Source organism: Oreochromis niloticus, linkage group LG8 (genome assembly GCF_001858045.2).
Source record: "Oreochromis niloticus isolate F11D_XX linkage group LG8, O_niloticus_UMD_NMBU, whole genome shotgun sequence".
Lineage (NCBI taxonomy): Eukaryota > Metazoa > Chordata > Actinopteri > Cichliformes > Cichlidae > Oreochromis > Oreochromis niloticus.
Genome location: NC_031973.2, coordinates 26,497,994 through 26,642,172, shown reverse-complemented (window position 1 = coordinate 26,642,172; position 144,179 = coordinate 26,497,994). Strand labels below are relative to the sequence as shown.

General features: G+C 40.1%; 1 protein-coding gene across 9 annotated transcripts; it reads left to right on the top strand.

The window, feature by feature from the left end:
- Window positions 1-58,711: 58,711 nt before the first annotated feature.
- Window positions 58,712-136,725, top strand: LOC100709033 (shisa family member 6). 9 transcript variants are annotated; one of them, XM_005447910.4, is made up of 10 exons: window positions 58,712-58,844; window positions 59,222-60,127; window positions 61,692-61,852; window positions 72,312-72,413; window positions 111,536-111,574; window positions 126,436-126,498; window positions 127,663-127,683; window positions 131,921-132,073; window positions 134,347-134,450; window positions 134,645-136,725. In XM_005447910.4, the coding sequence occupies exons 2-10, from the start codon at window positions 59,604-59,606 to the stop codon at window positions 135,497-135,499; spliced, it is 2,022 nt and encodes a 673-aa protein (XP_005447967.1). In that variant the 5' UTR covers window positions 58,712-58,844; window positions 59,222-59,603; the 3' UTR covers window positions 135,500-136,725. The 9 variants fall into 9 exon arrangements, with proteins under 9 accessions (XP_005447967.1, XP_005447969.1, XP_005447968.1 ...); XM_005447912.4 differs by lacking the exon at window positions 111,536-111,574; XM_005447911.4 differs by lacking the exon at window positions 127,663-127,683.
- The last annotated feature ends 7,454 nt before the right edge of the window (window positions 136,726-144,179 follow it).

The following is a 144,179-nucleotide window of genomic DNA, read 5'->3' as shown; positions in this document are numbered from 1 at the left end:
ACTCTGAGCACTCAAATCCCTTTTTATGACAAGTCATTCAGGCAGTCAATTCTATGCCTTTAAGCACTATTTCTAGTGTTCATGCAGACATTCACACTACAATCGATTGATCAGGGACAACTCAAACCACTTACTAACCTTGTGATTGGCAGAAGACGTACTCTACCTTCTGAATCACACCAACCCCGTATCAAGCTACTCTGGCTGGGCAGTGCTCTGCAGCTTCCGCACCCCTTCTCTGTGGTCTGCGGAGTGGTCACCAAGGCTGTTGCCACTTCTGTCAGGGTGGGCTCAGACAGGCACTAGCTTGCTACCAACATTGAGAGGGAGCTTCTCGGGTGGCATGACGGTATACTGACAGCCCCACAGATTGCCTGAACATAAAAGACAATTGGAATTGACTGTGATGCTGAAAATAGGTGTAATAAAAGAATCAAACAGGAGCCATAGTTCCTGTAGTGTAGAAAGATGGGTCTATACGATTCTGTGTCATCTAGTGCAAGGTACAACAAGGTCTTACAGTTTGATGCTTATCCCATGCTCTAGCTCAACAAGCTAATTCTTTCACAATGCTGGATTTTGACCAAGAAGTATGTGGTTTGACAGAGGCACAGTATCTGGGGTTCCACTTGGGAGGTGTGCAGGCACACTCTCAGATGGTGCTACAAGAGCCAACGCATCCTGGCCGTCTCCAAAGACCAAAATAGAGGTGAGGTGATTCTTGGGCCTGTCTGATTATTACTGCCAGAATGGAATGGTGTGGTCTGCTGGAAACACAGCAACTGAAAAGTCACAGCGGCATAAGAGTGTGATTAGTGTTTTTGTGTTGCAAGCATTGTAAATAAATGGACACTAACCCTGTAGTGCTGCCGATGTGAGTGTGGGTCATTGTAACAGTTACCATCTGCAGGATTATGATTGAACGCCTTCTAATCAGAATCCTGTTTAGACACAGTTATAGTTTTTGCAATAGCAATCCTGCGCTGTACGAGTGGGTCCAAAGGTTTAAACATTTGGCGTTATGTGTTTGGCTGAGGAGCCAATGGTGTGAAGCTCCAGGTCTGTATGTAAAAATGTATCACACACCAATCAGCCACAACAATGACTCTACCTGACTAATATTTTGTAGGTCTCCAAAAAAGCTTTTTGCCTTTGGAGAAATAATGTCAGTCCTCTTGAGATATCATGTAGCATCTCAAACCAGGACATGGGGAGCTGATCCGCCTCCATGTTAATGGGTGAGCCTAAATGAATCTGGTTTGTTCTCTCAAAATTTCCATCATATTGGGATCTCTTTGGAGGTTTGGAGCCTGTGTCCATGCCTCTGGCTCTGGGCTTAAAGGTCTTTGAGTAGAAAACCGTTACATTAGACTCAGTCCATTTGTTATGTTTCTAAGCAGTTTTTGCAGTATGGCAGGCTACATTGTCCCACTACAGGTGGCCATATAATGGAGTGGTATTTGCTGTTGTGACTGGACTACAAAAACTAACAATAGCTAACTTTCTTGTCATTTTTACCACAGCTACTTGAGCGCCCTGCCTCCTGAAAGTTTTCAATCTCATTTGTTTTCTTCCTGTTTCTCCTTTGTCAGTGCTTCGTAAGCATGAAAATATCCAAATCCGACAACAAGACCTTAGATACTCTTCATAATGAGCACTTTTCCTCTGGACACTTGTGTACATGCTACTGTCCTGATCCAGAACTCTTGATTATTTTTCACTAATTGAGTCTACTTGCGACTCGACTGAGCTGGACCTATTATAGCTCTCCAAATTGGGACCTTTTGACTCTGCATTAAAACAAGAGTTATCAGAACTACTTAAGAGTCAAGCAGGGAGAGCTCAGTCACATTGCTGGTGTCAGCATTCTGCCCACATGAGTGTTTCGGGCATTCATGCAGTCCAAGCTAATTGATGTGTGTTAGAGAACAGGATATGCTGATGTGCCAAAGTCATTAGCCAAAATGTGAGGAATAATCATTTTGTTTCAGGGCCATAGGCCAAAGCAAGGCAGGGAGAGAGAGTCCTCATTATGATTCTTCAGCCAGTGGAACCACAAAGTAAAGTAAGCTCACCTGGATGAATTCCAAAAGCTGCTCTTGGAAGTCAAGCTCTTCTTAGTTTATCAGACAGGCATCAATATCCTGCAGGCTGACTTCAATAGGTACACAGATCATTAACCAAGGTCCCAGGAGTGAGTTCAAATGAATTTACAATCAGTGTGATAAAATGTCTGAGAAACACACTATCTGCCATCTGTTTTTCTCAGTTGGTTCTTTTCAAATTGCATTTGGATCAGTATGACTGTAAAATATGTCTTTATATGGCTCTTACAAATTCAACTCCATATGTCTTTCCAGTGCATGTACTGATGTAAATCTACATTTCAGTTTTGATATGGAAACATTTTTGACTTTGCAAACTTCTTCCTCTCCACATTTAGCAAGCATCTACAGATCTCTCTCTTCTATCCCATCATTCATTTAGTCTGAGTTAATATGACTGTACATACAGTAGGCTACAATACCTGAAAAATATAACCACTGTGGATTACCATAATCAGCTCTTACCCAATTGTGTGATACAACTGGGTTAAATTCACATGGCACTGTTGATTACATTACAGCAATTTTGTGACCCTTTTCCATTTGCACAATTTCTCTCATATGAAAAAGCCTTTAAGCTCTGTGAAAAATTGCCTTTGTGCTTCATGTTTTTATGCTGCCTAAACCAGGGAAAATTGGGTCATAGGGAAAAATATGAATGAAGCAGAGAAAAGGAGCTAATGCGGTTGCCAAGGAGTCTGTGTGACGTGCTGGCTCAGAGAGAAAAGCCACCATTCAGGAGGAGAAAGAAGTTTGACATGGAGGTAAGAGCACCTTCAAAACTAAGATCCAAGCTTCATAATTGTAGACCGTGAGGAACCGAGCACTTGTGTATAGTTCAGTAAGACACATCTGGCCTTGATTGTGTATAAAAGTTTGGGATGAAAGGGCCAGTGGAGGCAATACACTGGGGCTGTTTATCGGGTCATTGCTAGCATGACCCACAAAGCAAAGTCTGTCTTTGTATCCATACCAGCTGAGAGATTAAATCTCTTCAATGTATCCTGGATCTGACCCTGGCAGGACATGCCCGAAATACTTTGTCCAGGAGGCATCCTAATCCCCACATAGCAAGCAGGTCTGGCCCAGATCTGGTATCAAGCTGGCACTGCTGGCTGACTTCTGGCATGACAAGACGTATGTCATCCATATATGGGCCAGGCCTGGCATAGATGGCACTGTCTATGCGATGGCATGCCACATCTGGCTCGATTGTGGTTTGGTTTATGTGGCCCAGTCCCATAGAAAACAGATCTGACCCGGATCCAGCATCAAGCTGGCACTTCTGACTGACTGGTGTCATGGCAGGGTGTATGTCAACCAGATGTGGGCCAGGTCTGGCAATGATGGCACTGTTTATGTTCCTATTTTCCCATTTTAGTTAGAAGACCCAAATGCCATGTTGCAATACTATACTTCTATGGTAGCCAACGTTTCAAATGCAGGTTTAGCAGGTTTGTGACTGTACACTTTATCCAAAACCTAGTGACGGTTTACTCATGTTTGCCAGTGGGTGGCTGTAGCTCAGCAGGTAGAGCAGATCACCTACTGATTGGAAGGTTAGTGGTTCGATCTCCGTTTCCTCCAGTCTGCATGTCGAGAGTGTGAATGTGTATGAATGTAGTTAGGGGGCACTCAGTTTAGAGAAAGTGTGTGATTGGGGCAATGTTGTATGGAGCACTTTGAGTAACCTGGGAGAGTAGAAAAGCGCTACATAAGAATCAGTCCATTCACTGTCTGAACAGACTTTCGTCATGTTACTTTTGCACTATTATGTTCCGGCACATGTTGTTATTACATGACTTGATTAAGGTACACATTTGGCTGACATCTGGGGCCAGAGCTGAAACTCTTCTGGGCCAGCACAGGGCCAGCAGTGTGTCTGCAACTGGCCTAGTGCTGGCCCATGTGTGGGCCACCTCTGGCAAACCAGATCTGGGCCACCAAAGGGCTGTCATTCTTTGCGGTTTGTGGGCCATACCAATTTTGCTATGTGGGTCAGATGTCTGAACCACCTCAGCTGGCTCATTTTGATGAGCAGAGGCTCTATGGTAGCCGTCTTTCAGAGAAAGCTCATTCCTGCCACAGTGTCATTCAGTTGCTACCCAGAACTCGTGACCGTAGTTAAGTGTAGCGACATAAATGAACTGGTAAAAGCTTCACATTTATGCTGAACTCTTTTTTCACCAAACACACAACAAGTATCTGCATCACTGCAGACATGGCTCCATCAGCCTTGTAGGCACTAATTTTTATTCTTGCTCCATCACACTCAGTTGTAAACTGCTCCAGGTTAAGCTGGTGTCCAGTACCTGATAGAACCAACATAACTACACCAAAAAAGCAGAGACAAGATTCTAAGGCTACCAAAATTGAAGATGGGAACAGGTCTGATGGCAATGCAGCCCAAGCTCTCAATGTGGTTGCTCAGGGACTGAATGGCTTGCACCAATGGGCCAAACACGACATACTATGGAAGCATCTCCCACAGAATTTTCAAAGGGACGTGTTTGAATGCCTTCTCGAAGTCTATAAACAAGTAGACTGGTTAGGCACTTACACTTGACTATCCTTGTGAACAGTCGTGTTCTGTCAGGACAAGGCAAGCAGTGCTTGATTTGACAAAATAGATATACATTAAAATGTACCAAATTAAATAAATCTTTCTCCTTTATTCTCAGGCAGCACTGTCATAAAGCTCGTTGCCTTTTAGTTAATATCTAGATCCATCCTTTACATTACTGGCATCTTGCAGCTGCATTCATATATTGTTGCTGAAAGCTGTGCTTCTGTCAACCTAATAGAACACTAGATCTTTCTGTGTTTTGAGGGCATGTCTATTTCCCGAGCTGGCCAAGCTAAGAGACTAGCAGCTGAGAGGCTGTGTTTTCTTGATAAATCAGCTGGTCTTTGACAGTAAACTGACATGAGAGGAGCGAGTGAGGCAAGTTGCTGCTTGCTCAGCTTTCACTGCTCTGAGATCAGTTTTGATCAAATGGAAACAACTAATAATAGCAAGGAAGCAAGCTTCAGTTATTTATTATCGTAACAGATGAGTTTTCGTCATGTTTACTATCTTGACCAACATGTTATTCAGAGGAGATAAAATGTGGAAAAGTTGTTAATAACTCCTCTAGCGTATTAGCAAGGAAAGCTCGGACTTTGTCCAGTCTAATAAAGCAGACAAGTTGACCAGGTTCAGGATCAGCACTACTTTCAGATTATCATCTATGAGAATGCCTCAAGTTTATCCAGCTACTTTCCCAACACTCCAGCTTCATTTTAAATTAATATTTGAATCCCCTCATAGATATAGACAGTAAACCATGTCACACACTGCTCAAAGCTTTTATTTCAGCTGATTTTTAAAATTACTATTAATATATTTTTAAAACTTTGGCTCTTCGCAAGCACCTACACAGACAGCATGCTAATGCTAAGCAAAATAAAAAACTGCAGATTCTCCACCATCTGACACCATCATTGTCAAGAAATTCTCTCTGTCTTTCTCTTACACACACCACTGATGATGCTCACTTGGAGCAACTATCAGTTTAGTGACACTCAAACCTCTAACTCTCATAGTGGTACACAATCCACACTAGTATTTGATGTACTGCTGTAATGAAAAGCTTCTTCCATAAAACCTGTCTACACAGCAGAACAATACATTTATGCCCACTAAGTAGAGAAACCGAGTCAGATTTGACCCCCAAAACAAGCAATTCCGATTGGCTTCATTACATAAAACCCTTCTATAGGCAAACATGTAAAAAAAAAAAATCAGCAATCATTAGCCGTTTCTGGGTCCAAACTCCGCTTCTGGTCCCAAAGTCAAACGATCACGGAGAGTTACAAACTGTCTAAATTCTTTTATCTTTAATAAAATGATCAGTGTGGCTGCTGTACCAGGTGTAACAATAAAGTTTAACATCCAGGTATCCATTAAAAGGATTTATGAAGTTTAATAGAGTTTGAAGTTAGCAGGGAGTTAGCTCGCTGGTTTCCATCTGAAGATGTAATGACTGAGGGGTTTCAGAAAAAATTTAAACGTACAGCTCTGCTATCACTTCCAACATAAATTAAGACAGAAAACTAAACAGTAGTGATGCTTGTAGGGTTACTGAAGTTGGGCTAGCTGGCATATAACGATGTGCTACGTGGTGGCTAGCTACACAGCTATGGTTAGCATAATATAAACACAGTGAAGCTGGAGGGTGAACGCTAACTTTTTCCCACTCAATAAAAGTTAACATGAGGGTTCCCGATGGTTAGGGACAAATGCAATTGCATGACAGGATGCTGTAAACGGACCAAACTTCAGTCTGAAGAACAACTGAGATAATCCATCCACAATACTATGGCGTTATTTTTCAAATTTAGCTTTTGTTCGCTCAAAATAAATTTCTCCTCAAAATGCAACACTTGCACCTGCAAATTTTTTTTACGTGCGCTCAAATTTTTTTTTACGTGCGCTCAGAATAGTGGCACAAAAATAACGCCATACAATACGAGGTTAGTCATTAATACACTACTGCATGGGCTAGGCTGTAGTTACATGGTAAGGTTTTAAAAACTGAGCTTTAAAATGAATAGTGGTAATTAAAACCGAGACAGGCCGACAGTGATCACTGCCTTTTTTAGGGGCTTGTTCAGATTAAATAGAACAAGACACAAAGCAATAAAACATGTTAAAAACACAAGAGCCTTAATAAACGCAGAGTAGTTTGGACCCAGAAGCAGGGTTCATATGTCATCACTTAACGACCGGATACCTGTTATAAGAAATCTTAGTAGTAGTAGTTCTTGGTTGATACCAATTCAGAAAACTGTAATGTTTTCAGCTCATTGTGTTAGTTCAGGTCTTAGATTAGGGTGACCATATTTTGATTTCCAAAAAAGAGGACACTTGGCCCAGTCATGAAGAACTTTAATAATACTGTTTGCTTGAAGAAAACTTTAACATATTTAAATGATGCATCCTCTGTGCAGTTGACGAATGGTGAAATAAAAAATGTCATATAGGCTTTTACAAGTCAACTAGTCCAAAAAAAGAGGACGGTTGGTCACCCTATCTTAGATGTTGTCTTTTGTTATTTAATAATTTCAAAATATATCTTTCTACTACTCTGCACCTCGTATCTGTGGAGGAATTTCTCTGTTTAACAAGGACGTAATAGGATTTGTTTTTCAACAAGTTCACTGTGCTCTTCAGTGTGCTTGGGCAATAAAGGAGCATTCTTTTTTGGAGTTCTTTGTAAAAAAGACTCCTTTGCTGAGTGAATCTCACTTGAGTGGTGAGGTTAACTTTGGTAGAAGAACTAAAAGTGCCAATGCCATCTCCTCTCTGATGTGTGTCTGAAAAGTCTTTTCTAAGACGTAGTCTCTGGTGTCTTTGTCAAATTGTCTTTTCCTCACTCACATAATTTCTTGCTGTACTTTGTTCACACCACCTTTAAAAAAAGCCTTTCTTTTCTTTTCCTATAACTTGTGTTTTCACAAGTAGTGCAAGGGAAATTCTTTTGTCTTGAAATTAATCTGTCAAGAAGACGGCATGTTTTTTTAAAAAATGTGTTTAAGATATTTTGCAGCTTCTGTTAGGTACCAAGTTTGAAAAAAAAAACAAAAAACGGGAGCACAAACTGATTAAGGAAGGAGGTATTAACTCGATTGTTCTGCAAATTTCCCTGAAAATTCAAATATTTTTTTGCATTTGGAAAAACCTAGCTACATAAAAATGCTACTCATGTTATATCAAATAGAGAAAGTAGTGCAATGCCTTTTAACATCACAGTAAGCAGATGGAAATTTGAAGTTAAATATATCATGATTTTCAAATTGCTCATTGTGAAAAATAGTATATCTATATACTAACATATTAACATATGTTAATATGTCAATATTTCATTAATAATCATCTACCCAGTTTTATTAACTGTTATAGTTAGTTTCAGTTATGGTTGTAGAGCCTGTAAGGTCTGGGTACTGTAGTCCTTCTCTTTGAATGGCCCTGCTATCACTGAGCAGAGATTGTCTGCAGTGGCTTGATAACTGGATGAATCCCTTTAATCTATTTTATGTACTCTTGATTTTCTCACTGTGCATTTTCCAGTTTGAGGCCAAGTACAAAGACATTTACGCTTCCTGTTTTATTCAGCACATGAAAAGCTAGGTATAATTCTGGGATTGTACTGTAGTTTTGTAGTCCAGGAGTGTAGCATTAAGGGAACAGAAGTGAGAATTTTCTTTTAGAATATTGTGTCTTTGTTTGACTTTTTTAATGATGAAGACCATGATGTAATTGACAAATACCACAGAGTTGGTTGTGCATCTGAAGGAGTTCAACTCTCTGCAACATGAATACATTATTCTTTAAAGCCACACACAAGTTCAGTTCTGGACATGCCCTACATGCTTTTAGGGATTACTTAAATATATTGCAGATGTGAAAGGCTCCTGTAAGAGCCTCTGCTCCCTATAATTTGAAATGAGTTTTATAAATTTAAGTAAAATAGCAGGGGCTTCTGGTAATCTAATGTTTATGGCACATGCTCCTCATAATCACAGTATCAGTGGTTCATCTCCCAAAGACTGCAAAATGTGCCCTTGAATGATGCTTGAGGTCAGCCCCCATAGTTAAATCTCTGAATACCTCTCATTTATCTTATTTTTTTAATTAAATTGTCCTGCTAACATCATGATCCCCAGTTTGGTACAAGAGTTAAGTGTCTTTAGTGAGTTTTCTTTTTGATAATGAAAAATGAATACCACTAACTGAAGCTGATATTTGCACTGCCTGTTCGGATATAAAGATTCCTCATTTGTTTGGAGTGCCAGGGAGAGCCGTTATCAGTGGTAGAGAAGTGGGACAGATGCCATGATGCAGGACATACGTGAGGTCAGTGAAATAGTAATGAGGTGTGTTCTAGGAGTGGCAGATTGGCTCTGGGTGGGTATGGGATTACATCAGAGATCAGCTCTGAGACCCTTCTTGCTTGCGGTGGTGATAGGCAGGTCGACAGGTGAGGTCTGAAAGGAGATTCCCTGGACTTCGCAGATGACATTGTGATCTGCAGTTAGCAGGTGGATGTAATCCTGGAGGGGTGGAGGTATGTTCTGGAAAGAAAAGGAATGAAAGTCAGTAGACGGAAGACTGAATACATGTGTGTGAATGACAGGGAGACAGGTGGAAAGATGGGCAGGCAAGGAGTAGAGATAGTGGTAAAAGATAGAAGGTAAAATACCTGGGGTCAACAATCCAAAGTAACGGAGAGTACACAAGAGAAGTGAAGAAGAGTGTGCAAGCAGAGTGGAGTGGCTGGACATGAGTGCCAGGAGTGATTTGTGACAGAAGGATAGCAATAAGAGAAGCAGTAAGGGGAGATTTGAGACCTGTTTTGATGTATGGTTTGAAGACGGTGGCACTAATAGAGAAGAGGCAGCTGGAGGTGGCAGTGTTTAAGATGCAAAGCTTTTGATTTAGAGTGACCGGGATGGAAAGAATAAGAAATGGATATTTCAGAGGGTCTGTTTGGAGACAAAATTAGAGAGGCAATGCTGGGATAGTTTAGACATATGCAGAGGAAGGACGGTGAATATGCTGGAAAAAGGATCTGCAGCTGCCAGACAGGAAGAAAACCTGCCTGGAATATTCATGGGTGTAGTGAAGGAGGACATACAGAGGGTTGGTGTAACAGAGGAGAATGCTAAGAATAGGGTCAGGTGGAGGGAGATGAGTCGGTGTGTTAACCCTTAAAAAGTAGAAGATGATTAAAATGTCTGACAAAATGAATCTATTACAGACAAGTCAAACTGATCGGACATGTGTTAGATTAATGTGTGGATGTTTAAAGTAGGTCCACATTGTCTGGAGGATGCATGCTCTTATGGATGTGGAATAATAACAGTAACTTGATGGATCCCTTTAATGGATCAAAATCTAGTAAATGTTTTGTGTTCTTCCACACAACATACAGGTCACCTGTAACACACGTATGTCAAGTGGAATAGTTTATAATAATGTAGCTCTCCAATGGATAAGCACGGCGCTCCACAAGCTTTTTGTTTTATCCAGAGAATGTCTGCCTCAACCTGTATGTCCACATAATTTCAAGGTAATCAATAGTAAATTAAAAAAACAAAAGAAAATTTCACCCTTTTATCACCAACATATTGATTATCATACAGCTGCCTCTCCTTGAACTGAACGGCCATGCTGTTTCTGAAGAGTTGCACATGTGTAAAAAGCAATGCATGAAGAAATCTCTCTGTAGATTTCAGGAAATCATTTGTATAGAATAAATGTGCATAAACATGTTACATGTAAGTAACCTGATTTGAACATTTTTGGCTCTTGACATGGTAATGGGTGATCAAACTGGAAATAATCCGCAAATGAGATTGGTGTGATATGTCATATGATAGTTTGCCACGAAGACACAGGAGGTTTCTGTGGCTAAACTGATTTATCTGTTTGGTCACTGGTTCTAGTTTATTCAATGAAGTGTCTCTGGGCAATGTACTAAACCATGAAATTAACCACAGTGTGTCATTAGTGTAGATAGATTAAATGACCGAGAGTATTCCATTGCGGTTGGTGTCAGCTGAATGCTTTCCACATGATGATGATGGTGGATCAAAATCTGATGCTACTTTTCTGTGTTTATAATCGTTTTTAATTCCCAACACCACTGGCTGAAATGCATCCCCGAACCACTATGTTTTACAGGTGGTCAAAACACTCACTGTTGTACCTTTCTCCTGACTCTCTTCACACAATAGTGTAGACTTGTAGTCAAGACCGCCTAAACCAAGACCAAGACAATACCAAGACCAGAGGGTATCGAGACCAAGACAAGACCAAGACCAAGACCGAGACAGACCGAGTCGAGACCAAGACAAGACCAAGACCAAGACCGAGACAGACCAAGTCGAGACCAAGACAAAGTCAAGACGAGACAGAGACCGAGACAAAAACGTCTCTGTATTTATATGTTATATTATATATATTATATGCTATATTTATGTGTTTTTGCGATGCACTCGCACAGCCCTCCTCACCGCTGTCTACTGTCTCTTACTGAGGGGACAGATGCACGCTCCACTTGACTGTCGCGTCTCTCACCCTCTCAGTTTTTCACATAATGATATTATCCTATATACTTGCATGTGATTGGCCACAATATGGAGGGATTGGAGCATAGCTGAGCCACTGTCTGAGAGCTGAGCAGCGAAAGGAAATTAAGAGTGCCGGCTCTTGCTCAATGGGAGTCGACTCTTCTGATTCACTACAAAGCACTCTCTAAGCACGGCTCCGAGACAGCGAGACCAAGATCATTTCAGGCGATAACGATATATATCACGATATAAGCCAAATAACTATATTTGAAATAATCAGCAGCTTGTTTTGATTTAAATATTTATTTCCCATAATAAGTTCAACAGGGTAGATGTACTTAAGGAACATGAGACTTTTTCAGATAAATAAAGGCAAATATTGCAAACTACACAAAAGGCAGCCGCTAAAGCGTTTAAGTTTCAAAATAGAACAAACAAAACAGACTATTAAATTGTCAATTCCACTTAGAAACAAAATATTAATTCTAAAAAAATAAATCTTAGTTTGTTTTACAGAAGAACAGACAAAATTGACTATCTTTTGTCAATATCAAATAAACTGAGAACTAAAAGGAAATTTTCAATCTCTCCTTGTTGTATAGCTTAGCTTTTCAAACAGTTTTAACAGTTACTTTAGTCTGACAAAAGCCAAATGACGAATTAGCACTTTCAGTCAGAGATTGAGCATGCACCGGTTTATTGTATTTCCAGATTTGCTTTCGGCACAATTTACAGTGCGCGCTACTCTGTTTTTTGTCAGACTTGAAATAGCTGAAATACCTTCACACTACGAAACTTCTATGGCCTTTCCGTTTGACAATCTCTCCAGCATTGGAACCATCATCTGTTTTCTCTTCGATAACCTTCGGTCACACTCTCGGTTGATTTTTCTCTAGTCGGCAAACTCATTTCCTCCTTTACCCGGGCAGCACGGCGGCTGGCTGCCTCCCAAACAAATACACACGTGTGGCTTGGCACTTGTGCTGTACATAACAAGTCACGTGACGTGACGCTGCGGCTGTGATTGGTTCGGCTCTGCGCTACTTAATTTGGATTGGCTGTTCTTTTTTTTTTAAGAGCGCAAGAGAGATGAGGCCTATTGCAATAGTTTAATTTTTCTATCGAGAAAAAGTTATTTCGCAATACATATCGTTATCGTTCTATCGTTCGCCCAGCTCTACTTCCAACAAATCGATACATTCTCATATACAGTGGTCCCTTGCTATAATGCGGTTCACCTTTCGCGGCCTTGCTGTTTCTGAGATTTTTTTGTGTGCAATTTTGCATGCTTTTTCTTTATTCTTTTTTTACAGCACATTGTGTTCTGCATCATGATCGGCTGTTGACCATTGTCAATCAATCTCCTCCTTGCCGTGTCTCCTGTACAGTGCAGAATGTGTTTAGCTTGTCAAATTTACATAAGTCCTTGATCGCTAGCAGCGTGACTCTGAAGTGCTGTACTGTATGTTTGTAAGTTTTCTCCCCAACAAACACAACAATGTCGACGAAACGTCGACATTGTTGTAGCACCCAAAAGGCAGAGAAAGATGCTAACCATCGCACAAAAAGTTGGACTTCTGGACATGGTCAAGGAAGGTAGAAGTTACCGTATTTTTCGGATCATAAGGCACACCAGATTATAAGGCATATTAAGCGAAACAAAACAGTCAGATAAGTCAAACTTTACTCAACTCATTCTTCTTGCTTCCTCTACTTCTGTACCATTGATTCATTAATGTTGAATTCTCTCACAGCTGCTCTATTCCCATGTTCAGGACCTGAAAACAGGGTTTGATCTTTGGTTTCACTCTATAATACTGGACTTATTTTTCTATGAAGGTTTGAACTTTGAGAGTGTTTAAACAAGAGAGAAAAGTGTGAAAATGTTCATGCCTGTCTGAGAAAAGTGTATAAAGTGTGTAGTGAGGGGTTTTACAGCCTTAAAACATCTATAATAATTGTAAACAATAAGCTGGGTACTTTGCGGATTTCACCTATCGTGGGTTATTTTTAGAACGTAACTCCCGCGATAAATGAGGGATCACTGTACTTAGAATGAATCCATTAAAAATACATATGAATGAGTTCCAGTTTGTTGAAGCTGCCATGTTGAATATAGTGACCAAGTGCCATTCCAACTAATCACATTTAATGTATGCCAGCCACATAGAACCCATAGGTGTTTGTGTGCAATGTAAGCAAATTTTAATTTGTGTCTGCACCTTTCAGACTCAAGGCATGAAAAATCACACCTATTTTGTTGTTATCTGACAGGAGGTACTGTTCACCAAAAAAGTAAAAACACAAAGGGCAGGGACAGCCCAACCAGCATTGTCTCCTCAACAGAAGAACAGGTCTCTATACTGTGGAAAACAAGCTTATTTATTCTCAATATGGTTGCAGTAACTTGACATGCGACCCTCCCATCTCTGGCTCCCTGACATATACTGTAGCTGGTTATAAGCTAATATTATGCCACCTAATGTTAGGCTCACCTTAAAATCACACTTTCCCTCTAGTAAAAAATTTGTTTTTATCCTCACACTGTATTAGAGTTTATTTGCTAAGTCTGATTCCAACAATTTTACATCCACTTCAAAGTAAATTTCACTAACAACAGCCTACTGACAGGGAAGTGCAGGATATCTTCAACAGCTCACTTCAGTATTTCTATAATATAAGTGTGGATCACTGACTCTTCGACAGATGTTGATCTCTTTTCAAAAAGTTTTAAAGCTTCCTTCAGAGTAATCAAAAGTGGATGCTTGTAATAGTCACAATTGTGTGATGTCTCTTTAAGACAACCTAAGTTAATGTTTCGTGATGTTACAAGTATGCGCCACTACTCTCTGTAGAGTGTGGGAGAAACATGTGTGGGACCTCATATCTTTATCTCCCTAACTCAAAGTAACGTTACAGGTTGTATGAACACTGCTTGCTTCATGTATGATAAGACAGCAGCCGTTCAACCAGGCCTTGTAAGGTTGGTGAAAAGTGTGTTTATTAAAGGACAAGCGCTGTGGAATTCCCAGTAAAAGTGTGGTTGTGAGTTTTTGACTGTCCTGCTGACTGTTTCTGCCACCTCCTCTCAACCACTGAATACAGAGGAAGTAAACAGTAGACTAACAGCTTACCCAGACAGCAAAACACACTGGTATGGATCTGGTCTGGAGTCACTTTGCTGTCTCAGTGCACTTACTACAGATAAACGGTAGCCAGAGTTTTTTTTAGGTGATTCTGGGACATAAATGTTCGGTTCATGCTAGGGGCTGCTATGAAACTTCCTTGGTCTGACTCTAAGATTTGGTGGCACCAACTTTTATGTTCAGTTCACCTCTGAAGCTGCTACTTGCTTTCAGCAATTCAACCTGACATGTCTTGACTAGGAACTTTACACTTGCATTTTTGCCACCCATTCAGCTCTCTCCTCCAAAATATGTGAAGCACCTTTACATCCAGCTTTAGCTTGTATCATCCCATAACTCAAGCTGGTCTCATCAGTTTAGCTCTAATTGCTGCTCTAAACCCCCAAAAGTCCTGAAAATATGTCTGTTTCTGGTGAACATGCTACTGCCAGCAACGATAGACCCATCATGCACCTATGAAGGCCCCACAATCTGCAGTAATTTCAATGACCTCAGATGCTTTATGTCTCATTGTCTCTTCCTCACTTTTTTTGTTGAGGTAGCCATTCCCTCCCAGCCTGCCTACACAACCCACCTAACCTTTAATCACATTAATCTCCTTATTTAAAAGTATCTTTTTGCTCCCTCTCACTCCAAACAACAGAACACAACACCTGAACTCTTTGACTGCTCAAGAACATTCCTTCATTTCTCATTTGCTCTTACATGCATCATCTAAATCTCACCCTCTTGAAATAATGGAATTTGGGTAGAACAGATCTGAGGTAGGCATGATGACAATCCTGCAGCTATAACAATGTTGTCTGGATGTATCAACAGATGCTGGCAAAAGAAGTGATGTAGCATCTCTATGGCTAAACTAGCATCAGCTTGTGGTGGTACATAAACAACTCTTAAAATGAACAATGAAAACTCCCTGGGTAAGTAGAAGGGTCTGCAGGTACTAAATATTTAAGGTGCACTTAATGTCTGTTGTATGTATAAATACAAAGTCCCTCTCATCTGCTTTTACCAGACTAAGTAGTATTATCTGTTCTGAAGATCCTGGGTCTTCTGAGCCGGTGCCTTTTGCTATGATTAAAGCCATTCAAGCTGCATAGTAATCCACAGTCTCAGCTCATCCATTTTGTTATTTGCAACCTATGACTTGCAAAAAAAATGACTTGGGATAGCCAGTTTGTAGGGTTTAGCCTTTAGCTTGTCTTGGGGGCCCCAGTCTTATCCCTCTTCTGCATTCTGTGTCTCTGCAGAAGTGGCTGGAGGGGGCGGGGTGAACTCTCTACTAACTGGGTAGCACTGCATCTATAGAGGGATAAAGGTCCCAGTTGTTGTTGCTGATGTTATTAATTTTTGGCTCTCTTCCATAGCTTGTCTTTGTCTTCCTCCCCTAACCCCAACTGGTCGTGGCAGATGGCCACCCCACCCTGAAGCTGGTTCTGGTTATTTATTTAAATGGTATAAAATATGGTTTACTGAGAGCAACAGAAATTAGCAGAAATTAGCAGATCAAAAATCAACAGAGCTGATGAAAGAGTGAGTGATCTACTAATCGAAACAATACCTGATCTGTCAGCATGCCATTAATTGTTTTAGTGTGGCTGTTTGTGACTTAAGTCCTCTGTGGTTGTGACAGCTCTGCATATCAGCCTTGTTCGTGAAAATTGGTACCACTACACTTCCTCTCCTTTCTTCAGACATCAATGGAGCCTATCCCAGCTGTCATAGGGCAAGAGGTGGGGTACACCCTGGACAGGTCGCCAGTCTGTTGCAAGGTTAACACACAGAGACAACCATTCGCATTCACGGTCAATTTAGATTGATCAGTTAAACTAACCACTAACTGCATGTCTTTAGACTGTGGGAGGAAGCAGGAGTACCCAGGGAGAACCCACGCAAACACAGGGAGAACATGCAAACAGAAAGACCCCGGCCTGATGGTGGAATTGAACACAGGACCATCTTGCTGTGCGGCAAGATTGCTAACCACCTTGCCAGCGTGCTGCGCTGGATTCTGAAACAAATTTCAGTCTTAGACAAAGATAATCCAAGTAAATATGAAATTTAGTTTTTAACAGATTAAATTATTTCATTAATTAAGAAAAAAAAGAAGAAAAGAAATGCTGTATGGAATACATTTGAAAAGGCACTGTAGGCACTTCATTCAGCCAGATTAGAAGGTATGAGCATGAACAGTCTGTTTCAGATCTCCTGCTGCAAAATTCTTCAGGATATGAACTCATGTCCAAACATTCTCCTTCAGGATTTTCTGTTAGAAAACTGTTGTGTGTTTGACTGTTGGTCTTTATGGAATCCCGTGTTGGTTTTCCTAGCAAAAATCTGCCCTATTAGCTAAGCTGTTCAGATGCCAACCATGAGGGAGAGCAGAGACTGAGCTGTTCCAGGGCCACAAAAACAATTTCAGCTTTTCTCCCTTGATATTTAAAAAACATTAAAAACATTACAAAAACTTGGGTTATTGTTCTCTAAAATTAAATTTGGTTTTTTTGGATAAATTTAACAAACAGGCAAAAACTAAGATAATGTAATGTAAAATGTTACATTACCCTGAATAATATATATATCATATTATAGAAGTATTAGTATATAATTGTAATTATGTAATTATTAGGATAAAAAGTTAGCAATGCATGTATGCTTCTCTACGGTTAGGTAGAATTTCTCTTTTCTGGACCTAAATATGCTTCGAAAGGACACCTGACACTGAGCATTTGGGTAGCAAGCCAGAGGGTGCAGAATTGTGAGAGTGACAGCAGGAAAAATGAAGGAAAGTAATTAAAATGAGCGAAAAAAGACAAGGGCGACAGCTGACTGAGTGAAAGGAAGTGGTGCTAATATCTGGATTGTCTGTCAGCTGCAGGACTGTTGAGTTGGTAGTTTCATCACTGTTCTCAGAGGCTGATGAAAACAAGCAGTAACAAACAGTTGAAAGGCTAACAGCCTGGAAGCAAAACACAGGTAGTTCCTTTTACTTTTTTCATTGTAGTGAGCCTACAGTACAAATGGAGTGTTATAAAAGCCTGAAATGAGTCAGAAATCTCACTGGCATCATCGTGCCAGCCATCAGTATAATAGACTGTCTGGATGCATTATCTGGTTGCATTATCTTCTTCTGGCGAGGGCCTTAGTTTGGACTGCATCCCTGAGCAGAGTGATTGAAAAGCAAGAGGAATCAGGAATGAGACAAGCAAGCCCAACCAATAATATATGATAAAATACAGCAGCTTCACTATACTCCATTGTCAGGAGGTGGGAGCAGGAGGGAAATTCTTTACAAGTGTGTGTAGAAATTGAGACTGAGAGGAAAAGCATGAAATGATTTAAGATGATAGAGTGAGCTGTTTGTAGGATGACAGTCTAAGATGATTTACGTGGCACTTAGGCACCTTGTACATCCTACACACAGACTTTAACAGTGTCAGGCTAATATCAGGGGAGCACATTTCTACATTGACATATACAAAGAATCTATCCTTGTCTAACTTTTCTGATGATAAAAGTAGAAGCCATTCCCCAACAACATTCTTGTTGTGAATAAGTTGCAGGGCTTTCTAATAACCTGTGTTGCAACAGTGGAAGTAATAGCACTGAACCTATGGACTGAGACAAGCAGCCATGTTATAATGAGGGATGGAATCACTCAGCCATACAGCACCATTCTTCCTGTTAGGATTCTTAAATTAAAGAAGCAAACGATGCGTGCAGCAAATTCTTGCCCCTAAATCTGAACAGCTACCTTTCTCTTAGTGGAATCTATCTCCTCTTTCTACCAACTCAGTTCTCATCTGCTCCACTGAATCTGCTCTGCTCTCAAAAAAGGGAAACAACTTTCTGTCTTTAGTGTATCATTGAAATGGAACTGTATTTGTCTATGGACCATTTTCATCAGCAAGGCAGAGCAGTTACTCTTACATTTCATCATTCTAAAATCTATGGCACTGCCATTTCTTCAAACTTTGGAATATTTACCTCCTTTACTTAAAGACTGTTGGGTTTGTTGAAGATATGGTAATTCAGTTTCATATAGCACCTAAGGCTACTAGAAAATTATGGACATTTGTGACCACCCATCAACTGAACTGAAATGCAGATTAGAAACTATTAAAAAAGTTATGCCTAAGTGAAAATTGAATCTTTTTGGCTTGAAAAGGGTACTGTCACCCTTTTAATCATCTATCAAGATGATTAAAACCAGTGAATGTCACAGCTTTTTGGCACATTTTCTGACACATTTCCCCTGACCAAGGTGGTGGGCTTTGACAGAGGTACAGTTGTGGTCAGAAGTTTTTATATACTGTGAGTACAAGAAAACAATTATTATAATATGATGTGTTAAATTTGTTTAGATCAGAGGAATAAGGAAGGATTTGTCTGTGTTTCAGTTTCCCATGTATGTAATTGTTTAGAGGGAAAGGAATTTACGGACACTGGGCATCTGCTGTCATAAAAGGAGACAGGAAGCTACAGTTGGTGGTTGCTGATGCTGAATCTTGTACCTTTAATAAAAACTCATAATTGTTATAACTTAGAAGTAGGTTTGCAGGAGACTCTCCACCTTATCTGTAAATGTAAGACAACAAGAGGCCAATGGCCCAGTGGATGCAGAGTGGGGGTCTCAGTGTTTGTAATATGTTAACTGTTTTGTATGTTGTCTTAAGGAATTTGGTGTAGCTTGGGTGAGGAGATTACTTTTATGACCGGCAGGAAGTCACATACACAGAGACACACACACAGTGCTTTGACTGTTACGACGCACCCACACCTACATGCACACTCACTCATGTGCACTCACATAGACACACGGGTACGTGCACACACAGGCACTCACGTGCTCGTGCATACACACACAAACACAGAGTTTGCAGCACACCATGGGGGTTTTATGATGGGGTCGCTTCTACAAAAGTGTGTTTCACAGACAAAGGAGTGGAGATCTGCAGAGGGACACCGGCCTGGCACATCTCCCCTTCTAGAAGATGCATGCTTAACTGAAGATGAATGAAGATGAATAAAGATGAATAAAGGTTTTGTGAAAATGACTACTGAGTCCGGTGCCGTCTCTGGATGCCCGAGGAATAAAAAGAACCGGGGTGAAACTGATTTCGTAACAATACTCATCAAGAGGATGAATGTCATTGAAAGTTTTGACTTTTACTGATTTGTTTGAAGTGTTCTTTGATCTTAGGGTAAATTTATTATACATTATTTGATGCACAAGTGTGTATTTATTTTGGATTTTCGCTAATTCACATATGGACAAAAGGTTTAAAATTATACATACGCCACCACTAATATTTGATTAAATGTTTGAGGCTTTGGAAAGGCTATTCCAGAAGTTTAATGTTAATTTCAAATCTATTCAATTCAGTTTTATTATGTAGTGCCAAATCACAACAACAGTTGCCTCAAGGCCCTTTATATTATAAGGTGAAGACCCTATAGGTGGGGTGGGGAACTCCAGACCTCAAGGGCTCTTGTCTTGCAGCTTTTAGATCTCACCCTGAGTCAACACGACTGAATCAGATGATTAGTACATTAGCAGGCCTCTGGAGAACATCAAGACATGTTGAGGAGGTAATTTAGCCATTTTAATCAGCTGTGTTGGATCAACTCCACCATTCTCACCAGCTCCTCCCTTTGCTGGCCTGGTCCTGGGTCTGCCGTGTCCCCCCTCCTGGGTTTCGGCACCACTGTAATGACCATGACAGACCCGATGACATGAACATGCTACGCAGCATCGTTTATTCACACACTATTTACAAGGTTGCTGGTACAACACGCAGCTGCAACTCTCCCGCTGCCAGCTCAACATACTAACAACAACACTCAAGACAGGACCCAGTACATAATTTAAGTTGACAGGGCCTTGATTGTGGCCATGCCGGTGCGTCTGCCTTCCCTGCACGGCATCGCAGGCCATGCCCCGCCACAGATGGTTACTGACTGAGTGGCGGAAGAATGAAACTACAGGTGAGTATTGTTTGCTGGATATTTGCTTACTTGCAGGTAGAGAGCGAGGGCTTTAGGGAGGGTAGCTGAGGTAGTGTCTGGGCAAAGAGCGAGTGGTAGTAGCGGTGATCCATTTGATCCATTTCAAAATTCCAAAGGGAGTCCTGGAGGTGCACGATGGGCAGGAGGGCAGATAAGGTGAGTAGTTGAGTTTTCCAAGAAGAGTCGCCGAAGAGTGGCGCAGGTGGGACCAGTGCTGTACATATTATGCTGTACAGTGGAGCGAGGAATGCTCAGACCTCTACACTGGAGAGACCAAACATAAACACATGGCACAACATAGAAGAGCCACCTCGACAGGACAAGACTCAGCTGTTCATCTGCATCTAAAGGACAAAGGTCACTCCTTCGAAGACACCAATGTTCACATTTTAGACAGAGAATACAGATGATTTGAAAGAGGTGTGAAAGAAGCCATCTATGTCCACTGTGAACGACCATCTTTGAACAGAGGCGGTGGCTTATGACACCAACTGTCTGCCATCTATGATCAAGTTTTGAGATTCCCAGACACCTTAATGCCCACCATTTGACCTCAGTAAATCACATGATAGGGCGGGGCTAGGTTGCACCAGTTTTCACACCTTGGCTTGTGTGATTAGGTAGAGGATCAACGGGGGTCCATGACCCTTTTGGAGACACTCCCATAGGGCTCTTAGAACTGAAGAAGCTGCTTGGATGAGAGGTGAAACATCTTGAAGAACCTTAAAGAAGTCCAGAGGCTTTTCATTCCAAGTTCCTTAGACAGAAGACATGAAGAACATCTGTACATAATGAAGAGGAAAAACATAGCACTGATAAAACTGTAAAATCCCCCATGTACCCAAAACCCCCAAAAAGAACAGACAGCAAAACTCTGTAAAAGGTTGAGAGCAGTGGAAGGAATAAATAAGAAATCATTTGTTGCCATAAAATATTGGCCCCAAGACTACAGCTTAAAACTACAACTAAAAGGTAACTCCTACAAACCTCAAACTGTAAGATATCTTTGTTGACCAGTCAACATAGTTCAAAGTGCATAGATAATTTTGTCATTTATAGACAAAAAGGGAGAAAAATGTGAGGAACATGTCTCACACATTTCTTATCTTTTTTACTATAAGCCATGGTGTCCTCTGATTAAGTTTTTGTCCACACCTTTATAAGTGATTCCGAGCAACTGTAGCATACTAAACCCATACAGCATAGCTGCCTTCTTGCGACGCTGAATGCAGGATGAGCTTGCACAACTTTAACTGTTGGATCTTCACTGATCCAGCACTGATTTGTTGGCATTTTGTCATACACATCCACATACTCACTATAATAGTGGAATCTGATGATAATTGAACGTGGTTGCTAACCAGCTCTCAGGTTTTGGTTGTTATATTCTGTGCCCCTGGTGCAACAATGGCCCCTTTTCCAGCTTGAGCACCTCTGTAAGCTTGCTGCCTTCTGAAGAATTTAAAGCAATCATATCTTCAGAAGCTGTGAAACCATGAGACAACCTTCCCCATATAAGTTGTAGCAATTTCATGTTCATTGCCAAAATGCTACTTTAATAGAAACTTGTTTGTTCTTCTCTTCAATGCTGGGTTGAAAGGATTTAATGAATGTTTGATACCATCAAACACTGGGATTTCCTGCGTAGGCACAAAAGATAAACACTGCTACTGGATTAACAATGCAGTGATTTCATTTTGGCTTTTTCAGGACTGAGAATTCATTTCTGTGCTCATAACTGCTTAATGCAGTTTCTGTAGCTTTCTGTAGCTTTGATAGGCTTTTCAACATTGGTAAGACCTTGACCAACATATCGTCCATAAGTATAAAAAAATCACAAAACAACCTGCTTTTATATTTAATCCTTTTTCTTTCCAGTTGTCCTTTTGCAAAATATGACTCCATAGCATCAGACACCTTAGAAAAGTCACTTCTACTCATCTCCTATGATGCTCACAAAACCTTAATTTCAGGTATAATAGCAGTGATGTGTGCTTCCATTTCCATCTGTTCATTTTTCCTGCACAGCTGCTCTTCTTCTAAAGCATGTTTATTCTTAAGCAGTTTTTGTTGAGCAATAGGAGAAACCACCTCAGCTTCATGCTTTCTTTGAGCAGATGCAGTACTTGAAACTCTGGTACTTAAGCAAGAGAAACTTTGTTTGCTTCTCCTGTTTCTAACATTTGAAACACTATCACCTGGTTGTATTTTTCCTGTACGTCAGATGTTGGGTTAATATCTGACTGAGGAGAGGAAATGTGATTTTGAGGCTCAATATGGGAGATTTTCTCCTTTAATTCCATTCCATACTTACATAAACTGCCTAAATACACCCCCAAATCACCAAGATTGTTTCAAATCTTGAAATACTCACAGCTCAATAACAACAAACAAACACACATCACCACACAGAAGAAGCATTCAGCAAAGATCAACAACTCAACTTTATCAACAATCAACAATGATCACAACACTCTAACATCCACACAAACATTATCATCGCAGGATTCAAGGGATTCCAAGTTGTACGTGGAAGGGAATATTCTGACTGTTGACTAATACTGTAGTGACTACTTCCTTTAAGAAAGTGCCTGAGAGGCTGGTGAGTCCCATGGTGTCAGTCCCAGGGCCCTCGGGTGCTGTGCTTCCCAGCTGTCTGGAGTTCTACAACGGATCTTCAACATGAGTCTGGAAATGCAGATAGTCCCATCACTCTGGATGTGGAAGACATCCTGCCTGGTTCCTGTCCCTAAAAAGATCAACCCGTCGACCCTTGGTGACTACAGGCCAGTGGCTCTGACCTCACATGTCATGAAGACGCTAGAGAGGCTCATCCTGAAACATCTGCGTCTGCTCGTGGAGCCCTGGCTGGACCCCCTGCAGTTTGCTTATCAACCTCGTATCGGCGTGGAGGATGCCATCATCTACCTGCTGGACCAGGCTTATTCTCATCTGGACATTGTTGGGAGCACTGTGAGGGTCATGTTCTTTGACTTCTCTAGTGCTTTTAACACGATCAGACCATCACTGCTGGGGAATAAGCTCACGGAAATGCAGGTGGACGCCCCACTGGTAGGTTGGATTACGGACTATTTAACAAGTCGACCACAGTATGTCCTACTGAAGAGCTGCCGCTCAGATAACATCCTGAGCAGCACAGGGGCGCCGCAGGGGACGGTACTATCACCCTTCCTCTTCACCCTCTACACATCTGACTTCAGGTACAAGTCTCAGTCATGTCATCTGCAGAAATTCTCGGATGACTCTGCCATCGTGGGCTGTATCAGGGGTGGTCAGGAGGAGGAGTACAGGAGTGTGGTGGACAGCTTTGTCGAGTGGTGTGAGCTAAACCACCTACAACTTAACATCACAAAGACAAAAGAACTGATTATGGACTTACCTACCCCTGTCACCATCAGAGGGGCCGATGTGGAGATAGTTGAGGACTACCGGTACCTGGGGGTACACTTGGACTGTAAACTGGACTGGACCAAGAACACCAATGCTATCTTCAAAAAAAGGCGACTGAGGCGACTCAGGTCCTTCAATGTTGGTAGGAAAATGCTGACCATGTTCTATCACTCGGTATTGGAGAGCGTCGTGTTCTTTGCAGCTGTGTGCTGGGGAAGTGGGGTGAAGACAGCTGATGCCAACAGGCTGAACAAACTGATCAGAAAGGCTGGTTCTGTCCTGGGTGTCAGACTTGAGAACCTGGAGGAGGTGTCTGAGAGGAGAATGCTAAAAAAACTTCTTTCTATCATGGACAACCCCTGTCACCCCATGCACGCCCCCATGATGGACCATCGGAGCAAACGCAGCAAAAGACTCATTGCCCCAAAATGCAGAACTGACCGCCACAGTAAATCCTTTGTGCCGGTGGCAATAAGACTGTATAACTCTTCCTCACTCTGTAGGTGATTTTCCTGAGACTATTACCAGTGTTATTCTGTTCCTTTTCAGACCGTGCAATATTATCCAACAGTACCCTATTGAATATTATATATTTGTTTCATCCCCCCATCATACGCTGCTACTCCCTTTATTCTATTGCACAATACTATGTCACTTTCTAGAAAAAGTTATTTATTCTCCAGGATACAGTCATTTATATTACTTCATTAGAGTTATTCGATACCATGTCTTGCACTATCCTACTACTGTACATTAGTGTATACTACTATTCTTATTGTATATATTGTATATCATCTTATTTATACATTCCTCTGTCTCTCCTGCTGCTTTGAGCATGTACATGACAAAAGAATTTTCCTCGGGATAAATAAAGTTATTCTTATTCTTATTCTTACCCTTGGACCTTACAATTAATAATAAGCAGAAAATTGTTATTTATCATTTGATGAAAGTGGCCTCGAGTATAACAGTTAGACAAAATAATTGAAAAAAAATAAAACAACCAAGAAAATAATAAGTGATGAAATGTTTGTGAACTGAAAAATACAAAAAATTCTCAATTGATGTGATATTTTAATTCATACAGTTTTTTTTGATAATGTACAGCAATGTTACTTTTTACTGTCTGCTATTCATCATTCACAATATCCCATTTCAAAAGTCATTAGGCCTCTAGATCCTGTGGAAACCATGGATACCAATCAATGTACAAACTTTCATGATAACTAATCTGCTAGTTTTTGTGTGCAACACTAATTCAGTTGACTGTGTGTAGCAGGCAATTGCAGCACCACTAGTCTCTTTGCTTAATTCTGCACACTAACCTGTGGTCCTTAAGTTAAATTGTTAAAGGTTACCTTCACTGGGACATACATTATGAATGATGCCTACCGAAGTAAAAAGATAGTTTGATTCCTCTGGTTTATTTTGTTTTGGCTCCAAGGTGGTGAAAATACCACTAGACACATGCTAAATGTAAAATCTATCCAACATAGAGAATCAACTGAGGACAGACTGCATGCTTTCATATTTTCTTAACCAACATAAACTCGAGAGGGTCAGTACTGGTGAAAGCTACAGGAACATAAGTACTATAGTTTAATTGCTTACTATTTCTTATTAATATTATTATTAATATTATAATTCTATTGCTTATGGTAGTAGAACTGGTTTTCTTATACCACGCAGAGTGAAATGGATACATATGATAAGCACAAAACTAGACCTTTTCCATTCTAGTTTGATGCATAGAGGACAAAATACACACCTGAACATACTTTATCTAATAGAGTTACAAACACACTGGATAAATATGTGCTTTGATGTGTGCTTCTTGATTTTTTTCTTTTGTTTTGAGAAATTACTTTTACTGTTAGTTGGGATAGGCTCCAGCCCCCACTGCAACCCTAACAAGGATAAGTGGAAGAGAATGGGTGGATGGATGGACTTTTTCTGTTATGTTTTAGAGATGCAAACCAGGAGGCCAACTGCCAAGGGGAGTTCGCAAACTAACTGGTGTCTATTCAAATGGATTATTGTGACTTTTCGTCTGTTGATCAAGCTTGTTGGAAACTGTTTAAATAACAATTGGCAAATGCCATGGTTGAAACTAATTATCTACATTCTTTTTTAAGCACTGTTTGCTAATCCCTTTAAAGATTCTCTACACTGGCATGATTTCGACATCCACCCCTGTAATCAGCCTGTCACAAGAAAGAAGAAAAAGTTGTGATTATGTACTTCTATCGTAAAGTATCCTGTCCTTGACTCTTCCAGCCTGATTGTCCTAGTCAGCTATCTACTGTATGTGTCTGTAAGAGTTTACTCCAACAAAGACCTCAGAGAGAACCCCCACAGAGGCATAGATCAGCTAAGTACTCTAAAAAGACAACTAACTACTCAGATATTTTACAGTACAATGTACATTTAAATTGACTGGTTGTTATATAGTACTTAACTACTCTATCTGAGCACTCACCACTTCAAAGCACACAACTCACCTCCTTTACCCAAGCACTTTTTTCTATGTAAGTACTTTCTGAGATTCACACTCCAAGCGATGGATTGGAGAGCAATGTGGGGTTAATATCTTACTTAAAGACATTTGGCATCCGGACTAGAAAGTTAGGGATTGAACCACCAACCTTCCAATTAGCAGACGACCTTCTCCACCACCTAAGCTACAGCCACCCCAGGCTGTAACACCAACTAAATACAAAATGATTTAAATGAATTACAGATATGAAGCACAAATGCATGTTTTTATATGTGTTCCCCTCTATTATTAAGTCACTCAATTAAAATACAGCTGCTCCAGTCAATATAATTAGTTAACCTGGGCATTGGAGGCATTATATAAGTCCATTATAGTATCAAGAAGATCTTTCATTGGTTAATAAGGTGACAAAATCCCTCTCCACAAAACAAAAATTAACACTTGACAGAAAAATTCAAGTCACGTTTGAGAATAAGGTTGTGTCAAAGTCATCTATCTATCTATCTAATACTGTGCAAAAGTCTTGAGTTACCTCCACCTAGAGAACACATTGGACCTAGCTTATTCAAACATTAAGGAAGTATTTAAAGTATCTCCTGCCCCACCTCGGCTCCTCAGACCATCTCTAATGCTAATTCCTGTACATACAAAACATTACTAATCACAGGAAAATCCACTCTGAGTGAGAGTCTAGCCTGCAGGAGCCATGGAGGCATTACGTATCAGGGGAAGAAGGTCTTATGCAGTAATCAATTCAAATTTGAAATTTTTAGTTCAAATCATTATCAATATGTATGGAGGAGGTCAGTAAGTGTTTGAAGTTTGGGCTGGACTTGTGATGTGGAGATGTGTGAGGCATGTTGAAAAATATATCAAAGAACTACAGGCTATTATCCTGAAACAAGGATCTACAATTGACTATTAGCATCAGGGTCCAATAAGTTTGACCCCAATAGTTTTTGGCTTTTGTAAAATCATTTTGTGTCTGTGTGCAAAGTTAAATAATGTAAGCGTCCAAACTAAAACTAGGATGTTTGGAAAAAAAGTTCTGTGTCAAAAAGTTCTTTCTCTGTTTAACAGTATTTATATTGTAGCGGGTCAGGGCTGTTTTGGGGTTTTGTTATTATAGTTCTGTTTTCTGTTGTCATGGTGATGAGTGACGCGCTCTCTCGCAACTGTGTTTCCGGGGAGAGAGCGCCTTTTTTTGTTGTTATGTTGTTGCCGCGCTGAGGAGGGAGGTAGCGGCAGTGTTCTGGGCCGGTTGCAAATAAACGGGTGCTCCCAAAGAAACCTCTGTCTCCTCCGTGTCTGAGCTCACCACATTGGTGTCAGAAGTGAGATTGCTCACCCTCGCCATAATGGAGAGAGACATTCAGAGGCTGGAGCAAGCTGTCGAGGAGAGCATCCGCTGCTTGGGAAGCTGGCGATTGAGGAGAGAGAAAGCGAGCAGCCATGTAAGTCCCCCGACGGGTCCCGATGGCGTGAGCGCACCGCAGCGGCGGCCCGTCGCGACAGACGCTGGGGCAATGCTTCATGGGCTGCCTCTGTCGACCGACACACCGAGCCCCCGACAGCGAGCAGTGATGCCTGCAACGCCAACTAAGGTACCGAAATACAACGGGCTAACCCCGCTAGAGCCCTACCTCTCACAAGTACGGCTAGCCGCGAGGCATAATGGCTGGAGCGACGAAGAGGCTGTTACACACCTAGCGCTAGCATTGGAAGGAGATGCACTGCAGGTACTCCTTGACCTAGCCCCGTCAGAGCAGCATGAGCTCCAGGCCCTCACCATAGCACTCGAGAGGCGATTAGGGCAGCGGCACTCCACTGATCAGAGCAGAGAGCAGCTGACCAACCGGAGCCGTCGGCTGGGGGAGAGCCTGGGCACCTTTGCAGCGGACGTGTTGCTGCATGCTCGTCGTGGCTACCCGGAGTTCCCAGCGGCAGCCCGTGAGGAGCTTAGCCTGCATGCTTTTCTGCGAGGACTTTTTCCAGAGCGACTACGCCAACACGTCCGCCTGGCCATGCCTCAAACTCTCCGTGAGGCGCTCCTTGAGGCTGAGAGGGCCGAGTTGGTGTTCACCTCGCAACCTAACCAGCAGGTGCCCCCCCCAAACTGCCCCCAAATCAGAGTCGCAGACTGCGATGGGGAGGGGGAGGTCGCCGAGATATGCCAGCTGCAACCCTCGGTGCCCCGGAGGCGTCCCCGTCGACCGACCGACCGCTGCTACCGGTGCGATGAGCCTGGCCACGTGGCGCGTGACTGCCCAGCACCTGCCCCGAAGACCAGGACTAGGCAGCCTCAGGGAAACGGGGAGGGAACGGTGTAGCGAGGGGACCACCGCTCCAGCTTCCTGCCCCCCTCCAAGGACGATGCACGGTGGTGGGCCGAGTTGGGCACCTCAAGGGATTCTACCTGAGCTGCTGTGTTGAGGACCAGCCATGCCAGGCCCTGGTGGACACGGGGTCCACCATTTCCCTGATACGACTGGGCGTGCTCCCTGGAACGTCCGGGCCATTGGTGCAGTGTTGGTCGCCCACCGACACCCAGCTGATGACGGTGACGGGTGAGAGGGCTGATATGCGGGGGAAGAAACCGTTGCAGATCCGAGTGAAGGCTCTGGAGCTGGTGCATGACTTCTGGCTTGCTGACATTCAAGACCAGTGCATCATCGGCCTTGATCTGCTGACCCGCTGGGGGGCCTGCGTCGACACCGCAAAGCGGGCTATCACTCTTGGCACAGAGACTCTTGCCCTCCAGTGTGGTCAAAAGCAGGGAGGGAGCGGAGGGAACCAGAGCCAGATGAGACAGGCGTTGGGCAGCTGCCGCTCAGCAGATTTCGGGTGCCGGTGGCTCCGGGTCATCTCTCATCAGAACGGGTGGTGGCATACTTCAGCCGTGCTCTGGGGCGAGCCGAGAGGAACTACTGCGTGACCCGGCGGGAGCTGCTGGCCGTAGTGCTAGCGGTGCGGCACTTCCGGCCATACCTGCACGGCTGCCGGTTCCTCCTGCGCACTGACCATGCATCTCTGACCTGGCTCCTGAATTTCAAACACCCAGAAGGTCAGGTGGCCCGCTGGCTGGAGGTCCTTCAGGGCTACGACTTCGAGATCCAGCATCGGGCAGGTCGGCAGCATGGCAACGCTGATGCCCTCTCCAGACGGCCCTGCATGGCCGTCGAGACAGGAGGAGCGGGCCCAGGAGGCGCTGGGGGTGGCTACTGCTCAGGCCACAGCCAGCGGATGGGGGTGGCTCCCATTGACAACGCCGCAGCTGAAGCGGGAGCAGGAGGCCGACGCGACGTTGGTTCAGGTGGGGGCCTGGCTGGAGGCGGCGCAACACCCAGACTGGACGGGGGTGTTGGGTCAGGAGCCCGAGGTGAAGGCCTACTACTCCCAGCACAACAACCTGGAGACCCACGACGGCCTCCTGTACCGGAGATGGCGGGCCCCCGGTCAGGGCAGAGATCTCCTGCAGCTGTTGGTGCCTCGGTCGCTGTGGTCGCAGGTGCTTGAGCTTGTCCACGGCTCGGTGGGGGCAGGCCACTATGGGAATGCCAAAACTCTCCGCCGCCTCAGGGGACGGTTCTACTGGCCTGGCTGTCGACGGGATGTGGAACTTCCCGTGCACTGCTGTAACACCTGCACGGCGCAGAAAGGCCCCACTCAACGCTCCACTGCCCCCCTTCAGCAGTACTTGGTGGGGGCCCCGATGGAGCGAGTGGGAGTGGACATCCTAGGGTCTTTCCCCGTTACGGAGTCAGGGAACCGGTACGTGCTGGAGGAACTCCGGACGCCTGTGGATCTGGTGTTTGGGTCCCCCCCCAAGCCGGAGATTGACGGTGGGCCAGAGATGGACTACTACAGGAGGCTGAGGGAGCGGCTGCAGGCGGTTCACGACTACACCCGCCAGGCCCAGGCCAGCGCCGGAGTATGACAGAAAAGAGCCAATATTACATTATGACCACTGAATAGCACTGAGCATGTCTTCCCTGTGGCACCTGTTAGTGTGTGAGATATATTACAGAGCACATGAACATGTGTCCGCAAAGCTAATGTGTCAGAAGCAGGAAAAACGGGCAAACCTGAGGATTTGAGCAAGTTTTACAGGGAGAGTTTGAAAACAAGTTTTGACAGTTACTTCGTGGGAATGGCTGGTTGCGTGTGCATGTCAGTATTTGCCTTCTTCTCATGACTATGAAAAGAAGGCAAGCTGGCAGAGGCAGTTTCATATCTTGAGCAATTTTCGGCTGGGAAACCTTGGGTCCTTCCATTGATGTAGATGTTACTTTGACAGGTACAACATACCTAAGCAGTGTTGCAGGTCATGTACACCCTTTAATGGAAACAGTATTCCCTGATAAATGCACCCATTCACAAAGCAAAATGGTTCAGGAATAGTTTGAGAAGTAGTTTAAGGTGCAACTAGTTTAAGGTGTTGACCTGGCCTCCCAATTTCCCATATCTTTATCCAATCGAACATCTTTTGGATGTGCTGGACAAACAAGTCCAATCCATGCAGGGCCTAATTGCAACTTAAAAGAGTGGTGCTACCATCTTGGTGCCAGATATCACAGCACAGCCACAGGGTCTAGAGGAGTCCATGCCTCAGCGGGTCAGGGCTTTTTTGGTTGCAAAAGGAGGACCACAATGATGGAGATGATCACTGCTGGGGATACTGGAATACTGGAAGAGCATATGGGAGAAGGAGGCAACCCATAACGAAAATGCCAAGTGGCTAGTGGATCTAAGGGCAGACCACAACAAGCTCCCTGAACAGGTGACCATCACTGGAACATCATTTGGCAGACATCCAAGAAAGGTTCTCCAGTATGAAGACTTGGACAGCACCAGGGTCATGGAGCACCAAAACCAAGTCACTGGCATAGTATACCGGAACATTTGTGCCGAGTATGGCCTGGAAGTCCTGAGGTCAAAATGGGAAACGCCCCCTTGGGTGGTCAAGAATGACCGAGCTAAGATCCTGTGGTACTTCCAGATACAGACCAACCAACCAAACATAGTAGTAGTTAGAGCAGGGCAATATGACCAAAAATGTTTATCACGATATATATTTGAAAATTTGCGATAACGATATAACTGATGATATAATTGACACTAGACAAAATACTTTACAACTCTTCAACTTTATTAGTGCAAAAAAAAAAAAAAAAAAAAAAAAAAAAAAAAAAATCAGTGTATTTCCACTTAAACAAGCAGCTGTTTTTTATGTACATTAAAGTTATATAAAAAATTAACAGTGCAAATGCAAATCCTTGCTGACAGTTTAACCAAAAAGCATTTCCACTGGAAACTGGCCGACATATCCTCAGCATAACCATGTATAATATCCACAAAACTTAAAAAGAGGTTATACACACACAATACGGTAATATTATGTGGAAGCACAGTATGTATCACTCCGCGAGGCGCCTGCCTACGATAGCCGTAATGCTCTGACAATCCATCAAGCTTGGGGGGTTCGTAGCTTAGCAAAGTCGTACTAAAACATTTGACAGATTTTCGAGCGCCGTGTACCACATAAAATCGTTTTGAGGTCAGTAAACACAACCAGAATTCATACATAAGGCACACGGGATTATCGATTTTCAGAAAAATCAAAGGATTGATTTTAAGTGTGCCGTATTTTCCAAAAAACATGGTAATAACGACAGCCCGCTAGCATGCTCTACCAAAAATAGTGTTTTGTTGTGTATCTGACGGATGAAAGCTAAACCAGTTCCACACCACTGAAGTTGCAGCATTTTTACAAACCAATTCTGGTTCATCAGTTTCATTCAATGATCCGCTTTCGCTCTTCTCATTCTGCGTCGCCGCCATGTGCGTATGAAAACAAAGGGACTGCGCATGCGCGTTTTACCCATATTCTATCACGATATTTCATTTTCCTAATGTTGCCCAAAATTACACCGGTATTACTGTGAACGGTATGATCTAGCCCAACCCTAGTAGTAGTGGACAAGCAAAGGAAGATGTAGCTATACCAATTGAAGGAAACATCATGAAGAGGGAACATGAGAAGTTGGATAAGTACTAAGGACTAAGAGAAGAACTTGAGAGGATGTGGAGGGTGAAGGTAACAGTGTTCCCAGCGGTAATCGGACCACTTGGTGCAGTGACCTCCAAGCTAAGTGAGTGGCTCTGCTACTAGTAACATGGGTTAGTATTATACTACTTACCATGCAATTTAGTCAGTAAATAAGTAGATTTGATTAGTAAAAGACCAAATTTATGGAACTTTTGGCTGACCTTTAACTGTGCTAAATGCAATTAAAATATTAGCTACAATACAGAGACCTATGCATTCTGTGTATCTCTTAACTCTGGCCAGACTTGGCTGTTGAACAGGCCAGGGAGGGTCTAGCTTTATATAATTCTTCTTTTCACATGTTTTGAAAGAGACTGTAATAAACTGTCTTTGTTTCAGCATCCCAATTGGACCTTTATCTTTTACAATTTACTTCACTGAATTATTCATTTAATTTTTCATTCACTTTATACTTTGACTTTTACTTAGTGGTAAGCTGTTGGCACTAAAAGCTACATTGTTAAATTTATAACAAGGAAAGGAAATTCAAATTTCATTCCACATATTTTTAGCACTGCTAAAGGCCAGCTAAAAGTTCAATACATACAGTGTTCTATGATGAAATAGTACCTAACTTCGATACCTAATTTAGGATTCTATCTATCTAAACCTTTTGACGTCTATCATGCCCTAAATCATGAATCAAGATTGTGTCGCTTGATTTCAGATGGACTGAGATTGATTATGGAGTGGTGAATATGTAAACAGGTTTTTATTTTGATCTTGCTATTAACTCTGGTGAAATGTGTTTTGCCCTAACATAAAGGACATTTTTCTTTTGATCAATGTCAAAAAGCCCCATATTAAATTTACTTTGAGTCAAATCTGTAAAGCCATAAAATAGGAACCCTTCCATGGGGGCAAATCCTTTTCTAGTCACCGAACTAAACTAAATCTTGTGCTGTAAAGGGACCCCTTGATGTCATGAACCCTTTGCACCGGCCTAAGAAAGCCATGCATAATTTAGGTCAATTTGTTGTGAAGCCACTCATCGGCTGATGAGCTGTCGAGAAAGGCAACGACAAAGCTGGCCCTCTAAGGGCAATAAACAATCCTGACTAACAAGCCTCCTCTGGCAGCATGGAGCACAAATAAACACAACAGTGTTGGTAGATCAAATGAAAGCAGACAAATAGAAAAGTTTGATGCGAAGAAGGTTGTTAGTAAGACACACAAATCATATGCACATATGCACATATTGTGGGAACATAAATGCGCCTTTGACGATAGGAGTGCTGTATAAAAGCTAGAGTCAATGAGACTTTCTGGAGTAGGCATGCACACAATTATATAATCAACACCATATTCTCTTGCCCCTGTGAGTCATTTCAGAGAGTTTGGGCTCTCTGCTGTTGCCTGCCATCCATTCGGTGTCTGTACACTGCATCACTTGGTGGAACTGAGACTTCGAAGGCATTCATAGTTTAATCAATTAAACACTGTTAAGTCTCAGGCTGTCTAACAAGCAGAAGGGGTGGGGTGGCTTTTGCAGGGATAAGCTTTTCCCCTTCAAAAGAGGCTTAATTTGCTGTAATTTAAGCTCAGAGCACATTCAGGGTAAAAGTTGGGATGCATTTTGTAGGTTTCTAAGGTTTTTTTGGTTGCAAAAGCAGAAGGCAAACAACATTAAAAGGTCAGAGGCAAAAAAATCAACTCATCTCTCTGCTGAAGTACCAAGCTGAGAGCCATCTTTGTGAAAATTGCCCCATTCCTGAGTCATCATGCTTTTACTCACGAGTATCCAAATGGAATACTACATTTACCACCACTGGGGAAAGCTTTGGGAAATCTTGATTCATGCCATCTTGTGTCTAAATGGTTGTGATCATCCCTGAGGGAAATACTCCTGTCATCTCAGCATGATCTCAGGTTCAGGAATGAGAAACTTTTACGTAAACAGCAGATGCCAACATGAGATTAGATCATGTAGAATCTCCTTCTCATCTCCCAGTTGATTGTACAGGAAAGTCACACTTTAGCTCCCATTTCACACTTTTGCATCTATCAGACCATGACGATTTTCAGCCATCTGTTACCTGTAGGTGTTTTACACATCGCAGCAGTGAGAGTGCTAATCTAAAGCAAATGAAGTCCATTTATTTCCTGCAGAGAAGGTTAATGTTACGGTCTCAAGGATATTTGAATGATCAGTTGGCTGGAAGCAACTTCTCTTGACACCAAGCAAAAGTTGCTGGAGCTGCTTTAATATACTGCTACCTCTGCCCCAGAGTAGGAACAGATGGCACGTTTTGGCAGAGGCCTTTTTTGGCTGGAAAACACCCTTTTGATTGAGATGCCCATTCTTTTACATGTCTAAAAATTATGTGTAGAGAGCAAACAGTGGAAAAAAATACGGAAGAAAAGCCAAAATATATTCTGCTATGTATGCAATATCTTATAGACCATCTGGATGATTCATTTGGCTGTTTAGGTTTCACTGCACTTCCAACAGAGCTCAGAGTTGGGTAATGTTACTTTTGAAAGTAACTTCTTGCATTACAAAATTACTGGCATGAAAAAGTAATTTTTTAGATTACAGTATTGCCTACTGAGAGTACTGACTCTTTAAATACTTGTTGCTTTACCAAAAAGAAAAATGGTAAATGGCCTGTATTTGTGTAGTGCTTTACTTAGGCTACGTTCACACTGCAGGTCTTAATGCTCAATTCCGATTTTTTGATCAAATCCGATTTTTTTGTCTGCTTGTTCACACTACAAATAAAATGTGACAGCAAACGCGCTCTAGTGTGAACGATCAAAGCGACCCGCATGCGCAAAAGAAGACGTCACACACAACTCGCTCTGTTTAGACCCAGAGCAAACAATATTGTTTGACTGATGGCCCTTAATATAAAGACTTCGGACTTTACATTTCCCAATTTTTGCTTTAAGTTATTTTGTTATTTACATAATAATGTAGATAACCTAATAATTATCCTTATTGCTGTTTTAGAGAGGCGGTGCTTCAAAGGATAGTTGCAGATTTCTGTCAGAATCTGCAGATTATACAGTACAAATAAAATGTTCACGTTGTGTTCCCAACAGTTTCACTGACATCTACGCTGGATGGCCAGGAAGCGTTCGCGATGTCTTCTCGGGCGCTTCTCCGGCGCTAAATTGGCGTCTGTCTTGTATCAGTGACGTAAAAGACGGATTTAATTCGACATGACCGTTCAAACAGCAGTCGCTTTCTAAAACATCGGATATGTATCGGATTCAGTACCACATACGAAAGTGACCCAGATCGGATTTGAAAATATCGGATTTGTGCCGTTCACACTGTCACACCATGATCGGATACGGGCCGCATAGGGTAAAAAAAAATCGGATTTAATGCGCTTTCGCCTGCAGTGTGAACGTAGCCTTAGTCCCTGTGGACCCCAAAGCGCTTTACACTACATTCAGTCATCCACCCATTCACACACTGGTGATGGCAAGCAACATTGTAGCCACAGCTGCCCTGGGGCGCACTGACAGAGGCGAGGCTGCCAGACACTGGCACCACCGGGGCCCTCTGACACTAATTTGCAATTACCTTCGTCTTGATGCATTCTCAATCATCCAGGAAAGTAAATCTCCAAAAGTTGAATCTGTTCATCTGGACGTAGCGTTTTGTGGGAGAAACGTTTCGTCACTCATCCAAGTGACTTCTTCAGTCTCAGCTGACTGCAGGTTTCCCCAAACCTTATAAACAGTACATTTGCATAATGACTGAACCCAGCCCACTGAAGGAACAATGGGCTGTGAGGTCAGTTCCTTAATCATAATTATGCAAATTCCCATGACCATTGATCAACAATCACTGACCAAAACCCACTGATCAAAGAACACTGATCAATGGCCATGAGTACCATTTACAGAGAGTTGGGGAATGGCTGCAATCACAGCTGCAATTACCTTGTTGAATATATATTGTCCAGATCTGAAACTTACTGTACGTATACTTCTGAGTGTACGGAATTCACCTCATTGCACAGCATTATGATTCTTTTGGCTCAGGAGAAAGAGGAGGGGTGCCGTATATGTAGCAATCAGATGTTCAGTGGCTTTATCCCTGGCTCCTGCAGTCTGCATGTCAAAGTAAACTATTCACATTTTCTTAATCAAAAAAAAAAAAAAAAAAAGTCACTTGTGTTTCTCTAGGTTAGGGTTGGAAACTGTGATCAATTATGTGACAGTTCATGTCAGGCTATCGTGAAGATTAAAGAATGAAACAAGTAGTGTAACTTTCATGTCTTGTTTTGTCCACTGGCCTTCTGGCTCGTGACAGTAACTGTTATGAAACGGCTGTGTGCAGGCAGGAGTGGTGAAATGGAGGACCCAAAGTGCAGACTCTGGAGACAAAACATAAACTCAAAAACAGCTTTAATGCTGAACTCAAAAGCAACTGTCACGGGTTCAAAATATTGGGGATGGATACAAGAGGAAAACCAAAATAACAACACTGGTCCGGCCGGGTCAAGTCAAACGATGATTTTAATGAACACACGTGTGGGAGATGAACACTGCATGCAGACAGCATAAGATCTCTCACCGAAAACCACACAACAATAGTTTTTATGAAAATCAGGGTATTGGAACGCCCCCTCATGCGTAAAGTAGGTACAATACAATCAATGTTGACAACTTTTAACACATTAAAAGAACATCTTCTTCCCGAGGCCAGATCCTTCCCGGTAATCTTCTAACTCTGCTTATCCCCTGGAACAAACAGTCTCTCCTGCAAGCATAATCAAACAGCTACAAGGCTTTTTCTCATTTTTATATCCAAATTTGAAACACTGGACTTGTCTAAGAAGTCAGAAATTAAGTAAGCATAATGTTAAACTACTTAAACTAATTTTTCTGTTCAGGAATGCAAATAAAGTTTAATTTGCCATCTCAATCCAAAAGTAATACTTTTTTGTAAAATGGGAAATATGTTTTCACATCTGTAGTTGTGCACTGACCTTTTTTCCAGCAGACAAACATCCACCATGTAGCAGAAGCCTATTGAAACTAGATATTAACCTTCAGGCTACTGTAATGCACCTGTATGCTTGTTGAACGTTGAAGAGCTTGTTTGTGCTTATGTTTCTTCTTATTTAGAAAAACAGGAATACACAAGAATCCCAGCTGTCCTGATGTTCCTTCAGCACTTAAATGCAGCTTACATTTCTGGATCTAACAGTATGAGAAATGTCTCAAAATCCCACATGCACATTACATGATCTGTTCTTATTGGTCATTGTTCTTTATACAAGTTTCCTCAAAGTAGCTTTATGTATGTTGCAATTCCATTTATGTGTGTGGATTGGAGCATGCATTTGTGAACGCTCAAATACTTAAAGACAAATCAGTCTACACATTTGTAAACCTTAGTTTACATTTGTGATCATATCATAAACATTTGGTCCCAATATGAGAATGGTTTTGCTCCATACTGGTCTCCCTACTGGTGTTCCAGAGCTTCTTTCAGGTATTTCTTAAAAATGTGAAGTAGCTCACTTGTCATTAACCCAGCACAAAATAATGTGAAAACTTCACACAGTAATGACTGTCCTCTCTGCTGTCTCACTGACTCACTTAACATGCTCCATGTAATGGATTGCTTTCTTTAAAAAGTAATTAAGAAACCGATTGCTTGAATTGCTGAAAGTAAAATGTGTCTTCTCCTTTGTAAAGTGTACACATTAAAGCTATTCACACACTCCGGTGAAGTTTGTATATTCTGTTTCTCTGTTTCTTGTGCTGATATCTCTGTTCTAGGAGTACATGAGAGTAAAGGCCTTGATTTTCTTGTTGTTCTGCATTAACTGCAGTAATCAGCTAATGGCCAACTTTGGTCACAAACCACAGGGCTCTTCAAGGCTGTGTTACAGTCACCATTATCCTTATATTGTTAATGACAGCACATGTGGGCCTGGGTTTCTAAGTGACTCCTGGTAGTATGCCTTCTAATCCAGTAATTGGTAGAGTGAGAGGAGTGTGGGGGGGGGGGGGGGGGTATACAAAGAACACACAGAGAGGACTGACCCTTTTCTCTCTTTCTCTAATTAGTAGTATTAGACAAAGAGCCCTGGGAAAAGACAGATTGCATCCCATCTCAAGTGTGAGATCACTCATGTTGGAGTGGTCCTCGGAGCAAACTGAGAGCAGTGTGCCAGCATCTGAAATAAAGCTGAGAACCAACACACCTTGTGTGACTCTAGAAGATAAGATAAGATAAGATGGCCTTTATTAGTCCCACAGGTGGGAAATTTGTTTTGTTACAGCAAAAGTGCAAAGTTATGTAGCAGAAGGATAGGATATCAACTTCGGAGTGGGAATGAATGTGTGAAAACATTCACTGACAGAACTGTTTATTGGAAACACGTTTGTCTGGATAAATGACCTGCTGTTGATGAATTAAAGACATTACATAATCCATCCATCCATCCATCCATCTTCATCCGCTTTATCCGAGGCCGGGTCGCGGGGGCAGCAGCCTAAGCAGAGAAGCCCAGACCTCCCTCTCCCCAGCCACCTCCTCCAGCTTATCCGGGGGAACACCAAGGCGTTCCCAGGCCAGCCGAGAGATATAATCTCTCCAGCGTGTCCTGGGTCTGCCCCGGGGCCTCCTCCCGGTGGGACATGCCCGGAACACCTCACCCAGGAGGCGCCCAGGAGGCATCCTTGTCAGATGCCCGAACCACCTCAACTGGCTCCTTTCGATGTGGAGGAGCAGCGGCTCTACTCTGAGCCCCTCCCGGATGGCCGAACCTCTCACCCTATCTCTAAGGGAGAGGCCAGCCACCCTTCGGAGGAAGCTCATTTCTGCCGCTTGTATCCGCGATCTCGTTCTTTCGGTCACTACCCACAGCTCGTGGCCATAAGTGAGGGTAGGGACGTAGATCGACTGGTAAATTGAGAGCTTCGCTTTTACACTCAGCTCCCTCTTCACCACAACGGACCGGTGCAGCGTCCGCATCACTGCAGCCGCAGCACTGCAGCCGCAGCACCAATCCGTCTGTCGATCTCCGGCTCCCTTCTCCCATCACTCGCGAACAAGACCCCGAGATACTTGAACTCCTCCACTTGGGGCAGGAACTCATCCCCGACCCGGAGTGGGCACTCCACCCTTTTCCGGCTGAGAACCATGGCCTCAGATTTGGAGGTGCTGATCCTCATTCCCGCTGCTTCACACTCGGCTGCGAACCGTTCCAGTGCGAGCTGGAGGCCTTCACCTGATGAAGCCAACAGAACCACATCATCCGCAAAAAGCAGAGATGAGATTCTGAGGCCACCGAAGCGAAAGCCCTCCGCCACTTGGCTGCGCCTAGAAATCCTGTCCATAAAAATTATGAACAGAACCGGTGACAAAGGGCAGCCCTGGCGGAGCCCATCACCCACCGGGAACGAGTCCGACTTATTGCCGGCAATGCGAACCAAACTCTTGCAACGGTTGTATAGGGATCGAATGGCCCGTAGCAATGGGCCAGACACCCCATACTCCCGCAACACCTCCCACAGGACACCCCTAGGGACACGGTCGAATGCCTTCTCCAAGTCCACAAAACACATGTAGACTGGTTGGGCAAACTCCCATGCACCCTCAAGTATCCTTGAGAGGATGAAGAGCTGGTCCAGTGTTCCGACATTACATAATGAAAACTGGAAATTCAACAAAAAGGATTTTGATTAATTTAATTAATGATGCATGCTAAATCATCCAGGTAAGGAAATCCCAATAAGTTAATCCTGTTCATCTGGACATAGCGTTTTCAGTGGGAGAAATGTTTCGTCACTCATCCAAGTGACTTCTTCAGTGTCAGCTGACTGCAGGTTTTCCCAACCTTATAAAGAGTACATCTGCATAATGACTGAAACTAGAACCACTGGTAAACAATGGGCTGTGAGGTCAGTTTCTTGATTATTAATATGCAAATTGTAATGACCATTGATTTTTGTTTCACTGGTGGCATCCTTTCACAGTACCATGCTGGAATTCACCGCTCCTGAGAACCACCCATTCTTTTACGACTGGTTGTAGAAGAAGTTTGCATGGCTAGGTGCTTGATTTTAGACACCTGTAGTCACTGAACTATCCAAGGTGTACTCTCACTTGCAAGCGAACAGTAGGAGAACAGCCACACCAAGGATGAAGATGGAACAATACTGGAAGAAAAAGAAAAAGAAGAATGCAACACACAACAACAATGGTCAGTGGCTAGTAGGTCTAATGTCACTGCTGTGTTGTGAGGTGGGTGATATTTGGAATGAGTGAGCCATTTCTTTGTCCTTCATCTTTGTAACATGCTAGGTCTAGAGAAGAGGCACTTTGTCTAGCAGTTATTTGGAAAAAATCCCCCAAAACAACAACAACAAAACAATACTATCTCTGTCAGGACTCCTCACATGTCTAAGAACCCCTGTTTGCAGTGTTCTTCCAGGCATTCCAGGCTCCTGGGCTATTTTTGAACATTTTCTCTCACATTTCAGTACTGCCTTATGTATGTAAGCAGCTGTTAATATTTCATCATGATGTATTATCCACAGTCTCTGTATGATGCAATATTTAGCAGATGTGTTTTACTGTATACACATGGTTTTCAGGATATTAATCATTATTGTTTTTAATGTGTAGAAATAATCAGTTTTCAGTTGATTTTGTGACACCTAAGGGTTAAAGTAACGTGATCGTCTTTTCTTTTCCCCCCTCCATTAAAGGGTATAAATTATTTAGCAGCTCATAAACATATACCTTTTTCAGTGAGTTTTTTTTGACATGTCACTGCAAGACAACCACATGTGTAAATATTCAAGTAAATGGAAGGTGAATTCCATAGACTCCAAACATGAATAATCATAACAAGTAAAACTTACAAAATGCACACTTTTAGGACAACAAATACAGACATTTAGCAATTATCAATTTGCATTTGAAATTCTCCAAGTTAACCCACTAGTTATCTCTAGACTGCTGACAGAGCAAGGGTACCTAAACAATATTGAGCAGATGGTATTTAATGTTGTTGTTCATCTGCACATTCAATGCAAAGTCACTGTGGTTACAAGTCATTGTGGTTACAGTGTTCAGCCCAACCCATCATCATTTCAGTGTTTCCCTATAACGGGCAGTGTCCAGAAGGTGCCACCTTCTGGTCACTGCCTGCCAGCAGGGGTGACAGGGCTGAGCCTCGGCATCCACCAAGGCTCAGCCCTGTCCCCCCTGCTGTTGATCCTCTGCATGGACACAGTGACGACTGACCTACAATCACCGACACCCTACACACTCCTTTAGGCAGATGATATGACACTTGCAGACCCAGACTGCCTGCCCATCCAAGAGCAGTCGCAGGAATGGAAGGACTGGCTGGAAGAAGGTGGAATATGCCTGAACACCAACAAGATGGAGTATCTAGAATGTCGCCCTCAGACTCCGGGATCGATCCAGATCGACGGCCAGGAGTTAAAGAAGACCACCCAATTCAAATACCTCAGGTCCCTGGTCTCGGCAGGTGGCGAGACCCTCCTGGATGTGCGCTCATGAGTCAATGCAGCATGGCTTAAATGGCGTGACTCCACCGGCATCCTGTATAGGATATGGAGCAGAATGCTGGCCAGCCATCAAGAAACACGAGCAGATCCTCAATGCTATGGAGATGAAGATGCTCAGGTGGATGGTGGGCTTAACCTGCCTGTATCGTGTGACGAATGAAGGTCTTTGAAAACAACTTGGAGTTTCCCCAATCGAAAAGAAGATGAGAGAAGCACGTCATGTGTAAACACATATAATACATTTAATCAAGAAACAGGCTGGAGTGAAGGCCTGAATGTATTCAGGAGTGATGCGAGGAAGACCGGAGAAGCGGTGGATGGACGCAATCACCGAAGACATGCACGCAGTGGATCTCGCCCCAGAGGACACGCAAGACTGATCCAAATCGAGAAGACAGAGCCACGCAGCGGACCCCGTGCTGGAAAGACGCTAGGAAAGAGAGAGAGAAGCAGTGTCAGAAAACAGACGCCATTCTTACATGGACCCATAGTGAAGGTCACACTCAGGAACTCACTGACTATAGTCTCAGCAGAGAAGCTACTGTTTGTTATGCCACAACATGTTTCACACACAAACATCCACACAGTTCTCCACACATAGAAAGAAAACAGACACACACCTCTCACACAATTCACAAATATACTGTATTATACAGTTCAAAAAGTTTAATTATACAATTTAAAAAGTATATATCCATGTAAACAATAATGCATGCATGCGTGCAATCCACGCACATCCACGCTTACAGTGATACAAAGCCAACTCAGCACAGCTGTGACTGTGTTTGATGGCCATCCAAGCAAAAGAGGCTGTTTCCCTGCATCACTCATGGGTACAAACTTTGATCTCACTGCTGCTCTGTTTCTGTCTTTCATTCTGTTTTCTCTCTTCTTTTTTTCCCTCTTTTTTTCTACCTTGATGTAAGTTTAGCGGCTCATTATTGGTACCTTCATGGATTAGCATAGACATTAGAAACCCATCAATCTTGCCTTGTTGAAGTCAGAAATGGTGTCTAATTGTTTTGTTCTGTTTTATTTCCTGAAGGAAAAAAGTACAGACAATTGTTAGCTTAGCTGACTAGCTTAGATGTTTAGTCAGCAAAGTGGCATTAGCAGCAGGCTTTTTGAATTTAGTTGTTTATTTGGCATTGTGTTCAGAAATAAAAGGCACTGCAAAAATGTGTTCTCAGCTAGAAAATTAGTATGAGTTCAGAAGGCCATTATTGTGCTGTGTGGGAGCCTGTCTCTGGCTAAAAATGTTACCATCTATTTTAATGTAATGTAGCTAAAGCCTGTTCAAAACATTGCTGGATCACTTGCATGCACTAAAAAAGGCCTTAAAGCCTTTAACTTTAACACACAGACATGATTTATAAAATCATGTCTGTGACTGCCCTACTCAGTTCCACTCCACTCTGTCTGGGTCTTGCACTTGGGTCCACTTCCCTTTGGTTTAGCTGGTCATAACATTAAATTAAATATTGGCAGTTTGCATGTCTGCATGCTGTAGACCATATCTTTTTTGATCAAACTCAAAGGCAAATATTAAAACTTAAAAACATATAGAAAAGTGTTTCATTCGACTATGGCCCTAAACTTATTGTTGATGGAGAAAAAGAGAGCTTAGTGTCAGGGGGCTGGGTCTGGGATCCAGCATTTTTGAGTTTTTTTGTATTTTCATTGCTTATTATATATTGAGATAATGTTAAGTTCTAGTATTATTATTAGTTTGTCTTAGTTGAGTTTTAGTCTAGTTTATGTTTCTTCTATGTCTCCTTTATGACTGACAAGCAATCAGTCTTAAAACATACAGTCTTAGCTGACTTAACTCTTCAGACCTGAAGCAGTCGGTTTTTATGTCATAGTTTCCATGTTTAGTTTTAGTTTGTCCCAGTTCAGGTTAGTTTAGTTTTTTCCTCCAGTTTCGCCTTGCCGTGTTTTGAGTTTTTCTGCCAAAATAAACGGCTCACCTTTTGTTATACTTAGTTTTCTCTTCCGTGTCTGCTTTTGGGTCCACACCACAAACACATCAGCCATCCCAGCAGTGACACTGAGAATACTCATTAGGATCCTACAAACAATAACATGAAGATTTTTGCTAGCAGCATTGGCTATCATGTCCACAGTGTTGCTGAATTCATATGATGCTTTTTTTCTCTGCAGCCTGGGAGATCCACTACATGACATAAAAATCTCTCCCAGGAGAGGTGCAGTGTTTGAAGGAACTCCAGGTAATGAGCTGGAAAACTACACTGATAATGTTGACCGTCACTTACTGGACTGATGTGAAAGTAGCAGGCTCGATAAATAATGTGTGCGGTGCTATCTCAATTTTGTGAACGCTCACCTCTTTGAACCTTTCACAAGCATACGTCTCACTGAAGCTATTTGATTATGTAAGCCTATAACTAGTGGTAGGGAAAAGGAAAAAATGGGGAACGAACCAACAGAAGTAAGTTATTTAACTTGCTTTTCATGTGAATGCTTGTGTAATTAGGTGAAAAAATAAAAGAATGCCAGAGTGAAGAAAGACACAGGGTGCACAGGGTGAGGTGCTCGTTAGTTGTATTTGGTATCCTAATATAATTAAATCTTCAAATACACACAGAAACCTTGTGGTTTATCGTTAGCAGCAGTATGTTTGAATAAAACACAGAAGCAGAATATTCTGCAAATATTTTCAGACCATAGTCTATGCAGAAATTGAAAATACAAGACTAAATTAAATTTTCCTCAACAACAAAGATAAGGCCAACCTGGGAAACAAGCTTTACTTGGTCTGAGGAGACAAAGCAGATATCAAAGAGAAATACAGGGAAACCTAAAAGAGAGAGGGAAGGACGTGCATCAATATAACAGCCTATTTGGAAAATTTATGCTTTGCTATTGCCACTGTCTTCCTCTTGCTTCCATAAGAGAGGACATATATTTTGAAGCTGGGCTGGATGAGGACAAGCAGAGGACAAGCTTGATGCTCTCTGCTCAAGGAAAGCCCCTGCTTTGCAAAAATACTCTTATATTGGCAGCTGTGACCCACTTCTACACATCCATGCACAAGCTATGATACACGCAAACGCACACCCACAAATGCCGTAATGCATCAGTGAAGAGGAAAACAGAGGCATCTGGAAAAGTCATCCTCTGGGACGCATTGACATGATTTGCAGGGCCTAAGTGCATTTCCAATAACTTTTAGAGTACAACATTCTGGTATGTGACTTCCTGGTACCTTCTTGGGATGTTGCTTTGGATTCTCAGAATATACTGAAGGTCAGATGAATTTTACTTAAGGAGCACAGAACAAAAATTAAGACTCAAATATGTAATCACCCCACCCAACCCGCACACACACACACACACACACACACACACACACACACACACACACTTGTGATGGAGATGACAAGGAGTGCAGTAACAGTACCTGTAAGACTCATATCTGTTTATTGGCCTCTTGGCTTGCCATTCTAAAATAACACTATGTGCAGGTGCACAGAAACAAAGTTATGCATGCACACAACGCACACACACACCTACATATATGCTTTTTTATACAAGGACTCTTGCTAGTTTGTCTCACCCTTGTCTCTACAGTGTCTCTTATTTGTTTTTGTTTTTTTTAAAGAAATCATACTTGTTAAGTGTCCCTGGTCTAGCAGAATAAAAAAAGGCATTGTAGTACAAAACTTTTTTTTCAGTGGCCCTAATCCTCTTCTGTACATTTCTGATAGAGTTAGCACCTAGAAGAATATTTGTTCACCCTAGTAGTCAATGCTCAAGTGATTTGTTATGGAATTCTTTGATGTGCAATGACCATTAGAATCAGTAACCAAGGTTGTCACCAAATTACATGCAAGTATTGTAAAACTTCAAAAATGCATTAACTAAAATCCTCTGCCAATTTAGCATTTCAGTGGTTCACAATTTTCACTAACTATTTTCTATTTGGTACTTGCCAGGTGCTATACAGTTAATTTATCAAATTAAAAATAGTCATAAGAGTTCAGGGAGCAAATCAACACCTTTAAATTATTGGCTATAAAAAGCAAATAATCAGCAGCAAGCTAGTAAAAACTGCATGAGTGAGTGAGTAATAACTATCAGTGGGCTTACCACATTGCATACTGTTATTTGAACGATTGTTTATACAAAAATATCCATTAATTGAGCTCTAAAGAGCTAGCTATTTGCACACCCTACTCCTAATCCATCCCTGCTTCACTCTGTTGTCCAAATCTCTACCTTTGATTCATGATAATGTCATGAAATTGAAATCAAAAATTTCACTTTGCAGTTTTTTTTTACAGTGTTTTACAGCATACAGTTGGAATATCCCAAGATTCCCTGATGACGACAGCAGATGATTATCATAATCTGTAACTGACTGCACTTTGAAAGAACTCTTCCAATTCCTATATGGGCTACCATTCCCCAGGCACTTGCACTACACCATCAACTCCCATTCATTACATTCTACAAAGCGGCACTTCAGTAATAATCATTTATAACCCCAACCACTGAGAGCTCTGAATATACAGCCCTGATCAAAAGCCAACACTGAACATCAAACGGGCTCATTCACTTGTAAGTCTGGCTGTAAATTAGCGAGATATTATGGCGTGCCAGTGCTGGTGCGGGGACAGGATTTTAGACTAACAAGACAGTTATGGGAAGTGATGACAGCATGCTGGCAAGTGCCATTACTCTAGAGCTGCCACACTATTCATCTTCATGAGACAGCTAGCAAACAGCTGAAAACTAAGAAAAATACTGACAGGGTTAGAGTGTTTCATCACTCCCAAAAGTGGTGCATGTATTCACTTAATTTTACTTGGCATTAGCACACCATACAGAAAAGCGAATGGGTGTATTTCTCATTTCTGCTGACGTCATGTGAGGATAAAGCAGCCATACATGACATTAGAAACACCATCTTGTTGGGAAGTGTTCTGTTTCCATATTAGAGAATCTGTCTGGGTTTTAATTTGCTCCACACTCCACCAGCTTAAAGCCGATGGCTCAAACTTGTAGCCCTGTGGGCAAAAAATGAAGCATTATCAGAAATTCCTAACAAAGCACTTTCTGGAGTAAGACTCAGCAGCACGCATAGTTAAACTCAAGGGGACAGTTTCTCTTGAAAGCTCTTGTACCAGCACCGGCTCTTTCTGCAATTTGGGAAACACGGTTTTCAAAAGAAATTGGGTCATGGTAATGGCAGAAGAACATGGCATGTATAAAGGATTGGCCCCTGGAGAGAGAGAAAGAGGAGTCAAGAACAATGGTGTCCTGCTCATACAGGGCCGCGCTTCACTGGTTTGTCAGTGCTGTAACAGCAAAGTCTTGGATTGTATAATTCTACTCCTTCAGCCCATCTCTCTGTTTCTCTCACATTCAGGTAATGCATAGTGTGGTCATGGCACCGATCCGAGGTCATTTCACAAACAAATAAAAGGCTTATTTTTTCCCTGACTCAAGTGATGGTAAAGTTCATTGCTTTTCAGTGTCAAAAAGGTCTTTTGGTGGCCATGTGGGGAAAAAAAAAGAAAGCCATGGCACTTGAAACAAATGTATCTGAAGCCTTTATTCTGCATGGCTAGTCATGATTGGAAGCTTAAAATTACACAAGAAAAAGAAAGAGAGAAAACCAAGGCACTCAAAAAATCAGTTAAACAGCCTTTATTCCGCTCGGCTGGTCACTGTGAAAATTTCTAACTGACCATTATGACTACACAAACAGAGATGCTGTGGATTCTTAACAGATTTTATCAAAATCCTGAATTTGTACTTTTACTTCATGGTAATTGTTTAATGCAAGACTGACAGACACATATATTTTGAATCAAATATATTAAACAATGGAGCTGAACAATAATTAAAGACCGGGTAACAGTTTTAAGGAATATCCCAACATTTAATATTAATTAAGCAGGACCCTGTCCAATACACACCCTGTCAACTTTTAAAATTAGACTTCAAACTTTCCTTTTTGATGGGTGACTGTGAAACATTTCTAATTATCCGTGTAAGAAAAAAAAAGCCAGAAAATTCTGATTTTTTTGGAAATGAGATGTTTATTAACCTTTATAACAAAATCCACAAAATTATTTTTGACATATCATGTTGTGTATGATATATTTTTATGATATATTTATTATTTATTTTTTGTATCACATTTGATACATTGGGTGTTTTTGGCAACCTTTTTTTTAACAACAGTGTTAATTTTAGACAAAAAAAGAGTTTTGTCCATAACATTTTGAAGTTATAGCAAGTATTCATCATGTTGATGAGATAGAGGTCTCAGAAACTCATGGATCAAATATGATACCAAGGGCATTATAGGGTTATACTACTACTGTAATAATCCCTGAGTTTTCCACAGTGTGTGCAGTTTATTGTACTTGGAATTCTGTATTTAAAATGTTCTCTGTTTGGTTCTTTAATTATTGTTCATTCCCTGAATTTCATGCATGCTGACACTTTGGTTTTTACTTCTAGTTTCTATTGGAGTTCATTTTATTCTCTCAGGTGTTTCCTGTCTCATCAGCTCCCCTATGTTAAGTTCATTTTTGTGTCTGTATTTTCCCCTTTGATTATTGTAGTTACTTTTCTCTAGTGTCTTGTGTTTAGCTCTACTTTCTGCCTCATGTGTCAATGTCTTTGATTATCTTCACCTGCCTCTGATTACCCTGCAGTGGTCAATTCCCTAATCACCGTTTTTGTGTTTTAGTAGTGCAGTCTTCCCTGCAGTCTTGTCTCACTGTTGTCATCCTCACGTTCCTTGCCTGTTTATGAATTACTGGGGCTTTAGTTTGCCTCTTCATGTCATGGACTTGGTAACTGTGGAATCTGACAGCAGCCTAATTAAAAGTTTGCTTTTTGTTTACATGTGCCTGCCTGTGACAATGCATTTGGGTCCTTTAGATTAAGGCTGCTGTGGCAGTTCCCATGATGCATTAGCATTAAGTGTGCCTTCCTCATTATACTACATGTCATTAGATTTTGTCTTATCACTCTTCTTTGTGTTTTTTGTTCTTGTGTCTAGGCTTTCCTTTCTTGTCTTCTCTTTCCCTACACGTCACCGGCAGTCATGGTCGATGGCTTTTCCTTCCTGGGCCTGGTTTTGCCAGAGGTTTCTTTCTGTTGAAAGGGAGTTCCACCTCCTCAGTGTCACCAAGAGCTTGCTCGTGGATGATTGTCTGATTGTTGGATGATGATGATGAATGAGCCTTTATTTGTCACTTGCAGTTGCCTGCAGCGGATTTTTGCTTTAAAATTGCATGGTCTTTGTTATACAGTATATAGCTGGTACATAAATAGAATTCAATTAAGCTGAACTTTAGTAATGAGTATAAGTAATATAAGTTTATTTATATAACACCATTTACGACACAAAGTGCTTAAGAAAGGTTTAAAATAAACTTGATGAGACCAGCATGTATTCATGCTCGGGATGTAAGACTGTACTCTCCAAGAAAATGATTCCATTGGTCCTTTATGCAAACTGTTATGACCTACACATGTTTTAAAGTTACGCCGCGAGTAGTAGTCATGTGTATCTAAAACATATGATGGTGTTATTACCTGTGTATAAAAAATGGATGAAGCCATTGTGACATTAGTGAAGTGTAGTGAAGTCTGAAGCTGAGCATTTTTGTGAGGTGGACTATACTTAGAAACTGGCCAACACTGCACTCATTTGGTAGCAACTTGTAAATCACAAGGCAGGCCCACCCTGAAGCATACCCCACTTTAGTCTAGTTTTTCAAAAATTAAACATTGTCCACACATATGTTGTATGTATATATTTAAGAGTGATGTTAAGAAGTTAATCACATTCATCATTTAGAAAAATCATATTTTAAGTTCTTTGGAATATGTAACTCCTAATGATACTAATATTTGTTTCCTGAGTGTTGCTGACACTAGTTCTAGCACGAACAGTCGTCCATCCCAGCACATTACACTTATGTATTGGAATGTTATCACAAACTGATTTGATGAGATGGCTATGAATGGAACTGTATTTCAATTTAACAACAAAACAGACATGATTTTAGATGTCATTCAGCTAACCCTTTTAGTTGTGCACATCCCTAACACCCATGGCTAATATTAGGAAGCCAGTTAAAACATATAACATAGGAGTCACCAGTAGTAATGTCTCTTCTTGGTGTTCACATTATGATCTGAAGTCTGAGACATTCAAAATCCAAGAACACATGGCATACACTGTAAGAAAAAGTCCTAATATAAAAGTATTTTACTGTGTATTTTACAGTTTTGTTCTGTTTTTCTAGAATATCATTAAATTTACATAAATAGACTGTGATTTCACATTTCAAATGTAAATTAACATAAAATCACTGTAATGTAATAAAACATAATTTTCTTGTTTTTTAAATGTATTTGTCTATGCATATTTAGATTGTTAAAATACATTCACAAATGTATCATGATTTTACAAATATGTGTCCGTTATTTGAAAGATTGAACTGTTAAATTCAAATGTAATGCTATGGAAAAATATATTAAATGATTCTTATAAACTTTTTTGACATCAAATAATTATTACTATTCTTGCTATTTAGGGCGATCATGGCTCAAGATTTGGCAGTTCGCCTTGTAATCAGAAGGTTGCCGGTTCGATCCCCGGCTTGGACACTCTCGGTCGTTGTGTCCTTGGTCAAGACACTTCACCTACTGGTGATGGCCAGAGGGGCCGATGGTGCGATATGGCAGCCTCGCCTCTGTCAGTCTGTCCCAGGCCATGCAATCCATTATTATTTAAACCAACTGTTAACTGTATATTTCTGTACATTTAAGTATTATTATTCATATTGCCACATTCATTGACCTTGTTTATAGGTAATTTCATTGTTTAATCACATTAACATGTTCCTAATGTAATGTTTAAAAGCACTTGAAAAGGCAAAATCCCATGTAAAATTAGGGCGACAAACTGTATTGTCATTACTGAAAATAACCGTATTTTTATGAGAAAGTTATTTTCTGTTATTTTCTGGTATTATTTTGGCGCCCCAGCTGCTGGAATATTACTGTTTTTCTAGGATTTTTCTTTTAACAGTGTAGAACCAACTGGAAAAATAAGAAAACTGCAAAAAAGATGACAAGGACCTGACATGGGCTCCTGGAGTAGACAAAAGTTAAATATACACAAGGTAGAGAAGGGTAATAAGGAATAGGTAAACTCAATTACACACTAACAAGAGTTAGTGAATAAAAAGCAATAAAATGCAGATGAGGCATAAACCTTCAAACTAAAGACTGTGGCAAACTGAGAAAGAGACCAAGAATAAACACAGAGAAAAACATAAGATGCAAACTGGGGAAAGAAAGGAGGCAAATGAAAAAGGAAAACATTCAACATGCAGGAAATCCAAAAGAATAATTACAAAGACCATGACAACAAACCTGTAAAAAACATATGCCACCAAAACCAAATCAAACATTAATACCGTCAGTTATGACACCACCAGTAATGGGATGTAGTAATGATGCCAAATGCAGCCTTATGCAAGATGCATCTTCAATCATGTTTATTGCAGGAACAGAAATGGATCTGAAACATTAATGGAACATCATTCCACTTGGTCACAAACCACAGCACACAGAAAGTACAAGGCTTAGGTTAAAACATTACCCTCTGCATATGCATTCGGGCTGCGTGTAAACTACCTTCAGGTCCTTTGTGTGTTTGGGGATACAGCAATATGAATCGCGACTCATGGAAACAGAGTACAGTCTGTACTCCTGCTGTGTATTTGTATGTTTTGCACCACTGTGTATTTTTCTTTGATGCTCAGCTTGGTGTCCTAATCCATATGTTTCAAAGCACCATCTGTATCTTATGTCAAAGTCCCAGAGAATAGTTCAGTATTGAGTAGTTTTAAATTTTTCATCATCATGGACGGCATCGTAAAACGTGGTTACCAAGCAACTGCTTCCCAGCCTCCCAATCAGCAGCATTGTTGGTTTGAGATTCAGACACAAATATCATCACAGTCTCCCTCTCTTCGCTGCATGTCACTCAGTGTGCTAAACCTGTACTGAGCGAAATATTTGATATGTCCTAAATAAAAAAAAAGAAAGAAAACTTCTATTCAAAAAGTCTTTCCATTTCTCTCCTGAGGGGCAAATCTACCTCCTGACTCAGTCTATCAACGTCAGCCTGATGTGCTAATCTATTCAGGAGATACAGTACTGTAAGTTTTATAGGAGAGGCTTAGACTTTAAATTAGGATCTTTTGGTACCCTAACCTGCTGCCAGTCACACCACTGGTGATAGTGGAAAAAAATATGCTTATGCAAAGCATTTTTCCCCCATGCTGTTTCTGTCAGGGAGCTTTTGAAATCCCTTTTCTAATGAGAACTGACATTCCACCTTCCTACAGTATTTCCTCTGGAGGACAAACAGGGAGGGGAGGAAACGGAAAGATGACAGTACTGGAAGTGACACAGTCAGGAAAAGTCTTCTGCTCTCAGCGTATGCAGAAGTCGTAAGCAGGTTTGTGTGCTTCATAAAAAATGTCATAGAACAGCAAGGTGGTGGTCAGATGATCTCCATCTGCAGCAGTGATATCTGATCTCACAGTGCATTTCTGGTGGGCATTGCTGAAAGATATGGATGAATGCAACTTTATAGTCAGTTTCCTTGTGATATCATAGTTCAGAATCAAGAATTGTAGACTCTCTTAACCCTCTGAGGTCTCAGGTATTGATGAATACCCTTACACTAGTCCTGAAACCCTAATCCTGTTTTTAAAGAAAACATTCTTACTGTGACATAACCCTAAGAAATCCAATTTGGAAGATTCAAGTAAAACTCTCAGTAACATCAGTGATCCTAATCCTATGTTTGTACACTACAGAGAAAAACATTTTTTAAATTACATATTCTGATAATTAGGATTAGAGTTAGATTTATTAAAAGTGATGAGGATTAAAAGGGTTTAAAAAAAACGGTTGGAAAATATATGTTATGGTACTAAAGGTTCAGTAACTCCCTGAAACAACTACTGTCTCCCGTTCTCTTTTCTTCCTTTTTTCTTTTAAACATTACTTTTATGAAGGCAAATGGTATATTTGTTGAGGACTAGTTTTTACTTTTGATTCATCCACATTCTCCAGAGAGGTTTTTTCTTTTTTCAGCTGGAGTATCTGTATCTGGGATTAACCCTATAATGCCCTTTGTATCATATTTGATACATGAGTTTCTGAGACCTCGATCTTATCAACATGATCAATACTTGCCATAATTTCAAAATATTATGGAAGAAAGTATTTTTTTTTTGTCTAAAATTAACATTGTTGTTAACAAAAAATTGCCAAAAACGCAACGAATATTTTTCCTCTTTCATACGGTTTCTCACAGGACTGTGAGAGCCCACTAGTACCTACTCGGCTCAGCTCAGCTCATTCCGACTCGATTTTTAAAGTTTTCCATTAGGTGGTAATACCTCGTACCAGGTACTTCAGGGGCTCTAAGAAATCACAGGTAATCCACTGATTGGCAAGTCAGTGGAGTCAGTTAATGAGTCATGAATGCGACTCATTCATGAAAATTAATTTTGCCATTTTGGAAACCCGACAATGAGGGAAATGGCAACGCATTGCCTCAATGGGCTTCTTTGTTGTGTTGCGTTTGTGTTGCATACACATGACGTCATGGGCCATGTTGCTATGACGACCCATGCACATTAGGTGGTACTCAATTGTAATGGAAAACAGAAACCGAGTAGAGTCCAGTTGAGGGGCGTCAAGTTGAGCTGAGTAGGTACTAGTGGAAAAGAGCTATTTGTGTTGTGTGTAGATCCATTTTTTTCAAATTTACATGTAAACATAGAAACATTGTTCAAGGCCTAAAATGTTTTACAATAAATGTATAAATTATTGATTTATCTGCAGAAAATGTCTCAAACAATTAATACACAATGTGGAAAGAAAGAAGTTAAAACGCAATTGAATAATAGTACTTTTAGTCATTTCACTTTCACCTAATTTTACATAGTTAAAGCTTATGATGTGGTAATAGTTGTAAGAGGTACATTTGTCAGATATGCATTGCTCAAAAAAATTCTTAGGGAACACTTTTTAATCAGAGTATAGCATCAAGTAAGTGAAACCGCTGTGATATTGATCTGGTCAGTTAAGTAGCAGAGAGGTTCTTAATCGGTTTCAGCTGCTTTGGTGTCAATTAAATAAAAACCAGGTATGCTACAGGGGCAACAAAGAGACAAACACCAAAACAGGAATGTTTTTACTGGTAGAGGCTACTGACATTTGAGGACCCGATGGGCCCAGTGCTCACTGCCTGGCACTGTGGAGCCCAACTGGCATTTTCCATAGAACCAGACAGTTCCTGGAGGATGAAGTTATTGTTATCACCGACTGGCCCCACACTTGCATGATCTAAATCAAAAGGGAAAACCTCTGAAATAATATGTTTAGTTCATTCTTATGCACTTTCAGGCAATCAAATCAAATCAAATCACTTTTATTGTCACGTCACATGTGCAGGTACACTGGTACAGTACATGCGAGTGAAATTCTTGTGTGCGAGCTTCACAAGCAACAGAGTTGTGCAAAAATACAATAATGTAAAACAAGCAAAATATAAGAATGGCTAAATCTGAAAGTAATAAATATATGTACAATATATAAGAGTATATGCATTACTGGATGTGTATACTAAATATGTTTTTCTACGTGTGTGTGTGTGTGTATGTATACATATTTTACAAATTAAATAGAGTAAACAATAAAATAAAATATATAAAATATACAGAGGTTGGTAGTTGGACATGTGCAAAACAGTGGCATTAATGTACAGTGTGGAGTGCATAATGTTGAAGTTCAAGTAGTGAAGGTGAGGTGTCTATGACGTGTTCAGCAGTCTGATGGCCTGGTGGAAAAAGCTGTCTCTCAGTCTGCTGGTTCGGGACCGGATGCAGCAGAACCTCCTTCCCGATGGAAGTAGTCTGAACAGTTTATGGCTGGGGTGACTGGAGTCCTTGATGATGAGGATAGATGTACATCTATCCTGTACATCAGAACAAAATTTTTGTTTTACATTTTGAGAGAGGCCAGGTGAGTTTAATAATAGACTCAATGCTGTGTTGATGCTGTTATTTTTAGCATCTACATGGATGTTAAAATCACTCACAACAATTATTTTATCTGAGCTGAGCACTAAATCAGATAAAAAAATTTTGAGAAATCAGACAGAAACTCTGAGTAAGGCCAGGGTGGATGATAGATAACAAATAAACCTGGTTTTTGAGTTTTCCAGCTAGGGTGGACAAGACTAAGCATCAGGCTTTCAAATGAATTAAAACTCTGTCTGGGCTTTTTGTTGATTTACAAGCTGAAGAGGGAAATTGCTGCCACAACATGGATGCTGTCTCTCCTAACAAGTCCAGGTTTTCCCCAGAAAATTTCCCAATTAAATATAAAGCCCACAATTGTTTTTGTTTTGGGACATACTAAGTACTTTGTACCATTTTGCTGCAATGAAAATGAAAATGGACCATTTAATTTCCATCAAACAGCAGAACAAAAAAAATGCTTACCCATTCCATATTAGTATAGATAGTTGTCATGATTTTTAAAAAAAGAAAGTTTAGATCATTCTTCATGGTTCATAAGCAAATTGTTTCACATATAAACAAATAAATTGATTTAATTTTGACCCTGATTTGAGCATGGTGAGTTCCACCGTAGAAAATCCAGTCTTTTAAATTCAATTGTCCCTGGCCTATAAAATTTACATATAAAATGCAGCAACGTGACTTCACTGCAAAGGCCTTTTGAGTAACTTTTCCTTTCACATTCAAAAATCATGCCTAGTTTTGTAATGATTTGGAAGTTTAGGCTTGTTGGACTGTAAATAATGGCTGTGTGAGTGGAATTTCAGGTTCTTGAATCTTTCATGTGAGCATAAAAGTGGTTTGCCTTTATTTAAAACAGGGTTTTTTTGGTCACTTTAGAGCAGTAAAACCAGTTGTGACATAACATTGGACAAATTATCACCTTGTTGTTTAAGTGTTTTTTCTTCTTTGGCTTTGTACACATGTAGGAAACAGCTATTTGCAAATGTATTTAACTACTAATGTGTCTTTTATAGTTCGAACACATTTTTTGAATACAAAAAAGTCCATATTTAAAGTTCTGAAAAAAATAAAATAGGATATTGTAAAATTTGAATAAACTAGAAAATTCAAAAGTAAATATTTATATTCAGTAGAAGCTAACTGCATTTATTTTAATACTGGGCGTTTACACAGCTGACCCTAAATAGTTTCCAAGCCTATACGTACGTCAGCGGTCTCTGTTGAGTATCTATTACCACTCTGCATTTATCCTCAACATGAAAATTCTAATACAAACTGCTTTAAAAAGTATGGAATTCTTGAAAATTCTTGTGGTTTCAGAATTTGAGCATTTTAACCCTAGAACACTATCGCCGGGTGATTTACACCCGAGCAAATACATTTACATGATTTCTCTCTCCTGCAGCTGTTTGCGTGTCGAGGAGCCTGTGCCTTCACCAGGGAAGTCTCAAATTTCCCAGGAATGGGTGGACCAAAGACCAGCTTTCCATAGTCATTATTTTGTTTTAGGAGGTTTTTTTTTTTCATTTTGTTAGACATGGCACAGTTGAAAGTAAAAGAACACCACTGTAATTTGTCATGTGTTGTCATATTTTGATATATTTGATTACTTTTTATTGGTTATATTATATCGGGTAAAAATCACCCGGCATTAGTGATTGTATTACTATTTATAGCGATAGTGTTCTAGGGTTAAATACTTCAGTTATTCAGCCAATATCACTTACTTTTCAGTCTAATCACACAAAAGCAGTGTTTAACTGTAGTTTCATTACTTTACACAGCCATAAATAATGGAACTTGAGAGAACTAGAACCCCAAAGGACTCAATATGATACAGTATATAATTATACAGAATTTTCTACTTCCCAATGCCTTGGCAGCCATCTTGAAACACTTCCAGGCACTTATTTTCCACCATTACTTAAATTATCTTTAATTTCAGTACTTACCAGGAAGCTGCAAGTATGGAATCAAGTTTTATCAAATCTGATAAAAGCAGCTTAAAAGGTTTGTGAACTGCTCTAAAATTGGGCTTTAAATGGCCTTTTGACCCCTGGAATTTATACTTTCATTACTACCTTTGCTAGAAATTTCCCATAGATTTCTACTCTGAATTCTTTGAGTGCCATGTCTCACTCTTCTAAGAACTCTGGGACTTCCCCATCATATTTGCTGAATTCCACCTACAGAGTGTATTAGATGTACAAACAGAAATAATTACTCTGAAATAAGATTCTTAAGTGGGCTTGTTTAGTCTCCAAAGTAGTTCACCAAAATGCTTCGATTTCATCAACTCAACTCTTTTTCTTAAATTGTTATTCCATGCACTGGCAACTGGAAGACAAAAAACTAAAACATTGTCTTTTTGCTTGTCTCTGAAACACTTCGAGTAAGGTCTTCACTGACTGGGATTTCAGAACTTGGGGAGTTAAAGTAAAGGATTTGGGGGGGGGAAGAAAAGTGTACTTACTGGGAACATTTAGGTCTATAAGGTTAGTAGCTTCATACAAAGAGCTTTGAATGTTTGTCCTTAAGTATTTGCATTGCTCAGTCTTTCCACTGTGACTTATGTTGTGTGGGAGAGGGGATTTTTGAAAATGCAATAAAAGCCACAAACATAATCACACTTAGCTATAACTTTAATAAAGGTGTAATCAAATGTTCTTTGTATATGAAGTTTGCAAATAATAAAACACTTCTAGTTGATTCTTCTTCTTTCTCTCCAAGGTCTCACAATATTCTCTCTTATCTGATCTTTACTAGTGCTCCTTTGTCTCACATCATTACAGCCCGCTGCCTACCAGAAATACTCGTCATTAACAACACGCTGTATTCTCCTCACGTTGCTGTGCGCTTCCAGCCAAGGAGGATAACTGCGATTTAAGGTCCCGCTCTCACCCCGCGGCTTCCACACCTTTCTGAAGCTGTTGCTGTCAAGACACCCCTGGCAGTTTGTCATCAGAAGGCGAGAAAGTGTTGGGTGCGAATATGATGTGTAGTATAACTCTGCTTTCAAGCGCTGGGAGTGATGTGTGCAGCTCTTCGTTATAACCCGGCTCTGTACCTGCCGATTTCTATAGCTGAATGTATGTTAATTAGTGAGGGGGTTTATTTGGAAACAGAAGCATGGGCGGTTTGCATTCCTGACCGCCGTTTAAAGAAGAACGAGGGAGATCTGTTTGTGGAAGTGTGCCATACAGCTTTGGCTCATTTCAGTGCAACAGTGCTGAACACACACTTGACTGGTAATTTAGCCCTATCAGTTTTCCACAATCCCCCAGGTACCATGGCTTGGTTACAGTGCCAGCGTGAATGACTTAATCTGCAATAATGAATGTGTTAACTGTGATCTGGAGCACAGCTTAGTGCTGATTCCTCCTGAAAACAATGCGTGTTTACAGACATTAAGCCACAAAATGATAACAGCCAGTCGCACAAAAAGGTCAGGAAATTGCGCAGAAGACTGCAAGCACGAATAAACATGCAACCCATGCGGAGAGTGAAGGATGCTGCCGGATACCGCCAGCGAACAAGAGGTCTGTGCAGCCATTTAATTTAGAAGTGTTAATGCCAATAACCAGGCTTGCTTGGAGGAGGAGGAGAAGGAGAAAAAAAGAAGACGGGGGTGCAATTTACCGATACTTGGCTGAGTTCTGACGCCAGCACCGAAGTGATGTAAGACAAGAGGGAGGGAGAAAACCAAGAAGGAGGAGAGGAGGAGAAGTAGAGAGAGAGGGAGAGAGACTTTCAGAGAACCAGACACAGAGCAACTCCCCAGTGGGTATCCTAACAGAGGTAGGCTGGCTTTTCATACTCCCACCCCGAATTAAAATACCGTGAATATATCGAGAAAAATAAAACTCGTCAACTTACTTTGAATCCTCTTTGAAATTAATGACTGGAATGCTCTTGGCGCCACGTTTAGTTTAGTACTGCAATGCTCGGGTGTGATGCTTAACATAAAGATAACACACCAGATTCATCTGGACGATCCTGTGATGTGTGGGTGGAATGTTATCAAGTTAGAGGTGTCGCGCAAACTGCACGAATGAACTCAAATTCATGACTCAAATGTGTCGGGATATTTATACGGGTAGAAAAATGAATTAATGACGCGCCTCTGACGTGAGGATAATACCTAATGAGCTCATTTGTTTTATTTGTTCCCCCAGCCTAACTTTGACTCTTAACGGAGCTGACTGTGGGCTCCAGATCTCAGCACCTTGGATAGCGACGCGCCGCAACAGCTCAGCCGAGGCGGGGAGAACGCGCAGAGCCCGGGCGGCTGTCAGTTCCTGAGCCAGGTCAGGATATGGTTGTGCTCTCCTGTCTATGCTCAGCGAAGGCTCGCAATGGGCTTTAGTGTGTCCATTGCATAATAACTGCAGAGAATGCCCTTGACAAAAGTCCGCACAGAGTTGCATTCAGCATGACGGCTGCACAGGACACTGACCGAATAGGGGAAGACTTGCACGAGACTGAACCTTTGAGCGTTTAACCAGAGTTGAAGTGTCTGTGCAAGCACATAACACTGGAAGACTTCTTCACATTATCATGGGGATAAGGTACCTTTTATTGCTGCTGATCTACCTGGACCCCCTGAGCGTCTTGAGCGCCGCAACGGGCGGTAAAAAATCCAAGCAGGCGACCAGGAAGGCTCCGAAAGCCACCGCTATCCCCACGGTCGTCCCGCAGAAGACTCCAAAACCGTCGCCCGTCAGGAAACACGAGTCCTGCAAGGGCTACTTCGATGTAAGCGGGCAGTTTGACAGTGCGTTCGAGTGCAACAACACGGATCACCGGTACTGCTGCGGGACATGCTTCCTGCGCTTTTGCTGCGAGTATAAGAAAGACCGACTTGATCAGACTGCGTGCACGAACTACGTAACGCCGGGCTGGTTGGAGACGGCCACTCCGTCCCCCAGCCCGACCGGTGATCCCTATCCCTACATGGATCAGACCAACACGGCGGTCTACATCACCTGTGGGATCATAGCCTTCATCATAGTGTTGGGAGTGTCGGCCAAAGTTGCATATGACAAAGCCACAGAGCCGCCTCAGGAAATGAATATACACAGGTGAGTGGGAGGAAGACTGTAATAATTCTGCTTAACATGCTCCCTTTAAGTAAGAAACAAAGCTGCATATTAAAAGCCTACCTTTTGCACTTCATGAATATGTATAACTGGACAGACCATAATATGCACAGAGATGTAGAGTCCATTTACAGGCAGGGGTTAAAGGTGAAAGAAACAGGCCCAAAGTGCTGTCAAATGCGATCTTTTTCAAGCAAGCAACTTGTTTTCTTTCTCTCTATCAGCGCTAACAAAGTGAAAATGAGGCTGGTAAAGCACTGGAATGAATGAACAGACTGTTATCTAAAAGGCAGCACTTCTCAGATCAAATTGTGTTCGATCTGCAGCAGATGTTAAATCCCAGAAAAACCAAAGCCTAAAATAATTATAGAGAGAAGTTGAAAGAGTGTTATCATACTGATTGTGGTAGGCTGGTGCTCCTGAAACAAGTGCGTGCATCTGCTATGAGTGGGAGTGAGAAGGACTAATGGCCAACGTTTATATTTTATGTTTTTTAGTTCATATTGCAGAATTAAAACTCTGAGATTAAAAAAAGAAAAAGAAATTGTAACTGGTGCTGGAGTCTAACACTAGTCCCGATACTGGGCTCAGGAGGCAACCAGCCAGCTGTCAAGAATCATACTTGACAACCCTCTCTTCAGCCTCTACACATCAGCACATGGCTGTCTGGTGTGTTCAGGTGAGGAGGTGGATGAGGATGCTGCAACTGAATCCCATCTCCTCATACTGGCCCCATCATACACGGGCAGACCAACACGAACAAATGCTGACACATAAGATCTTCAACACTGAATTGTTTTTTTATTATTACTGAATGCATTATTCACAGACTTGAGCAATCTTAAGTCTGTGAATAATAGATGATGTTTGCATTAATGTTTTGGCTGTATCAAGGCTGTGTGACACGCATGCACCACTGCACATTCCATAAGGATCACAAAGGAGGGCAGGGTGGGAAAGGGATGAATCGCTGAGGTGGGGAGAGGGGGGCGGTAAAGAGAAGCTAAGATATTAATTTAAAAGCAAAGGTTAAACCACCAATACATTTGTCGTACAAAAGCTTCGAGCTGCTGCGGCGCCTTCAAAGTAATTAGATTTCCCCCCCATTTTTTCTAAGTATGATGTCAGAAAAAAAGCAAACAAACATTTTTTTTACTTTCTTTCATCATGATTGCTTCTCTCCCTCTTTCACCCCCCTCGAGGGCTTCATCCTTCCATATGCACCTGGTGCGGTCTGAAAAACATTCAAATTCAACCCAATTAGCTGAGATACTCACACATCCAACGCTGTTTCTCTTGCAAATGAACATTCGTCATGTTCCCAGACGTGTTAAAAAAAGAAAAAAAGAAAAGAGAGAGAGAGACAGAAGAACAAGAAACGGAGCAGCCCTGAATTACCCATAATAGCGCAACACTGTTTCAACAATTCACGTCTGGTTTTTAACCGTGTTCAGCTGCATGCACAGAGACAACCTGTACAAAGAGGAAAAGCCTCCTTTTTGGTGCAATGTTCACACTTGTTTGCCGTGTGCTTGTCTGTTTTTAGGGCCCTTGCAGACATCCTGAGGCAGCAGGGGCCCATCCCTATATCACAATACGACTGTGAGAATTTTGCAGCCATGAATGGCTCACCCAAAGACAACACACCAGTCAGAACCTCATCCAAGAACCACTACACCCCTGTTCACACCTCCAAATCCAACCATGGTAAGAGCTCTTCTTGCTCTCCTCTCTATATTCGAAGCTCTAAAGCTTATGTTTATGGCTGAAGGGACACTTCAGCAGCTGAAACCCGTGCCTGTGTCTTTGAGAGCATTTTTGTGCAATGCATTTGCAGCGTATCATCATTATTTGTGTGTAAAATTCTGCTATACCATTCAAATTGCACCCACTGTACTGACCCTTTCAGCATTTTAATCTTCCGTGGTAACATCCTGTAATCATCTGATTTGAGCAAAAGAGAAGAGAGAGCAACAGAGAGACTAAAGGACAGATAATCACAGACTAGCAAAGGTAGACCTGCCCAGCAGATTCTGATAGGCTGGAAGTGATGACCTCTCACTCAGTCAGAACACACACAGAGTCATTTAACCTTGCAATTGCAAGAACAGACAGGAGTGTGAGTCATTAATATGGCCTGAAAAATGGACACAGAATCCAGGCAGCACTGGCAGGTTCACAGACAAAGCAGGTGTTATCAGATGGAGAGATACAAAGCCACTTGGGGAGAGGGACACAGATGGAAAATAATGAGATATTACAATGGAGTTGCTGAGATGGAAAGAAAAACAGAAAGATGTTAAGCCTCTGTGCAGGATGAGCAAATGCAGAGATACGGAGTAGAAAATTACAGGTGATGTAGCTCTGAAAGCACGGCAGACTTTACTGCTGTGTAACGTTTTCTTTGGCATGATCTATTAATTTATCTATATATTTACTGTCAGAGAAGAAACTTCCCCTTGCTATACATATACCCCTAATTTAAAGCTCAGGTGGTCGACACTGGTAAGTAACTACAAATTGTGGTTTTTAATTTTTAAGTCATGCTGGGGGATTTCCCGCAAGTTATATAAATTAAACTAAAATTAGAAGCCAGAAGAAACTGTCTTTAGATACGTCAGTATATGACAGCTTAACTTCTGATGAGTTCAGCAAGAAAATTTAGTTTCATTTTTAAAATAACAGAACAATATAAAATAATTCTCATACGCAAACTTCCCTTAGCTAAAAAAAGTCCAAGAATGACATTCAACCCACACTTGGGAAGGCTGAACTGTCATTTTGGAACACTTTGTCATCCAAGGCCTCAATAAAAGACGATCAGCTCACAGTTACTCAGAGTCAAAGTGTTTGCTTGGATGCTTTCACATTGTGATAAATGACAAACAAGCAGTAATTTTTGTTTAGAAATCATCTTGCTATATAGAAATTCTTATTATATCCAAACTATAGTCGGACAGGGTATATATATCACTTAGATACTCTGACTGAGCACTCAAAGCATTTTCTGACTTTGAGGGCTATCTGTCATTCAAACACTCAAATGCAGGCATCGGACAATTTGGTGTGTAGTACCTTTTCCAAGGCTACTTTGACATGTGGACTGAAAGAGCTGGAGATCGAACCTCAGATTAGTAGACAACCTGCTCTACTTCCTAAAACAAAACAGGTGCCATAAAGTGTTTTGAGACAAAGTGTTTTGATCTCTGCCAGCAGCTTCACAGCTCTGATGCTGTGAGAAAACAAGCAGGTTGGAGAAATCAGAAGTGAAAGGATATTAGGGTATTTTTTCTGCCTAAAAACCCATTGTGAGCCACTGTTTTTTGTCTTTGGAAATATGTTTGCTAGTTTGCTAACTGACCTTGAGATAATGTTGGCTGTTCTCAGTTTCAGTCAGTTCCATAAATATGCGTATCATACTAAAACACATCTGAGCCCCCAAATCCAGGGCAGATAAATGAATTCTCATACATACATGGACGATTACGCAGGTTACTTCACTAAAGAAAAGGCACAAAAGCAGCCTGATGGCAGCCAATATTGTCAGCTCATTGTACAGTAGGAGAACATGTAAGTGTAGACGTGGAAGTTATAATGTTGAATGTAAAAAACGTCATGAAAATTTAATTGAAAGCACTACAGTGCCAAAGAGTCTCAGTACATTATATTACAGTATATATTAAAGTGGAAACTAGTGCAGAAAATATATAAACTGGTGCACAAATGTAGTCCAGAATGTAGGAAGTAAACTGTCTGATGCTATACCCTAAGATGCCACCCCCTACCTATCCCTAGATTATCCCTATCCACTCTTTTTGAAATGTTTTAATTAGAAACCAGTCATATAACAACATATTTATATTAATCGATGAGAGAGTCATAACAACCTTCAGAAAATGTGAGCGAAGAGAATATTATAGCTAAAATGTTTATTTTCTGAGCTGTAGATGTAAGCAGCACAGCACCTAACACAGTACATGAAGTTGTTATGGCTGAGTTGTGTGACAGGACAGCAACAATCTCTCTGCATCCTCATCTTTAAATAATAGATTGTGCATATTCTCAGCTTTATTTGGGTTTGCAGCCGCTTGAATGTCATGTAAACTTGGCCTCTTTCTGTCACTTTCACATCTATCACACACTTGGGGGGAACATTTTTCTTGCAGTACAGTGCTTGTTGCAGCTGCAGTCTGCATTCATTCACTTAATGTCTCCTCAGCTTAGTGAATGAATTGGTCTATCCTTCATGGTCACTTCCGGCCCATGCACAGAGAGGGAGACAGGGCAGATGCAAAGCTGCACATGTCAGCCTGCCTCCAGTGCATACTTGCATGTTTTTTTCCTCAAATGAGCTCGGGCATCGCTTTATCTTTATATTGCTCTGTCGCCTGTGTTTTGCCTGCTTGCAGAGAGTCACTGCATAGAGAATACAACTTGCGCCAGCTCTGCTCAGTCTATCCTAGATAAAAAAGAAAAACCCACCCCCTCCACATCAGGGACCACAGCCGTCCTGATGGGGTTGGACATGAAAGGCAGTGACAGTGCGGGCACAAGTGTGGTTAATGTGTGCATATAAATTGGGAGAACAGAGAGGGAGTCCACTCGCTCACATAGAAAATGCATATTCATGTACGCCTAAATGGGCATTTGGCACAGAACGGCAAGACATGCCTCTTAAGGAGAGGGTTCTCGGGTGGAACTGTTGCTGCTGGCACTTCACATCCAGAAGCTTTTGGAGACACTTTTATATCAGGTGGAGAGACCTCATGAAGCAAAAGGCTAAGGGGCCCAAGAGGATCCTGCCAACTTATGCCTAAAGTGGGTACAAGTGGGTACAACAGCCATATAACCTTTGATCTTTGCATTTAAACATGTCCAGTCTCTCTTGGCTGCAGAGATGTCCGCACCAATGTATTTTAAAATCCTTTATGTCTGCCCTTTTCTAAAAATACAGGCTGATTTATTTTTTCACATCACAGATCTTGTGTGGCAACATGGTACCCTTGGTGCACTGCAAAACTTCCCTGCATTTTTTTAAATAAAAAAAGAGGGGCCTACAGCAAAAACAGTACAGACAGCATAATATGATACCAGCGCAAGTGCTTCTATTTTTATTCGAATCCACTCTGCATTGTTGTGTGGCTCAGATTCTCTTTTAGGTCGGGGTGTAAACACAGAGCGCCCCGCAGCCACAACAAGGAGCCGGCCTTGAAAGGGAGGAGCAGATACCTTTGCAGGAGTTTGCCGTCGGTTAAAGTAAACAATAACCGCCTCTCTGAGTAATGCAGTTTAGCCGACAGCTCTCTTCAGATGAAGCTGATTTATTCACCGCAAACCACAGGCGAAGAGTTGCCTGTTTTTTGGAGGGTTTTTAGAGTGTTGCTTGGTTTCCTCTCTGACAGTTTCCTAATGCAGAGAATGATGAAGTAAAGTTTTCAGATACAGAAACCAAAAAATACTAGTCAAGCGCATTTGTTCCTTATAGGTAGGCCAACTAGAATTCCCTAATATCACATTGTTTTAAAAGCATGAAGAAAAGTCTTCACTTAGAACACTTACAGGGACTGGTAGTACTCTCACTGAAAGAGAGATCAGATCTTTGAGAGATCTTATGTTTGTCTCCCTGTTAAATGCAGAACAGAATAAAACAATCCTCCATCTCCTAATGAGCAACGTCTTGAGTGGTCAGGCCCAGTTTTCAAAAGTAGAATGGGTGAACTACAACAATAAACTTGTAATGAGTTGAATTAAAAATTGGATTATAATTTATGGTGCTGAATTTATTGAATCGCCGCATGTTAGGGTTCACGTAGCAGCTGAAAAGCCTCGAGTTGGTATTTATATATCTGCACTGTATGCAGCACTGAAGGGATCTGAGCTGTCAGTTCATTTTATGAGATGACTCTCGAGCTTAAAGGTCAGCTGCTGTGGACAATTAGAGGTCGTGATGATAGAATAACATTTTCGGCTGTTTGGCGGTTATGATGTGATCTTCAGATATATATTTTTAAAAGTTCTGTGTGTTGCACCTTCTTTCCACAAAAACCCCAAATTTTGCCTAAACAACAAAACAGTGAATTAATTACTCTAATTATTTGCCAATAGGCACTTTTATAATTATATTCAGTGAGGCATCCCGCCTCAACCACTACTACACACATGTAACAAACATCTGCTTCCTCTTCCTGCTGCTTCTTTCCAATTAATCCTTGAAGTGTGCAGCAATAACATCTCCGCTGTGACCTCACTGGCTCCCCATTGGCCAGATAATCATCAGGCCCCATGTTAAAAACAACATTTCTGTGCTGACTGCATCAACATGTTTATTAGAAGCTTTCTCTTGAGTGCACCTGTGTTTAACCTGAGCAACTGAGAGACTCCACCTAATTGTCTCCTGCCCTAGATCTCATTATTGCCCCTTATTATACAGCTGGACTTCTGGCACCCTGAGTGCCAGACATATGTGTGTATGTGGATAAGTGTGTTTCAGGTGCAGAGGCAGGAATCCAACTATATCCCACAGCTGTTCTGGTTTAAGACAGCCCAGAGTGGGTTAGAACTTAGGACTGCACTGCGCAATTAGTTTCATGAGAGGGCAGGGGCATGTATTTTCCAAGGTATCACTGAAAATGTTTCCTTTAGAGGTTTCAGCTTATATAACAGAGAAACTGAAAGACACCATGAAGGGAAGGTAAAGAGAATGAGATATGTGACACTGAGCTGCAGTTAAATGGCTTTATCAAAATGACACATATAGTTCTGATCATTGTCTAAAACCAGTATACCATATAAATGGTATTATGGTTTAATTTAGGAAGCAGACTTAAAATTCACAGAGGATTCATCAAATACCATCAAGTACACCTAAAAGTAAATGAATGTGCAATATTAAATATTAGCTCTCTCTCTTATAAATCACTATTTATAAATCAATAAATAATTGATTGCCTGCTTGCAGAGAGTCACTGTAATTGATGGCCTCTGACAGTATGACTGTCAGAGGTCAAGGAGAGGAGTGGCAGCAATCTTTTACTTATTTTACTTATTAATCAACCAAAGACCTGGACAGAGTTATGAATCATTTGAAAGCCACTCTGAAGTTTGTCCACCCTAATCAGAGAAGCCAAAAATCAGGTGTTATCTGTTGTCCTTATGGCCCATAGTCAGTATTTCTATTTGATTTCTCAGACTTTAAAAAAAAAATCTGATTAAGTGCTCAGTTCTAATAAAAATCACTATTATAGGAGATTTTAACATTCATGTAAATGACAGTCTAATGGACTGATTCTTATATAGTGCTTTTCTCCTCTTCAGAGTTCTCAAAGCGCTCTATACAACGTGCCAGATTCACCCAATCACTTTTTCTTCTAAGCTTTTAGTGCTTCCTAATGAACATTCATACTCTGATGGATGCATCGGGGAGCAACTTGGGGTTCGTATCTTGCCCAAGGATACTTGGCAAGCAAACTGGAGGAGCCAGGGATCGAACCTCTACCTCCTGAGCTACAGCCACCCCCAGCCTTAACACCTCATTTAATTTTTTATTAGAGAAAATATAAATAAGCCCAGCCATGCCTTTAATCACACTCAGGTCACAACCTCGGATACTGTGGCTGCTCCAAAAAAAAGGCAACAATTTAGAGATCGATATTGGTAACAGAGGTTGGTACCTGGCATAACTGATAAATCTATGCCTTACAGTAGATAACTTCATTTGGAGAGAAAATTGCATTAAAGATATTAATTTGGGTAGAAAAAAATCCAAAATCCAAAACTGTACCACAATAAAAGAGTCTTCCATAAAGATAGAACGTTTACTATTTGGTACCGATCAAGGAAAACAACCCCAGGTTTCTTTTCTGCACTGTAGCCAGGCTGACAGAGTCAGAGCTCTGTTGAGCCAATTATTCCTTTTTGACCCAAACTAGCAAGGACTTTATGAATTTCTTTACATATTTTAACCATTAGAGAAAAAAAATATTCACAGCTATCCCACAGATGTGTCATTAAGCAGAGGAATTTAGAGTATTTCTCTCCAATCAATCTTTCAGAGTTAACTTCAATGTCTTCCTTTAAAACATCAATACTCCATCCTTACAAGATTGTTAAAAAAAAAGTTTTACCATTAATGAATGCTTTAATTTTAAATATGATTAATCCATCTTTATTAACAGGCTGTGAACCACATGCTTTTAAGGTTGCGCTAAATAAATCATTACTTAAAAGACCCTTACTCATTCCAGCCATAAAAAAAAGTTTCCGACCTTCCTACCATTTAAAAAAAATCTTTGTCAAACAGTTAACTGATCATTTAGGACTGTGCTAGGACCAATACATTGTACATGTTTCCTTTAGGGAATTTTATTAGAAAGGACTGCACACATTTTCATTGCTATGCAGGGGGAACCCAGTTTTATTTATCCATGAAGTCCCATGGTACAAATCACCTAGTTAAACTACAGGCATTTTTTAAGTTAGTGTACTTGGCCTGAAACATTTAGAACATTTAGAAACATGGTATCCAACCAGATACTTACTTTAGATGGCATTGCCTTGTCCTTCAGTAATAATGTGAGAAATCTTGGAGTCATTTGTGACCAGGAAATGTCCTTCAGTGAGCACATTAAACAAATATATAGGATTACTGATTAATTACTACTTATTACTGATTAATTTGTGCATTCTTGCTAAAAATTAGAAACATCTTGTCTCACACACTGATTCATGCAATTATAACGTCAAGGCTATAATAATTCATTTTTATCAGTTTGCTCTAAAAGCTTCCTAAAAAGCTTTCAGTTGATCCAGAGCTCCGCAGCAAGAGTACTAACTGGGACTGGAAAGAAACACCACATTCCTCCCATATTAGTTTCTCCTCATCAACTCCTTGCTCAGCTCAGAATTGAATTTAAAATCCTTCTCCTCACATATAACATCTTGTATTATCAAGCCCCATCATGGAATCAGCCTTCAGTTTGGATTTGGGAAATAGACACTTCCTCTGCTTTCAAGATTAGGCATAAAGCTTTCCTATTTGATAAAGCTCATAGTTAGAGCAGAATCAGCTGACCCTGAACCATTCTTTAGTTATGCTGCAATAAGCTCAGGCTGCTCGGCTGCTCATTCCTTTTTACTGGTGTTTATACACTACTACTGCATTTAATCATTGGTAAGAATTAAACTCTGGCTCTTTCTCCCGTAATCTGTCTTTTGTGCCAACTCTATCTGGTCTCTTCCCCCTCACCCCCAACGGTTCTCTGCAGATGGCTGCCCCTCCCTGAGCCTGTTTCTTTCAGAGCTTTCTTCCTCTTAAAAGATAGTTTTTCCTTCTCAGTGTCACCAAGTGGTTGCTCAAAGGGGGTCATGGTGATTGTTTCGGTTTCTTTCTAATATTGTAGGTTCTTTAACTTACAGTATAAAGCGTCTTTATGTGACCGTTGTTGTGAATTGATGTTTTATAAATTAAACTTAACTGAATTGAATTGAATCAAATTACTTTTGCCTGGCTGTGTTGGACCTTAATTGACCTTGGATTCAGATAGTCTCTCCACTGCCTGCCAAGCTGCACCACATCAGGCTTTGTTCATAATATAATTATCTTATTATTCACATTTTTCCAAATTCAGAGGTGTAGGTGTCCAGTGAAGAGGTCAGATTAAAAAAAATTACCATATGAATCCTCAGCGTGCATTGGCTCCAGCGCCTGTTCATTTCCATAGTACATCGTTGAGGTGAAAGTCACGATTTTCTTTGTATCAAGGAGGATAAATTCATAATGTTCTCTCTGCAGACTCTTCATGCTATCTCTCAGTAATGAGCAGTGGGAGAGAAAGCGGGAGGGGAAAAAATGTGGATTGTGATCGCTTTTGAATGGTTTTTCCAGGGTCGTCACAATGGCCCGTGGAGTTACCTACCAATGACAAATATGACAAAAGAAGACAATAATAGTGCAGCAGCACTAGCAATTCTGCATGTGATATATATACATGCATGCTGGTATGACTGAATGCGTAACATAACCCTTGTAGATATTCTATCTGCAGCATGAAGGCAGCACAGGGAGAGGTGTGATTGAGTTCAAAGTGCACTAGTATGTGGGTGGTGGAAACATATTGCTTATTTTCTTCTTCTTCCTTTTTTTTTGAATATCATAGCACTGTGTTTGCAGCTGCTGTTCACATTTCAGCCATTTCCCCTCAATCCATGTCTGAGGGGTAATGACACCATGGGAAAATTTTATATTTGGCACAAAAAAAGCCCCACACATCTGAGGCAAATAAGAAATTTGATAGAAACACTCAAACACAATTTAGCTACCCTGCAAATGTTCTTTTAAAGTGAAACATCATTGATTTTATACGTCAGTATATATATTATATTCCAAGGGTTCTATTAGTATTATAGTGGTTCTATATTTAGTTTCCATGAAACACTGATACATAATTTTTTGAGCTTTGTAATTTCTATACATTTCTATATGTCTTTTTTGTGTAAATTTTTACATTTTACTGTGTCAGTGTCACAAAGAAAATGAAATAAATCTGTGATATTTGTGCTTTTCAGTGATATAAAAGAGTTACAATGACACGGACAATTAAATGTCAACACAGTAAAAGCAATAATCTAAACGTCCAATCTCTGCTATTAGTCTGTGCATTGTCAATAACTGTAAAGTATTCTATCTTCCCACCAAACACTGAGTCAAACTAATAAATTAAATCTTTGTCCTAACTGTCAGATTCAGTTGTAATGGGCACCAACTTTTGACAACACATTTAAATATGGGTTCTGGGAGAAAGCAGGTAGCTTTTATAGTTCTATTCTATATTTCTAACATTTTATATCACGTGGCTGCAGCTCAGGAGGTAAAATGAGTCATTTAATAATCGGACAGCTTTGTGCAAGACATTGGAATGTGACTAAACCCTGAATTTAGCGTGTGAATGTTAAATAAAAGCATGTGTATGAATCTTTGTGTAAATGGATGAATGAAGCTCATAGACAGTGCTTTGAGTGCATGAACAGAGTAGAAAAGTACCAGCTTATTTACTAAAATAGCAAGTGAGTCAAAAATGAAAATATTCATTTGTTATAGTCCCACAAGTGATTGAATATGCTACTTTCAGAAAGGGTAAGGCTTCGACAGGATGGTCAAAATTATTGCAAAGGTTAAGATATACTTCATACTTTACTTTTACAGTTGCCTTCCCTGAAAGTGCTAGCAGATTATTTCCACGTTGTCTTCCATTGCACATGGTTTAGCATTTTTGTCCCTCTGGCTCAATGTCGTCATTGTGTATCATGTTACTTTTTTTTTAACCTTAACTGTCCAGACTTAAACAGTCTAAACACAGTGTGGATATGGCAAAAAACTCACCATGTTGACCACCAACTGTTGACTGCAACACACAGTTTTTCCCTTGTCTTTTTGAATTTTTAAATTTTTGAGTTGCTGCAGAGAAAACAAGTGTGCCTCCAACAATATCCAAATTTAAGCATATTTAAATAAAACATGTTAATTCTTAGCTTAACATCTCACTGTGAGTCAGATGCTTATGTTTCACATCATTTCCTTATGATGTTTAAAAATGACTGCAATATTATACTTTCTTATTAATCTATGAAAATGGGTGTATTTAGTCACTTCCATATAACAGGATATTTTGGTGGGACAAAGCTCCTTTCTTTATTGATTGACATGGTGCCTCACACAAGAAGGTTCCTGGTTTGAACCCTAGCTGGAGTTGTTTTGTGTGGAGTTTGTAATGTTATTCCTAGACCTGTATGGGTTTCTTTCAGTTGATCTTATTTCCTCTGTCCCAAGGTCATGTATGTTACGTTAACTGGTTAACAGGCCATGAACGTGAGGTATAAAGTGTTTGAAGTGCATAGAATAATGTTATGTATGGTTAAAAATGTCACTTGTAGTGCTTTGAGCAGTCGGTAAGACTGGGAAAATGCTGTGTAAATGCAAGTACACATCTTGGACAGCACACCCTCAGTATCTCAGACAGAAGTTACCTACTGGTTACACAAAATTTAAATGTTCATATTCAGGATTCAGAACACTAACACTGTGCATTCAGGTCTCCCCAACTGCTGTTTTATAATGTTTCTGTGTTGTGGCTCTACATGCTTGCCTCTGTGTGTCTCTGTATGCAATCAGGTCTCCACTACGGAAAAGAGAGCGTCAGAAGCAGTGGAGGCGCTGACCTTCACAACTTTATCTCTTCTGGTTTTGTGACACTGGGACGAGGCCATCAGAAAGGTAAAGTAGTTTTTCTGTCCTCGTTTCCTTCTCTTTTTCTTACTTAGAAGATTAAATTCTTTTTGTGCAAACACCACGCTTTATACCTGCTGAATGCTTAAAGTCCTGCTCAATGCTCCACTCACATCACCAGTGATCAACTACGAGACACTGGACAGAGGTAAAATATTTCCAGATTCAATTTCCCTATCCAGTCCCCATGAATACATTTTGCAATCAAATACAAGCAAGCATACACGTAGCTCCGGTGATGGGCGACATGGGGTGGAGAAGGTGACTTTGTGTACGCATTCTCAACACACATGCACCTATTAGTAGGGCGGGGGTAGAGTTTTCCCATGGGTAACACACTGATTAGTATGCAGCCACATTGACTAAGCTCTTGTGGTTTATTCCCATCCATTTTAGCTCCAACAAATCAGAGTCAGTGCCTGTGTGTGTTGGTGCCTGTGTGTGTGTTGGTGTAACCTTGCAGGGGTTGCAAGATGACATCCTTTACCTGACCCTGCTTTCGAATGTTTAATTGAATGCTTGTACCGTTTCATGGTAAATGACTGCCTTTGTAAAAAAGCGTCTCGATTTAAATATAATTTGCTTCCTCTGTGGTGTACTTTGATGTATTTCCATGCTTCCTCTTTGCTATCAAAACCTGCTGATTTCCTGCTCATCATCCTAATTACGGCAGCTGATGACCTGCCGTTGCTTTAATAAATACCAGTTCAGATTTATGCATTGCTCGGTAGTATGTGTGTGTGTGTGTGTGTGTGTTTGTGTGTGTGTAACTGTATATGTGTGGCTTTTCTACCAGCAGGAACGGATTCTCTTTCACCAAACATCATGACTTTGTTTCCAAGTGCACAAGACTGCAGGAGCCTGCAAGTTTTTCTCCCACTCTTACTTCTAATGAGGAACCATCGCATTTATGTTTACATGAAATTAGCCGTTTTCCTCTTTGCTCTTTGCTTCATTTGTTTTCATCCCCAGAGGGGGTTCGTTTCACAATGGCATTCATGTGCAGCTAGAAATAATAAAAATAATTAAAAAAAAATCCCCTTCTGATATGCTCTGTAGCCCCTCCACCCCCCACACAGCGCTTCTCTACCAGAGATGAATAATGAAGTTTTATGAATCCTGATTCTTTTAAGCAGATTTTCCTCGTTGTACAAATATCACAATAGCAGCACTCCCGCATCCCTGCACTTGTCATAACAGCAGCAAGGGGGATGGTTTAGCATTCAGCATCTGTGCAGTTAAAGCCGTGTTTTCTTGCAAACTGTAGCCTTTGATTCCTCCACAGCACAAACAAATAAAATGTGACAGATTGAGAATTTGGAATCTTAGAAAGACGTGCTGATGCTTAAATTTCTCACAAACAAATATGTGAAGCTTTTTGCAGAGCCCCAGTTCTTTTTAACAGTATTCTTCTTCAACATCTCTGTTTGGCCATGCTCATGCCCAGAGGCAGGTTTTACTGTGGAGTGAATCTTGAAATCATTGAAACGGTGGTGTGAAGTTTGGTTCGGATGTCGTTACTGCTCTGTATTATCTTTAGCAATGTACACTTCAGGGCAGCAGAGGCAAACAAACAGTTTAATTAGGGATCCCACACTCTTTCATGGTATTTTAACAAGTCCTCTACAAATCCACAAAAGCAGAATGGATTCAGCTGCTTCTTAGTTTTCTCCTTGACGGGCAAAAGAAACTAAATTTCTCCTACCTACTTTACATCAAAGTCGGGGATTCTGACAACATGTGTTAATATTTCCAGCCCAGTGATTTACAATTGTCAGAAAATCACTTTCTCCCTCTCTTTAATCAGCTTTGGATTTATCCAAAATCTGTGGATGGATTCTAAAATGTCCAAACAGTAAACATGTGGGCTGATGTGAGCCACGTTAAGGTTAACATCAAGTAAACAGCTGAATTTAAATCATATCGACCTTCATTACGTTTTTTTGGAAGAGGTTTGCACAGCTTGGTTTGCTCTAGGCCAAGAGTAACAAAGCTGGAAAAAGAGAGAATGCAAATACATATTCACAGGTCAGTCAGTGGAAAAAAAAAGTCTGTTTGCCAAATGAATTCGAAACAGATGTTGTCTTCTTCTGTTATATATGGGTTTTTTTTGCCAGGTTGACAGAACGAAGTTTAGAAGTCATGATGTAGTCCTCTGGATCGGATTAGCATAGCATCTGTTATAGCACTTAATTACACAGGCGGAAGGTATGTTTGGTTGGTAATTAGATGGCAAGTTGTGTGTGTTTGTGTGCATAGGTGTGTGTGCTGTTGTAATGCAGTCCTTGGGGAGGACAGGTGAGGTCAGGACTGGGTTTCTGGGTGTCAGAGCAGCTGGATGTTTCACATCTGTGTAGCATGATACAAAACAACTATGTGTCAAATGAGATCAGCTCTGAGCATGAAAAAGGGGGAGCTTACATTTATACTCAGAGAGTATAAATCACCCTTTTTGAGTACAACCTTCCCCTCAGATTAATGATTGAGATTCTACTTCAAATAGGAATCACCCACATTGCTGAAAGTGCTTTTAGCAAGCTTTACATAGAAATCAGGAACTTGAGTAGTCATATTTGACAACCTGGACCAGGAGGCGGTCATGTTTGTGCTTGGGTTTGAGTTGACAACAGAAGACCTCTAGTTAAGGTTAGAAAAGATGTTGAAATGTACTAAGTGGTAAAAGTGGTAAAATTGGCGATTACATGCAAAATATTTGTCACAAAAAGGTTCAATTAACTGCAGTAAATTTGTGACAATCTCAATACACATACACAGAAATCACAACTTGTGAACGACTGCTGCAGGATAGTCATTTAACTTTAAAATGGCAGACAGTCATAAACTTTGGCTTTATATCAAAATATAGCTAGAATACAACCAGTTAGCAACCACTTGACTTGAGCCACCTATGTCAAAGAGTTGTATATCGAATGAGTTGAGCTCATTGGGACAGAATGCCTTGGGGAGGACAGGTGAGGTCAGGGCTGGGTTATCATCAATGTGTGATTACGGATCATGACAGTTTGGAAACAGGTTCCCTCCCACCAAGCAATATGAACACTCACCTTGAAAATGGTTGAAAGTCAAAGGTTGGGAATGTTGCATGCACAACCTTTGAGTGACTAGCGAGTAGTTGTGGTGACAAACTGCGACTAAGAATACATTTTAAGATGTGTTTTTATCTAGATTTGATTTTACAACCTCGTGTCCTCAAAAACAATATGTAGACTCTGACATAATTCTCTATTATTTTACATATTATTACGTTTTTGTTAAAACATGAGAAAATTTAAAATACTAGCAAAATCCACATGAGTGTCTGGAGAAGGCTTGACTCAGAGCACCTCTTCACTATTTTTTTAACCTAATCCTTAAAAGGAAATGTAAATTAAAACTTTGGTTCATTCCTTTCTGTTAATAATAATCTGCTATTAATCTCTGGCTCTCTTCCACAGCGTATCTTTGTCCTGTCTTCCTGCTCTCACCCCAAACCAGTCATGACAGATGGCCACCCATCCTTGAGCCTGGTTCTGCTACAAGTTGCTTCCTGTTAAAAGGGAGTTCTTCCTTCCCACTGTTGCCAAAGCACTTGCTCATAGGGGTTACATAATTATCTTAACCTTACAATATAAAGCACCTTAAGACAACTGCCATTGTGATTTGACACCATATAATTAAAAATGAATTGAATTGAACTGAATAAACCAAATGTTCCCGTATAGTGCAATTAAACCCCTGCAGAAGCAGACACTGTTTTAAAAGACCTTCAATCACACCTACAACAGTGAACATAAAGAGATATGACGCTTCTGTTTTGGGGAAGGTTTTTAGTTCTCCACACACATCCGTTGTTTTCTTCATCCCAGCGGAGTCACCAAGTCAGTTTTCTGCATCATTTTACATTTAAACAATACTGAGCCACCCCCTCATTTCTTTAGAAATCATTGTTTGGGGTTGCATATTATCCAGTGGTGCTGGGAACCTTGTCAAAATAGCTGGGACTGGTACTTTTTACATGATCCTTTAGGACAAGAAGCAATGAAACACCACGAAAACACATCACTATACATAAAACTGTATTACTGTAAAACTGTAAAATAAAAACGCTCCCCATTTGGCTCTGAGGAAAACATATCTACAGGGAGTGCAGAATTAACATGGTTGTTGTTCAATAATTTTATTATTGAACAACAACCATGTTCTCAATGAACCCAAAAAACTCATTAATATCAAAGCTGAATGTTTTTGGAAGTAGTTTTTAGTTTGTTTATAGTTTTAGCTACTTTAGGGGGATATCTGTGTGTGCAGGTGACTATTACTGTGCATAATTATTAGGCAACTTACCAAAAAACAAATATATACCCATTTCAATTATTTATTTTTACCAGTGAAACCAATATAACACTTCCACATTCACAAATATACATTTCTGACATTCAAAAACAAAACAAAAACAAATCAGCGACCAATATAGCCACCTTTCTTTGCAAGGACACTCAAAAGCCTGCCATCCATGGATTCTGTCAGTGTTTTGATCTGTTCACCATCAACATTGCGTGCAGCAGCAACCACAGCCTCCCAGACACTGTTCAGAGAGGTGTACTGTTTTCCCTCCTTGTAAATCTCACATTTGATGATGGACCACAGGTTCTCAATGGGGTTCAGATCAGGTGAACAAGGAGGCCATGTCATTAGTTTTTCTTCTTTTATACCCTTTCTTGCCAGCCACGCTGTGGAGTACTTGGACACGTGTGATGGAGCATTGTCCTGCATGAAAATCATGTTTTTCTTGAAGGATGCAGACTTCTTCCTGTACCACTGCTTGAAGAAGGTGTCTTCCAGAAACTGGCAGTAGGACTGGGAGTTGAGCTTGACTCCATCCTCAACCCGAAAAGGCCCCACAAGCTCATCTTTGATGATACCAGCCCAAACCAGTACTCCACCTCCACCTTGCTGGCGTCTGAGTTGGACTGGAGCTCTCTGCCCTTTACCAATCCAGCCACGGGCCCATCAAGACTCACTCTCATTTCATCAGTCCATAAAACCTTAGAAAAATCAGTCTTGAGATATTTCTTGGCCCAGTCTTGACGTTTCAGCTTGTGTGTCTTGTTCAGTGGTGGTCGTCTTTCAGCCTTTCTTACCTTGGCCATGTCTCTGAGTATTGCACACTTGTGCTTTTGGGCACTCCAGTGATGTTGCAGCTCTGAAATATGGCCAAACTGGTGGCAAGTGGCATCTTGGCAGCTGCACGCTTGACTTTTCTCAGTTTATGGGCAGTTATTTTGCGCCTTGGTTTTTCCACACGCTTCTTGCGACCCTGTTGACTATTTTGAATGAAACGCTTGATTGTTCGATGATCACGCTTCAGAAGCTTTGCAATTTTAAGACTGCTGCATCCCTCTGCAAGATATCTCACTATTTTTGACTTTTCTGAGCCTGTCAAGTCCTTCTTTTGACCCATTTTGCCAAAGGAAAGGAAGTTGCCTAATAATTATGCACACCTGATATAGGGTGTTGATGTCATTAGACCACACCCCTTCTCATTACAGAGATGCACATCACCTAATATGCTTAATTGGTATTAGGCTTTCGAGCCTATACAGCTTGGAGTAAGACAACATGCATGAAGAGGATGATGTGGACAAAATACTCATTTGCCTAATAATTCTGCACTCCCTGTATGAAAACAGTTGTTCATGAGTTTAGAAATACAGACCTACAGCTTGAGTGTTTTTTTAAAGCACATTTTTAAAGCAAAACACCTGGTTAAATGTGCTACATCAGACGTTGACGTGTTGGAAAAAAGCAAAGGCCCACGTCAGCTTCTCTTCTCTGCTTCTTGTTAAATGCAGAATTGAGTTTAAAACCCTTCTACTCACCTACATCTTAAATAATCAGGCCCCATCATATCTTAAAGACCTCATAGTACCTTATTAACCTAACAGAGCACTTCACTTTCAGACTGATGACTTACTTGTGGGTCCTAGAGTTTTCAAAAGTAGAATGGGAGGCAGAGCCTTCAGCTATGAGGCTTCTCGTCTATTATTTCCTCATACCATAAGGTCTCTGTTTGCTCTCTTCTCTTTCCCCTAATCCCCAACTGGACACAGTGAATGGTTGCCTCCCTCCCAGAGTCAGAGGTTTTGTCCTCTTAAAAGGCAGATTTTCTTTTCCACTGTCACCATGCGCTTACTCATAGGAGGTCATTTGATTGCCTTGAGCCATGAATTGATGTTATATAAACTGAATTGATATAACTGAACTGAACTGAAAATCAATCATAAACCAGATCCATCATGTGGCACCATCTGGAAATTGTCTGATTGGCAAGAACTTCATTTTTGCACATGAGAATGAACCGTAAAAACAATGCCAGTGAAGCAAAAGCATGCTTGAATAGACAAACACACAATAGAACACTATTAATCATGAACTGACCTCATCACGTGACAGAGAATGGAATAAAAGCAGCCACCATCCAAAGAAGACTTTTGAAATGTCTGTCAAGAACCCTCAAGAACTATTCCTGAAGACTGGAATGGGGGGGGGGAGCCTATCCCAGCTTTCTTAGGGCAAGATTCAGGGTACACCCTGGACAGGTCCCCAGTGTGTTGCAGGGCTAACACATAGAGACAGACAACACTCACATTCATACCTTTGGGCAATTTAGAGTTACCAATTATCCTAACCCACTAACTGCATGTCTTTGGACTGTGGGAGGAAGCAGAGTACCCAGAGAGAACCCACACAAACATAGGGAGAACATGCAAACTCCACACAGAAATTGAACTCCAGATCCTCTTGCTATAAGGCAACAGTGCTAACCACCATGCCACTGTGCTGCCCTAGTGTTGAATTACTGCACATAATTCCAATACTTACTTCCAGTATGTATTAATTCCAATAATACATAGTCATGTAGCTATGACAACGTTATACATTTTGGACTTTTTTTTCAGACACACAAAAAAGTTATTTTTTGTTTAAAAAAAAAAAATAGGATGGACCACATCAGGATTTTTGTGGTTACCAGGACGGAACTAAACAGACCTAAAATTAAAAGTCAATGAAAAGAATAACTAGAAAAAAAACTGGAGCTGTAAATACATCAATAAATACATAGAACAGTATTAGGTGCTTTTAATAATTAAAATAAGGTTTTTGGTTTTAGTGTCTGGCAATGCAGTCAAATTTGTCAATGTATATATATATTTGGCTGAAAAAGATAACAAAATTCAAAAAAATTAATTAATAGAAGATATGTAAAAATATTTGATAGCAATTACAGACCTAGACCTTTTAATGTTGGAGCTTGGCTGGATAAATTTATCAGCAGGTGTGCCATGGATAACGCATATTTTGATTCAATTCACATATGTCACAGCATCTTTATACTGTAGTCTACTTCACACCATCTTAGAGCCCATTCACATCTCCACTGATAGAAAAAAAGAGCTGCATTATTTTGTCCCAGCAGTCAAATCACCAGCAGACGCAAGCTTTTTCTGTAAAAATATTTAATTTCTTGCAATTTCACGACTCCATTCAAAGCCTTGTGGTGCTGTATGGAGCCAGGTCTACTCTGAGGGTGGGTGGCCATCTGTTCCCTGCATGAATTCCCTTTGCTCAATGCCTTAAGTTGATGCAAAGCAAATAAAAAATACTGACTGCCAATATGGCTTTGATTTATGGTATGGCAGAAATTAATATTTTATTCATTCTTTTATTTCATGTGGGAAAGACTAAATGATAAAAACATTAGGGTTATGTGTCTTTGCTGCAAAATTATCATTGAGTAAAGAATTTTTATTATCTTTATTTATTTTTTACTAAAGCCAATTGTTGTCACTTGGTTGTCACTTTTTTCATCCCTTTATTTAGCATGCACAGCTGCTTACCTTGCTTCTGTCCCCTCAGCCATCTGTCCAGATCGATGCCCTGCCTGACACATTCTTTTGCGCTTCTGTTTTTTCTTTTCCTCTTGTCCAAAATTAAGGAGGCAGGGAGGTTGAGGCTTCTGTCAAACTGAGTCAAACTAATAAAGATTCTCACAGATCTGTTGTGTGTGTGCGTGTGTGCGTGCTGCTGTCAGATAGGACAACACTGTTACCTCTGCTTTGGGTGTAAAACCTGCAGAACTCAGTTTGAAGCATCAGAGTCACCAGTAATTGTATAAAAGTTCTCTGGAAACATAATCTTAGAAGAAGGATAAGACCAAGGAGGGATAACTTTGCTTCTTCTCGTTTGCTGGCAGCGCTATACCACATCATCACTCGTAGCCTTCACAGACTGACTTCAGTGCCATTGCAAGCTTATATTAATTGCTTTTGTCATGAGACAACTGCAGTGTACTTTTCTATTCACTCACTGTCACTGACTCAAATTCAGCACTGTAAATCACTGTCACATTGTTAGTACATATTTCCTCTATGCACGAGTGTGGTTAAAGAGAAAAGCTCAAAATCCATGCCACTGATGTAGTTAGATTACACTTCTAACACTTTGATTGATTAGAATTTTCTGCCTCAGACAGGAGACTGGATTGACAGCTAGCATGCAAATTTAATGGTGTATTAAAAATGCAGCTTGCCAGCTGTTGTTGCAGGCAACAACTCAAATGTGTCCATTTTAATTATTTTTCCATATGTCACTCTTGTTGATATGAAACACGGCCAAGTCACGGCATCCGGAGAAGCGATTACTTCAGACAAAGCCTCCATCCTTGACTTAGCGTGTCATACTTCATTACCTTGCTAAGCCCAACTTTTAATTCTGCCCTGTGGAGGAAGTCGAATTGGTTTTCATGGCAGGCAATTAGTGTTTTTACTGTATGAATACAATGTGTTTTGAATGCTGCATGTAATGATGTAGCAGCAGAATTAGATGGGGAAGTTAACTTTTTATTTACAATGCAATTTCAATATATTAACAAGTCCAGGCATCACTAATTGGCATTCTACTCGAGTTCTATACAACAGCATCGTGCTGAGAGACTGTAGGGACTATCAAGGGAAAGGACTAACAGAGCAAACACCAGTCATTTGTTTCTCCTCTTATGTACTAACAGCTGTTTGCCTCTAATGTGTTCCTTTTTTTGTTTACCTTTTTGTGAAGAACTTGATGGCAGGGTATGACAAGCCCCTCTCTGCATTTCAGTACTCCCCTCTGATTGTGACATAGTCAGCTCTTGTTCCTCTGAATGAATCAGATGCAACAAAAAAAAAACAAGCCTACAGGCATCATCATTTCCAGCCCGTGTAATCAACACTCCAGGCTGATAAGACCGAAGATGAAAACATCCACCCGTGAAGGCGTTTGCTGTTGTTAAAGGTATGCAAGGGAAAACAAATCCAGAGACGAACTGATTTACATGGTGGCCACAGATCGTCAGGCTAGACATGGAAGATGAGATACAACACTTGAAGTGTTCTTAGTTACTCAGTTCAGTCTTCAGTCCCGCTTCAGACGACTTCACGACAGCTTGTGGAGTCCCTGATCCTTTTTATTTAATTGTAATGTATTTGATTATTTTTATGACAAGAAGACAAGAAATGGCCTAGGGCAGAGTATGGTTGCCTGTTTAACTCACTGAGATGCACAGCCAGAGGAACCCCTAATCCTGGATGAGATCACTAAATCTTGTAAAGCACTTTTGCCCTCTTTAGACTAATCTCCATCAATGTGAGTGGATCTAGGAGGCTGCCAAACTAACACTGGTGCTGTAAGGTTATATAATGCAGAATTTCTTCTTAACAGTAATATAATGACCTTATATAAAAAAGAGATTACATAACAAAGGTGGCTAGTGGGATTCAAACAATGTAACAGAATGAGCCAGCAATCGAAATGCTAACCACCCCGCAGCTTCTACTGACTTCTAATTAGCCTTGTGAAACATCTGGGCTGTAAGGTGAACTTAGGCGGTGAAAGGTTTTTCCTGCTGTTTGCATGTCGTAGCCAGAGTACAGACGGGAACCAGACACAGTTTATACCTCTTTATTATTACTCTCCTGGGAAAAAAACACTTTTTGAAAGTTAGAAATATTTTTCACAATGGAAGCAGAGTAAACACTGTCAGTTTTTTCTGAGTTTTTTCGGCTGCATTTCTATAATTTTGTTAAAAACAAACGCACAAAGAGAATTGAAAGCTGAGCTACTACTGGGAAGCTGGAGTGGAGCGTGGGAGAAGCAAGACAGGACACCTACAGCAGACAGTGGAGAACTTGAAACCTGATGATAAACAGTTTTCTGTGGCAGTAGTATCTTTACACAATGAAGATCAGGGGCACACAGCAAGTCAAAGACGGCTTGTGGCTGATAAGGTGTAATGTGCATTGATTGCCTAAATGTGGCTGCTTGAGTTGGGTTTTATGGTTACATCTGACACTCAACAACATGGATTATAAATTGAGAACTCCCCAATTTTCAACTTAATGACCTGCTCTGTCATGTGAAATTTATAGGCTTCTGCATACATGCTGTATAATGAGCAATTAGCTTAAGTAACTCCACAAAGACTCCCGCAGGCCATTTGTGTATCGGCAGTATTGGAGTATTTTGTCTTTCTTTTTTTTTTTTTGACCATTACCTTTTTCTTTCATTTATTTACGTATACTGTGATTTAATATTTATCTTAGTGAGAAGTCATTTGTATAACAACGTGACCTGACCAAAAGAACTATTTATTGGTGCTAAATTATTAATCGAAACAATCTCAGTGAACACATGTTTGAAAAATTGTTCTGATTTTATGTTCCATATTGTTTTGTCTAGTGAGCTAGAGACTCAGTATGACTGAAAAAACTGACTAAATTTCCTTGAAAAGCTGTGAGTGTTTACTGCAAGGTCCTTTTATTGATCAAAAACCCTTCAAATCGTGTTAAAGAATAAAATAAACACCACTTACATTACAGTCTCACACAATTACACTAGTAAGTGAGATGCTACTGCACAAAAAAACTGGTCTGAACTCCAAATCTCAACAGCTATAGGCCTATTTCCATTTACCGTTCAACCAATCCATTGTGAGCTGCTAAATGCTCAACTATGTTATCCAGATAGCCTGTAATTGTGTCTGTCAAGTATTGTATACTGACTTTTGAGAGCTTTATCTCAGAAATCAGCTGCCTGCTGTGACAGAAAATGGCAGTATGCCAAGCGTGAGAGTGAAACAAAACAGTAAAGATGTACTGTAAACTGACAAGAGAGTCTGCTGATAATTTTCTGTAGATTCATCACAATAAGTGACATTTTTCACTTTGCCATTTGACAAACTGAAGAAATCTTTATGATATCTTTAAATATGACTTCAAAATTTGAATAAGTAATGGAGTTAGGTAGGAAGAATAACTATAAACTGTGTGTAGTTCCTGTTGTCATTGTTTGAATAGCTTTTGTGAGAATTACATTGGCTTGTTTTTGAAAGAACAAGACAGTTTTTGTGTTGTGTTTCTTCACTTCTTCACATCTTTAAATAGCTGCCTAAGCAAAACATATAAGGTCTCTTGTGTTGCTTACATCTCTGATGATTAGCTGTTTAAAGTGCAAGATGCTAAAGAAGTAAATCTTTTGTAGGCCTTCACAGCTATTTAAAAAAAAAAAACATTTTATAGTATATGATGTGGCATCTAAACATGGTCTTATAAGGAATGAATGCATTATTTCTAGATTTAAGAAGTGTCCCTTGTGGTTCTGCTGGTTACTTTCCCTACAGCGGTTTTTCTTTCCAATGTTAATATCAGTTCAGGTTAAAACACTCTGAAACCAGGTCCCACTTCAGGGAGCAATCTCTACCTCCCAAATCAGTCTTAGGTGGAAATCCATCCTGGCTCTGTGGCAGATTTTTGACTGACAGCACTACAAAGTATCCTGCTCATTCAAAATGATGGTCAGGTTCTGGGGAGGTGGCATGGATGACCTGCTGGCTAAGCAAATCACGGAATAACCATTAAAGAAGTGTTAATAAGGTCCTGTGGAGGGCAAGGCTGGGGCTGTGGTGCTCATTAGCAGGTTCCTTTTAGATACATTACAGAGAAATGATTGGACTTGTCCCATCTCTTAAAGTTCTTCCACTGAATATGCAGGGGAGCCCAGGAGGAGAATGATAGAGGTGAACAACTGTGTTTCTAAAAGAAAAAGAAAAAAAGTGACTTGCTATGCATTTCACCATATTTTGGGCCAGTTTATAGTCTGTTAGAATTAGTTCTGACAGACCGGACTGTGTTTGGCAGAAATCAGTGTTTGTATTTGTTCCAAATGGCTTGCACTTAATTGACATCAAATTGCATGCTCATTGTGACATTAAAAGTGCCGCTAAATAAGTTAAATTATCTTTCTCAACACTCCCAACCACACCATGAAGAGATGATCAGTTTTGCTGAGGTACACGACTACAGTGATCAACCACAACATTAATATCACTTCCTTTCTATTTTGAGGATCCCTGTGGCTCCATACCCATTGAGGGATTGTCAGTCAATCTCTGGTGTCCTGTGGTGTCACTAGCAATGAATCCTGTCTATCGCTCCTTTGTTCTTTGAACTGTATATGAGTAGTTTTGCTGGGTTTTATTTGGATGCATTTTTCTACTCTGGGAGTGCACAGCCATTGGGGAATGTTATCTCCACACCAGGTTGTATACTGCAACAATTTTTGCCAGGACCAAAGGTTTCCCAGTAGAACATTGCAAATGTAGGATGACAATCAATGGTAGTCGTGAGTGGCTGGCTTTAGTAGACCTTTTGATAAAGGTTATATAGTTAGATCAGGTGGCGTGTTGTCACCCCTACATTATGTTGCAACAGCATAAACAAGGGATGGTGGTGGGACACTTCACAAGATGCAGTACCTGATGAGGTACTACAGATGAAGCACTGAACACTTCTCTTTTACTTGCTTCTTTTTCACTTCCCATGTGTTTCTAAGTCACTATTACCATCATTACTTTTGTCTTCTCTGCCCTGTAGTCTGTGTTAATTTTTCATCTGCCTTTTTTCTGTCTTTTCTTCTTATTTGTCATCATCTCAACCAGTCATTGGACATGGCTGACCTTTTTTTAAATAAGGTGTTTTCCTTTAAAAAACGGTCTCCTTCCCCATCATTATCAAATTTTTGTTCATCTGTGATTGTCAGATGTTTCTAATATTGAACCCTCACGATATAAAGTGGCTTGGGATCCCTGCAACTGACGCTATAAATTGAATTGAATTGAGTGGTTATTATTTGACATTTGTGTTGTTGTGTCCTTAAGATCTCTATAGCTTCTCGTCAGCTGCAGAGATTTAATGGCAGCTTCTCTTTCCCACAATTAACTCGTGAATTTATACAACTCAGAAGTAATCCTCACTGTCCTTTAGCTGAGGACTGATTTAGCAACTGTCTCTGGTTTTTGAAATTTTAACACATGTGACAAACACCTTGTAGCATTTTCCAAAATACCAGCAGAGAACAAATATGTCGAGGTCAGTGAATGACAAGCCACCCTACAATTCCTGACAAGACTCTTGGGTATCCCGAGGAACAATAGCACTTCTAGATACACTGCAGTCAATTACAGTGATGTGAGATGTGGGGGCAGACAGAGGAAATGACAGTTGGGAGACAGCTCTCTTATCATTGTCCTTCTGTTGTGGTCACTTTGAAACAAGTGGAGCTATTTGTCTGGCAGTGAGGTATGCTGGAGGGGAAGAGAAAGAACGCTTTTATCTCCGAAGAGACAGGAGAGGGGAATATGCAAGAATTGTAGCGCAGACGGAATATCTGAGTATTAACTGAGGGATCAAGCTAAAAAAGAAAAAGTACCTTGAGAGGAGCTGTTTGGCAGGTAACTGGCAGGAGAAGTGATAGAGAATACTTGCAGGCAGGTAGCTGGAGGACAATGGACTGACAAGGCTGCTGTGATGTTTGCCCGAGCACAGTAGTGTACTCTAAATGTGGAGCATCAATCAAGATGCTGGCCGCTGCACAGCACGGCAACTTTTATCGCCACTCATTAAAGTAAGTGCAGATATTTTATGCATCAGTTACAATGCAAGGACGTTTTCATGCTAATTTCCCTCTTTTAGATTTGTTATTCATCATCTTTGATCAACATGGTCCTGTACACAAATAAAGCAGAGGCTGTGCTGCCTGATGAATCTGGACGCATCACATCTGTAAATTGCTTCTGCTGGTTCAGTTTATTTAGCAAACTCAGGACTTTTAGTTATTTTTAATGAAACTGTGTGATATATTAAATCCCGCTTCAGTTGTTGTTTAGAACCAAATTGAGTGCAGCATTAATTTCTTTTTGCAAGGGAGTATTTATCATCCTTAAAAGTGGAGAACAAACAGAGTATGGAGTTCAAGTTCTGTTCTCGTTCCAGTTCTGTCTCTGGGAGCGGTTCCATCATCAGAAGAACATTTAGCAATTCTAAATCCAACCTTTGCCTCCTGCCTAACCACCTTTGCCCCCCTCTCCGATAAGATTTGCTAAAAATGCGGTGGCCTTCTCTGAAATGAAATAAACTTGTGAACTTTGGCCCAAATTTCTCACCCCGTGGACCATTTTGCCTCCCTTGTGAATCTGTAAGCACATGAAAGGAAACTGGCATCAGCGGCTGATTTGTGCTTTGGGTCTGGTCCTGGGCTTTGAATTTCAAGTTTCTCTACACTGGGGGCCTTTTGTTTTGTTCTGTTTCACAGCAGAAACAATGGGTTTTAATTGATTTTTTATGAATGAACGTGAGCAGTGAACACCCTCTCTCATTAGAGACATGGGTCCAGATCTGAGAGCTGTTAATCCACTGTTCAAAGGACAGTTATGGGCTTTTGAATCTAACAGCCTTTGTATAGCAACACTTCCTATTTAGGATGCCTTTAAGTCTGGACTTTATTTATTAACTTACACAGCGGCAGTTGTGTTGATGCTTGTTGTCTCTAAATACCTTTAAACTGTTTATCTGCTGTTGCTCTTTTTACACCAGCTGAAGATTCAAAATACCAAACAAAAGAGCAGCTAAGCCTGGAACAGGAGCTGAGTACAGCCTGGGTTACCAAAGATTTTGGCTACAATGGCACTGGCACAAGCTGTATCATATCGCATTGTATTGAAAACCATAGCACTGTATACAGCCATGTCTTTTAAAGAGTTGCACTGAGTGAGAAAACAGCAGTTGTAAATAGTGATGCTAAGGGCATTTTAAGGATACTTTCTCAAGAATTTTAGATAAACCTGGTAAAAGACTGATCTTGCCTCTTCTGTGCTGACCTCGAGCAGCTTTATATCCCACCTCCTTACAAGGCAATCTCTTGCTCTCATCTGTAATCTATTATTCATAACGAAGAGGCAGAGACAGAGACTGGGAGAAGTAGATAACTTGGTCACTTCTTTCTCCATCCACCGCCCCTCAACCCCTCATTACTATTATCCAGAAGCTATTGTGTGGGGAAAACAAATGGAACGACTGCCTTTTGTTGTATAGGAGTGGGGAACATTTGTATTCCGTGCAGAATTTGAATGTAGATTTGCCATTCAGAGCACACAGGCTATGGCTGCCAGTTGCATTGTGCAAATAATAATGCACGGGAGGGATCAAATTAAAATTTATCAGCTCTGAGATGGTATCCATCTCCAAATCTATTTCTTGCAGATGAAAAATTGAAAATGCAAAAGTGAGCACGTTTTGAGTTTGCTGCTAATTTGCTCCGTTACTCCAAGAGAACTCCGAAGACAAGTTTGTAGCTAGTCTGTTGGGACAGAGTCCAATGGTCATATATATCATTTGTTGTAACGTAAACCATAAATGTTACATAATGAACACCGACCTTAAGCCACAAGAATAATATTTGCCATGTGTGGACTAGCTTTACCCTGCAAAGGGTTCGTTTTTGTTCCCTTGATTGACAATGACAATTTCATTTATATCGCAAATTTCATTCACTATAAAAACCTGTGCAGGTTTGCAGTGCCTTAGGCAGTGAAAAAAGACAAACGAACATCCATCCATCCATTTGCTTCTGCTTATCCTTTTCAAGGTTGCGGGGAAACAAACAAACAACAAAACAAAATTTTAAAAAAATGAACAAACACACCAAAACCTCTTAAGCTCAGGCCTGTCTGAATAAAAGGGTTTTGAGTCTGTTTTTGAATGTACGCACAGATGTAATTGACCCCAAGTCAGGAGGTAGCTTGTTCCAAAGAACAGGACAACAGTAACTGAGAGCAGACTGAGACCTGATTCTAGGAACAATTAAAAGATCTAGAATCAGATTTTTTAAATCCATATACATTTTAGATCTAGAAGAAAAAATGAAAAGGTCTGAGAGGTCTGACTGGGTTGTAGAAATGGGGGAGTCAAACTATTGAGAGCTTTGTGAACTAATAGCAGAATGTCAAAGGTAATTCTATAAAGCCAATGAAGAGCCCCTTAAATACTGGGGTAAGGAATCTGCTGCATTTTGAATGAGCTGAAGTCATCCTACTGATGATTTGGGGAGTCCTGCAATAAGCTAACTTGAGATAACCTCAGGTATATTTGTTAAGTGATTGAAAGCAGCCGTGGTTACCTTATGATGTGATTATCAAATCTGAGATCACTATAAAAAACGAATAACTGATGAATAAATATGAAAAAAATGGTAAAAACGTGACCATTTCAGGATGGTCACATTGAATTAAAAAAACAAACATACTCATGTATTTACATTGAAACACTCAAACACACAAACAAACAGTGGTCCCACACTTGGTGAAGGAGCTGATAAATGACTCCTGTTGTTGAGATAATCAGTAATGATTATCAATTTGCCGAGGGCAATTGTTTACTGAGCACTTTAACAATTTGCTAATATTCACAGATGATAAAACACCACGACACAGTCACCTTATTATTCCCAGTGAATTCGGACAGAGGGATAATACATTTCCTGAACTGGGCTCAACCACACTTTTATACGTACATTTTTTTTATTATCACTGCAATATATTTAACAACAAACCAAGTGTCTCTGTCTCTGCATAAAGTAGGCGGTGTTTTCCTGGGCATCTATTTCACACTGTTGTACACGCAAGCTGGAGGGACGAGAGATCAACACCCTGTCAGGCTTGGTATTAGGCTCCAATCTGAAAAAAATCACAAGATGTGAGAGACTTGACATGCTGAGAGGTACTCTGTTGGAGTGATAAAGCTACTCCACGAGTTGTTGGTTGAAGAGAGAACGTGCAGCAATGTCTACATCTCTTAGCTGTCACTGACTCCATTCCCCCGCTGCACATTACAACTCGGTACTCTCAGCCCTCTCCGACCAGAACTGCAAATTGCCTCTACCTTGTTGCCGTTCCTGGTTCTGTGAACTTATCACATGGTGGGCGAATGAATTATCACAGATAGAGGCAATATCTATCAATTTGTCAGTACAGACTGTGGGGTAATAGACATGGAGGCTGAGATATTATAATTGAAAGGCCCCTTCAGTAGCGATATGTAATGAAGTTTCCCTGTGGGCTGTTAAGGGTTGGGGAAGGCAGTGTTTCAGATGGTGGAAGGTGTTTTCACATATATCGAGTCATCCTGTTAACCCCCCACTGGGTGAGGCATGTAGGGAACATGATATGGGTGTGAAAACACAGGAGGGGGAGTCACTCACACTGCTTCATTATGAATCATTTGGAACAGGTCTGTGCATGACGCAAATATGGTATTATCTGAAAGTGCTATTTACTGACAAATTCAGTTAGACATTAGGGAGACAAATCAGTAGCTTTCCATGACACAGTCAATGTACTACACATCATGTATGTGACTGCTAAACATTTTGCAAAATGATTGCAGTTGTCGTTTGTTGACGTTTAAAATCTAGCTGAACCCATGAGGTCTTACTCATCACTGGTGTCGATCCCAATCCTAACAGTACCAGTTTTAAATTTTTTTTTCACATCTCATTCAGGGAACAGAGCACACATCTTTTAACAGTTTTCCAACATAAGCTTGTTTTCCCTTTCTCCAAAGTATAGGATTAGGGTTAGAATAACACTCTCTACATTAGGTCATTGGTGACCCATCTAGGGTCCATTTCAGTTTAGTTTAGTTTTAAGTATATGGCTTTAAGTATAACTGAATAAACAGGAGAAAACAAAATAATGAGGCAGTTCACCCCAACAGTTTCAGCACCTATTTACACGTGATAAGTCTCCTAGTTACAAAGCTCAACAATCCTCGGGAAAACACGCACAAAAATCACAGAGGGTTTGGAGGCCAAGGTCGGGTCTGTTGCTGCTGTCAGTTCTTGCTCGGGACAACTGCTGGAGAGGTTTTTTCAAAACAGCCACTTGATCAGGAAGCCAATCAGCAGCCACTAGCTCTCCAATCAGGAAGGACCTGCAGAGACTCTTAAAGACACAGAGCACAGAACAAAAACACAGCCACTGGGATTCAAATTATGGCAAGGGCCATAACAGTGATTTTTGTCCATCCATCCATCCATAGGGTGAGAGGCGGGGTGCAACTAAACTGTTCTCTCAGGTCTTGGCATTCATGGAACAGGGTTAGGATTATCACCTATGTTGACATTTTGGAATTACAGTTCTTCTTTTGAAAGTTTTTATGATTTGGGAGTGTTACGGTATGGAAAAAGTGCTGGACATTAACCACACCGCAGTTTCAATAACTCACTGGTGAGCTGGAGATGTTCTGTAATGATTTCACTGATATATGATTTAAATAATTTGTTTCCAAGTACTGAACAAATTTTAACTCCGTGCACCTTTGAGCTACATCTACCCAGGTCAGGTTGTTACAAAAATCAGTTTCATGGCACATTTGGTGATAACACTGCCCTCTACTTGTTCAGTTCAAATGGCTCTAGCATAGGGCTTCATTTCCACTGTGAAATATTTGGGACAGTTCAGTTTTTTTGAATAGGGTCAACAACCCAATGCGTGTAGTCTGGAACACACTTATTCATGCTATAATTTCTAATGTTGATTTGTGAACTGAAAAAGAAAAAGATTTTCAAACCTCACTTTTGCTTAATGATGGCAACAGTGATTATGTATGTGCTGTATTTAAATGATTTCAAATTCACTTCATTTGTATGCAAATGAATACCAAGCACTCCAGACAGTAACATGTATTCAGTGACATTAGATCTTATCAGTGGCACTTTGAGGAGAAAATATTAAGTAAAGGGTAACAAGAAATGGAACAAAAAAAAAAAAAAAAAAAAATTAAGTTTACAAATACTGCTTACAGTACCTAAAAAAATTATTTCATTTTTCAATGTTAAAAATCTGTTGGTATCCTATGATTTTCAAATGGTCTATGAATTAGTGAAAAGTGGATGTTTATATTGATTTCACACCTGATTGTCACTTAAACTAATTATGCAAGACAAGGTTTAAAAACCTAATAGCAGTTTTCCTTACAAAAAGGAGTCAAAACCATTAGTTTTCATTAATTTTCAGACACAATATCCATATAGCCGAACCTTGCCTCCAGTTATGAAACCAGTCTATTATTATTAGTATTATTACTTTCACATTGCTTAATTAAGACAATGAAAACCAGTGGATTAAATAGTCACTGAACTCTCCTTAAATGTTTATGCTGTCAAAATTTGGCAAACTATAAACTAAGACAAAGTTTTTAAGAGTACAGACATGAAAAAAGACTAATTGCTGAACAGGATAAAAATGCATACATTTGAACTGTGCAGCATACATTTAAAAATTGTCTGTCAAAAATATCATGTGTGTAATTCATATTTTAACTACATTTATTTTAAAATATTTTCTTATTAATAAAGTCTGTTCTATGTCAGGCTAAAAGTCACATTTTAATATTTGTTCAAAAACCCTACACACAGATTTGAACCATTCACATCCACAGGGGATAAAAGAAAAACAGACCTACTTCTATATGTACATTTATTTGAATGCCAACTTTTAATATTTACACATTAGAAAATAAAATATCACTCAAATTACTGAGTTAAGATATGAAAATAAGGTCATTCATTCTAAGGGAGTTCTACAGTTATCTTTTACTCAACATGACATGAGAAAAAAATCACACCATGAGCAACCAGCAATGCAGGACATTTTTTATCACTAGCCAGTATATAAGGCTTATTCTGTATCTATTCAGTCAGTCAACTTTCCATAGTTTGCCATCTACTAACAAAAATCCAAAAGGGACTGAGAGTAAATCCTTCTCTCTGGATCCAAGCTGGATTCTCTGCCATTATTGCATGGCCTATACTGAGTCTTCCCTGGCCCTAACCAGTATTTTATTTTATTTGAACAATAATAACTTAATAAAATAAAAACAATAAAATCAATAATCAAAGAATTTTAATTTGGCAAATATAGGATATTAGCCTACTGTCACTTCTTCTTCTTTTTTCTTTACAAATAGAAATAATAAACTATCATAAGATTTGGTTAGCAGAGTGATAAAGCTTCTGCTCTGAACCTCCTTTTCAGCTGGATTTCGAGTTTGTATGTTCGACTGTATGGGTTTTCTCTGGCTGCTGGGATTTCCTCCCATAGTTTAAAGATATGCTTGTTAGGTTAACTGGTGATTCTTAATTGGCAATAGGTAATCTTAATAGGTAATGTTATTATTTATGACATTTTCTGTAACAAATTTAATAAAAACAGAAAGAAAAAAAATATCAAAGCTGGCTTCTTTTCCTCACACTTGTTGCAATCAGCTGATTTCAGCTTATGTGCACGAAATAATAAAATGGTACAGTAGTCTATAAATTTTAAAACAGTGGCGATATAAGCATGACTTTTTGTTGTTGTTATTGCAGAACGGACACATTTACGATGGCAAAGTTGTCTCCACGTGTGAGACATGGCATCACAGGGCTTGTTACTTATATTATGTCTAATTACGGCAGGCTAAATGATTCACTACAGAAAAGTCTGAAGCAGCAAGATTTGTAACTGTGGCACACAGTTCATCCAACTTTACGACACGATATTCAGTCTCAGAGATAAAAGACTGTTTGGAAAAGATGCTAGAAAAGAAATATTATTTAAAGTGGGCAACGTGATGGCCGGTAGAAATTCAGTGTAAAAATTATGGATGGCTACGTTCTGACTGTTAATATATAATTTGTAACCATCTTCCATCTGATATTTAACAGAAGGCTAACTACAGCCTGTTGGTGGTGTTCAGTACTTTTCTATGCCCATCCCCAAACGTGAATCACATGTCACTGCCTATAGTATATGCACATAGTAATTGGTGCACCCTTGGAGCGCTTTCAAATCAGGCAAAATTAGCCGCATGCTGCCGCTTCTGACAGATATGAGCTTTTCAATCCTCTTCCCAACTGAGTGAAGGAGTTTTCTGTGTCTTAATTACCTCACATTTGGCACAGTGCACTGCAAAGCTGGCTGTCGGGAGATAGGGACTCAACTGAGACACTCAGACAGCGGTTGGTGACAGAAGCCAGGGGAGGACGCAGGAGAGAAAAAGCTCCCAGCTAGCACGCTTTGGATGACAGAAGCAGTGTTGGAGGGGGCCATAGATCCCCACGGAGGGGCAGAAGAAAGAGAAAGAGCCAGCTCAAGGGAGAATCCCCCTCAGGCACATATGGCGGAATTGAAACATCCATATGCTGGCATAAAACAGAAGAGTGTCGATACTCTCGGTCTCTCCTTCTGTCTGCCTTTGGAGATATGGTATACAGGCTGGTCTTTTTTTTATTTTGCACACAACTCAAAATCCCCAGAGGAATGCTGACTGTAGTAAAAGACCGATGTTTCAAAAATCCACACTGGGAATACAACATCATGGCTAGTCCATGTGTGAAGCTATAAAATAGAGGCTGCCACAAGAACAACAGGATTTACAGAACATTATATGAAACAACTAATAAAAGTCATTTTTCTCTAAGACATTATGTATGTGCCATAAACAACTTGTGCTGAGCAAAAACGAAAGTAAAGTTGCACCTTTTACAACATGTGGGCTGCAGTGTTGAGGCACAACTTTACTTAGAAGGCAAACCTTCTCCATTTCCACTTTGCCTCAGAGTGTAGCTGGATAGTGTTTGTAGACCAGTCTGCCACTTCCATTGGAAAATGCACTTTTTCCCCTAGCAACAGGATATTGGCAGGGTTGCTGACTGGTTTGTAGGCCAGCATGACTGTGATTTACCTGACTGCCATCAACATCCGGCAAAACAAATTATTCCCTCATGACCGGTTGCTGTCAAATGGTTGTGACCCTGACTCTAGGACTGTTTGATTAGGACCGTATTCACTTGATACATTGTTACTATAACTGCCACATAATCGACAATGGCAAGCAAGCTAATGTCATGTTGTTAGTAGCCATGTGTCTGCAAAACCTCAATATAGACTGGTGATAAATAAAAAAACAAACGAATCCATCGTTGTTTTTTGGTCACCATCTTCACACTTCGGTCTGACCACGAAACCACTTGCTCGCTGGATTAAGTCATTAGCCAACGAGCATACCATGGATAACTTGTCATTGTAAAACATGTAAAACAGGCTGTAGATATATACAGGATTTCATCTAACCAATAATGACTCATTCAATTGTCAAAGAAAATAAAATTATATTAACTGTTGCTGGGATATCACAGAGGTCCAGTCACTTAAAGGCACTTCAATCTTATTTCTGTATTTACAGCTGAATCATCTAATGGAAATTCTCCTTTACACTTAATAACTCTAACTTGAAATAAAAGGCTACCGTGCACGTCTTATACCCAAGCAATTTCCTGCTAGTGTTTTCTCTGAGTCAGTTGATAATGGGAAACACATAAAAGGACCCTGCAGAGAGAGTTGACTCCTGCAGCCAGAGGCAATGAACTGCAAAGGCTGACAGCGAAGCACCCGAGGTGTTAGTGTAAAAACTCTTCTTATATCCATGCCACAGATACTCTGCTACCTAAGTATGTGCATGTTTGCTCAATCTTTTAATTATAAGAGTCAGCTGATTGTAGGTAAAACAGGCCTAAACACAGCGCCAACATGACACTGACGCATGATGTCGTATTGCCGACATAAATAACTGGACTTGTGTTGGATATAAAGAAGCAATCGTGTCATTGTAGAGGCTGTTTTTGTTCCCCTAGTAATACACGGTGTGATTTAGAATGGACAGAAACTGTACACAGCGGGCTACAACACAGCATCTCCAAGCAGATCTGCCTCCAGTTCAATTGTGCTCCCTTTACTAAACTGTCTCTATTCCCTTGATGTGGCATTGATCGGTCTACTCGGAGCATTGTCTGATAGTCTGACCACCACCATCAATATTGCATCAAGTTCTTTCTAAACAGCTCAGAACTATTTTGCAGTCCATCTAGGGAGAGGTAATAAACATGCCTGTCTTCATTCCCTGGGCAAGAATCACATGCCGCCTCATCTGACCCTGTGGCTTTATTTTCTGGGAGAATTGAATAATTGAGATCCACTTCTTTTGTGGCACAAGGTGAGCTTTGGAAATAATACAAGCAAAAAAGGGACTTACATTATTAATTCAAATATTAATTAGTTATTCTTTGTAATTAGTATGTGGTCCTTTAATCACACAGTATCCACTGTGAAGATTAAATGTTTACAACAGAGTAAGTCAGTATTTGCTCATTGGATGTTAAAGTAAAAAATTAGCACTAGCACTCAAACCTACGTTAGCAGCAGAGGGAATTCAGGCATTCCAGTTCTGTCTTCTGAAAACGCAGCTGGACCAGATTTTGGCCCAAACTCCACCTAACTTCTCACTGTTTTTTTCCTCCATATCTCTCCTGACCACTGTGGTCTATCTGGCAGATACTGCAATTTAGGGAGGCATGAAGATATTAAATTAAACCAGGAGGAATCAGCCATGCAGCTGCCACAATGCCCTGTGGGAAATATAGTAAAAAACAGTGTTTGAGAGGATGATATCTACAGTACTGGCGACTCATTGACCCAAGTCCTCGAGCTAGCTCATTAGCCCTTTCATTATAACTGGTTCTGCAGACTCTAGTGACAGTGTGCTGATGTTATGTACCTTGCTTTTAATTACTGGCCTGGAACCGCTATTAGATGCACTGCTCTGCTGCTGTGACACCAAATTGCATCTGATAGTGATCTGTGTGCAATTAGGGTCACTTAAAACATATTCATATTTAAACTGGTGGTTTTGGTCAAACGATTTGAGACAAGAGACCAACCAAGTGCCAGGGCCTACTTCTGAAGATGTAGCAGCTGGCTAACGATCTCATCTAATGCTATAAACCCAGAAGAGAGGAATGCCATTTTCCCCAATTCACCTGGTAAAAATGATCTAATTTCATACCTTTATTTAATTTGATTTATTTAGCATTATAGTAGGTCTAAGGGATCTTTAAAAAACAGTAAGTGATCTTTGATGCAACTCCCCCAATGAATAGGACATCACTAAGGTTAAATTTGTTATAACTGAAATTGACCATAATGCTGGGTTAGAGTAGTAACAAAAATGCACTAGTTTGTACTGACAAAACTTAATTAGACAATTAATCACATGTACAATCATCCAAAAGGCACCATTTATCAAATGTTTTTAAACAGTAAAAAACAATTTATTCTCATTTACTAAAGCTTTGTAAAATAAGTTGTAGGACTCTGTACCGCTCGAAAAACTGCTTAAGCTCTTAATACCCACCTGGTCGTTGGGAACATGTTTAGAGTTATGGGAGGTTTTAGGATCCCCTAACTCTGACCTGTTGTATGTGAAGAGGTTAAAATGTTGAAACTTTCTTTTTATCATACTTATGATTAGATTATAAAAAAAATTAGCAAATAAAACAATAAATGTGTTATGGCATCCGCAGCTCCAGCTCAATTTGAATGTTAGACCTGTCCAGCATCACTAATATACCTATTAACTTACAAATTAACTTAGTAATATTCATAACTGGAGTGTTTATGTTTCAACAAACTTACAACAAAAATTTTAATAACCTTTCTCTAATCAAACTGACATTTTTACACAATCACATGTTCACACGGACATTTATTCTGTTACATTTAAGAAATTCTGTCTCACGCTTACAGCCAATTGAGAATCACCAGCTAAACTAACATGCATGTATTTGAATAAGAAGCCATGTGTCCAGATATGTCAGGCACTGTGCCTTCCCTGACATATTATTTAAGTACTTCTATGTTATGCTGCTTTGTTTTTATTGTATTTGGTTGTAAATATTGTGTTTTGCACTCTATAGAATCATTTTTCAAACTCCAAAATACAATCAAAATTGTAACTATTTGCACAAGTATTCATCTAAACATAAATGATGATCTAGAATGCTACAACTAAAACAACATATCTATTAATCTACAAATAAAGGAAATAAATGATTATTATAAGTTACATTACATTAAAGAAACCAGTTACCCTGTGTTTATATCAAATCAATATTTCTGATATTTGAAAAGTTTATGATCTAGCATAAACTAGCATAATGCTAGCATTACTAGCATATGTGATATATGGCCTCTGATATTTCTGATTTGAATTTTTGATCAAACAAAAATATTCAGAACAGAAATATTCTGTCTTTACTCTCCCAATTTAAAATATCCTGGAAAAGCCCTTCCTTTATAAAGCCAATCCCAGCCTACAACCCTGTTTTAATGCAGTGTGTAGCAGTTCATAAGCCTCCTGCTCTTTGCTTGTTAAAATGTAACCATCTATTGACTTCAAAATTAAATCTGTGTGCATTAACGCCTTTTGCTTCATAGATCTGAAGGAGGCCGCTTGCTGCCTTTATATGGGAAACTCTCTTTTAGTAACATCAGGACAATATTGACATCATCTATTTGTGTGTCAGTTGATAGTCAATGTTAACAGATGATGAGTTAAACATTGATTCTGCAATAGGTTTTAGGACTGGGCAACGTAATTTGCTTTCTCATTAATGTAAACATTATACATGCTTGTTCAAACCTGACTGTGAGAAAATATTGATCGGCCAAAGACTGAGTCACCTCAGTTAAAGGGCCATGCTCTGTGACTGTTGCTGTTTCTCTCACTGTGTGCAGAGGCAAACGAAGGTCAGCACCGATACAGTACGTTCCTCCCAAAATACCTATGACTGGTAACACGATGACTTCCGGGAGACAGCGTTTGAGTGATATTTCAGAAAGTCCTATCGCCTTTTACATAAATAGCTCGGCTGCTCTTTGTCCTTCATGACTTCCTCCACCCTGACAGGCTGATTGATAGGAATGTGCCTAATCCATTATTTTAACCCACTGATTGAGCCCAAAAATCAGTGTTGTGGCAGAGGTAACAGGACCCTCCTATGAGATGGCTCCTTCATGCACACGCAAGCAGAGGTGTCAGCTGCCAGCCTACTAATCACCCTATGCTGTGAGTAATGGGTATGAAAGCAATCACAGAAGAAATGCATCATCGCTGCAGACGCCTGATCTATCAACCTGACTCACTCTCATTTGACTGAAACGCATGCCAACATGAAATATGAAGCTTTGTTAAAGGCAGAGGAGGAGTGGTGGCTCTAGAGCTGCAAAATGCAATAATTAAACACACCCATAAAGACCAATTGTATTTCATATATTGACATGTACATGTTGCGCATTTTCCAAACATCTCCCTGGGTAAACATTTCATGCTTAGCTCTGGTGCATAATTACAATGATTCACTAGTTATATACCAACAGTCATTTTCCACTTCACTCATCTTTCAATTTGTTTCCCCACACGATATCAGCAGAGTAATAGTGGCAGAAGAAAGAAATGGCTCGCTTGCACGCCATCAAATAGCTATTTGTCAGAGAGTTTGATGTGTTTCATGCAAACAAAAGCAACAAGCAAGGCGTTCTCAGCTTCCCAGATTTGTTGATGGCTTGCATTATGAAGGGGTAGCAGGAGAGACTCGCTGGTTGTCTTTCCCCATCTGCCATATTTGAAGCTGGTTTTGTTGTCACTTTGACTGTGCAGACGCAATTTCACACAGTGGGGATCGTCCCCTCCCCCCTCCATTATGGAGAATGCAAAAATTGGCAAAGGGGCTGCTACATTTACTACAGCACGGGAAAGACATCAAGGAAGAGAAAATCCACACAGGCAGATTTTCTTTCAATGAGTGCTAATGTGCCATGACCAAGAATGTCAAACGTGGCCTTTCACACCATAATAGAGTCTCATGATTTATATTTTGGGCATCTAACAAATGCAATATTTATCATTTTGCAACAAATTACTGCTGCATCTCTGGAAATGAATTCTATAGATTTTCCTCGCGGCTTATTCTGGTTTTCTCCGAGTGAGGGTTATTACTTAATTAGATGGGAGGAAGGCTCTGTCAGACATTTCCCCTGCCTCCAACTGAGACTTTTGTTACCCCAGCTGCTTGTGTAGAATACCAATCGCCTGGCAGATACTTTAACCAATTACCTGACAAATCTGAAATTTGAAATAATATATGAATGCCATTCCACAAATCCCTGCTCTTGCTTTACTCTCTACCCATGTTTTGCTGCAGGATGAGTCCCCTGTTTTCAGGATTAGATGGAATTTAAATCTTTCACGTTTTACTGCTCATTAGAGAAAAGAAAAAAAACTCTTTTGAACTGAAATCAATTATAATGAAAACTAAATGTTGTACAAAGGAAAGCATTTCATGACATGATGTTAAGATTAAGAGATGATTATTTTTTAAACAAAGTGTGCTCCAGTACAATCTTTTCTTTCATTCTAGGTAAACATGCTCAGTTATCCTCCCAAAAAGGTTTCTTTGCTGAATTTTATTACATGATACACTTGAGTAATAAAATAATATGTTTTACAGAAACTAAAGTGCGTAGTGCCTAAAAATGCAATACGTCTATTAGGAAGTTGGAGTCAGGGTCAAGTAAGTCTTTACTCTCATCAGAGCATGGACGGGTCTTCCAGCTGTGTCTCCTGTGTGTCATCTGACAAACTGTAGCTGACGCGTCACGTGGTTTAGTTTGAGAGCTTTCTTTTTGGCACTCTGCCACACCACAGATGCTGGTGAAGGACAAGGTTCAGCTGCTGTTGTCTGCACAGTCCCTTCACTCTGAATGATACAGCTTGAAGCTCTTTCAGAGTTATTGTTTCTTGGCGTCCTTCCTTAGAAGTCCCCTTCTCGCTTGCTTACTCAAATTTACAACTGTGCCAAGCTTTCTCCATTTCTTAATGACTGATTAAAATGCCATCAGGGCTTCTCGGTGACTTATAAATGATTTAGGGGGCTTTTATTGAATGCATGTATACTTGGAAATGTATTTTTTTTTAATATTTCAAACAAGACAAGTGTTTTTTCTCGAGTTGATTAAAGTCAAACCAGACTGCTAGTTCTATAGCCATGTTGTCATCTGGAGGAGGCTGCACTTCAGCTACTTAATAATCCATAACCTGGCACTTCCCATCAAATAAGAATGTAAAAGGAAGGGTCCTTTTGATTCAAGTTTGCTTTGCCAATGCATTTCATTATGGCATCTTGAACTTGACTTAGTGGAGTTTGCAGAACAGAGCTGAAATTCAGTGGAATTTGTGGAAAGAATAGCAGAACCAAGTAGTAGAAAAACTGGATTTTTCTTGGTCTGAAAAATGAAGCTTATGCTGAAAACTGCATTCTTTGTAATTTGCCTGCAGGAGATGACTACTATTGTAGTACTAGGAAAACTCCTCTTTTGCTCCGTTACCTCAGTAAACTTTGTTCAATTCCTAGTTTTGAGTCCCATTTAAAAAAACACATTATGTTTATTTTGTAATTTATGGACCAAAATAGGGTTTTGGTGTTTTGAGAGCTTAATTGCAGCAAAAAAGCCCTATGCAAGTACCAGTCCATTTAAACTGGTCTTGAAACTACCACCGTGGCTGCTTTGAATACTTTAATGTGTGTATATGTGTTTTTATTAATCCAGCCATGGAAAATAGGGTTGGTATGGCCCATGACTACTCAATAAGGGGCTCTTAAACAACGGGGTGCTAATAGACCAACGCACACTTACCTGTTTGATGCCTTTTACTATATTTGTGAGTCCCCACTAAGTAAGTATCTTTATCTTCTATATAATGGGGCAATCGTGGCTCAAAAGTTGGGAGTTCATCTTGTAATCGGAAGGTTGCCAGTTCGAGCCCCAGCCCCGACAGTCTCGGTCGTTGTGTCCTTGGGCAAGACACTTCACCCGTTGCCTACTGGTGGTGGTCAGAGGGCCCCTGTGGCGCCGGTGTCTTGTGTCTGGCACCCCAGGGCAGCTGTGGCTACAATGTAGCTTGCCATCACCAGTGTGTGAATGGGTGGATGACTGAATGTAGTGTAAAGCGCTTTGGGGTCCTTAGGGGCTAAGTAAAGCGCTATACAAATACAGGCCATTTAACAATATGGTGTATATAATATGATGTGATTCCATTACAGCATATTCTCTGTGTTTAACCTAATGATTCTGCGTAAAAGATCAGGGCACCACCCCTGACTGCCTGAAGTAGAATTTCCACAGAAAGTTAGAAAATAGATTTCTTTCAGTAATTCAATTTTCAACAAATTGAAAATTAGATTAAATGTTCAGAAATTCCCAAAGTTATTGGGATACTCTTATTACTCGATGATGGCTCTTCCAACTTCTCTACTTTGACTTGTAGGTGGCACAAATTACCAGAGAATTACCACATGCTCAAATTTATCCTCATATTTGTCTGGACCAAAGTTGCAGCCTATACAACCAGCAGAAAGGCTCATTATGCCATCACTACGCTAGTGTGGCTAAAAAGGTGGTGGGGTAGCTGTAGAGGTAGAGCAGGTGATGTTCTGATTGGAAGGTTAGTGGATCAAGCCCTGGCTCCTCCAGTTTGCATGGCAAGTATTCTTGGGCAAGATAAAACCCCAAGTTGCTCTTTGATGTGTCCATTGAAGTATGACTTAGGAAGCTCTAAAAAAGAAAATGCTTAGAAGAAAAGTGATTGGTTGAATGTGGCATGTTGTATAGAGTACTTTGAGTACTCCGGGAGAGTAGAAAAGCACTACATAAGAATCAGTCCAAAAATTTTTCAAAAAGCCACATTTAGTATAGACGGGAATGTGTATGTGTGTGTATGTGACACCCCTTTCTCAACGAGAAGTTTGGGCTTGGGTGAGCCTGAGTGGTGAAGATATCTACCTATTCGGAACCATGGTAACAGGGTTCTGGCTGATCGGAGCTGGCTTGGCCCTGACTTATCGAAGAATTAAGAAAGCGGAACCGGCTGTTCAAACCCCCACAAGGCTGCCCGCTGGGATTGGAACGATGGGAGAGGCGTGAGTTTCTCAAAATGGGCTCATTGAGTCAGCACGGATAAGATCTTGGAGAGGCTACGGCTGCTGTGAATACTCAGAATAAGATCTCTGACTGCAGACTGGATACATCTTGGAAGGGCTAGCCCGGAATAACATCTCTAGGCGCAAAATTGGATGACATCTCGGGTAGGCACACTGCCGTGAGTTCTCAGACATTGGCTCCTTGAGCACAAGAAGTGACAACATCACAGAACGCAAGTATGGCGAAGCTCGCGGCTCTCCAACGGGAGATTGAGAGACCAGTGTTGGACTGTAGAACTGCTTTGAAATTCATATGAGCTGTTCGCACTAAAGTAAAAAAATAACATCACTTATGCGGATACCCCTTTGGCGCCAGCTGCAAGGCTGGAGCTGAACAAAACACCCTGATAACGACTGTGTTTAGTCTGTTCCTTCCCATTCCATGCAAGGCCACCTGGGTTGGCTGGAAGACTGTTTACTTAGCCTGGCAGGGCGAAGGACACTGTCTCAGCTGAACTCTGGACACGCACACACATACATATACTGATACTGATAAGCACTCACCGACGCATCACCCTCCCTACCCCGGATCCAACGCCACCTCCAACGCTTACCTCCCCTCTGATGTGGACATCGGGTCAGTTGGAGGCGCAGTCGAAGATTGCAGCGGTCCCAGATCAGATGTACACACTGGAACTCTTTCCCATGTTGCTTGTCTGTGTTTATTGTGCTATGGTGTGTTGATATCTGTGCATTCCTGTATTATCCTTTTGTGTTACACATTTCGATGTTTTTTTTCCTCGCTACCTAGCCTGACCTGTCTCCCCAATGTGATGTTTGTGTATTGTATGTACGGTCGGCAAGGTCTGTCATCTCGGTTGCGGGCAAAAGACCTGCAACTGACAAATAAAGGCTATCTCATCATCATCATCTCATACTTTTTATAGGCGGTGCAGACTGTGTGTGAACTGAAAACAAAAATCTGCAAAAGAGAAAAGGTTTTACTTCCCAGTGAGAAACATGAAATACTAAGGATCCTAAATACTGTGCAATAAAAACCTTTTGTGTAGCTTTTCCTCGCTCGCCACCAAATAAATCACAATCGCTGTGATCGGTACAACTGATGTGACCACTGGCATCTTTCTTAAATGTTAATAAAGCCATGCTGAACAGTGCACTATTCTCAGCAGGAACTCTGTAGCCTGTGGCTGCTCACTAAATCTCAATGACTTCATTAAGTCATTACCATGAGTCATGGCGTGCAGTGCCAACAGCAATTAAAACACAACAGAAAAGAACAGAGTCCTTGGGCCACTGTTTTGCTCTTGAGACTGCTACGCTTTATTAGATTTGGGAGAATGATTGACATATCAATAGGTGCCTAGGTGGATTAAAGAGCCTTAATCAATATTCAAATTTGTCTCACTCACACACCCTTTGCCTGGAGCCAATTGTGCAAACCAAGTCAAGTGCTGTCTGCTTTTGTGCTTCAGGCTGATTTTGAAGCAGGACACACTTTCTGTCACATCCAGGAATGTGATGAGCCTCTGAAATTTTAATGGTGCAAATGGTGAAAAATGATTGATAAATGGTCAGAAATGATCAAAAGCCAAGCAACGGGGCTCTGAAGGTCTCCACTCATACAGAGAAGGCTCATTAATACGCATCCAAATCTTTTTTTGATATTTCATTCCTCATTCAACCAGGAGGCCAAAGGAGATGGAAAAAGCACAACTTTCAATGAATGTGTCAAAGCTTTAATTCTAGTCTCTCCTCTTTTCTTCTGCAGAAACACATTTCTATTCATGAAGTAAACCCGTCATAGCCATGATACCGCATCCTTATGTTTCTTTTGTAGAACTCCAGCAAAATGGTAATTGAATTGCAACAGTAGGCTTCCGTCCCTTATGCAGTCTTAAAGAAGCCTTTATCTTAGCAAATGACTGACAGTTGATTATGAAAAACCCAGCTTTTTCTTTTTTTCCTCTTGTGTAAAGACGATCCACCCACACCTTCTGCTTTTGTGTGCACCATTGTTATGGCTCCATTGTTAATGAGTTTAGAATTAACTGTCTGTATTGACTGGAGACCGGAGACCCTGCTGAGGCTGATTGTGTTGTTGAATGGGGAACTGGAGAAGTAATGTATGGACAGAGGTGCACAGTGTGTGCAGGTGTCTGCTCGCTGTCTAGAAATTCAAGCGCTGCTAGAAGTGGGAAGGGTTTTTCATGGTGGTCGCACTTCAGTACACGTGACTGCTGTGGAGCCTGACATCAGGTGTCATCTGGTGGCAATTCATCTTTACTTTAGCAGATTGAATTTTATTGTGATTTTTAATGTAAGGAAAGCATCAGCTGCTAAAGCTTGGAGCACCAGTTAAAAGAGGGCATTAGATACTACCCAAACTAATCAATTGAACTCAGTTCTACTTGTATATTCAGAGACATTTGGTATTAGCCATTGTAGATATATTTGGTTCTTACTGCTTTTTTCCAGGAATGGAAGAACAGAGTGATCAGACACATCGTCGGAATGTTTTCACTCATAAGACAGCTTTTATCAGATCATATATAAATAGGTATGTATTCATTATGACTTGAAACAAGTCATAATGAATCTCTATGCAGAAGGAAATCGTGTTGCAACCAGAAGAGTTCCCTCATGCTGATCATTAAAAAGAAGGTATTTCCACACTGACTTCACTTCTCTAACCCAGAACTGGTTTTAACACGTTTGTATTGTTTGACAGCTATTTTGGAAACATTATGTTCTTGAACTGTATATGTGCACGTGTGCAGCTATGTAGACCATTTATTTTTTCACCCACGTTCAACCATTTTTTGAATGTAACACTTCTGAACACCTTGCTGGAATTTCTTACCTTATTAGAATTTAGTGGCCAAAGATCCCTGTGAGATCACTGTAATCACTTTTTTTCCTTAATAACATAAGAAATCACACACTAATTATGATTAAACTTAACTCAAACATATTTTAGGATAAAGCAATGAAGTAATGACATTAATGAATCATGATGTGGAAGCAAGCCCAGAAGCTACAAAACTTCTTCATTCATCCATTTTTAGGGGATGTGGTTTATCATGATTTAAGGTTAAGATCTGATTTTGTTGTATTGTAGGGTCTTTACCTTATAATACAAATGCCTTGAGGTGATTGTTGTTGTGATTTGGCCTGATAAAAACTGAATTGAATTTAAATTGTGTATTTAGATAGGAGTGTACTGGAGGTGTGGATGCAAGTAGGCCATTTAGTTTAAGCCAGCCAAGACTATGGCAATGTTAATGAGTTTTGGTCTATGTTGGAGGATATCTGAAGACAGAGTGCTGCTTGTATGCTTAGTTTCTCTGCTGATTGTCAGTTCATTAAATACCTTCAGTGCCATTCTTTAAAAAATATCTATCGATCAATGTTAAACACAAAAGATATGTCATGTGGATCAAGTAGGGGAAGAATTTATAGAAAGACAAAGCTGGGTTACATTACTGGGAAATACAGTACTATTTAGACCACCCGTCACAGGTCAAGCAATTTTAGTTATATAGCAGTGCTAAAAAGTATACTGTAGTAATCTGGCTGGATGCCTCCTGTGTTTCTGCTACTTCTCTTACCCTCTGTCCTACAGCATAGTTCTCCAAAATGAGCTTGTGGACAGGAGATGAGATATGATTCTTGGAATTAAAACAGCATTTTCTACTTTGATCATCCAGCACTGTGTGAAGCACTGAAATAAGACTCTCCCCTTCTTTATCGAATCTCTACTCTCACTCTCCCTCTCTTAATCTTTCCCTTGCTTGCTCACCCCGCTCTTTCTGAGCATGGGGGATAGCTGTATGAGATGAAGAGTTAATGAAGATTTTTTTTTTTCCCCTGCATGAAGACGGGTAAACTCTTGACAACTTTGTACTCTGCTTTTGTTAATCATGTCACGATCGGCTTTCATGCTTTACAATCCCAACCCCTGAACCAGTTAAGCATGAATATTTAACATTGTTATTTTCAAGTCTCTATGAATACGGCTTAAATAACTGCATGAGCTGCTGCTATACAAATGAATCGGGACCGTAGTTGGCCGAATGGCTTCAGCCTTCTCCGTGTAACAATCTCAGTAATCTCCCTGTTTATTTCTTTTCATTACACACCATCTTATTTTATACCACTTACACGCCCTCGTCCTTACACAAACACTCATATGTGGCCATGTCTTCATAAACTGCTACTGATATGCAACATTGTCAAATAGCCATTTAAGATGCTATCATCTGATATGGAGGCTGACGTGGGATGATGCTGGAAGTGTAGTTATGTAAGCAGCTTTCTCAGGGACTGACAGCAATCCAGCAGGGGAGCGGCAGTGTGTGTCTGTGGATGTATATCGGGTGTGGGTCTGGGGGTGTGAAACAAATCACACATTCAGTACGCTACATAATATTACACCCAGTGTTTTGCCACAGGTACAGAGATTCACTCCTTTAGGGAATTTGATTTGTTAACATGCTAATGTGCTGAGATTAGCGAAGCAACAAACTGAGCGCGCCATCACTCAGTGAGGTGCTGATTGAAAGAAATCAACAACTGGGGAAGTGGGGAAGAAACCAAATGCGCATTTTTGAAATTAAACCATTTTATTTACAGACCAAAGATAGACACACTAGATTTTTAACCAAAATAAATACCAAGCTGTATATGGACCATGCTGTATTGCAGAGTTTGCAGTCACATGGCCGCTAATCACGTGACCATACACAAATTTCTATTTACAGGGTATCATAAGCCCCAAATTCTAACTGCATTCTTCTGCTGTATTAAGTAATTCATTCTAAAGACAAGTCCTATGACTGAACTATGAAAATATATAGCTTGCTTTAAATTATCTTGAAGTGATTGGAGGCTCCTTCCATCTCAGTAAACCAGTGAGGCATCCCAACAGCTGCTCTGCATGTTACGCTGAAGGTTTCGAGTTAGCTCATTACAATGATCCATTTGTTGTGATGAATTAATAATCATTTTGTTTGACTGTGTGTTCAGCTCCCAGACTGCATCTCCACTATCAGCAAACATGGCTAATGTGATTTTAGGCCAACATATGCTACGTTTTGCGTCAATATGACATACAAGAGTACGCAAGGAATTTGTAGTCATAAAAAAACATTTAGTTTTATTGCAACATGCATCACAGTATGGCAGCAGCCCCTGAAGTCAGTATTCCCATCATGTTGCTCGTTAATGCTCATTACTATCAGTGATGTTTACAGCATTGATTGCTGGATGAAAACAGATTTGTAAATTATGAACTTCTCAGTAAATATCAGGGGGCCAAGTTTTGCCCATTTTATTGGCTCATACTTTTTCTCTCACCTTGGGTCTGTGTTTATTATGAACACATGCCACGTTTGGGGCTGACATTTGAGCAGGCCGACTCCACATCATTGATTTCAGGTAGTCCTGCTGATATGTCAGGGCCTACGGGGGCATAGGTGGCTGGAAATGCAGCAGCGGCCCTGTAGAACAACCTTGGGCTGAAAATTTGAGCAAACGTTGTTCACTTCTGATGGTGGGCGTGCTGGCAAGGAGATTTTCCTCGGAAAGGAGGCCTCCTCTGTGCACCCACTTCTCTATACAGCTTCCACAGCCAGCATCACTGCTGCTGAATAAAGGTATGTGTAGCCATTTTATTCCATGTAAGGAGCACATGTAATGTCGTATACTGTTGAGCTTTTTCATTTGTAACCCAACTTTTGATATATCTAATTTCTTAACTGACAGTTTGAAACCTTTAATTTATCTGGTCTCTCAGTATTTTAAGAAAATTGCAAAATAACTGACTGCTTTACATGGCAACACTGTGAAATGAGACAGTTGTTTGCTTGTGCAACGCTGAAGGGAAATGCTGAATCTTCCTGTAGCAGTCTTCAACAATATGAGTTTCTGTTGACTAAAACACTGCACGCATCATAAAATACACTGCATAATGCTGACTCAGAAGAACAGTAACTAATGCTCAGGTATCAAGGTTTCTTGTCACAATTTGCTTCTAAAAAAATGTGCATCAACCCTCAGGCTGGCATGAGAAACCACAAATAAGGCTGGTCTTTTGCAGCTCTTACAGCAGGGTCACAAAGAGATGAATTGCCTGCATTACCTCCAATAAAGAAAAGAAAATATATTCTGTAGCTACTAAAGCTGAAGGTTTATGGAAGCTACAAATTTTACTAGGCTTTAAACTGAGCATAGATTTCACTGCAGGTCCTCAATGCTCCCATGCTGCAGGAATACATCCACATCCTCCTCATTATCCCCCTCACCAAGCATAAAGCATCAATCAGGTGCACTGAGCGTGTTCTCTGGGGGAAACACTCAACCATCAATACGTCAGCCTTGCATCACATGTCTTATAGATTTATCAAGTCATTTATTATTTATTGATGGGAATAAAACTCAAGGTCATCTTGTGAGAATCTTCACCCATACTGCTTGAGAGGGTACAGCAAGGGTTTGATTTCAGTGGTCTTTACTGCTCCTGTAAGGTCATGCAGTATGGATTCATAACCCCGTGAGGTCAAAGTGACCATAGCTAATCTGATGAAGAGGTTATCATGAACTACTCATCAATAACACTTCACAGCAGCTCAGTGCTTCTCATATGATAATGAGCACATTCAAATATATATGTCAAAAGATTCAAATGAAAAAGATACATTACTCAGCTTTTGTCTCAATACAACCCATCTTAATATTTATTAGTGTATTGCATTACCTCTCCACCAAACATTTATGACAGATGTTTGCTCTAATTAGTTCGTTTTTTCCTCGTATTTTTCGAAGATATGAGCTCATTATTTTTTCAGCTGCAGGCAATTGCAAGCTGCTGTATGTTGTTTCTATTTCATCAAAAAAAAAAAAATTTAAGCACTTTGTTTAGATATAGAATCAGCTCAAAATCAATAAAATGATACAATCAATATATGAATTTATTTACTACTATGATAAGGAATTATGATTAAGGAACTGACCTCACAGCCCATTGTTCCTTCAGTGGGCTGGTTTCAGTCATTATGCAAATGTACTGTTTATAAGGTTTGGGGAAACCTGCAGTCAGCTGAGACTGAAGAAGTCACTTGGATGAGTGACGAAACGTTTCTCCCACAAAACGCTACGTCCAGATGAACAGATTCAACTTTTGGAGATTTACTTTCCTGGATGATTGAGAATGCATCAAGACGTACTACTATGATAGTAACAAATAATCAACTATTAAAATGATACACTAAATTGCTTTCTGTCCGTCTGTTTATTTGTAGCTGAGCAAACAAATTTGTCCCTTATTTCACAGCAATAACATCTGATTTTTATACACAGTCTATTATGACATCAGGTTGCCTGGCAACCACCTAACAATCAGCTGAAATGCTCCGGGTTTTTTTTTGGATGTATTGGTCTTTGCCTTGCATCTGTCTTGGTGGCAACAAAAGCAGGGGCGGGGCTAAAAGAGGAGGGTCTGGGGTTTCACACAGTGGTTTGGGTCCACTGCCTGCAACGGCATGCAGTTCCTTCACTTTGAAAATTGAAATAAAAAAATTAAAGCTTTGGCATACATTATGCTTTTTTTTTCTTTCACTCCCACCATTAAATTGAATATAACATATTTAATGGTGTAGCCAGATCGCAGTTTGGCAGCCGCTGGCAACCATGTGCTTTGTTGCTCTCACTATATTGTTACAGGAGCATGTTTTTGGAGCAACAGTGTCCACAGTTAAAATACCTATTACTAGCTTAATTCTGAACCATATTTTAAGTAGTTTTACTATATAAAGCGTCAGATAAAATAATCTGATTTCTCTGCTATGGGTGGTTCTTTACACTAGAAAAGGGAGACAGGAAAGACCCAGTAGGCTATACACTACAGTGAGCACACTAGTGTGTCCACAGTGTGGTGTGTGTCTTCACTTTGCTGGGTATGTGTACTTTAGCATTTCATTACAGATTTTTGCAGATTTCTCTCACAGGGGATTTCACATAAACCACTTAATGTATATGTATAACTACACTTAAATCTGCAATTCATGCTCATCAGTACATCCGCAGTAAAATAACACTCCCATCTTTTGTCATGAATGTATTATAGAGTCGTTGGGTTTAAGGTCAGAACTGCCATGCATACCGTGTAGACACAGAGCTGGGGAAAATATCCTTGTAGCTGCGTGTTGTTGTGTGGGAGGCAGCCACGATGAGAAGCTGATGTTAAATCGATGATGATGGATCAAAGTGCTGCATGGCTGGAGCCCTGCGGTGTTATGGTGTGCGGAACAACAGTGACTTTTACATCTCTTCCTTTCTACTCATTAGCCTCTTTGTCTCCCCTTTTACCCCAATTCTCTCTTCATCTTGAAATCCTCTCTGTCTCTCCCCTGCATTAAGAGGAATGCAATGTGTGTCTGAATTTTTGAGTGGGGAGAGAGGTGACTTGATGCTTTGTGTCATGGTGTCAGGTAGAATCAGACACTAGCAGATGGGAAGAAAAATATTAACCTTTAATAAACAATCAATATCAGCGCACAAAAACTGCCCTCACTTTTGGTAACATTTTGCCTGTAACCACTATAAAAGACGTGTTTGTCATGAATTAAGCTACTACGCTTCGGTATGGCTGAATTTTGGCATGTAAAATAACAGCAAAATGGTTGTTTTCACCTCTGAACAAGACTATTGTAAATTTAACCACATGCAAAAACAATAACTACAAGTTATTCAGTGTGATCATGTTCTATAACCATCCAAGTGGCAGAATCTAATCACTTGATTCTGTTTTCTAGGAGAAAAACATTGGCCGGTCCGCTCCCAGAGTCACCATGGTAGGGATGGCTATTCTTTGTTAAAGGTTAAAGCTGCCTCTAGCCACTTATTTTATGATTTATACATTTGCTTTATGAACCTGTTAAAGATTTATACAGATAATATAAGATAATATCAACTTCCTGCGTGTTTGGAGGCAGCTTATACCTGGAGTGTTAATTGTAGTGAAGTGCCTTCCCATTGATCTCTATTTGTATACTCAGTATATAACCTCCCTCTTGACATTTAGCTTTTCTGTTTGTGTGACAAGTGCACATGTGTAGTCTGGTTCGTTTGTGTGCTATTTTTAGGGGTGTAACGGTACACTAAAATAATTGGTATGGTTAAAAGTCTATGCAATGTTAAAACAAGTTAAAAGTTGAAGTTGTACATAATACAGACAAACAAGCTATGTCACCTTTCTGCAAAGAATATTTTTCCAAGCCTGAAGCAGCAGAGAAAACAGAAATATGAGGAAATAACCAACCTGGTTTTGTCCAAAGCTATAATACGAAACAACCAAATAACTGGCACTTTTGAATCAGCTGTGATCACTGGTGGTTTTTCCTGGAAGTATGCCTCCAGTCATGTCTAAAAGGTTGTCTCCAAGACATTTTGGTTGTCACGCAGCTGCTAACTGGTCTCTAAAAACCTAAAATAGTTAATTGCACATTTGAATTGTCAAGTCATGGTTAAAAGAAAAATATACCCCTTTTTTTCAATTCCAAGGTTTTATATATTAGGGCATCACAAAAAATGAGAGATGAACAAAAAAATATATCAAGTCATTATTTAAGAAATATAAAACCAAAATGTAGAAGCACTAAGGGAAAAACTAAGTGCGCCCAATGATTCAGTAGCTTGTAGAATAATTTTTATTAGGAATAACTTGAATTAAACATTTCCTTTATGGCTTTGTCAGTCTCTTCATTGAGGTTTGCAGAGATCTGGACTGACTGGGCCATTGCAATGCCTTGATTATTATTTTTTGGCCATTTTTTTTAATAGATTTGCTGGTATGCTTGGGATCATTGTCCTTATGTTACCTGTGAGACATTTAACTCTAGAATAATTTGGTACACAGTACTGAGTCTGTATCCCAAGGTCCGCCACCGTGTTGGATAGTTGGTATGAGGTATTTGTGCTCAATTGTTTGGTTTGGTTTTCACAAACTGTGGCACTGTGCATTAGGGCCAAGTGTCTCATTCATCTATCCAAAGGACATTGTTCCAGAATTCAGGTCAGATACAATTTTTCAAACCTAAGTCATGCAACGATGTTTCTTTTAAAGAGAAGGGGCTAATTCCTGGCAACCTTTCCAAAAGATGTCATACTTTCAGTTTTTTTGTATTGTCCTGAACTTTAACATTTAATGTGCTTACTGAAGTTTATAGATCCAAGATGTGAGTTTTTGTAATTCCTCTGCAAACTGGTCAATTTGATTTTGGGATGCATTTTCCCTGGATATCCATTTCATCATCACTCCATTACATAACTTTGGATTCATGGACAGATTGTTTGGAAACAAGCTAATAAACCTAATCAGATTAATGAGTAGGACCAGATAATGTTTTGTCCTCAGGTTGTCCTGATATGTAAAAACCTAAGAACTGAAAAGGGGAGGTTTGGGGGGGTTTTTTTACCCTAGCTCCACTTGTTTCCAGAAACCTTACTTCATCCAAGCTTTAGTTCCACGTATTTGGTAGACTCAGACTGGTGCACCACATTCACTAAGTCCAGTTTTTGTCATTTTGAATGGTAGTCAGGTGGTGCCTCATACATCCAGGGGCTAATACATACATTAGTATGTTGTTGGACAAAAGTGGCGATCTGTTAAAGCTCTTCAGATGGGACCATCTAACTTTAGAAAACAAGTTTCCTTAGCACTTAAATATAGACTTAATTAGTGTTACACTAATTTAAAGGCAAACTGAAACCAATGCCCTGTAACAGGCTATATATATGTACCGTAACACCCCTATGTAGTTCTGTTTAGATAACTGGTGTGGTAATGTGGGCTCGCCTATAAGAAAACACTGTAAAGAGGAGATTTGCACTAAAAAAAGTTTCAGCCTACTTATTTAAAAATATATTTTTTAAAAAGCTAACCAAACTAGGACAGACTTTTTGTAAACAATAATATTCTGTACCTCCTGATGTTTGTTGAAGCTGGCCCACATTATATGACTTTTTTTTTTAAAATTGTGCTGTGCATTAAAACCCAACTGGTCTTGTTTCACGCCTGTGTTCTAATTCCTGCCCTTTGGACTGTATGTTTTGAAATGTTTCACTTTCTATGTGTTGTCCTCTTTACTGAATTGAATGTCCTAACCTCTATGGTGTACGTGCTCTTCGATTCTGTCCGTCTCAGTGGAGAGGAGGGCTGGTCTATGAAGGCATGGATAAAGGCAGTTTTGATGATGTTACTTTTTTAATTTTAAGAAGACATCAGATAAATCTGTCCTTATTCTTGCTTACGATATACGGACCCTCCTCTTCCTCCTCTACCTCTTCTTCGCCCTCCGCCTCCTCCCAAAGGAAGTCTGCTTTTCAACAGCCTGCAAAAGGAGTCGGTTGGTATGTCGATCAACTGTGAAGCAGAAGAAACTGATTTTTTTCTGCTGAGGTATTATTCCTACAGTGCGCCAAGCGATGAAAACGGCATATTGTTACACTGTTTGATTTTCAAGAAAGATTATCTTTAAACCCAGGGAGCCACTGTGGCTTTGTGGTGAGAGAACCGAGTGTAACCATGCAAGCTTGTAGGAACATCATGACACACCGCTTCAATAAAACGGATGCCTTATTGCCTTTTAACACTTGGGGTCACAGTCCACAGTGGGTTCACTGTCTATCACATTTCAAAATGAACTGGGTATGAAGTCCATCTCAACCTCTTGCCCTTCCCCTTCCCTGCTGAGACTATCATGGCACATTTGTCAAGCAGTAGAGGCAGTGAATTGTCAAGTAACTGCTTGGCCTTTGGTGTCTTGGGGGTGATTGTGAGTTATGAGATAAAGAGCGATACTTACTGGCGCTGTGGATAGACACAGTCTGTGTTTTATTTGGATTTTACTGCACTTGGAAGAATGTAGTAGCAACCCTCTTTGTTAATGTATTTATCTATGAATGCATAATGAAATCTGAGTATTTCTGTGCAGCTATTAGCTTCCAACAATTCAAAACACATCTTAATTAGTTTTCATTCATTAAGAGACATGAGGTAGAGATCAGTCAACAACCTTGGCCATGTAGCAATACACTGTGTCTGTAATACTTAAAGTATACAGATAGGAAACCACTCCAGTTACTGTAATTTTTAAAATTAGCATTAATGTATGTAATCAAACTCGCTGCTGTGAAAAATCAATAAAATAATTTAAAATACGATCCAAGCCTTTCATCTGATTTTTATAGCCAGTGACAAATACGGCATATGGATGAGAAAAAGATTTTGTTTAGAATTCGTTTTGTGAAACTGACCTGTAATTCAATCGTTTTTACTAGCTCTGTAGAGTTACATTTTATTTTAGTCATTACCTGCTTCTCCCTCTGTTCTCCTTTTACTAATGTGTGGCAAATCATTTCTTTGGTATTCCAGGCCATTGGAAAAACTGATTTTGATTCCGGGAATCCAGTCTACCACCTAAATGTAAAATCATTTCTCTCACACCCTAAGAAGGATATATAATTGGTGTCCTGTGTTGTTTATGATTGAGTAATATAGGCTGTATCGCTACTGCTTTCCTACTTGTGGAATAAGATTCTTTCATAGTCTAAAGTCATCAGAAAGTAGCTATATGTACAAAGTAAAGTTAACAATATATTCCACACCTGCCAGCTGGTGAACACAGTGGCATAGTCAACAGTCAAATAAGGAGTGAGCCATTCAGAGGTGGATTTGCTGGTGTTTGTCAAATCATTGTTCTGCTGCATAACCCAAGTGCGCTTGTGCTTCAGGGCCTGAACTGATGGGCCGCCTTTCTCCTTCAGAATTTTCTGGTAGAAAGCAGAATTCATGGTTCCCTAAATTACAGCGAGTTGTCGAGGTCCTGAAGCAATGAAGCAGTCACAATACCACCACAATGTTTGACTATTGGCATGATGTTCTTCTTATGAAATGCTGTTGAATTACATGATGGTACAATTAGAAAATACTTATTCACACAGGGCCGGGTAGGTCTGGATGGTTGTTTTCCCTTGATAAAGGAAATCATCATTTAAAAACTGTATTTTGTATTCACTCAGGTTTTCATAGTCTAAGATTAAAATTCATATAATGATCTAAAATAGTGAAGTTTGACTGAGAAATTACAGAACTGTGTGTGAATATGTTTGTCATATCTTTGCAAGGCCATAGGATATCAAATATATCTATGATATGAATTCTAGAGTTTTGTCTCAAGTGGCTGAAAAAGACAGCAACGAGGTTTTAGAAAACCTTCGTTGTGTGAGAGTTGTTGGATTTGTTAATGGCAAACTTGGGTGCTGAATTATCAACCCGTATGCCGTTAGCTCATTATTTTCAGTCTTGTTACCATTGGCTTTGCATATACTGTTCATCATCGCCGCTCTTTCTGCCAGTACATAACACCACGCTGTTGTGAGGCACGATAATTAAAACGGCTACATTTAGGATGGTCATAATTTTCTGCAAAGGAAATCCCGTCATATTAATTAACATGATGTCAATGTGATGCTATAGTTGAGTTTTTATTACAGAATTTTATTTGCAAACAAGTTCCCTTCGCTTTCTTTAATTTGAAATGTGTTTTGCTGATACTGCAAAGGAATGCTGTACAAAGTCTTTTTCCTATCTGCTCAAATTTCTGTTCTCATTGTTTTTGTTATGGCCTTAAAGTCAAATATTTAGTCTAAGCCTTTTGTCACTTAAAATTGTGTTTGACAGATAAGAGCCACTCAGTTAAGAATGAGCACTGAGGGCTAAAATTAGATGGGGTAAAAGTGCTATAAATATAACTTATAAGCATTATCACTAGGATTGCAATTGGGTCAGCGTTAAGCCTCCTGCTCTTCCAGTGAAATCAGAGAGGAGGTGGGGCCTAAAGCTTTGTCCCTTACTTACTGAGTGAAGTAGGGCTATTATGGCAGTTAACATTTAGCGATTAAATGTGAACAGTCTTTGTCAGTTGATAAATGTCAAGCCCATGGTGGCTTCCCTTTCGTCTACCTTCTTTGCTGTGAGAGGGAGGGAAGGGACATGTTGGTGCCACTGGGCTGTCAGCTGAGTCAATGGGACATAAACTGCATATCTGTCACAGTCATTCTGCACAGATTCTGGTGCATAGATACACGCATGCACAGTGTAACCCCACCGTCACCACCTCCATCTCCTCTGGGCCTTTTATAATGCTGGTAGCTGCTCTAGCTAAGGCTAATGGGATGGCAGTTGGTTTTAAAGAGGGGTGTCATGAGAAGAGTGGAGCAGAAAGCTGAAGATGGCTTTCTAATAGAACTAGGGTGGGTGCTTTGGAGTCAGAGGGAAGAGGTGGAGGGATGCCTTGTGGTCGCTGGGCCATTTACTTTTCATCCCAGCACCCCAGCACATCCTCCTTTTTCATACTTTTACCTTCTCTTATCTACTTTGTGTCTCACTTTATCCTTTGCTCACTGTATTTCTGTCTCACTGTGCTTGCTTTCCTCCCTCCTCCTCCATGTTGTTCAGAAATACTAGGCCTTTGGGGTTCCATTAAGTTGTGCATGAGCAGCTTTAACATCAGTGTTTTGAAGTCTGTCTTTGACCACCAGGATTTCTATGATAATCAGCTCATGCTTTGTTTTTTCCAAAGATACCAAACTAGCAAATACACTTAAAAATCATGCAAACAATCTAAAGGGTTATGGGGTTTTTTTGTAAGAAGAACACAACAAAAAAATAAAATATCTTATCTGTCTTATACAAGCTAAAGTTGTCGTTTGATGGTACACGTTTGTATAAGCCAGCTCTCTGTAAGGTATTGCACCACCAAAAAGCTGCAGATGAGTTCTCAGTTTCTCAAACCCACAGCATTAAAACCACGAACAGGTGAATTAAACAGCAGTGATTATCTCATTCAGTGTTGGAAAGGTTACTTTTAAAATGCATTCCACTACAGATTACAGAATACATGCCCCAAAATGTAGTTTGTAATGTATTCCGTTAATTTACTTAATGTGAGTAACATATTCTGAATACTTTGGATTACCTAATATATTGTCATGCTTATTATGTTACTCCCCAACACTGATCTTATTACAATTCAACATTCTGCTAGGAACAAAGTATTTTCATACATTGTGTACTACCTTCCCAAGGACTACACATCTAAACATTACTGCCAACCAACCACATAGAAAAATTACTTTAGCAATTACCTGAAAAAAGTTCGCCATGCCTTAAAAGTTCCAGCATCACATTCCATCTAAGGATCTGCTGTTTGCCCCAGAACAAACCTATTCCACTGAGTCCCCACCCTAACTAAGAGCACCGAAGAGTCCCACCTGTCCAGGACTTGGTGGATAGGAGGTGTTTTGATGCAGTGAGGGGAACCTGTGCAGTCTTAGGCAGGTCTTAATGTTGTGGCTGATTGATGCACGTTCACCAGTGGAGAGATAGCAAGGATTTTTTTTTATTTTTTATTTTTTTTTAAAATACAGTCTCTTCCCTCATTTGGTTAATGGTGGTGAAGAACATCTGATGTGTTACTATGAAATCTCCCATTCCTCAGCAGATTTTAAATAATGCAATCTTGTAAGGGCAACAGCTTAAGTTTCATGCTAATTAGACAGGCAGTATGCACAGCCCTTACTGGCAGACTAGAATACTGGATGAGCAAAATGATTCCTCATTTCAGAACTCCATTAGAGTTAAGGTTTGGAAAACTTTCAAATTGTGGCATAGATCATATGGTTAAGGTCTTGTAGGATTAATGAAAATTTCACTGGGTATTAACTGTAATTTATCTGGATTTGATTTCTGAACATACATATGGTGAGAAATGGATACAAATGTCGGAGAAAATCTCAGGATGACAAAAAAATCTATTTGCCAAACTAAAGAAAAAGGTTAACTCAAAACATGCTGTACAAATCTAGCTGAGGAGAAAACTAATCCAGCAGAGATGCAAGGAAATCGAAAAAAAAATGATGTAAGCTAGGAAAACTGGTAGACACAAGAGGGTGAACAGATGACGTGAAAAATAGGAAGACAGGATTAGAAATACACAGGGACACAGCTGGAGCAGAGGGCGGGTGAGAATCTTCAAAAATAGGCTAAATGGGTATGTTTGGGTATGTTCGTCATAGCAAATTACAAGGCAAGCTAACAAAACTTTTGATTAGCTGTTAGCATAGAAAAGAATCACCTTGAACAATAAGCTACTCAAGCATTATTTGATTTCATTAGCCTGCAGCAGCGCTCAACCATTTCAATAAACACAGTGTGATTATATGAGAACTGTAAGCAGCTTGAAAAGTTTAGCGTTTCTCAACTCTTGAGCACAAACAATGTGACAACATCTCATTTAAACTGGACAAGGGGCATGCCTGAAGCCTCAAATATGTTTGTGTTCACACCATTTATTAACATTTGTTTTTCCTTACCCAGATATGGGGTTGGGGTTAACTACAGCTTTGACTGAAAATGAAATCCAGCGTCTTTCATGAAAGTTGGAGTTTCAGCTCTTCAGCTACTGTACGTCTTCAGCCTCACTTTCACCCTTGCTACACAAAGGGCGCGGAACGTATTTTATTAATTATTAGCTGTGAAACTGTCCTTTCTAAAGTGAATCCCCAGGGAATAGTGATCTGGTATAGAAAAGTGAACCTAATTTATTTATATATCACTTCGACTCTGTTATGTTTGTGTACAGTACATGATGCTTGTATGTGGCTCAAAATGATTTTGTATGTGCATGGTGCTGGAGCCTAACATTAGGCAGCTGGTGTCTAGAGGTTGGTGACCTTGGTCATATGTTTGCTATTTTTCTCCCCTTTCAGTCTCTCGTCACTCACCACTCTCTTCTCTGTCCTTTGCTTCACCAGAGATTGTGGCCAAATACACATATCCCTATTCACTGGATCTTCAGTGGCTGGCTTTTCAGTATTTGGACAGAATGAAAATCCTTAGAAATCAATGTTCTGATAGTTTCTATGATACCTCAGAGTATGTGACTACAAATGCTTATTTAACCTTGCCAAGGGGTTCAAGGTATTTTCTGATTTTCTCAGCATGCCTTCTCTTACCTCCTTTATGTGTTGTATGTGGATGCGATGCTTGGAAGTGTGATGTGAAACAAAATGCCACGCCAAATGTCAAAATACTGAGTCACTTGCACGCCATCTGGATGCTATTATGCAAACTTGCCAAGGAGGTATTCTCCAGAGATCACTTACCGTGTCAGTAAAGGGAAATTTAATGTGAGTAATGTTCTTGTGGAGTTGAGGGTGACTGTATCCAAAAAAAGGTGTTTAAGATTAGTCTCTGCAGCCCATTGATCATAGCTATGGGTGTATATGCTTGATTTAACCATTAAATCTGACTGACACCATCTGACAAACACACAGCTCCGTCATCAACATACCGACAGCAAATCGGCCATTTAGCAATTTAGATAGGGACCCTGTTTAACCTAACAATCTGGAGAGCACGTCAATCACAAATAATCAACCCACTGTATGATTAGACAGCAGCGCTGGCTTTGAATCTATTTTAATATGCCAATTAAAGCAGATGAAGGCAATAAGTAAAGGATGGCAGTACATTCAGGAGATCTCACCCGCCACACTAAGCTTACTTAACCACTGAAAAATAGGTTTCCTGGGGGGCTTTAAAGTAGTACCAAGAGAGTTTTTTTCTTTTTCTTTTTTTGCCATGTCAGCTCCAGGAGCCCAGGAGGATGATGGTGCATTTGGGTGTTCCGAGCTGATAAGCAGACTCATGGCCCTGAGAGTTTGGGGGTGCTAACTGTGCTGGGACTCTGTCTTCAATGTGGTTAATTGGTCCCCTGATTACTTTGGGATCAGTGAACGTGGCTCTCCAGGCTCTTAATGAGCTAGTCTTCTCCTGCTTCTCAGCCCGTCATTCAGCTTTGGTTCTCTCTGTGGACCCCTCAGACCAGACTTTGAATGGAAATCACCAGATTGAGACAAAACTTCACAAAGTGTTGCTCTGTTTCTGGGTTCTGTTGCTTTCAAATTTTTACAGACAGAGACACATAATATACATCAATGATGAGTTCCCCTATTAGCACGGTCCATTTTTCTTGAAGTTTGTCACTTTTTAAAAACTTGCTGCGTAGTGTGTATTGAAACTACACATCTCATGTGCAACAACACGTGAACTGCATGCAGTTTACATTGCTGGTGATGAACTGTCCACAATTGTCCTCAATTAACTACTTTTCAACTGAGAACATGTTTCTTATTGTCCAATCAGATTTTTTTCATCTTTTAGGATTTTGTGGAAACGGCATCCTTATTCTGAAAACATGTTGAACTGCATTTACCAGGCCTGGTAAAAGATATCATACTGTCCAAAATAATGACTTTTAAAAAAGGTCTAATATATGTTGTGGAATTGGCTTATATGCCATTTGGATTTTTAAATACACAATATATACTTACTGTTAGTGTTGTATTTATCAGTAAAGAATGAAAATAATATTTCAGATCTAAAAGTAAAAACATTCAATTTAATTTTAATTCAATTAATTCAATTCAACCCCCTTTTAGCATTTGATGACAGTGGGAAGGAAGAACACCCTTTTAAAAGGAAGAAACCTTCGGCAGAACCAGGTTCATGGACGGGCTGCCATCTGCCGCGACCAGTTGGGGCTGAGGGGAGGAAGACAGCCAGAACATGTAAATAGTCATAGTCATGAATATGAATTAACTGAAATTATGTTCATGTGTTACTGGAGTAACCAAACTAGACTGTGTATTCTACACTCTAATTTTTCTCTGCTTCCCTTCATGATTTATTGTAAAGGTTCACTTTACAATATAAAGCACCTTGAGGTAAATATTGTTGTGATTTGGCGCTATACAAATATATTGTAAATAAAATAGAATAGAATTGAGTTGAATTGAGTTGAATTGAATTGAATGAAGAAAAAAATGTGAATACATTATTGCATGTTCTGCACAGCAAAGAGGACAGATGCTTACTTGTCACCTGTTGTAGTTCATTACAGAAAAAGTTTGTTTGCAAAGATGAATCATCCACTTTGTGATTCATTAACGTAATACTGCAAGTTGTTTTTTGTTTTTTTCCTGGGGGTGAGGATAGGGTGGTGTTGTTGCTTTCTTTGTTAGATTGAAATGGACCAGTTTTAACCATGTTTGATTTAAATGGATGCACTCTGTGCACACTATGATAAAGCATCCTGTGTCTATTCTGCAGTATAGGAATTAAGATCAAGTGAAATCAAAGCAGTTTGTTTCATGCCAGCACCAACTGATACCAGGGCCATAGTCATTAACAGTTTTTAATAATTAAAAGAAGTTAATCTGCTATTATGTACCCTGTATGTGTCATTAAAATGCCGTTTCTCTTAAATTATCACCATTACTGAGGGTTTTCCCAGACACAGGATGCCTTGGCTGGAAGGCAGAATCCCTGCCTCCCCCCAGTCTGCATGCTAAAGTGTCTAACCCTCAGTGTGTCCATGTGTGATTTTGAGGAAGTGCTTGAGGCATAGAATAAAGTGTGTGAATGTGGCTTGCACGCTACTTTGAATGCTCAGGTAGAGTAGTAAAAGGGCTATGTAATTACCAGTTTGTCAACCACATTTTGTTTTACTAGTCACCTTTAATAAGATTAGCATAATCACATGCACATTCATTCATAAGTCACTCTACTATTCAGTGACATACCAAAAATGTTTATTTCATGAATTGTTTATACTAATAAGCTAAAGTAGATGCAGTGAGCGTTAGCAGAGACAGAAAGTTTTGGTTGTAGTGATCCAGTCATTCTGGCATCACTACTCAAAACAAGCCTTTGTATCAGTAGTACTGATATTTTATTTTCTCTAGGTATTTATCCAGACACCATAATAGAAGTGTCTCAATGCCTAATTTGCAAAGAAATACATCAATCAACGATAAATTTGATGTAAGTTTCTCAAACACTACCTGATTTTAGGTGAAATAATTCAGTAGTATACTGCACAAAATAGTTGCCTTGTTGTTGTCATTTAATGACCTGAGCGCACTTCAGTTTGTCTCAGCAAGTCAAATCCTCTCACTCTCTTTGACTTTCATGCACAGAGAAGCTTTTGATAAGTGCTTTTTCACAGTAAAATTAGCATCCCTAGTTTATGTGTTTTGTGGTTTCATTTGTAAGTGGTGACACAGTCACAGTACACTTAAGCATGCCCGGACACAGTGCGCAGCAATTAGTCAAAGTAACACACTAGTCAAAGGAATTGGACTTTGGGATTCAAATGAGCCTAGTGTGACTACACCTGTTTAATCACACCAATAAATGAAGAAATCTCTCTTTTTGGCAGGTGTATTCCTCATCAGGAGGGGTTTCATTTTAGGGGTCTTCTCCTGAACTCTAACATACATAAGAGAAGACTTTAGAAATGAGGATGATAGTAATCTGAACATCTTCTTTGGTCCACCAGCAATACACCCCACTGCATGGTCATAGACCGTAGATCAAAAGTGAAGAACACATTGATTTGATGCATCAGTAAAATAAGCAGCAAAATTGTGGTATAATAGATCATTAATAATGAACGATAGTGCTACCAGGGACAAATAAAAACGAAAGATCAATTGTGACAGATACAGATAATATAGTAACTAAAAAGACATAGCTTTTTATACATGGGTTTATATTACTAAGCTGTTCATTTAATATATTCCAAAGCAGTTTCTGAAGTCTGTGAATTTATCCCCTTGAATAATCTTTTCTGTGAGTCACTGTTAAGCACTGATACGAAAAAAGAAAAAGCCAGCAGAGGAACACACAGAAGACACATCTCATCTATCTCCATAGCTCGAGCAAATATTGAAACCCATGATGTGAGAGCGTCGGGCCTCACTCTCCTCCTTCACTTCTGTGACAGATGTAAATGGATGTTTCAGCAGTTGGCTCTAATGCATTTTTAAACAGGCACAGCAGCAGACAGCAAATGAACGTGTCGCAATGGCAACCCTCTACACTGGGGTCTCCATCTATCGCTGCCTCCCCCTCACATACAAACACACAAACCCACGCTGCTGAGAATAGCTGTCATTCATCAACTTTCTCAGTACAATGGGCTCAGTAAAGGTCCCATCTTTCAACTAAAGCACCTCCACGGTGCGGTGCCAAGGCGAGCACCATACCACTGCATCACATTCCCTGTCATCCCACAAACACTCCAGCACAGCAGGATGGATAGGTGATTGGGGCCAACTGTTGTTTATCCTCTGAGATGAAATTTAAAAAGGCTCTGCTTACTCAAATGACAACACGTTTGACTGTTACTACTGATTAGAGCTTCCTAGCAGAGACAGAAAAAAGGGATAATGGCCGGAGATGAGGACCAGTGCGTGTTAAGTTTGCAGAGTCCTTTCCAAAGACTACAAGTTCAAAAACACATCCCAAATATATTGTACAAACATTATCCATAAGAAACGTATTAATCGCTCTGATGCATTCTCATCCTGAAAACTTACTGCCTTTCCATGCACATATGTGGAAAGCCAGAGAAAGAGATGACAGCAGTAAGACCTACAACACAGAACATCAGTGAAAAAAACGGCCTGGAGCCATAAGCTAGTCTGCTGGGATTCTGGCTGAGCTTGAAGTCATGACCTGTCTGGACAGACACTGGGCTTGATTTTTGACTGTGTCAGGTAACACACAACTGTATAATATGCATGCTAAAAAATTCAGATTAACAAGAACACAATTTGGGAAGCAATCAGGATGAAGCTTATGCTAGCCTAATTAGCTAAATTAGCTAAGCAAACAACATGAAACATGTTTCATGTTTATTTGTCTGACTTGTTGAAGCCCCATGTCCCCATTTGTTCCCTTCGGTCAGCTGACCAGTTGTTGCTTTGGTCCCAAAGTCACGGCTGAAACTTGGAGACTGAGCGTTCTCTGTTGCAGCGCTGATGCTTTGGAATAACCTTCCTCTCCATATTAGATAGGCTATATCAGTGCCAGTTTTTAAGTCCTTATTAAGAACCTATTTTTATTCACTGGCTTTTAACTCTGTGGGTAACTGAAATTTTTATTAATTTTATTGCTATGTCTGGTTTCTGCTATTTTATTACTATATTTATATTTGTATTGTACAGCACATTGGTCTACCAGGTGTGTTTTTAAAGTGCTATATAAATAAATGATGATGACGATGATGATGATATTTGTGTAATTGTGTGCTCTGGACTGGTAATGTTTTGCTGACAGTACAGTTTAATATGCTACTGATGTGGTATCTCTGAAGGTCACTACACTTCACAGCTCCCATCACTGAGGAATCAAAATCCTTCACCATTTGTTCATAACAATGTCACTAGCCGACCTGTAAGCTGATACAATACAATGTTAGCAAGTTAGCTGGTGGCACAAAAATGTGCAATATCTTCACCATCTTAGATTTAAATATAAAAAAACTATGTATCAAACACTATCAACTATGTATCAAACACTATGTATGAACACTATCAGCTCCTTCTTTGTGTGAGTCATAAGATTTTTTGTGTTTCTTCCATAGTTTTTCTTTCTGAGTTTGAATTTTTTTTTTTTCCACAACTGTTTTTTGTTGTTGTTGTTTTATTTTTTGTAAATAAAAGTATGACAGTGGTTTCATGTCAGCTGACAAACACTGGCCCTAAGTTTCTGGGATTTCTTGGTTGGCTTCAGTGTAATCTAGAACAAATTGTTTTGGTAAGTGATGACCAATGACCGAATTCACTTAATTTCGGTCATGATAGTCAGACTTCATTACGAACAGGTAAAAACTGCTCAGTGTAGACAGGCTGAAGACCTTGAAATTTGCTCTGAAGGTTTGGCTTTGTTTTGGTTTTTTTGCTAACTACTTTTGTCTGAGGTTAAAAGTAATCTGTTTCTAGTTTTAAAAAGTATGTTATATGTGAGTTCTGTGAGTTCAATATAACTTTCATTTCTAATGAGTTGTTTGGTCATTGCTTATATAAAAATGTTGGTGCAAAACCTCCCTTGGTAGGTTCGCTGTATTTTTGTGTACTGGTCATATAATTTTAAACCAGAATGTCTTTCTCTATTCATTTGTAGTTGTACTGGTTTCCTGTGTTCAAATGCACCTGCAGCACTGCAGTTCATTTATCTTTTGTAATGATGAATGCATAAATGTGGGTCTTTATTCTTAAATACTACACTTTACAAAAAATACAGTAATTGCTCTTGGCTTTTCCAGGACAGGATGTTGTATGCCATATTTCTGTTTTTTTCCTTTCGTCTGTTTTAGCCTACTTTCCAAAATATGTCTGGTGTAAACATATTTTGCAGGCTAATGTCAAGCTTACAGGGGACTCCATTTAGATTTACTCATCACACAGTCTCCCATGTCTTTTCTTAATTTGAGGAAATTAAAGGGATATTTCACTCAGTGAATAGGTTTACACGCAAGTGTGGAAAGTAACTGCGGCTTCGTGTCTTATTTAAACTATAAAAGTCAATTGAAAATGCCCAGTGTTTTCTACATAGATCTATATTTTGTGAATTATATAAAAAGCATATCTCCAAGTGCCACTAGACGACAACATTTTCAGCTTCTTCAGTGAATTATCTCTTTAATTATCACCCTCACACTGCTTGAAGTCTGTATTTGAGAACATACAGATCATTCCTCGTGAACATTGAACAGATCTTTCATTGCTTTTGTCATTGCAGGTACCCATCAGCACAACTATAACCATGTGGCTCTAGGTAGCCCCACACGCACACCTAAGAATGGTAAGGAAAACTAGAGGGAAAGGGTCATATGCAAGTAAATTCCCTGCTCAGTTCAATGTTTCAAATGTTTGGAAGTCTAGAATGCAGATCTTAACATGTTTAATGGTGTATATTAATTGAACTGATCTAATTTACAATTTCTTCATTTTTAAATTCTTTCGAAATGGGGGTGGGGTGTGGGCTCATATCCCATAGGCACAAGCACTTTTTTTCTTTGATAGACAAGAGACAGTAGTTGTCAGCCATCTGTCTCTCTTTCTTTAAAGTGAAACAACGTAATGCTCTGTCAAGGTCATCCCATCCCACGTTTGACAATGTTCCCCACTGTTGTCCTGCAAAACTAAAGTTGTCACCATAACTTCACACTGTCTGAGAGGAGCAGTACCGTGAATCGGCTTTTATTACTCAAGTTAATCAGCTGTTCCTTTCAGGGAGCTGAGGCGGGCCCGTGGTCACAGTCTGCCAGTTGAGCAGTCGTGAAAGAGAGGAAAGAGGAAAGATAGCAAAGATAAAAGAAAAAGCGACATTAAGCTGAATATTCCCTGCCTTGTGCATTTATTACATTGCCCTGATCTCACCGTGTGATTTTTATACTGTTTGTTTCAACCACAAACATTAAAAACCTGCTATCGTTGAGGCACTTTGGAGCTATAGTTACATTCTGCAGACAGACTCATTCCTTCTTTATGGACATAACTGACCGTGTAGTCCACACACATACATCCACAGACTCACACAGAATCACACGCATAGATAAGCAAACTGCATACTGGGAACAAATGCCTTGGAGATCTATGGAAAACATGAAAAATCCATTTCAACACATCTAACACAGACACTTTGATCACAAGCTGCCAGAAATCCTTCAAGTTTTGGCACACAGTGTATTTTCCAGATAAAAACCCACAGCCACAACCCCCCCAGCGGCCCTTGACTGAAACAACCAGGAGATACTGCTCCATATCAGAGCAGAAAATGCACAATCATACACACAAGTGTACATAGCATGCCTCTGGACTTAAAAGCTGTTTTCATTAGAATAATTTTAAGGGGAGATTTTCTGTACTGGCTGTGCTGAATATTCCAGTCTTTCAGGAATAGGTTCTGTTTCTCTTACCATCAACATGTTTCTGAAATATTTGTTTTTCATTTGGGTTTTGGTAGCTCACCGATCATTGAGACGTGGTAAGTCATACATACATATGTTTAATTTAGTGTGAATAGTCATTCACTGCATTCCAGCACACATTTGTGTACATACCACGACTCTTACCTTTGTGTCCTCCTTTCTCCCACTTAAACCAGTGTATTTTCAGACCTGATTCAAGCAGCAGTTTTTGTTTGATTTTTGCTTTGACAGAACAGTTTGTTGTTGGTCATGTGGGCCAACGGGAATCAGGAACACACGCTGATGAGTTACAGTAGAAAATTATTTGTGTTATATTTATGCAGTATTTTTCGTACTGTCAAAAAAATCCATCAGAAAGACCAAAACCAAATCAACAGTGTTGAATGCTGGTTTTTATAAGAATGGCTTTTATTGACAAGCAGCCAGTTTACTGAGAGCCCAGCTTCACTGAGACACTCACATATGTGTGTAACATGTAAGAGGACTGGTACTTTGTGTGTAATTCTGTTCGAAATTATGTAAATGCTTTGTGTGACAGGCTCTTATATCAATGGTTATCTTCTTCCATTTCATTGATGTATCCAATTAAGCTTATTTTATGTTGCAAAATTATGTGCCGTCTTCCATGAGACAAGTTTCTCGTGGTCACCCGTGGTTCTCATTAATGATTAAAGCATTTGTCGTTGTCTCAGGGTATCCTTGAAGTTCAGGGTTCAGAATGTTCTACTTGGACATTTGTATCCCCTGAGTTGATTTTCAGAGCAGTATTAGGGCCACTATCAGTGAACTTACTGATTCCTACTAAGTCTGCATCTTAAATTCTGCATCTGTGTGAACATAACACCATATTGTTATTTAATTCCGAAAGACTGCTGCTGTTATCAATTGTCATGTCATGTCATTACTACCACCAAAAGTTATGCTACATAGTCAATGTCTTTGGGTTTAGGTTTAATTTGCCAGAAAAAGACAACACAATAATCAAAGTTACAGATAGTTATAGGTATAGATTTGACTGATACAACTCATAATTATTGTTTTTCAAAACTATATCACAACAACAGTGTTGTGTGACCAGGATAGTTGTGAAGTTAAAATCAGAACATCTAACAGCCATAAAGGTGCAGATTAAGAACAAGTAATAAAATATAACATATAACACGTGAATGAGAATGAACTAACACTACTGCATGTTGACTAAAAAACTGAAACTAAAAATAGCAAGACAATGAAAAAACAACAAGTTTTTGCCTGACATAGACTCTGCAGTGTAAGTGACACAGTGCCAAGCTTGGGCTTTAGAGTTATGCTCTGAGTAAGCAAGTAAGAAAGTGAGACCAGTTCATTGTTGGTTTTGGCTATTTCACTGGATTTTAATGGCAATAAGAAAATAATCTAATATTAATAATCTTGTCACGTAAAATCTTCTGCTGATTTTTTTCACTATTTAAGTCTTGGAGCCACATCTGTGTGGCTTTACTGTGTTTAAACATAAAGTATGTCTGCTAATGAGATAGCTAACAGCATGCCACAGTCTGAGTTGATTCCCCACTTATTAATGCAGCTGTGGAAGACAACCCACTCACAAATTTTTCACTTCAAACTCCCTCCCTGCAGCTCCCAGGATCCCCTGCAGTCACTCAGCCATGCTGCCATCCCTGCTACTTTATTCTTGTTCCTTCATACAGTCGTGGTCATAAGTTTACATACGCTCATCATAGGCATTAATGTCATGAGCTTTTATTTCTTTAATCAGTCTTTTTTCCTAGGGTGGAAGGATTGTGTACATCAGGTGGTAGAGCAGGTCACCTATGATTTGGAAGGTTGGTGGTTCGATACCCATCTGCTCAGTCTGCATGCTAGATAACTCCAAGTTGCTCTCTGATGCATCCATCAGAGTGTAAATGTTGGATTCAATGGGTGAATGAGGCAAGTTGTGTAAATTGCTATATAAGAACCAGGCCATCTACATCTTTAGTGCTAATTTAAATAAGTCAAATAAATTTGACTCTGTGTGGATTAGAGACAATCCAAAATAAATTATTAATGCTGTTGATGATGCACAATCATTCTACCCCGAAAAACAGTTCAAAGAATTTGTTAAAAAACCCAAATTACTGACATTCATGTCCATAATGAATGTACATAAACTTGTGACCACAACTGAGCATTTCAGTCTCTTGTTCCTTTTTGATTCTCTTATCTCCATCTCTTGTCCTCTTTCTCTTCCATCTCTCCATCCTGCAGCAGTTACTAAAAACACTATTCTTATCTGTCTTTTGGAGGCTAGTGTGGAGTCACACCCATGCCCGCTGCTCTGCACTGCGTGACAGACTCAGAGCTTGCAGGCGAAAGCTAGATAGAGCAGGAGTAGGAAAGAAAATGAGAGAGAAGGGAATACTGAATGGACAAGAAAGAATTAAGGAGCAAAGGAAGGTGGGTGGCAGCATGGTAAGACAGATAAGATTGACAGAGTGAGGGAAGTGGAATGGGACAGACTGCGGATGTTTGTGTGTGTGTGCATGTGTGAAAAAGAGAGATAAAGAGAAGGAGTAGAGTGAGAAGAAAAGGAGGCTTGGGTCCAGTACCCCACCCCCACCTTCCTCGTCTTCCTGGCATCATCTCACATCACACCAACAACAGGCAGCCAGGCATTGCTCCCTGCCCTGTCCCAGTTCACATCACAGCACTGTCACAAGCAGGGTCACTCTCCAGCACACATCTGTTGTTTGGTGTGTTGTCTATTTTTTCCTTGCCTTTCCTTGTTTGGACCACTGTTTCCTCCCGTCAAACCACCGCATCGCCTGTCAAGTCAGTCCCACACCAAACACTCACTGAGTGGCTGATGTGTCCGCCTATACTCCCCCATCACTGGCACCAACAAGTTGGAGTTTTAAATATGCAACAGTTTCTTAAAGGCAGATATTCAACTTTTTTCCTCAGCAAACTATGCTGAACTTTCAACTAAGTTACAACATTAAAATCACTGACAGGTCAGTTCAGTTCCATTATTTGTAATAACGGCATATGTCAAAAGGTAGTAGGCTTTGTTAGGCAGAAAGTATCTTCTAGCAGGATGATATGTGGTTCCAGAATACAACAATTGTTGTATTGTTGTATATTTAAGGAATGTAACAAAGAGATCAAGGTGTCCTTCAGCCTCCAGATTCCCGTCTGATTTAAATGAGCATGTGTGGGATGTACTGGAAAAACAAGTCTAATTGATTGGATGCTCCACCTTGCAACTTGAATGACTAAAAGGATCTGGTCCTAATATCTTGGTGCTTAATACCAAAGGACCTAGGGTGTTGTGTTTAGAAGGGTCAAAGTAGCTTTGGCATACGGGAACTTACAAAACCTACACCTGTTGGCTTTAATGATAAGGATTATCAAATAAGAAATGTTTTGTAGCCATGACTATCTTTAATAGTCTAGTTTACTGAAATATCAACAGGATACGCAACTCTGTCACTTTAGTACGAGTGGACTGGGTTTTCTATTTCACATACATAAAGTGTGATTGTTCTCAAAATCTATCTCAGTCGTTCTCAAACCCTTTCACATGTACCTTCCTTCAGAAGTTTCTTTTTTTAACCCTCTGAGGTTAAAGTCATCATAAGGGATAACCCTAACTCTGCCCTACCCTTGTTGTTTGGAGAAAGGCAAAATAGACTATTAAGAAAGAAAGTTCATGTCACTTAGAATGATTATTTTCTTGGGTCCCTGATTGCTAAGACTTGGGGGAACAAATTAATCAAAACAAAAACAAATTATTCTGATTGTCTAGGGTTAGAGTTAGTAAAGACTCACACCTCGGAGAGTTGACATCACATGACTCTAAAACAATGGATACAAAGTGTGTAATGTAAGCTGCTAACTCTATCTGGTTTATAAAACCCGCCATTCAAAACATATTTTATATATACTCATGTGTCAGTTTATGTGTATTTGTACAAAAATAGATTTTTTCTTAGGTCACTACAACCCCCAAACTCCCAGAATAGGAACAGGTCTTCCATGTACTCAGTGGCTCTCCTTGGTCGGAATTTTTATTTTATACTGACAAGATTATTTCAGAGATTATTTTAAAGGACCTCTGCCTCCAGCAAATATTTGTACAGCTGAAACTCCAGCCTGTCTGCCAGCTCACTCGTTTTTCTTCACAGCAGGTGGTCTTCTGTGATGGCTGCCTGGGGTCTCCTTTTTTGGGGGGTCAGGATAGAAGTCAGCCTGCCCATTTTTTCCCCCCTTTTCCCCTCTTCTGTGTCTGTATATGTATGTATGTGTCTCCAGAAAACAATCGGATAAGTGGCATCCTGACCTCGCAGACGGAGCCCTACGACCTGTCTTTCTCACGCTCCTTCCAGAGCCTGTCACACCTGCCACCCTCCTACGAGGCGGCCGTCAAAGCCGACCTCAACCGGTTCTCGTCCTTGAAGAAACTCAGTAGGTCCAAGTTCACTGCAATAATGCAAGAATAGGCGCCCTGCCCTAATCCTAAAGCCCTGCATGATAAAAACACTGCATTAAGTGTGCTTTCCTGACTCCAGGCTGGGACTTTCTGAAGGGCTCTGAAGTATTTCAGATGTAACAGTGGCTCACCTGCTCTAAATTGGGACATTAAACTGTTGGAAAAAAACCTGTATATGTGTTTTTTGGAGATTTTGCAGCTCCCCGTTGATTAAACATCTAAGTGGACAGAGGGCACTATGAATTAAAACCAGAAAGTATCCCCTTCTCAACTCTGAGCTGTCAAAAAAACAGCCTAATCACCTCAAAAAAACTCTGATTCATCGATATTCCCTGCTTCCCTCTCCGCATCCACGATTTCCCTTGAATCACACATATATCAGCGGCTTCTTGGGTCTGGCTTGGCTCAGTATTAATTTAGCGTTTCTTTGGTGGATTTCTACAGCATAATGAGCTCTCGTCTCATGTTATTCCCTAAGTGAAATACAAATATCCGTTAAGGTTTGTGTAGTTTCATCATGAGCGTCCTGCTTTGCTGCTGGCTCAAGTCAAAATGAAAGATGGCCATCTACAACTCATCCCATCAGGGGTCGCTCTGCACTGGCTCCCACTTAGAGCTGCCAGGCACCATTTCAAACTAAATGGTAAAACAAGTTTGCAGTAGTATTTACTGGTTCTCAGTTGTTTTGGAGAAATAAAAACAACCACAAGTTATTTGAAGAATGCTTGTGAGAATTAACATAATAGCTTTTGATGGGCCGTAAAACAAAACCAAATGAATTCAATTGTCAGAGATAGGACCCCACCAAAGAGACAGTTCTGAAATGGAAAAATATCCCTTGGCGGTGTCCTTCCTTCAGTCTTCCTAACTTTCTTTTTGCTTCCAAAGCAAATTATTTGCTGCAGCTAATAGCCAAAAGGCTCTGCTGTTTCTTTTTGTTGCTCAACTAGTGTCTGCACAATGATAGATCATGCTGGATTGCGCTGGAGGGAACATCGAGCATAGTTTTCATTGTTGAGATAATAAAAGAAGAATGCTACTGCTTATTAATGCAAATTGGTATCAAACTGAAGAGAAAAAAAGCATTTAGCCCATTGCGGTGCAGGACACTATATATCATGAGTTATTCATTCACTCTGTGGTAATATGGTTGATGAGTTTGCAATGCGCTGCCCAAATCTTGAAGACTATTATGCTTGAGAAAGGAACATCTTGTTTTTATTATCTCTCATAATGAATCGATTTGCAGCAAGCACCCGTGACTCGGCGCTGAAGGGGATTTGGATGAGAGTAATTTGGACAGGTGGTGTGAACACTGCTGTACCATTATTGAAAAAGACAGACTCGCACTGAAAAGCCATCTATGAATTCTCAATAAGGTGGAGAGATCTGCTCTCGTAATACCTTTCCACCACCAATGGCACTGGCGTTCACCTGTCTCTTATTGTGCGGGTTAAAGGCTCATTCACAGACTTATAAATGTTTCCATTTTTGAATGGTTTATGCTACTGTCTTTATGACAGGATGTCAAGTTTTTGTAAATGTGCATCACTTTGTGTGTGTGGGTTTTTTTTTTTTTATTTGGTCGATACAAATCTCCGTGCATGTATTTTTGTTGTGTGGCATGAATTTAATGCTACATTCACTCCTACTCTATCGTCTTTGCAAATGTATTCTCATCTTTTTGATCTGCTCCTGAATGCATGTTATATCCATTGTTTGGTTTGGAGGTTTTTGTTGGTTGCACACAGGAATACGAAAGAAAACCCCCACTCGAGTTTATACGAAACACTCGCAGCTTCAGTGTTGATGTGATTGTGGAATAATCCTATTAGATTTCCAGCATGCATATATGTGAGGTGCCTGCGTGGTTCCCTCCATGTCTGTATATGATGTTTTTTGTTTATAGACTTTCAAATGACCTTTGAAAAGTTATCCCCCACAGCCAGAACTGCCTGCAGCATCCCTGATCAAGTCTGGATATGTGGATGTTATGTGCCTAGCATGTAATGTGGTCCGACTGTGATACTCTGCCTCTATTTTCTATTCCCCTCTATGAGCTTGGAAAGGTGAAATACGATGGGTCCCCCAACACTATTCTCTGCATTGTGTGCCGTGTTCTCCAATTCCGCATTACACGATTTCTCCCCTAGCATTCTGTACCTACCCGTGTTTTCTCTTTCTTTTGCTCCTTGAATTGCCTCTTCACTTCGTGTCTCTTTTTTTTCCACTTCTGTGTCCTCTGCAGCAGATAAAGAAGTCGAAGACTACTACACTCGTAAGCGCCACCTGCCCGACCTGGCAGCAAGAAGCACTCTTCCCCTTCATGTTCTCAAAATGAGTCAAGAACAGGTGGGTACAGAAGTGTTCAGTTTAATAGTGCAGGCTTCAATAAGGTCACGTACTATCAAGTTTTATGTATCTATGATGCAAGAGCACAAGTTTCCAGATTTAAATGTTAGAAGTTATTCTGCAGTAGTCGGCAGCAGAGCATTTTACCCCTGAGTTTATGAATAAACTCACCTCATCCATCTTTTGCTCAATAGCACCGGGAACAACAGCAGAGCCAGCCCCCACAGTCCTCCATCTCCCAGGCCCCTCCGCAGTCACAGTCCTCACAACAGCAGTCTCAGCAGAGGCAGAGGCCCCGTCGTGTCCAGAGGGCTATGTCCCAAGATCGTGTCCTGTCCCCTCAAAGAGCCCCCCAGCAAGATTATACCATGTCTTCTAACGGTGTTTCCCTGTATGGAGGTAGGATCCTGTCCGATGAACAGCTCCTATCTGCTGAACGTCTTCGATCCCAGGAGCGTCTTCTTCCACAGGACCGCCACACCTCCCAAGATCGCCTCTACTCCAAGGACCGTATGTACTCCAAGGACAGACTCCTGTCACAGGAGCATCTTTATTCAAAAGACCGCCACTACTCCCAAGATCGCCTCTATTCACAAGAACGTCTATACTCACAAGACCGCCTCCTGTCCCAGGATCCTCTGCTCTCGCCAGATAAGCTGATGAGGTCGCTGAAGCGCGGCATGGTCAGCAGCATCTCTGGCGGGTTTTATGGCAGTGACAAGTCAATGTCACGGGCCATCTCACACACAGACGTGTTCATTCCAACTACGCCTCTAATGGATCGCTACAAGATGACCAAAATGCACTCCCATCCCAGTGCCTCTAACAACAGCGGTGGTGGAGGCAGCGGAAGTGGGGTACAGGGAGCAGGCGGGAGTGGGCACTCCAACACCTTAGCCATGAACCAGACAGCAAATAAGAGGCAGGCATTTGCCTCGAGACGGACTCACACTGTGGAACAACTCCACTACATCCCACAGCACCACCAGCAGCAGCAACAACAGCCACAGCACTACCGCACAGGCAGCAAGACTGAGGTGACTGTGTAACTGTTCAGGAATACTCACTGCTGAATGCCAGGGGCTGAATCTGATTGACAAACATTGGTATACTGGCCTTCTTTTAGAGTAGGATGGTGGCAATTTTGCTTTCTTTGACCAAGGCTTCTGCCAAATTAGAGATTCCAGGACCAAGAACTTCCACTTACTTACTGTGAGAGACCGGGAAAACGAGCTACACTGTACATTGCATACACAGGCCCAGCCAGATCTGAAGCCAGAGGAGGTTATGGATGGGGAAGGTGTAGTATTATCCTGCTAACTTGCCTACTATTATTTCCACTGTCTTGCCTATCCTATTCATCCACAGGCTTTGGCCCCATTCTGTGTATGTTTTAGTGGGAAAGCACCATTTGTGTCTGTTTATGCCTTTATCAGCCCCCTTTTGGCCAACAAATCTATTCTGTGACCTTTTCTGGCAAATCTTAAAGGGCTTTGCATGGTTAAACACACGAACCGATTCCTACGTGACTTCTGTTGTGCGACATAACACCACCACAGGTGATGAACTGAGAGAATGAGCCTGTAATAACTTTATAAATATATAAATAAATGAAAAAAAGGAACCATTTGTATGCCCTGTCCTACTCATAGTTGTAGAGAATCTCAATGAGAGAAATTGAACTGGATGTTATCAGCACTCCTATTTGGTGCCTCTGATAGGTGTTCTATTTCGAAAAATGAAGTGGTTTTGTGGGTTACAAAGCACAATCAATGAAAAAAACATGTTCTGTTTTGATTATTAATTTTGAATTTTAATACTAATGGCTAGCTTGTTTTGTTCTTAAAGCAATGGCGTTTTTTTCTCTTCTTTTTCTTTTTTGTTTCCTCTTTTGCTTCCAGTAGATGATTGTAAATAAGCTATTCTAGAAGCAGTATTATGGACAAGTCTGTACTGGATGGACTTTATATTAGACTGTCTGTTTTCAATAGATTCTTAAAAAACAACTATAAACCATTACTGTTTCGTGAGTTCAGAATAGAAGCCCACTTAACCGAGTATTTGACCGGATAAATTAATACTATACTGTGTGTGTCTTTGCAAAAACTGTTTGTAGGACGAAAAGTGAATGAATGTGTTATTGAAAACTGATATACCACTGTTCATATTTGGATGTAGACTGTGTTTCATTGACTTCAGAAGACTTGAACATCATGGAAATGGAATATAATGCTTGTCAAAGTAGGGTCAAATAAACCATCCATATTTTTCTAAACATGCAACATTGTTCTTGGAGAGATACGTCTGTTTTGTCTGTGCTTTGACAAATCTGTGCACTGGTTTAGCTCAGTGGTTGAGCAGGCGACCATGTGCTGTATGGCCAGAGAGCAGTAGGCCCAGGTTTGAGTTCTGCTCTCGCTCTCTTTCTCCATGTATCACTATATATATAAATATATATGTGTGTGTGTAATTACACATCTTCACAAATTAAAGCCACTTTTATCATTTGTGACACTGAAGTGAAAAAAAAAGTAAAATGCTAATGTTAGGCAAAAATAAATTACACCAGGGTTGCATATCCTCAGTGTCAACAGCATTAAGTTTCAGCAGGATCACACTAAATGTGTGTGACAACTACTGTAGCCTGATTTAATGAATGTTTTACGTAGAACACGCAGCAGCTTTGAAGTTCATTAGTGATGACTTAAAAGTGCAAAATTGTAACTAATTTCCAGATTTTAGAACTCATTTCACAATCTATAAAGTTCATAAAGAAAGTGTATTCTAAGGCCTGGTATGTTTTCACCAAACACTAAAGCAAACCCAAGACAACAGATGTAACAGATCTGCCTTTTTTATACTATTAACATACTATTGCACCTAAAAAGCCTTGAAATTTCATATTGTGGTCTAGGATGTGTGAGTGTGGCAATATCTCACTAAAACTACACATTAAACTAAACTCAGTGTGTTCCTTTTGGTCTTTTTCAGCTCGCTGTCCAAACACATCACATTCCCCATGATGATTGCTGGATGGTAGTTGGAACAATTCCATCTCTGAAACCCTGTTCTTTCCTTCATAGCTTCTTCAGGATTACAGGCCTTGCTCGAGGCAAAAGAACTGTCAGCCCGAGAAGATTCATCCTGAAGAGTGCAATGCAAAGACAAGTCGCTAGTAGACTTGCAAAACTTGACTTGTGAATTACAGTAAAAACCAAGTGTCTGAGAGGTGTACTTGGAAACGATCTAAAAAAGACCAGTCGTCTTTTTCTATCACATGCATCCATTCATCCTGTTCTGCTTATCCTTACCAGGATTGTGTTGTGTGTGTGTGTGTGTGTGTGTGTGTGTGTGTCTGCTTTCACATCACCCTTCACTTTATCTATCAAATAGGGATGAAAAAGGCCAAAACTATAACACAGTGTTGTCATTACATTTGTTTCAACCGAGATATCGCTATACTTTGACCTCAAAAACCCAATAACTTTAATTTCCTTACCTTACTCAAAAGGGCATTTTTAGACATAAAGGTCTAGCATCTGTATTGCAAAATACGAGTAAGAAATAGTTAAACTCTGAACAATGTTTGTAATATCTTTTGTAGTTCTGAAGGCTGTCTGTGTCTGTGGTGTGGATAAGCGGTCTACATTACTGAGTTGCACTGGGGTAAGTGCTTTTCTCCTGTAGTTTGAGCATTATGGATTTAATAGATATATGCTGCTGCTGCTGTTTTTAGTTAGAATACTATCTTTGAACAGGTCCTGTGTAAGCTTCATGGAACAGTAACTTTGAGTTTACAGAGCAGCCTTTAAGGTTTCTTGTTTTAATCAGCTTTAACAAACAACAAGTGCTGCGTTTTATCTAATGGCGATACCTTCTTAACCTCATTTTAAGAGGCTCGCACTGTGCAAACATCAGTTTTGTCACTGCCCACTGAAGTATAACAACCAATAAGATTATTTATGATTCTGGAACAGCTTTGCCTCAGAAAATTGTCTGTGTAATTACAGGTCCAATCTGCCAGCTGTACAGGTTTGATTGTACAGCGGTGGGGGTCACGCACCTTTTCTGACAGTACGCCACAGCCAGCTAGGCACGCATGTTTAACTGACAGTTTCTGCATGTATGGCACTCAGGGTTTTTCTGGGCAGTGCTTTTATTTGACATCTGAATTAATATGGTTGATTTTAATGCTGGTCATTGCAAATTCAAACCTTGTTTAAATTCATGGGAATCCATGGGTGTGAAGGACAATTCTCACAGCAAACAACAGCGTCTGCAAATTGCACTCCTCCACAAACACACGTTTGTTTTTTTGTTTTATTTAAATAGCAATAAGAAAAAAATCGAAAAAGTTTGCATTTGCAATTTACACTGATCCTCAAGCCCATCAGCATTTAAATGAAAATATGAGACTGCAGTCAAAAAGAATATGAATGGGAGAGCAGCTGAAGAGTGAGAGGAAGGCTGGCTACAACAATGACTGCAGCTCAAGCGATGCGAGGAGGAGGAGGTGCAGAACATGGTCTTCCATAAAATAATCAGCAGCTTTCAAACTGTCTTTCCACATCTCAAATAGCACACATTTCTTCAACACTGTAATTCATTACTCGTGTGTTCTGCATTTAATGCTAACATGATACAGGAACAGAGGTCTTATTTTGCTGGTTAAAAATTCAATCTCCTTTTCTGTACTTTTCCATTTGGTCCTTGCTTTTGCCAGCTCTGAGTGCGGTCAGTGAGCACTGTCATGTCTGGATTTGAAACAGAAAGACATTTTCAGTTTCCCTGTGACATTCAGAGGATATAGTTTAGACATACAAAAAATACGAAAAAAGGCAGTGGGCTCTTTTCTGGGTTTCATTTTCCTTATTGAAAGCTGCAACTTTAGTCCGCTGTGGGGAAAATGCTTTATTTTTTTATATACAGCAAACACGATGACAGGTACGAAACCAAAATCCTGTAAAATGAAACGCTCTCTGCTGCCCTCAGAGATGACAATAGAGCGAATGATTTATGTTATTTTATTTGATATTTTTTAAGCTGCTGTGGATATCTTGAAAAAGGTCAAAAGAACATGACAGTGGCCCGGCACCTGCCAAAACACTCACTGTGTTGAGCCGTCATGTAATACATTTTGGCGATATGTTCAAGAACATAATGTCTTTTGTTTTTTGAGCCAGCTATTTCAAGTCATAATTACTCTTAATTTTCTTTTCCTCAAATACTTATAATCTGACTACTGCCCTTCAGAATGGCTTTGAGGAAGTCTCCATCTCCTCGAGGCAAAGCATGCTAATTTTCAATGTTTAGCACCACACATGACAGAGCACACAGCCCAGACCCATCATGCAGCAGTAAATGTGACTGTCTGTCAAATCATCAATCAGGCAGAATGTCACATAAAAAACACAACAGAATAAAGTACACTTAAATATGCAAAACATACATAACTAAAGTGAATGGAAACAAATGTATGTAACAAAAAACATAAGAAATGTATTCATCCTAAAAGTTGGAAAATTACTGCATTAAAGCAGTCTTAGCATGAAAAACAACTTAGCTTCACTAGTATCAAAATACATGCACTGCATACAAAAAAATCAACAAATATGGAATAAAATAGTTCATAAAGGTAAATATTTACACTAATCAAGGAGCTCAGTTAAGCATAAAATACAAAACAATGAAGTGTTCAATAAACCAAAAATCTAAATATGAGAAAATAAGGAGCTTATGAATGTAGATATATTGTAGATATTATTGTGTGAGGTGATTCAGCAGAATTGAAACAGTTGTTAGAGAAGGTGTTCATGTGCATGTCCAGTAAGTAATGCACGGGGTGTTCAGGATCCACTAATTATTCACATCCATTCACCACAGCCACAGTCATTCAGGTGACCTCACCTCGCAGCAGAATCCAAACAGTGTCGATTCAAACTGGATTCAAACAGCAACACCAAAGACGACTTTCCTCAGTGACTCATGTGGACGCATTCCAACAGCTAGCAGGATTACACCACATATCTTCTCACCAGAATAACATACCTGTCTGTCTGAAAAGCCACAAAGCCAGGTATGGTAACACTGTGGTCTGAGAAGTAAGAGTTCGGCAGTGTCTCACTTCAACGCTGCAATGCTCCATGAAACACATGAAACAGGTCCCACTCTGAACTGCCATTGTTTCCTCTGTGTCTCCTCCATAATTACAGACCTTCAGCAGAACTGTCAGCACAATCAGCTGGTGAAGATTATCTGCTGTCAAGAATTTGCTATTTCACCTTTGTATGAATCACAATAAGCAAGAAATATCAGTTTCGTCAAATGATAAAGTCACTAAAATGAACTAAGCAAAAAGCAAAAACAGGAGCTGCTGCTCAGCACAGCCCCTGGACAAATACAAAAAACACATATATTTGCATTTGTCACATGAAGTAATGCATCCTCTGTCAAAAATGTAATACAATCATAAACACTACAAAAAACATTTTGTTTTAAATTAAAAAAAAAAGATGACACAATTAAATTGTAGATGAGTTTCACTAGTAGCATTATAGTTACTCAAACATTTCATAATGATATTGTTAACTATACTTTAACCACAATAATGATGACCATCTAATTCAAATATATGCAGATATTCAACAACTATGAATTTACACAACCTCTTGTAACTAAGACCACATTGTATTTCTCTTGTCCATTTTAATTGCGCAGAATAAAAAATGATGTATGTGTGAATAAATATAACTCGTAGTTTAAAGCATTTTCTCTGGTCAGTCTGACAAGGAAGGGGCTATATAAATTCCATTACATTAAATGTACATATTGCATATATCATCCAGCACTCATACTGTTGGATGGAAAACAAATCTGAATCACAGACTAATGAATTCAACAAAAGCTAATCAATGAAACCAGACTGGATGGGTGGGTTAGAGCGACTTTAAACTTCAGATAGATCCAAAGAAAAGCCAGAATAAAAGACACTTTGTTTTACCGTTTCCAAGAAACATCTGTTGTCTGTAAACTGAAACCACTTCAGTCTGTGACTACACGGGTGGTCGAAGACAATTAAAAAAATTACAACAAAACAAAACATTTGCTATGCAATGCCTTGTATAAAGAGTCTGATGTTCAGTTCTTTTTTCAGCCATAATAAAATATTCATAAATACTGACACAACAACATTTTTGTCCCAAAGACATAACAGGCTTAATAAAATCTTTTCAGGCCTAAAAATGATTTGCAAGTCTTCTTGTGATGTATGTAGCAACAACCAACTCTCCTGACAAAGCAGTACCCAGCTCTGAAAAAACCTCAAAGCGCCACATCTCTCACTATACCTCATGAAGTTTGTCATTGTGAAATCATGGCAACAACTGACTGTATCTGCATGATGATCAGCTCTGATCTTCTTTACTCTGGCCACTTGAAGCTGTTTGGTGGAACGCAGCATTTTACAAATAACTTAAAGACAACAACAAGAAAGCCACAAACATTTATTTTGTACTCCCACTAAAACTGTGTCATTATATCCCCAAAGACTTTAAAACTTCCTTCATAACACTAGATAAAAGTTTTTTTTGTTCCTGATTCCATTTGTGTATAATGTCTGCATTGTCAGAGATCTTTATCTCAATGACTACATAATTAAACAAAGGTTATATAGTTCAGCAGGAGGACTTCAGGTGATAGCATCTAAAAAAAAAAGAGGATGGTGTCTCAAATTGCATTGTTCTGTATGCGTGCATCCACCATGACAAGTACAGGCTTTTATATGTCCCAAATTCATGACAACTGTCACCTCAAGGTGCTTTAAATTGTAGACTACAGATTCTACAATATTAAACAAACACCCGTGATGGTCAAAAGGTTGAGTGTGAAATTTTTGCAAAAACAGATAGGAAAATAATTTTCAGCTTGTTAAAAGAAGATTCACTTATGGTGACAATATCATTGTGCAGATAACAAATGGACACAGCTGCCATGACATCACGCACTGGTTTCTGGACCACACATTTTGAACGACTCACGATTAGCATTTGAACACAACCATGTTTGGGGTGCTAAGTTATTACCTACCACTAGCAAATTGTTAGCAAGCAGCATTTGTAAACTTACAGAACCATATTACAGTACAATGTATGAACAAATTGGAACCAAATGATTTGGAAAATCAGAAAAATTCAAATGGGCAGGTATTAGGAAGTTGAAAATTATCCATAAAGCTTAAAAGAGTTTGGACCAGGTTGTAAACATCCTGTTTAAAGGTCTACACCCGGGCATTTTAACACTAGAGACACTTTGGAATGTGTTTGCTTGAGCCACTGCCTTGCTAACAAGCTAACATAGCATTATCTTTTTCTAGGCATTGCAATTACATGTGTTTTATTATTATTTGGTGTTCATGCATGTTAAATTGTTCTTCATGACTATATGCCAGATGTAATTTCTGTTAATTGCACAACTAGCAACCCCACGTTCTGTATTTACCCATAGTGTATATAGTGTAGTACAAAAACCTTAACTGAGTCTTAATTCAAACATTTATCACATTAAGAAACCTCGAATTTATGAGGAATGCCAAGAAAACTGAACATCTGCATCCAGTTTCACACCAGAAAACACAAAAAACTGCAAAAATAAAATATCGTCAAAGAAATTTTGTCATCAAGGTTTCCTTTTAAAGATAATCCCGTGTCACGAAAACAAACAAAGATGTATACTCTGTGCTAATGTATTAAAAATCAAAAACTAGCTTTGATAACAGATTTTCAAACTGATATAAATCAGTACTTGTAACAACATTTGTTGGTACACAAGTGCCAGCTTGAATATGGACTGAAAGAATCATATAATCACTACGAGTGAGTTTAAGCTCCTAACATGTACACAGTAGGTGCTGTTGTTGTGACTAGTTTCTGCCTGACTGCTCAAAACACCGTCCTCTCTGCTTATCTGCCTGGATGCAGGACCCAACCCCAGTTATTTCTGATAATCCACAGATTGTAGGCAGCTAACAGACATTTGTTTTACGACAGATGCCAGATTCAGATAAACATTTAATTAGCAACTCATCAGCTCTGTCAAAGCTAATTACCCCAGTTTCCAGCCAAAGCCAAAAAATGCTCCTCTCGCAGTTGGTTTGCATAACAGCTGAGTCTGCTGGCTGTGACAGGATATGAGGAGCCAGAGGCTGCGAGGAGACAAGACCTGCTTGCAGTGCTGTAGCAGGAATCTGAGTGGCTAATCCACCCATTCTGCCATGGCTGAGAGTCGCAGGTCAGAGAAGTGGAAAGAATGGGTTAAACAGAATTACAGGCTGAGAAAACATTGTACTATTTATCAGCTTGTAACACGCCTGTCATGGAAATTACTGCTAGTGAGATATCTCAGCAGCACATTTCTCAGCACTCAGAAGGAGTGGGATGTGAGTTTTTAGGATGGGCAGTGGACACAGTCTGGCTGTCAAGTGGTTCCTGAGAGGTGTATAGTGTGAAAACAGCACAGACGTGACCAGTGAGCAGCGACAGCATTTGCCAAATGATCGCAGGATTACCGACCCTCTAGTCAGATGACCATCTTGATGATTTTTGCATATGCTGAATTTGTGCGGAATGTTTGCAGCACAGTAACAAACAGAAACCGGAAGTCGTCATCAAGACATCTCCACGATCGTTTGCTAATGTCGAACTCTGGAATTAAATCATCACGTATGACTGTAAT

Excerpts from the sequence above, each read along its gene's own strand:
- LOC100709033 (XM_005447910.4), top strand. The coding sequence starts at position 59,604 with ATGGGGATAAGGTACCTTTTATTGCTGCTGATCTACCTGGACCCCCTG. Across the intron at positions 60,128-61,691 it reads CAGGAAATGAATATACACAG|GGCCCTTGCAGACATCCTGA; the intron begins GTGAGTGGGAGG and ends GTCTGTTTTTAG. Across the intron at positions 134,451-134,644 it reads TCAAAATGAGTCAAGAACAG|CACCGGGAACAACAGCAGAG; the intron begins GTGGGTACAGAA and ends TTTGCTCAATAG.